This window comes from Mya arenaria, chromosome 15, assembly GCF_026914265.1.
Source record: "Mya arenaria isolate MELC-2E11 chromosome 15, ASM2691426v1".
In the NCBI taxonomy this organism is placed as follows: Eukaryota; Metazoa; Mollusca; class Bivalvia; order Myida; family Myidae; genus Mya; species Mya arenaria.
In genome coordinates, this window is record NC_069136.1 from 19,343,563 (window position 1) to 19,465,458 (window position 121,896).

Consider the following 121,896-nt stretch of genomic DNA (forward strand, 5'->3'; position numbering starts at 1 on the left):
TACTTTATTTTGTATGTGGCTCTTATTGTGACAGCCATGATCAGTGTATTATGTCATTATTGAACAGGTATATTTGTACCTCAGTTTGTATTTGGGTCTTTTTGTGGGAGCCATGAACTGTGTGTTATGTCATTATTAAATAGATATATTGTTACCTCAGTTTGTATTTGGCTCTTTTTATGACAGCCATGATCTGTGTATTATGTCATTATTGAACAAGTATTATTGGTACCTTAATTTGTATTTGGCTCTATTGTGTGGCAGATATGATAAGTGTGTTATGTTATTAATGAACAGGTATATTGGTACCTCAGATTGTATTTGGTTCTTTTTGTGACAGCCATAACCTGTGTATTATGTCATTGTTGAACAGGTATATTGGTACCTAAGTTTCTATTTTGCTCTTTTTGTGGCAGCCATGATCTGTGTATTATGCCATTATTGAACAGGTATATTGGAATCTCAGTTTGTATTTGACTTTTTTGTGACAAAACTGATTAGTGTATGTCATTATTGAACAGGTATATTGGTACCTCATTTTGTGTTTGGCTCTTTTTGTGACAGCCATGATCTGTGTATTATGCCATTATTGAACAGGTATATTGGTACCTCATTTTGTGTTTGGCTCTTTTTGTGACAGCCATGATCTGTATTTATGTCATTATTGAACAGGTATATAACTACCTCAGTTTTGCATTTGGATCTTTTTTAGTGGCAGCCATGATCTGTGTATAATGTCATTATTGAACAGGTCTATTGGTACTTTATTTTGTATACGGCTCTTATTGTGGCAGCCATGTTCTGTGTATTATGTCATTATTGAACAGGTATATTGGAACTTCAGTTAGTATTTGGCTATTTTTGTGGCAGCCATGGTCTGTGTATTAGGTAATTATTAAACAGGTATATTGTTACCTCAGTTTGTATTTAGCTCGTATTTGTGGCAGCCATGATTTGTGTATTATTTCATTATTGAATAGGTAAATTGGTACTTTATTTTGTATGTGGCTCTTATTGTGACAGCCATGATCAGTGTATTATGTCATTATTGAACAGGTATATATTGTTACCTCAGTTTGTATTTGGCTCTTTTTATGACAGCCATGATCTGTGTATTATGTCATTATTGAACAAGTATTATTGGTACCTTAATTTGTATTTGGCTCTATTGTGTGGCAGATATGATTAGTGTGTTATGTTATTAATGAACAGGTATATTGGTACCTCAGATTGTATTTGGTTCTTTTTGTGACAGCCATAACCTGTGTATTATGTCATTATTGAACAGGTATATTGGTACCTCAGTTTCTATTTTGCTCTTTTTGTGGCAGCCATGATCTGTGTATTATGCCATTATTGAACAGGTATATTGTTACCTCAGTTTGTATTTGGCTCTATTGTGTGGCAGAAATGATTAGTGTGTTATGTCATTATTAAACAGATATATTGGTACTTCAGTTTGTAATTGGCTCTTTTTGTGACAGTCATGATCTGTGTATTATGCCATTATTAAACAGGTATATTGTTACCTCAGTTTGTATTTGGCTCTTTTTCTGAAAGCCATGATCTTAGTATTATGTCATTAATGAACAGGTATATTGGTACCTTAATTTGTATTTGGTTCTTTTGTGTGGCTGATATGATTAGTGTGTTATGTTATCAATGAACAGGTATATTGGTACCTCAGATTGTATTTGGCTCTTTTTGTGACTGCCATGATCTGTATATTATGTCATTATTGAACAGGTATATTTGTTCCTGAGTTTGTATTTGGTTCGTTTTGTGACATCCATGATCTGTGTATTATGTCATTATTGAACAGGTATATTGGAACCTCATTTTGTTTTTGCCTTTTTTTGTAACAGCTGTGTATTTTTTTATTATTGAACGGATACACTTTTACCTGAATTTGTATTTTGCTCTTTTGGTAGCAGCCATGATCGGTGTATTTGCCATTGTTGAACAGGTATATTGGTTACTCATTTTGTATGTGGCTATTTTTGTGGCAGCCATGATCAGTGTATTTAGCCCATATTGACCATGGATATTGGTACCTTAGTTTATATTTTGCTCTTTTTGTGGTATTCATGATTTGTATATTATGTCATTATTAAACAGGTATATTGGTACCATAGTTTCTATTTGGCTCTTTTTGTGATAGCCATGATCTGTGTATTTTATTATTATTGAACAGGTATATTATTACCTGAATCATAGTTGCTCTTTTTGCGGCAGCCATGATCAGTGTATTTGCCATTATTGAACAGGTATATTGGTACCTCAATTTGTATTTGGCTCTTTTTTTGGCAGCCATGATATTTGTATTATGTCCTTATTGAACAGATATATTATTACCTAATTTGTTTTTTACTCTTTTTGTGATAGCCATGATCTGTATATTGTTATTGTCGAACAGGTATTTTGTCCCGATGTAAACAATATGTACACCTGTCATTTAATATTTACATAATTCCCCATATGAACAAACAACATGTAGCCATGTTCTTTTAACTTATAAACATTGGTCATAGTTTCTTCTAACAACAACTAACATTGCCTTTATTATACAATCATTGAATGAAAGCGCCAATGTTAACCAACAACACACAACCCTGTCCTGCAATGTATGAACATTAAAGGCCCAAATGTTAAACAAGCACCCGTGACCTTGTTATTGAATATAATGGTCCCAGTGTCAGTCTAATGTATAAACATACCCCAATGCCTTCAGACAGAATATAACCATGTTCTCTAAAGAATACACACTAACGACCCACATGATAACCAACAACACTTTACCCTGTTGTTTGTTGTATAAATATAAAAGGCCGCAATCTAAACCAACAACATGTAACTCTCTCCCTTGAATTATAACCATTAAATGTCCACATCTTAATGACCAACACGTTACCCACTCCTACAATATATAAACATTCAAGGTCCAAATATATTCCACCAACACGTAACCCGGTCCTTAAATATATAAATATTGAAGACCCCATTTTAAACCACCAATGCGCTACCCAGTCCTAAATATATTTAAAACAACATTTAACGTCCCAATCTAAACACCAACATGTTACTGAGTCCTAATATATAAAAAAACATTAAAGGTCTTCATCTAAAGCAACAACATGTTACCCGGTCCTAAAATATAAAAACATTAATGGTCCTTACTTAACAGCCAACATGTTACCCGGTCCTAAAATATAAAAATACATTAAAGGTTATCATCTAAATCAATAACATGTTAGCCGGTCCTTAAATATATAAACATTTAGCGTCCCGATTTAAACCACCAACACGTTACCTGGTCCTTAAATATATGAACATTAAAGGCCCCAATCCTAACCACACACAAGTTACCCGGTCATATATATGAAAACATTAAAGGTCATTTTCTTGACCAACAACATGTTAGCCGGTCTTTAAATATGTAAACATTAAAGGGCCAAATCTAATACACCAACACGTTACCCGGTCCTAAAACATTAAAGGTCCTTATCTAAACCAAAAAAATGTTACCCGGTCTTAAAATATATAAATATTAAAGGTCCCAATCCAAACCACCAACACATTACCCGGTCCTTTGATATATAAACATTAAAAGTTTCAATCTAAAAACATTAAAGGTTCAACTCTAAGCCATCAACACGTTACCCTGTCCTTCAATATATAAGCATTAAAGATCCAAATTTAAACCAACAACACATTTCCCTGTCCTTAATTATTTAAACATGTATGGTCCCAAATCAAAACCAACAACACTTTACCCTGTCCTTTTTATATATAAATACAAAAATCACAAATCTAAATCACCAACAGGTTACCCTGTCCATAAATATATAAACATTATAGGTTCCAAATATAAACTAACAATAGTTTCCCCGTCCATAAATATATAAACATCAAAGGTCCCTATCTAAACCAACAACACGTAACCCTGTCCTTAAATATATAAACATCAAAGGTCCCAAATATAAACCAACAATAGTTGCCCCGTCCATAAATATATAAACATCAAAGGTCTATCTAAACCAACAACACGTAACCCTGTCATTAAATATATAAACATCAAAGGTCCCAATCGAAACCAATAATACGTAACCCTTTCCTTAAATATATTAACATCAAAGGTCTCAATCCAAACAACCAACACGTTACCCTGTCCTGAAATATGAAAACTTTAAAGGTCCAAAATCTAAACCAACAACACGTAACCATGCCCTTAAATATTTAAATATTAAAGGTTCCAAATCTTAACCACCAACACGTTAACCTGTCTTTAAATATAGAAACATTAACAGTCCCAAATTTAAACCATCAACACGTTTCCCTGTCCTTAAATACATAAGCATTTAAGGTTCCAAATATTAACCAACAACACGTTACCTTGTCCTGAAATATATAAAAACATTAAGGTCGCAATCTAAACCACCAACACCAACACGATACCCTGTCCTTAAATATGAAAATATTAAAGGTTCCAACTCTAAACCAAGAACACGTAACCCTGTTTTAAAATAAATAAACATCAAAGGTCCCAATTTTAATCACCAACACATTACACGGTCTTTAAATATAAAAACATGAAAGGTCCCAACGTTAAAACTACAACACGTTTCCCTGTCCTTAAATATATGAATATTAAAGGTTCCAAATCTAAACCAACAACACGTTACCCTATACTTAAATATATAAACATCAAAGGTCGCAATTTTAACCGCCAACACGTTATCCGGTCCATTTGTATAAAAACATTAAAGGTTCCAACGTTAAACCAGGAACACGTTTCCCTGTCCTTAAATATATGAATATTAACGGTTCCAAATCTGAACCAATAACCCTTAAATACAAATCTAAACCATCAACGTGTTGTCGTATCCTTAAATATATAAACATTAAAAGTCCCAAATCTAAACCAACAACACATTACCCTGTCTTTAAATATATAAACATTCAAGGTTCAAAATCTTAACCAACAACACTTTTCCCTGTCCTTAAAAATATAAACATCAAAGGTCCCAATCTAATAAACAACACGTAACCCTGTCCTTACATCAACAACACGTAACCCTATCTCTTGAATAACAAATACTAAAAGCCCTAATTTTAAACCACCAACACGTAACCATGTCCTTAAATATACTAACATTAAAGGCCGCCCTTGTACATCAACAACAGTTTACCCTGTCCATTGGATTATTAGCGTTTAAGGCCGAATTTAAACCACTTTCCCGTTACCACATCCCTTAAATATACAAACATTGAAGAGCCCAATCTAAACCATCAACACGTAACCCTGTCCCTTGAATGATAATTATTAAAAGCCATAAGCTTAGCCACCAACACGTAACTCTGTAAATATATGAGCATTAAAGTAAGCCTATCCCTTGAATTATAAACATAGAAGGCCCAAATCTAAACCACCGACACGTACTACTGTCCTTAGATATATAAACAAAAAATGCCCAAATCTAAACCAACAACACTATCCCTGTCCCTCGAATTATAAGCATTTAAGGCCCCTATCAAATTCAACAGCACGTTACCCTGTACCTTCAATTAGAAACGTTGAAGGCCCCTGTCTAGACCGACAACACGCTACCCTGTTTTGTAATATATGACCATTAAAGGCCCATTCTAAACCACCAACACTATAACCCATATTTTTATTTATTACCATTAAAGGCCCAAATCAAATCTAACAACACTTTACCCTCTCTCCTGAATTGTAAGCATTAATGGCCTCAATCTAAGCCAACAACACCTTATTAAAGTCTATAATGTTAACCAAAAACACGTTACCTTCTCTCTTGAATAATAAACATTGAAGGCCCAAATCTAAATCATTAACACGTTATCCCGTCCTTTAATATATACACAAAGCCCACGTTTAAACCAACCACACATAACCCTGCCCCTTTAATTATAAACATTGAAGGCCCCATCTAAACCAACAATACGTTACCCTGTCTTTTAATATATCAACATTAAAGGCCCCTTAAGTAATGAAGATTAAAGGCCCTAACTTTAACCCCCATCATGTAACCATGTCCTTTTATATTCAAACATTAAAGGCCCAAATTTAAATGAACAATACGTTATCCTATCCCTTGAATTATAGACATTAAATGTCCCAATCTTAACGGACAACACGTTGCCCTGTCATTAAGTATGTCAACATTACAAGCAAAGCCGAAATCTAAACCAATAAACCGTAACCCTGTCAATTGAATTATAAACATTAAAGGCCGCAATCTAAGCTACCAACACATTTCCCTGTCCAAAAATTTATAAACATAAAAGTCCCCCATCTAAACCAACAAAACGTCTCCCTGTCCTTTCATATTTATATATTGAAGGCCCAGTCTAAACCACAAGCACGTTACCCTGTCTTTAAACATATTTACATAAAAAATCCCCATCCAAACCACCAACACCTTACCCTGTCCTTTATTATATTAACACGAATTTAGGCCTCCACCTTAACCAACAACACGTTATCTTGTCCTTCCATATATTAACATTGAAGACCCTCATCCAAACCAACAACGCGCGAAACTGTTCTTTAATATTCCATTTTTAATTAAATTCAACCATCTAAACAAATAATATAACCCTGTCCTTAAATCTCAAAACATTATAGGCCACTATCCAAACCAATCACATGCTATCCTGTCCCTTAAATTTTACACATTTAAGGCCCCTATCTAAACCAACAACACGTTACCCTTTCCTTTAATATAAACACATGTATGGCCCCCATCGAAAACTAACAACACCTACCCCTGTCCTTTTAAATATAAACATTAAGGGCCCCCATCTAAACCAGCAACATTTTACCCTTTCCTTTAAAATATAAATATTCAAGGCCCCAATTTAAACAACCAACAAGTAACGCTGTCCTTTGAAGTATAAACATAAAAGGCTCTTACATAAACCACAACTCGTTTCCTGTTTCTTGAAATATAAACATTAAAGGCCCCCTTCTAAGCAAAGGTCCCCATTTAAACCAACAACACATAACCCTGTCCTATAATGTATAAAAATTAAAAGCCAAAAAATCTACCAACACCCTGTCCTTATAATTATATAAAAACATATGCCCCATTATCTACAAAAAAAACGTGGTCAGGCCCTTCAATATATAAACGAAGACCTGATGTAAAATGACAACAAATAACCCTTCTTAATATATCAACATAAAAGTCTCCGATGTAAACCAAGAATGTAGACCTGTCGTTTCATATAAATCCGTTAAAGAAACCATGTAAATACGTAATGTTGTCCTTCATAATTATAAACATAAGCCCCGTGTCTTCCAACAACACGTTGCTATGGCCTTTATGATATTAACATTAAAGTCCCGCATGTAAACAAACTACACAATACCCTGGCCTTTAATATATAAACACAGGCCCCCCATGTTAACCAACAAAACATGATTCTACCCTTCAAATTATAAACATTCAAGGCCCTACTGCTTTCCAACAACGTGTTATTTTTACCATAAATAAATAGTATTAAAGTGTCCCATGCCTTCCCAAAACAGGTTACAGTGACCTTTAATTCAAAAACATATACGCCTCCATGTTTACCAATATCGCGTAAACCTGTCCTTTAATATATAAATATTAAAATCCTCCATGAGACTTACAACGCATAACCCTTTACTTTGATATATATTTTTTAAAGGTCCCCATGTAAACCAATAACACATAACCCTGTCATTTTACATATATTAACACAGACCCCATGCCTTTAAACTACCCTTAACAATGCTTTTTTCTATATAAACATTATAGGCCCCATAAAAAGCAACAATATTCAACGCTGCCGTTTGATATAAAAAAGCACATGCCCGTATGAAAACCAAAAGAACATTACAATGGTCTGTAATATATAAACATAGGCCCCCATGTAAACCAACAATACGTAACACTGTCGATAAATGTTTAAACACTGAGTCCCCCATCCCATGATAATGTCCATATATATATACATTGAACAGTCCTCATGTTTTCAACAACAAATTACACTTGCTTTTAATATGCAAACCACCATGCCTTCCATCAACATATAATGCTTTCCTTTAATATAAAAACTTTCAAGGTTCCAATGCCTTCTAACAACATGTTAAACTCCCCTTTAATGTTTTATCATGTGCTCCAACACCATGTAACACTGTACCTTAATACATTAACACTTAACGCCCCCATGTGACTATCAACACGTTACTCAGCCCTTTATAATATAAACACTAATGGCCCACTTGGAAATAAACGACACCTTACCCTGTTGTTTCATGTGTCAATATTAACGGCCCCCATGTAAACCAACAACATGGAACCCTGTCGTTTCATAAGTAAACATAAAAGGCCCTCATGTTAACCAATAACACGTGGCCATATACTTAAATATATAATCATTAAAAGCCCTATGCCTTCCAACAACACATATCGCTGTCATTTAATATATAAACATTAATGTCACCCATGTAAACCAACAACACGTTACCCTGTCCTTGAATATATAAACATTTAACGCCCACATGTTACCCAACAACACAATACTCTGTCGTTTAAAATGTAAACATTGGACCCCATGTAAACTAATGACATGTAACCCTGTCCTTAAATATATAAACACAAGTTCTAGTGTAAACCAACAACATGTAATCCATGTACTATAAACATAGGCCCCGATATAACCCAACAACAGGTAACGCTGCTCTTTAATATAAACACACAGGCCCCAAAGAAAACTTACAACACATCACCCTTTTCTGTTAACATGAAAATATAGACCCCAGTGTCTGCAAACATCATGTAATCCTGATATTAATTATGAAAACACAGGCACTCATGTAAACCAACAACACGTAAGCCTGTTCTTTAATATAAAACTATAGGCCTAAGCGTCTGCCAACACCATGCAACTATGTCCTTTATATAAACATAAAAGTTCCCCACGTAAACCAACAACACATACCACTGTCTTGTAATGCACTATTATAGAAAGAAAAACCCTATGTAAACCAACAACATGTAACCCTGCCGATTAAGTATTAAAACACCGGCCCCCTTGCCTTCCAACACATGTAATAATAACCTTTATTATATAAACATCAAAGGCCCCCATGTCAACCAACAACATGTTACTCCATCCTATACTATTGAATCATAGGCCTCTATGAATACAAACAACAGGTAACCCTGTCCTTTAATAATTAACACCGGTCCCTATGCCTTTAAATAACACGTAACAATGTCTTTTAACATATAAACTGTGATGGAACCCCATGTCAACCAACAACACATAACCCCCTACTTTGATATATGAACATTAAAACTCCAATGTCTTTCAATAACATGTAACTCTTTCTTGTCTTTTATATATAAGCATTAAAAGCCCCCATGAAAGCAAACAATACATGGACATGTTCTTTAACATATATAGACAGGCCTCATGTAAAGAAACAACATGTCATTCTGAAATATGTCCTTAAATATATAAACCTTCAAGATCCTAATGTAAATCAACAACATCTAACCATGTCCTTAAATATGTAAACATTAAAGGCCCCTATGTTAACCATTACCACGTGAAACACTTTTTAATATTTAAACACAGGCCCCCATGTTAACCAAGAACACCAAAACCTGTATTTAATATTTACACATAATTGACATTAAAGGCCGAAATGTAAATAAACAAAAGCGTAACCCTGTGTAAACTTATGCCCCATGTAAACAAAACAATGTAAAAATCCTGCTCTTTCATATAAAAAACAAGCCCAACGACACCAAAATGTCCTTTAATATATAAACGTAGTTCCCCATGTAAACCAACAGCATGTTGACCTGCCCTTTAAAATAAAAACCAACAACACGATGCTCTTTTCTCATTATATATACACACAGGCCCCAATGTATGTTAACAACTTGTAACCCTGTTCCTTATTACAAATACACAGGCCTTAATGTAATTCAACAAGTTTAAACCTGTTCTTTGATATAAAAACAAAGGCCCCCATGTAAACAGACAACACTAAAGCTTTGATATAAAAACAACACTAAAACAAATGTTAACCAACAACATGTTACCTTGTCTATAATATTTAACATTGAAGAAACCCAAATAAGCCAAAAACACGTTACCCTGACCTTTTATATCTAAACATACATCCCATGCCCTCCAACACAACGTATTGCTGCCCTTTAAACATTTGACACCCCCGTGCCTCACAGCAATACATAACCTTATCCTTTTTTATATAAAGATTAAAGGCCCCGTGCCTTTAAACAACATTTTACCCTGTCCTTTCATATATAAACAACACATAGTTCAGGTCCATTAATATATTAACATCAAAGATCCCCATGCCTTCCAACAACATAACACTGTTATTTAATGTATAAAGTTATAAACATAAAAGGCTGCTTGCCTTTAAAACATGTCCTTTTCATATATAAAAAAGTCCCCCATGTAAACCAACAAACACGTAACTCAGTCCTGTAATATTTAAACATTTAAGGCCCCCATTTCTTCCAACAACACGTACCATTGTCCTTAAATATATAAACATAAAAAACTCCCAATCCAAAACCAACATCACAAAACGTCCGTTTATATAAACATATGCCAAACTGTCTTCTAACAACACATAACCCTGCCTTTTAAGATTGAAACACAGCCCCCCTCCCATGTAAACAAAAACATGATACACTGTCCTTTTATATATAAAAATTAATGGCCCACATATAAACCGACAGCACATTACCCTTTCCTTTAAAATATAAACTTTAAGGGCTCCCAAGTAAATCAACAACACGTAACACTGTATTTTAATTTATAAATATAGCCCCCCCCCCCGGGTAAACCATCAACATATAACCTTGCCCTTTAATATACACACACAGGCCCCATGTAAGCCAACAACACGTAACCCTTTCTTTAAAAGATAAACATAGGTCATAGTGTAAACCAACAACAGGTAACCATGCCCTGTTATATATCAACACAGACCCGGATGCAAACCAAGAACACGTAAATCTGTTCTTTGATAAATAAACATAGGCCCCAGTTTAGGCCAATAACACGTAACCTTGCCCTTTAATTTATAAATACAGTCCCAAGTGTCTGCCAGCAACTGCTAACCCTGTTCTTCAAATTATAGATACAGACCCCCATATAAAACAACAACATGGTACACTGTTCTTTAATGTATATACATAGGACATGTACCTGACAACACCACGCAACTCTGCCCTTTATTACACATTCATAGGCCTAATGCCTGCCCCCCCCCCCCATGTATACCACAATTCAAAACATTGTCCTTAATCATTTAAGCAAAGGACCCAATGTGTACCAGCAACATGTTACTCTGTCTTATAATACATAAATGCAGTCAAAAACATATAACCATGTTCGCTAATATATAAACACAGTCCCCAAAGATAGCCAACAACATGTAACACTGTCCTTTAATATAAAAAAGTCCCAAACGTTTCCCAAAATCACATAACATTGTCCTTTAATGCATATACAGATGCTTTTATGTCTGCAAACAACTCTCAATTATGATACATAATCACAGTATATCTTTCAATAATACATACCTATGAATACTAGCCCGTAGGTTGACCAACAACCCCCTTATTCTGCCCTTTAATATATAAAAATGTAGCTCCCAATGTCTTCCAAAATCACTTAAGTTTGTCGTTTTATATATGAACATAGTCTCCTATGTAAACCAAACATCATAACCTTGTACTTAAATATATAAACACATGACCCTATGTCAAAATTTTCCTTCAATATATAGCCACATAATTATATTCCGACAACACATAACACTTTCCTTCAATTCAAATCATTTAACACAGAACCCCCATGGTGTAAAAATTGCATGCATTATACTCATTTATGTATTGTGCATTTTGTGGATTCAATATAATGTAAATAACAGTTCAAAGCTAGAGGCTTATAATTAAATTATAATTATAATTTAAGTCATGTGTTGAAGAATACCAGTCTGATGTAAACAATAATTGAGCCTTTCATTCCACTATTTTATTGTTTGTTTCATGAACAACACATGAGGATCATGAACGAAGAAAGCGACATTTCTTCATAGACATTACCAAACCATTGCTCCCCTGCTTCTGGGTGCGGTACCAAACCATCGCTCCCCTGCTTCTGGATGCGATACAAAACCATCGCTCCCCTGCTTCTGGGTGCGGTACCAAACCATCGCTCCCCTGCTTCTGGGTGCGGTACCAAACCATCGCTCCTTTGCTTCTGGGTGCGGTACAAAACCATCGCTCCCCTGCTTCTGGGTGCGGTACAAAACCATCGCTCCCCTGCTTCTGGGTGCGGTACCAAACCATCGCCCCCTTGCTTCTGGGTGCGGCCATCGCTCCCCTCCTTCTGGGTGCGGTACCAAACCATCGCTCCCCTGCTTCTGTGTGCGGTACCAAACCATCGCTCCCCTGCTTCTGGGTGTGGTACCAAACCATCGCTCCCGTGCTTCTGGGTGCGGTACCAAACCATCGTTCCCCTGCTTCTGGGTGCGGTACAAAACCATCGCTCCCCTGCCTCTGGGTGCGGTACCAAACCATCGCTCCCCTGCTTCTGGGTGCGGTACCAAACCATCGCTCCCTTGCTTCTGGGTGCGGCTATCGCTCCCCTGCTTCTGGGTGCGGTACCAAACCATCGCTCCCCTGCTTCTGGGTGCGGTACCAAACCATCGCTCCCCTGCTTCTGGGTGCGGTATGAAACCATCGCTCCCCTGCTTCTGGGTGCGGTACCAAACCATCGCTCCCTTGCTTCTGGGTGCGGTACCAAACCATCGCTCCCCTGCTTCTGGGTATGGTACAAAACCATCGCTCCCCTGCTTCTGGGTGCGGTACCAAACCATCGCTCCCCTGCTTCTGGGTGCGGTACCAAACCATCGCTCCCCTGCTTCTGGGTGCGGTACCAAACCATCGCTCCCTTGCTTCTGGGTGCGGTACAAAACCATCTCTCCCCTGCTTCTGGGTGCGGTACCAAACCATCGCTCCCCTGCTTCTGGGTATGGTACAAAACCATCGCTCCCCTGCTTCTGGGTGCGGTACCAAACCATCGCTCCCCTGCTTCTGGGTACGGTACAAAACCATCGCTCCCCTGCTTCTGGGTGCGGTACCAAACCATCGCTCCCCTGCTTCTGGGTGCGGTACCAAACCATCGCTCCCCTGCTTCTGGGTACGGTACAAAACCATCGCTCCCCTGCTTCTGGGTGCGGTACCAAACCATCGCTCCCTTGCTTCTGGGTGCGGCCATCGCTCCCCTGCTTCTGGGTGCGGCCATCGCTCCCCTGCTTCTGGGTGCGGTACCAAACCTTCGCTCCCCTGCTTCTGGGTGCGGTACCAAACCATCGCTACCTTGCTTCTGGGTGGGGTACCAAACCATCGCTCCCCTGCTTCTGGGTGTGGGACCAAACCATCGCTCCCTTGCTTCTGGGTGCGGTACCAAACCATCGCTCCCTTGCTTCTGGGTGCGGTACCAAACCATCGCTCCCTTGCTTCTGGGTGCGGTACCAAACCATCGCTCCCCTGCTTCTGGGTGCGGTACCAAACCATCGCTCCCTTGCTTCTGGATGCAGTACCAAACCATCGCTCCCTGGCTTCTGGGTGCGGTACTAAACCATCGCTCCCCTGCTTCTGGGTGCGGTACCAAACCTTCGCTCCCCTGCTTCTGGGTGCGGTACCAAACCGTCGCTCCCCTGCTTCTGGGTGCGGTACCAAACCATCGCTACCTTGCTTCTGTGTGGGGTACCAAACCATCGCTCCCCTGCTTCTGGGTGTGGTACCAAACCATCGCTCCCCTGCTTCTGGGTGCGGTACCAAACCATCGCTCCCTTGCTTCTGGGTGCGGTACCAAGCCATCGCTCCCCTGCTTCTGGGTGCGGTACAAAACCATCGCTCCCCTGCTTCTGGGTGCGGTACCAAACCATCGCTCCCTTGCTTCTGGATGCGGCTATCGCTCCCCTGCTTCTGGGTGCGGTACCAAACCATCGCTCCCCTGCTTCTGGGTGCGGTACCAAACCATCGCTCCCCTGCTTCTGGGTGCGGTACAAAACCATCGCTCCCCTGCTTCTGGGTGCGGTACCAAACCATCGCTCCCCTGCTTCTGGGTATGGTACAAAACCATCGCTCCCCTGCTTCTGGGTGCGGTACCATACCATCGCTCCCCTGCTTCTGGGTACGGTACAAAACCATCGCTCCCCTGCTTCTGGGTGCGGTACCAAACCATCGCTCCCCTGCTTCTGGGTGCGGTACCAAACCATCGCTCCCCTGCTTCTGGGTACGGTACAAAACCATCGCTCCCCTGCTTCTGGGTGCGGTACCAAACCATCGCTCCCTTGCTTCTGGGTGCGCCCATCGCTCCCCTGCTTCTGGGTGCGACCATCGCTCCCCTGCTTCTGGGTGCGGTACCAAACCTTCGCTCCCCTGCTTCTGGGTGCGGTACCAAACCATCGCTACCTTGCTTCTGGGTCGGGTACCAAACCATCGCTCCCCTGCTTCTGGGTGTGGGACCAAACCATCGCTCCCTTGCTTCTGGGTGCGGTACCAAACCATCGCTCCCTTGCTTCTGGGTGCGGTACCAAACCATCGCTCCCTTGCTTCTGGGTGCGGTACCAAACCATCGCTCCCCTGCTTCTGGGTGCGGTACCAAACCATCGCTCCCTTGCTTCTGGATGCGGTACCAAACCATCGCTCCCTGGCTTCTGGGTGCGGTACTAAACCATCGCTCCCCTGCTTCTGGGTGCGGTACCAAACCTTCGCTCCCCTGCTTCTGGGTGCGGTACCAAACCGTCGCTCCCCTGCTTCTGGGTGCGGTACCAAACCATCGCTACCTTGCTTCTGTGTGGGGTACCAAACCATCGCTCCCCTGCTTCTGGGTGTGGTACCAAACCATCGCTCCCCTGCTTCTGGGTGCGGTACCAAACCATCGCTCCCCTGCTTCTGGGTACGGTACAAAACCATCGCTCCCCTGCTTCTGGGTGCGGTACCAAACCATCGCTCCCCTGCTTCTGGGTGCGGTACCAAACCATCGCTCCCCTGCTTCTGGGTACGGTACAAAACCATCGCTCCCCTGCTTCTGGGTGCGGTACCAAACCATCGCTCCCTTGCTTCTGGGTGCGCCCATCGCTCCCCTGCTTCTGGGTGCGACCATCGCTCCCCTGCTTCTGGGTGCGGTACCAAACCTTCGCTCCCCTGCTTCTGGGTGCGGTACCAAACCATCGCTACCTTGCTTCTGGGTCGGGTACCAAACCATCGCTCCCCTGCTTCTGGGTGTGGGACCAAACCATCGCTCCCTTGCTTCTGGGTGCGGTACCAAACCATCGCTCCCTTGCTTCTGGGTGCGGTACCAAACCATCGCTCCCTTGCTTCTGGGTGCGGTACCAAACCATCGCTCCCCTGCTTCTGGGTGCGGTACCAAACCATCGCTCCCTTGCTTCTGGATGCGGTACCAAACCATCGCTCCCTGGCTTCTGGGTGCGGTACTAAACCATCGCTCCCCTGCTTCTGGGTGCGGTACCAAACCTTCGCTCCCCTGCTTCTGGGTGCGGTACCAAACCGTCGCTCCCCTGCTTCTGGGTGCGGTACCAAACCATCGCTACCTTGCTTCTGTGTGGGGTACCAAACCATCGCTCCCCTGCTTCTGGGTGTGGTACCAAACCATCGCTCCCCTGCTTCTGGGTGCGGTACCAAACCATCGCTCCCTTGCTTCTGGGTGCGGTACCAAGCCATCGCTCCCCTGCTTCTGGGTGGGGTACCAACCCATCGCTCCCCTGCTTCTGGGTGCGGTACCAAACCATCGCTCCCTTGCTTCTGGGTGCAGCCATCGCTCCCCTGCTTCTGGGTGCGGTACCAAACCATCGCTCCCCTGCTCCTGGGTGCGGTACCAAGCCATCGCTCCGCTGCTTCTGGTTGCGATAAAAAAACCATCGCTCCCCTGCTTCCTTCAGGGTGCGGTACATAACCATCACTCCTTTGCCTCTGGGTGCGGTTCAATACCATCGCTCCCCTGGTTCTGGGTGCGGTACCAAACCATCGCTCACTTGCTTCTGGGTGCGGTACAAATCCATCGCTCCCCTGCTTCTAGGTGCGGTACTAAACCATCGCTCCCCTGCTTCTGGGTGCGGTACAAAACCATCGCTCCCCTGCTTCTGGGTGCGGTACCAAACCATCGCTCCCTTGCTTCTGGGTGCGGCCATCGCTCCCCTGCTTCTGGGTGCGGTACCAAACCATCGCTCCCCTGCTTCTGGGTGCGGTACCAAACCATCGCTCCCCTGCTTCTGGGTGCGGTACAAAACCATCGCTCCCCTGCTTCTGGGTGCGGTACCAAACCATCGCTCCCTTGCTTCTGGGTGCGGCCATCGCTCCCCTGCTTCTGGGTGCGGTACCAAACCATCGCTCCCCTGCTTCTGGGTGCGGTACCAAACCATCGCTCCTGCTTCTGGGTGCGGTACCAAACCATCGCTCCCCTTCTTCTGGGTGCGGTACCAAACCATCGCTCCCCTGCTTCTGGGTGCGGTACATAACCATCGCTCCCCTGCTTCTGGGTGCGGTACCAATCCAACGCTCCCCTGCTTCTGGGTGCGGTACCAAACCATCGCTCCCCTGCTTCTGGGTGCGATACAAAACCATCGTTCCCCTGCTTCTGGGTGCGGTACCAAGCCATCGCTCCCCTGCTTCTGGGTGCAATACAAAACCATCGCTCCCCTGTTTCTGGGTGCGGTACCAAACCATCGTTCCCCTGCTTCTTGGTGTGGAACCAAACTATCGCTCCCCTGCTTCTCGGTGCGATACAATACCATCGCTCCCCTGCTTCTGGGTGCGATACAAAACCATCGTTCCCCTGCTTCTGGGTGCGGTACCAAGCCATCGCTCCCCTGCTTCTGGGTGCAATACAAAACCATCGCTCCCCTGTTTCTGGGTGCGGTACCAAACCATCGTTCCCCTGCTTCTTGGTGTGGTACCAAACCATCGCTCCGCTGCTTCTGGGTGCGATACAATACAATCGCTCCCCTGCCTCTGGGTGCGGTACCAAATCATCGCTCCCCTGCTTCTGGGTGCGGTTATAAACCATTGCTCCCTTGCTTCTGGGTGCGGTACTAAACCATCGCTCCCCTGCTTCTTGGTGCGATACAAAACCATCGCTCCCCTGCTTCTGGGTGCGGTACAAAACCATCGCCCCTTTGCTTCTGGGTGCGGTACCAAACCATCGCTCCCCTGCTTCTGGGTGCGGTACAAAGCCATCGCCCTCTTTTTTCTGGGTGCGGTACCAAGCCATCGCTCCCCTGCTTCTGGGTGCGGTACCAAGCCATCGCTACCCTGCTTCTGGGTGTGATATCAAACCATCGCTCCCCTGCTTCTGGGTGTGGTACCAAACCATCGCTCCCCTGCTTCTGGGTGCGATACAAAACCATCGCTCCCCTTCTTCTGGGTGCGGTACCAAACCATCGCTCCCCTGCTTCTGGGTGCGGTACAAATTTTATAAAACGGAAATAGGTATCGGCGATACTAGTTACCATTTCCTACCTGCTTTTGAGTGGACAAAGTGAGTCTGTGGCCAAACAATTGCTTCATTACTCATAATATGATGCATGTTTGAAGGTGAACTCAGTAGCTTTCCAAAGATCAAATGCGAAATAAGTCTACAGAGTTTTCAAGCCTGGCTTGTGGTTAAGGTACATAAAGTTGATTGCAGACATCCCTTCGTAACTGATCGGACTATGCGGCTAATGCACCCGATACTTGCATAAGTATATCCCTTCATGAATCTTGATCATTAGTTTGGCGTTATGCCCATGAAATGCCAGTGTGGCCCCGTAGAAATGTTCCGAGAGGCCCAGTACTACTCCTCGCTAGGACTTCTGCAGTAGAAAACCCGCCTGGGAGGGCTCTTAAGGGTGCTGGCAGACTAGTGGTGTGTAACACTTTTGGAAATAGGTTCTGCGAACATAGTAACCATTTCCTTCTCCTTTGTCAAGTGGGTAACCTGACCTAAGCCAGTCACAAGTCTGGTTGAAAAAACAGGGAGTGACCACATTTCATGGCAGAATAAAAACTATTCTCATATTGATTAACTTTGAAAGTATGTAATTTTTAGCTCTTGTAATTTCTTGCTTCTGTTTATGTTTCATGATTAAAATTTCTTATACAAATTTATGTTGACAATTTGTTCTGTTTCTATTGTTTATGCATATTTGTTATTTGTCGCCTTCATTTAAATAAATATGAGAAATGATCAATGCGATCGAGTGGAACAAAATTTAAACATCATGAAAACTTTTTTTGTTGTTGTTTTTTTTTTTTTTTTTTTTTCAAATCGGAGTGATCACTTCACTTCACTTAAACGAGGAAAGCAAGTTCTTCTTGTGTTTTCAGAAATTTCAAACTTGAACAAAATCTTATGTTTTCAAATACGTTGGCAAAACGTTAGAAACGAAATATATCTGTGATTCTATTGCATTATAAATTATCATTGCTTGTATCTGATTAATTCAGTAGATGTCAGATATGTTATCAACAACTGAAACCGATTTCACTTGGGAAACACATTTTGGAGTATTCAAAAAGTTTGAGCGTATAGGGTACAAAAAGAGTATTTGAGATATCATGTAAACACACCAGTAGAAATGAATCGAAAATGAGATTATACATTTACCCTTTAGGATGCCGCTAATGTACCAATCATTATAACAATATGTGACTTTATGGCAAAGTATCAAAAGACAAGATTTACAAAGTGGCAAAATTAACCTTCCTAGAAAGAATTAAACATGCGTGAGAGAACGGAATAAGAAGTCATACAGTAAGTGTTTGACAACTTATACAGTTGGTAATTTTTATATGAATTACTACAGACAAATTCCAGCTTAAAAGATATGAGAAATAAGGGTTTTCATCAATTTAAGAAGTTGCTATTACCATTTTCTATACAGCATGATCTTGATGTAGTTTCACAGCCATGGCCAATTTTATGAAAGAATTGTCAACTAGAACTCCGCGAGTCGGATGTGTCGCCTGACGAATTATTTACTTTCGGCATTATAGCTGTTAGACTGGAATTTCATTCATTTATAGACGACGATGTTGCCATTTAACTTTCAAGTGTAGGTGGCATTTGAACTGAAGGTAACAACGTTAAGGCGGACAAAAATTAACAACAAAAAGTAACAAAGGGCAATTACTCTAAAAATATGGAAGCAAGACTTACGGTTCTTGTGCACTGCATTTGCCATCACTGAGATTTATCTACCTATTAAGGTTCAAGTTGATACCTCTTATATTCTTCAAGATATGCCCAGGACAAAACTTTAAGCATGCCAATTAACGAAGTCAATTGCTCTAAAACTAAGAAAGCAAGAGTAACTGTACACTGCACTTGCACTCCATAAAATCTATCTACATATGAAGTTTCAAGTTGATAACTCTTATATTCTACAAGATATGCTCCAGACATAACTTACAGCATGAAAATAAACAAATGACAATAACTGTACAAATATGGAAGCAAGAGTAACAGTTCTTGTGCACTGCACTTGCCCTAAATGAGATCCATATACATATGAAATTTCAAGTTGATGCCACTAATAGTTATACGAGATATGCCCTTGACAAATGAAAACAGGACGCGGATGCCAACTATGGCAATAACGCTAAAAATATGGAAGCAAGAGTTACGGTTCTTGTGCACTGCACTTGCCCTCAATGAGATCTATCTAGCTATGAAGTTTCAAATTGATACCTCTTATATTCTTTAAGATATGCCCTGGACAAAACTAAGCATGAAAATTAACAAAGGGCGATTACTCCAAAACTAAGAAAGCAAGAGTAACAGTTCTTGTGCACTGCACGTGGCCTCAATTCAATGAGATCCATCTACATATGAAATTTCAAGTTGATACCACTAATAGTTTACGAGATATGCCCTTGACAAGTGAAAACAGGACGCGGACGCCAACAAAGGGCAATAACGCTTAAAAAATGGAAGCAAGTGTTACGGTTCTTGTGTCCTGCGCTTGCCCTCAATGAGATCTATCTAGCTATAAAGTTTCAAATTGATACCTCTTATATTCTTTAAAATATGCCCTGGACAAAACTTTAAGCATGTAAATTAACAAAGGGCAATAACGCTGAAAATATGGAAGCAAGAGTTACGGTTCTTGTGTACTGCACTTGCCCTCCATGAGATCTATCTACATATGAAGTTTCAAGTTGATAACTCTTATATTCTACGAGATATGCCCCGGACAAAACTATAAGCATGAATATTAACAAAGGGCAATAATTCTGAAAATATAGTCGCAAGATTAATAGTTCTTGTGCACTGCACTTGCCCTCGATGAGTTATATCTGCATATGGTATTTCAAGTCGATACCACTAATGGTTAACGAAATATGCCCCGGACAAGTAAAAACGGGACGCGACCGCCACCGACAAAAGTAACCTCTATGTGTCGCCTGACTATGTAGGAAAAAATAGGAGACCTTTCAAGTGGGAAATAGAAGGAAATGAAGGAGCGTTGGAAATCACTATCAGCCCCACTCCATTCACTCAGTATTTTATTTCAAATTAATTCACAACTTAACATCATATCAGAGTTTTATTCCAAATAGAGATTTTATAAATAACAAACGGTTTCGAGGCATGTGATGCAAGTTCATTAGGCACACATTAACAATGTAGCAAAATCAGAAAGAGTAGCAAATACGTTTAGTCATTCCAAAAACATATTTCATTTCAAATCAAACATAATGCTCGTAACGATGATGAAATATCATCAAAATTTAAATAAGAGCTCTTTTTTGTTAAATATGAAAATGAATAATATAAATAAAGTATTACAGAAGATGCTTAATCTTGCTGTTAAGCATAAGTTACACTAGGATTAACACATTTCTTTTCACATGAATATCTGCAAGAGATTGATAAAACGTATGTATGTATGTATATGCACAAATAAAAAAATGCCAACAATCTTTGAGTCCCTTTAAAAATAAATAATTTTAATTATTATAATTAAGAACCTAAGTATTATATGTCAACTAAAATGTTTGAATTCCGTACAACTGCTGGCCTACATGATTACAAAATAAATATAGGCCAAAATAAGCAGCCAGCTTATTAATCATTTTTAAAGGGCATAAAACAGCGTGAGTTTCTATTTCGTTACAGACCCTATAGTCAGGTGTGTTTCTAGTATGTCACTGATCATATATACGCGTGTGTTTGTAGTATAGCACAGACCCTCTATACACGTATGTGTCTAGTATGTCACTGACACTATATACACGTGTGTTTCTACTTCGTCAGATACCCTTTATACACGTGTGTTTCTAGTATGCTACTGTATACACGTGTGTTTCTAGTATGCTACTGTATACACGTGTGTTTCTAGTATGCTACTGTATACACGTGTGTTTCTAGTATGTCACAGACCCTATATACACGTATGTGTCTAGTTTGTCACAGACCCTATATACACGTGTATTTCTAGTATGTCACAGACCCTATATACACGTATGTGTCTAGTTTGTCACAGACCATATATACACGTATGTGTCTAGTTTGTCACAGACCATATATACACGTATGTGTCTAGTTTGTCACAGACCCTATATACACGTGTATTTCTAGTATGTTACAAACCCTATATACACGTGTGTGTCTAGTATGTCACAGACCCTGTATACATATGTGTTTCTAGAATGTCACAGACCCTATATACACGTATGTGTCTAGTTTGTCACAGACCATATATACACGTGTGTTTTAAGAATGTCACAGACCCTATAAACACGAGTGTGTCAAGTATGTCACAGACCCCATATACACACATGTGTTTCTAGTATGTCACTGAGCCTATATACACGTGTGTTTCTACTTCGTCACCGACCCGATATACAAGTGTGTGTCTAGTATGTCACAGACCCTATATACACGTGTGTTTCTAGTTTGTCACTGACCCTCTATACACGTGTTTCTAGTATGTCACTGACCATATATAAACGTGTGTTTCGAGTATGTCACTGCCCTTATATACACGTATTTGTCTAGTATGGCACTGCCCCTATATACACGTGTGTTTCTACTTCGTCATTGCCCCTATATACACGTGTTTGTCTAGTATGGCACTGACCCTATATACACGTGTGTTTCTACTTTGTCACAGATCCTATATTCACGTGTGTTTTTAGTATGTCACAGACCCTATATACACGTGTGTTTCTAGTATGTCACTGACCCTATATACAAGTGTATTATAGTATGTCACTGACCCGATATACACGTGTGTGTTTAGTATGTCGCAGACCCTATATACACGTGTGTTTCTACCTCGTCACAGACCCTATATACACGTGTGTTTCTACCTCGTCACAGACCCTATATACACGTGTGTTTCTAGAATGTCAGAGACCCTATATACACGTGTGTGTTTAGTATGTCGCAGACCCTATATACACGTGTGTTTCTACTTCGTAACAGACCCTATATACACGTGTGTTTCTACTTCGTAACAGACCTTATATACACGTGTGTACAATGTAAAGACATATTCCAGTATTGTTTTTTTCCAAGAGTTCCTCTTCAATCAAATGTTCACATGTATATACATTTCAAGCTATGTCATGAAAGAACACTTTCTGTATGAGTTTAAATATAATATTGCACAACAGTATAGTATTTTCAATATCATAATATATGGAGTACATTACTGTAAAAAATGAAGTCTAATCTTAAGTAAGTGGCTCCCTTTAAAGGCGTTTATCTTTATCTGTTTGGACTTTCAAGCAGCATTGCGATTAGGCCAAAACAATAGGTTTGGTTAGGGTAACATACTTTTTAAAAGCAGGTAGGATAGGTAGACATTAGGCTTTATATAAGAACTTTATGGTCATAATTGGAGAATTGGTGTTAAAGTAATCATCTGTGTAAAGATTTAAGGTTTTAAACAGCATATTCATACATACACTTAAAAAACTTACTACCAACTGACTACAAAAACGGTACGGTCTGTGCCTGTTTCGTAGGTAGGGTCTGGTAACCCAAACCAAATATATTTTTAGGCCTAATCGGGATATCTAATGATGTCAAAGCCATTGTAAAACCCAAAAACATTAACGTAGCATACTGTTAAAATCGTTTTTTAGATTAATTGCCTTGATGACTTTTGCTTTATATCCAGATTAACAGTTCAAACATTATATGGTTTCCTTTCAGTGTTAATTAACATTTAAATGTGAAAACCTTGTGTTTCAAAATGTCAAAACATTAGCATACATGTAGAAATAATTTAGGTTAATACATGTGTATTTTATACCTTCACTAAACTCACTTAATAAGATAAAATATCACATAAAAGCAAATAGTCCTTCCAGCTCTATTGCGAAAAAAGAACTCATATTTGTTTTTAGAAATTCCACGATTTTTTCATACTGCAAAATAGTTAAGGTAATAAGGGACTGATTTTCAGGTTGAAAATGACACATCTTTACCTATACAATACAACCGGCCTACCTTCCATGTAAAGTTTGACAATAAAATCGGAGCAAACAAAAATTGCCGAATGTTCATCTTGTTCATGGTAAAATTTAAACATCTCTAGATATAATATTTATTTTTATTACCTTCCACTTAAAACTATTTTTCTCATCATAAACTTTACAATGCAAACAGTGGTTAATCTTATGCAACCCTGACAAAATACGCTTGACCTTCTTTAAAAACAAGAATGCCATGTTTATGAAAACGCCTTTCAAGTATCTAAAATATTAAAGCGGTTGTAATATCTATCCCATTTACATACACATCGTGACATGTTTATGACCCGATGACAATCAGTACAAGTATCTGCCTTTATATCTGTCGGTACACATTGTATATGAGTACATTGTCGTGTAATCATATTTAAGCTGTACAAATTTAGTGTGTGTATCAGGCACTTTCTGATTCAAAATTGTGAGGACGTATTGAATTTGAAGCAAGGTTTGTCAATTTAGCATTTTTTTATCAATATGTTAATTATATATTTTGTATTATTTATAAATAATTAATTAAGCATCATCGTAATATTTTTGTTTTCACAATGAAGTATACTGAATTTTGAACTCGATTGTGAATACTGGTATAAGCAGATATGAATCAATCAATTTTATCGCCTTAACTTATACATGTGTGCCTATTGCGAAGCCGTGAGAAAGAACCCCTGGAAGGGATCGAACCCAAAACCTCTTGTGAGACCGTCAAAAATACCGCTAATCTACTCATCAAAGTGGTGATCAAAGCCCAAGACCTGTTGGGTGAGGGACGGTCACCAATACCACTAAAACCCTCTCATCCTGGTGGTGATCGAACCCACATCCAGTTGGGTGAGGTACGGTCATTAAAATCACTAGACCGCTCTTAACCTGGTAGTGATCGAACCCACAACCAGTTGGGTGAGGGGCGGACACAATGCAACAAGATTACTCTTATACTGGTGGTGATCGAACCCACACATTGTTTTGTTCAGGACAGGTTACCAATAACAACAGATCCCTCTCAGCATGGTAGTGATCGAACCCACAACCAGTTCGGTGAGGGTCGGACACAAATGCAACAAATACCAACAGATCCCTCTCAGCATGGTGGTGATCGAACCCACAACCAGTTCGGTGAGGGTCGGAAACAAATGCAACAAGACCGCTCTTATAGTGATGGTGATCGAACCCAAAACCTGTTAGGTCAGAGGTGCTCACCAATTAACCTAGACTATTTTCAGCCTCATTTGGATCGTACCATCAACCATTTGTATGAGAAGCGTATACCAAAACCCAAACCATTCTTCCCAATTTAAATAATATGAACACTTTTATCATCGATAGATAGACAGAAATCTGGATGGTTAGCCTTACAGGTCATACATATTATACTATATTTTTTCATCAATATCTTCCAAAGTTTACATTGAGTGGCCACCATATTTGTTTCATCTATATGCTATTTTTATATAGTTATATAATTCTATTTTATCTGCCGATAGTAGGAACACAGTAAACTGCTAACTCAGGCAGCCAATGGATCAGGTCCCGGGCAAGAAACTCCAGGCAGACGCCTCTGCTCTGGACGTGACCTACTGCCAGCCCTGTTCCCAGGATGGAGAAACCCTTCCAGCCGAAGCCTACTGTACCGTCTGCAAGGAGTTTATGTGCTCCAACTGCACGAGCGTACACAAGAAACAAAGAATGTCAAAGTCCCATACACTTCTTGAAAAGAGCAACATGCCTACTACCATGCAAGATTTTACAATCAAAGAAGAGAGCACACAACCTTGTGACATCCACCCTGAAGAACGTATAAAATACTTCTGTCCGACCCATCAGACACTAAACTGCGGACATTGTTCAGTACTCGATCATCAATCTTGTAAACAGCAAATCATTTCGGAAATTGCTAAAGTCTTCAAAGAGGGCCAGGGTTATGACACAATTAAACAAGTTATTGTTAAATTACTAAAGGATATTGATGCCTGTGCGTCTGATGTTAACGTAAACATTAAGCTCGTAGAAGACCTTGGAGAACAGGAGATTGCTAAGATAAGGAATTATCGAGATCAGATTAACAAATTCTTTGATGAACGTGAAAACGAACTGCTGAAGAACATTGCCCAGATGCAAAACATGGATGAAATCCTCCTGGAGTCTCTGAAATCAAAATGTAACACCCTTAAGATCGAGGTAAATAAAATAAAAACAAAACTAGAAGCCCAAGAGAACAACACTTGTCAGTTGTTTGTTGAGGCTGAATTAGCCAAGAACATGCTGAAGAGATTGCAATCAACTCTTGCTGACTTAAACATGGTAAACTTCATTCACCAGTATCAGTTAAAGAAGGACTTCGACACTGAGTACTTGCTGCGTTCCAAGACTGGCCTAGGCACTGTTGAGATGGCTTCTGCAAATTCTCTAGGTATTTGTTTAAGTTGCTAAGTCATTATGTGAAAACATTCCTAAAATTGTTGACTTCTACGAAATTAGACAGTTTGATATAAACAACAATATGTTTAACAAAATAATACAACTTCGGTGAGAATTAATACACCTCGTGAAATCAATTGGTTGTTTTTAAGCTACAGACCAGAGATGTGAACGAGCAAGTTCCACAACAAAAGACAAAGACGACAAGAATAATACAACTGATGATCCTTCTTCCAATGTACAAGCAGTTGGTGATGAGAAAACCAGTAGTGCAGCTAATGCTGATATCAGCATACAAGCAGTTGTCCACATCACGGCTGCCGAAACAACCAATAATCATTCGGCCAATACAGAAACAGTTCCACTTTTTGCAAAACCAAAACAAAGTAAATATGTTTAAGAAATACCTGGAAATACTATTCTACAGCAGATTGTATTGTCTTCAATGCATAATGTTTCTTTCCGCATTAAGCAGTGAGTAAGCATCACTATCAATAAAATCTCATACCACTATCAATAGTATATGATAGTTTATATTTCAATGTGTTTTTATTCTATTTTATCACCTGCGAAACATGATGGACACTTGCGTATTAATAATTTAAAAGTCAAGGTCATGTTGATAATAAGAAAATAATGATGGAGCGCCCATCATTATTTTCTTATTAAAGTCACCATGACCTTGACCTTTAATCTATTGCAAAGTAATCAAAATGTGTCCATCATGTTTCGCAGGTGATAAAATAGAAGAAAAGCACACTGAAACTGTCCTTATTTGTTTCTCCGTAGCTAAAATATATAGATTATATATATTTTCGCTCAAGAACGCCAAACGCAATATGCTTAAAAAGCATGCATAAGTACACTGCTATGCAATTTCCTCGTCATGTGTGTAACGTCTAAATATGAGTTGTTCTTTTCATCAGACTTTCAATTTCTATTGCTCATATATGTTGTACCTAATGTAACATTTACTATTTATATGATAAAATATTTGCCGAAATGTAATCGTTATGTGACTAAAAAAGATTTACGAAGAATTAAGAACATTGAAAACAGAAAGACAAGAACACCATACATGTAAGTACATATTTATTCTACATGGTAAATGTGTCAGTGTTAACATTGTTGGGGTAATGGAAACATGGTTGATATTTTTTCAGAAAAGCAGGCCATAGTCAGCACTGACCTGACCAGCCTGAAGTATACCCCAGCCAAGGACATACTAGTCAGTACTCAATTTTACACCAGAAACTGCCCCCTGTCCGATATGCTCCTCCTACCTGGAGACAGACTGCTACTGGCTGAATGTATCACACATACAGTGAAGCTTATAGATATCAACACCAGCAACCTAGTGGCCAATGTCAGTGTGCCAACAGGGATATGGGGCATGTGTCTCCTCCCTAGGGACAGGGTAGCTGTTAGTTTGACTGACAGTATTCAGTTCCTAGAGACACGGGGGCAGCTCTCCTTGGGAAAGAGCATCGCAGTGGATGGTGATTGTTATGGTGTTGGCTACGATAACAACAGCTTAATTGTTTCATACAAAACTGGGAGGGTGGAGAAGATAGATATGGAAGGGAGGGTGTTGAACAAAGTATCAAAACGTATGTTTTCTGGCAGCCCGTTTAAGAAACCTTTTTATTTAACAGTGGTCAATGAAGGTCCGACCAAGGCTATTTATGTGTCAGACTGTGAGAAGAACACAATCACCAGTCTGGACATTAATCTGAACATTCTCGAGACATTCCACGACCCAGCACTGAAAGAACCAACAGGCATCACTGCAGTGGGAAACCAGCTGCTTATCTGTGGTTTGAAGAGTAACAATATAATGTGCCTGGATCTGCCCAGTGGTCGGATGACCCAGCTTCTGTGTGAGAAAGAAGGGATAGAGTTGCCACGCAGTGTCTGCTACAATCAGCAGCAGAATAAGTTGTACGTTACCGTCGATTTAGAAATTGGGGATGTAGACAGTTATGTAAAGGTGTATAAGACCACTTGAATGTATTATTAGATATGTTTTGTTTGAATAAGCAACAGGTTCAAATTAGCCATTTGGACTAATTTAAAAATTTAATAAGAAAAAAACAGACTATTTCCTTCTTTGTATGCTTGTATCCTGTGTGTGTTGTGTTAGAATATAATATCATGTTGTAAAGAGACAAGTTTATGTGTTTTAGGATCAGACAGCGAAAAAGAGTACGTTCATGTGAATTGTGAACAAATTCATGTGCTCTTATTTTCTTAATTTGAAGCAAAGGGGTATGTTTGACCTTTGCTTCAATAACTTATTTTCCAATATTAAAATATTGTTCTCAACACCGTTTTTGATTAGGGTGAGCGTTGGTGTCCGCAAATGTTTTCTTAAAGATTGAAGACCGTTTTCGGTTGCCGATTCCACCTCATATTATCAAAGAGACTGTTCGTAAAGCTTTCTATTCATTTCGTGTTTATATATTGATGCATATATTGTTCATTGTTTCCATTGTGATGTCTTCCTGTACAAATAGTCATATGTTTAAAGTACTTTTGTAATGTAAAGTTTACATAGTTGCTGAGATATTAAACTATGTGTGCTGACATGCAAACCATTAATCAGAATTTCAAGGTCGAATAACAAACTGACATAATTTGCATTAAATGCAAGATATGCTAATCTTACATGATAAACAGAGTAGGTTAGTTAGTGGGGATCACTTGTCTTAAGTTTCAATATATGATGTATTTGCTGTTATATGCACTTTAATGTGGTTAAATCCAAAACTTAACCAGAATTTCAAAGTCGAATAATGAAGTGCCATAGTTTGCATTATATGCAAACTATAATTATCTTAATTGAAAATGTAGGTTGGATGGTTGAGAACCGTTGCATGAAGTCCCAATGCAATATATCAAGTAGTTGCTGCGATATTACCTATGTGTGCTTACATGCAAAACCTCAACATATATTTCTAAGTCGAATAATAAAGGGCCAAAATTTATGTGTTATCATTAGTTACGAAGGCTGGATAGCTGGGAACACATATCTAAAGTTGCAATGCAATACATGATGTATTTGCTGAATTATTGACTAAAATGACAAAATTAATTTAAACTGTACAAACAGAATAATTGTTTACTTCAGTGTAAGATTGTATTTTATTTCACAGGTGTCATAGACAAACTTATATAAACAATATAGTTTTTCTCTGATCACGAGTATATAAATATATACAGGATATTAGATATATAGAGTATTATCTAAATATAAAGAGAATATTTGTTGATTTTAGTCTATGATCGTAATTTATTTCGCGAGTGTCATAGAAAAATGAATTATTACAAGTGGCGATCGGCTTGACAGTCGATGACGTTTCTTTCCTTTCTATTTCCAGTCCGTTGAGAAAATGTTTTCTCCCACCTCAGATAAGTAGATCCAACAATTTGACCATGCTAGAAATTCTTAACTTGCCCACGGGCAAAGATAAAACAAGTACCCGTATTGTAATCCTTTTTTATTGTCATCACACAATGATCTCTCTTGTTGAAGTCCATCGTTTGTAGCATCATGGAAACTTTATCTTGTGGCAATATTTAGAATCCTAATTAATTATTGCTCGCTTCAAATGGCATTTTAAAATTGTTATTACACTCCATTCAAGAAAGTATGCTGCACTCTCCTCAGAACTATTTCAAGAACGATTTGACACTTAACATAATTCCTTTTCAGTTTCCGGTATGTAAGGTGCAATGTTATTGTGATCGGAATATAATTCAATATTTCTGGATTAAATAGACAGTGCAGTGCAAGGATTTTTAGTGTTTTGTGATACGGATATATTGGACTTATATCGGTATGTGTTTGAAACTCGAACAATTTCACTAAATCTGTGATTTGATCATACATGTACTGTATTGTGGGTGGGGGGAGATCTTGAGAAAAATTCGAATTTCCCACCTATATTGACAAAAAGTTCGTCACGCATGAATAACTCTGATGTGTGTTCAAGTGTTCGCGATCATTATAACGGACATATCAATGGATCATTGATGACCGTTACTAATTTACCTACATATGTCTTCAAAGGCGAAGAAACCCAGTAAGCGCAAAGAAAAGTTCTCAAGTAATTCGAGCGATGAGGGATTAACGCTTAAGCAGGGTCGGTGTGGAAGTCTAGACGATAGTGAAAGAGACTTTAACCTCAGTGTAAGCGACGTGATTAACGAGGCCAATAGTGTCCTGTATAGCGAACAACAGACTTGTGGTGACGGCAACGTCACACTGGGCGTACTAGACATGGCGTCCGGAAGTAGTAAAGAAGGGTACTCAGACCTTAGTGTCAAGATTGACCAAGTGTTGTCCATAGTGGGTGATATGAAGGTTACACAGGAGGGCATGAAACGCACTCTTGAGAGTAAAATAGACAATTTGAAGAATGAAATGATGAAGAACATTGACACCAAGCTCAAATCGTTGAAAAACGAAATATCGTTAGACATTGGCAAAGAGACTAGTCGCATCGATGGTCTCATGGATTCCATGAAAGATATTCAAGTGCGTTTGCGTGCGGTTGAAGACGGCACGCCCACACCTGCAGAACCTCGCGAGGTCGATCATTTGAATGATCCTGACTACTGCATCATCGCCACTGGGATACCAAAGCAGGACGACGAGGACCTGTTTGAAAAGGCCAATAGTCTGATACGCGCTCTTGGGGAAAACGTTTATTCCCGCGTTACGGTGACGGGAACCATTCGATTGCCCAGCAAGCTACGAGGAAAACCAGGACCACTGAAAATCAGCTTTGGCTCGACACCAGAAAAGGTTCTCGTTCTTAGACACAAAATGAAGCTAAAAGACATGGAGAATTATCAGGATGTGTTCATTAAAAGCAGCAAATCTCACGCAGAAAGGCTCATAGAGCTCAACGCCAGGACCATCCTTCGTCAGCTTCCACAGGGAGCTGGTTATCGTGTTGATGCCAACGGCCGCATCCGCCCGCGCCCCGAGCAGCAGCCCGCCGCCGCACGTGACAGTGCATAGGACACACCCCGTCCCATTGGATCACCCATCCATATTGTACATATTAACGTTTGTGGATGGACAAAAGACAATGAAAACCTACGTATTGCACTATTAAACTATTTTGATGCTGACATCATCTCTGTCTGTGAGACACATTTATCAGACAGAAATGTGCTGAATGTTGATGGATATTCTTGGTTCGGTTTCAACAGAACAGAAATCCACCGGAACGCCCCAAAAGCGTCTGGCGGAGTGGGACTATTAGTGAAGCAGAGTGTTGTAAATGAATATGACGTTGCTACTGTGGATCGAGTTTACGACGGAATAATCGCAGTATCGTTTACCAACAAGGCTACGGGATCCGATTTCATAGTATTTTCATGTTACTTACCGCCGGAAGGTTCTACAAGAGGACGTGATGCACAGGGATTCTTCGCCCACCTACTAACACAGATATACGCCCATGCAAATTATGATCGGATGGTTGTTTGCTCGGACTTCAACGCTAGAATAGGCTCATTATCCGATTTACTGACTGAATGTGATAGTATACCGGAGCGAAAGTGCATCGATAAGAATATTAATCAGCATGGTCATGATTTAATTGAATTCCTATGTGACTCTAAATTCTGTGTACTTAATGGCCGGTTTAAACCAGAAGAGGATAATTTCACATCCATCTCGCGCAAAGGAAAAGCTGTAGTAGACTTTATATGTGTACCACATGACGTATTTCACTGCTGTAGAAACTTTAAAGTCATAAACCTGACTGATATCATTGACCAACAAGGATTACATGGATTACTCGGTGAGCGTTCACGCATCCCTGATCACTGTGCATTAAGTGTAAACATTGAAACGGACTATAATGCGCAATTATATGGGCCATCAACGGTTTCTCTTACCCACCGCGAAGCACGCTATAACCTTCGTCGGATACCTTCTGACTTCATGGACAGTGATAGAGTCAAAACGGCGCTTATATCCCTTATCACGCAAATTGAAATCTCGAGAGAGACACAGGAAAATATAGATTGCATATATCAATTACTCTGTGATGTAATTATATCTGAAATGAATGAAAAGATTCCAAAATTAGCGAGTACAAAACGAACATCAAAGAAACGTAAACATGCCAAGCCATATTGGAACGAAGAACTGCAAAATCTCTGGAATAAATTGAGAGAAAGTGAAAACAAATTCCTTAAGTGCAGGAATGATAGGACATTGCGCGCACGTTTACATTCGGAATATGTTTTGGCTAGAAACACGTTCGACCGGCTCTTGCATAAAACAGAACGGGCATATAGAAGAGACAAAGCCATTGAAATTGAGACATTTGAGGCAAACAACCCTAAAGAATTCTGGGAAAAAATAAAAAAGTTAGGGCCAAGGCGAGAATCGCGCATACCTATGGAAGTTTATGACACTGATGGTTCTGTTACCAGTGATGAAACGAAAGTGTTTGAACGGTGGAAAAATGACTTTAAGGACTTGTACAACTGCAAGGAATCGGATAGTTTTGACGATATTCACTACGATCGTGCAAAGATACACAAGACTTTAATTGAGAATAACATGGCTGACCCCCTTTACGTCACGAACGAATCATTGAATAGTAACGTTTCATTGGATGAGATAGCTTCAATTATACAGAAAAGTAAATCCGGCTCGGCATGTGGAATAGACAATTTACCGTATGATGTGTTGAAAAACCCGCCGGTTATTGCCGTGTTACAACAGTTATTTCAGTTAATATTCGATACTAGTAAAATCCCATCAATATGGAGAAAAGCAATCATTTATCCAATATTGAAGGACCCACAATCAGATAAAAGGACCCCAATGAACTATAGAGGGATTAGCCTACTATCGTGTGTCAGTAAACTGTATACGGCGTTTTTAAATAAACGCTTAACAAAATACCTAGAGACGGGCAATCTCCTTGCTGATGAGCAGAACGGGTTCCGGGCGAACAGATCGTGTGAAGATCACGTTTTTACTCTTAGTAGTGTTGTAAGAAACAACAAGAATGTCTATGCAGCGTTTATTGACTTGAAACGTTGTTTCGATTATATTGACAGGGACATGTTATTGTACAAACTGTTACTAAATCATATCGATGGAAAGTTTTATAACTCTGTCAAGAATATCTATGCGAGTTCGTCATCTTGTGTCCGGCTCAACAACTCACACACAGACTGGTTCGATTGCATATCTGGGGTGAAACAGGGGTGCACGTTATCACCGACGTTATTTGCCGTCTTCGCCAATGACCTAGTAAAGGAAATAAATGACTTACAGTGTGGCGTCACCATCGGGGAACACCAGGTGTCCATTCTCATGTACGCTGATGACATTGTTCTAACCGCAGACTCTGAACAAAACCTACAAGCAATGCTCGACGTTTTGAACAACTGGTGCAAACGCTGGTGTGTAATCATAAACACGTCAAAATCGAAATGTATGCACTTCCGGAAAGCACGCACTCAACGAATACAGTTTATCTTCCGTATTGGTGATAATGAAATAGAAATAGTGGACAAATATAAGTATCTAGGCATCATTTTCCAAGACAGAGGCGATTTCTCAACCACATGTGAGGGGCTTTCAAAGGGGGGAGGTAGAGCTCTTGGAAGTGTTATAAGTAAGATACACCCCTTGAAAGACATTTCCTTTAAACCATATGAGAAACTCTATAACGCTTGTGTTGTGCCCGTCATGGATTATTGCAGCTCAGTGTGGGGGTACAAACAATACCAACCATCAGAACCGCGCTATGAGGTACGCCCTTGGCGTTCATCGCTTCGCGCCGATCCCGGCGCTGACAGGGGACACTGGATGGATACCCACCCGTTATCGCCGCTGGAGTAATATGCTACGCCTGTGGAATAGACTTGTTCTCATGGACCGTGACCGACTGTGCGCCCAGGTGTTTGAAATTGACTATAGAAAATGTACCGCTAACTGGTCAAGCGAGGTGAAGGACATCATGGACAAAATAGGAATATCTGATAGTTTCAATGCAAAACAGCCTGTTGATATTAAGAACGCGCATTCGCTGATCAAGGACTATTATGTTAACATTTGGTCACAGGATATAAGATCTATGCCGAAATTACGAACGTACCGTGAATTTAAACAATAATTCAAGTGTGAAACCTATCTGAGTATGGACCTTAAGAAAAATGCACGTTCATTATTGGCTCAGTGTAGGACTGGTATATTACCACTGAGATTAGAGACCGGTCGTTATTTAGGGGAACCAGTGGACTCTAGAACGTGTAGGCTATGTAACTCTGGAGAAGTTGAGAACGAGTGTCATTTCATATTTCAATGTTCTCTGTATAATGAACTGAGAAATACCTACCTTGGTAATATCATATCACGTGACAGTTTTGTAAATATTTCCGATCTAGACAAACTTGTTTTACTTATGAAGGACTATGTGAGACAATTATCCAAGTATATTGTTAGTGCTTTCACTCTGAGAAAAACCACACTGTTTGCTTAAAAGTATTGCTAGTTATTAACATTACATCTTTTACGTTGAAATTTTGTTCATGCAATGTCCTTAATATGTAAACTCACTTATAAACGTATTTGATGATATAAACATTTCCTTTATAGATATGTATAATATTCACTTTAAACCTTACATACATATTCGTTATGTTTAATTTATGAAAATTTGTATTTCATATATGTGATATCTAGGTGACTTATAGGCCCGATGGGCCGGGTGTAATTGCTTAAACTATTTATATTTGTATTGATTTGTAATGATGTATATATACACATGTCACTATAATAAATAATTACTTACTTACTTACATAATCTGATCCATGACAACCACGAATTATCACATTTCTACATTTATTTTCACTACGCAAAAAAGAGTTCCAGCGAGAAATACATGTTTACTTTATTTTGTTTAACCGAGATGGGAGAAAAAGCATCTACCATAGCCACTCGTGTAAGATAGGTTCATCCGCGGTAAACCTCGTTTCCGCGAAACACTCTACGCTCGGGTTTGGATGAACCTATCTTACACTCGCTTTCGGCCATGGAAGATACTTATAATATGAACTTGTTTATACTTTATTAATTTTTCGTGATTTAATGCAAACATTTTATGAACAATCATCAATGGACTTTTATAAATGCATCAATGTTCAAAATGATAACAGTAAATGCACGAAAGTGTTTTAAATTGAACAGAGCATGGATACATGCATGGTCAAAATAACACTGGTCGAATGTGTTTTTAAAAAAAATGTGAATAAACATTGGATTAAAAGGGTTTAAGAGTTTATTTCATGATACATCGGTATTCAGTCACACTTCGCTGTCAGAGATCAGTCTGATTCGCTTCAAGACGGGTCGTTTTCCAGATAAAGAGTGAAGACCACGCTTTGTTGTTGCCACTTCTTTCGGGTGGGGTGAAAAAATATATTAGTTTTAAGTAATTTCCGGTAAGTTCATATTACAAAGTCATACAGTGTTAAGATTTTACAGGTTCAGAAGTGACGATCAAATGGAAGCAAATACTGATACTTTGTATTTTACCCTTATATTCACTGATAAAACTCCATACTTCATCGAAAAGCATGAAAAAATTCGTATTTCTCATTAAGTCAACGACTTCATTAAAGAACTAGTGTTTATTGAACCAAAACCTGCTTTTCTTTGTACCATCTCTTCGTCGATCTTGCAGTCTAGTTATAGAAAGGAAATATTTCTTACTAAGACTAATTATTGATATATTTAAATATTGACCTTGAGCAAAAACAAAAATACTAATCCTCGACTTACAATTCCCTTGATTGGATACCATCATGAGAAGGGCGAGTCAAACTTGCAGCATTCAAAGTTGAGCGTGACTTCAACGATTAACGTGTTTCGCCCGACCCGGTCATTGTGCCAGACTGTCATCCACAGGGATTGATGTGATAACTCACTACTTATTAACTGGAATTGACAGAAGAAAATAAACTCTATACAAATTGAACAGGACAAACTATTTATTTCACATTACTTCCTAACATTACTTTAATCATGAATTAAAAACAACCAAGGGTCGTTATCTTTACCAATAAATTTACTTTAATGAACATATCTTATCTCGCCCTTCCTTTTATGGCTGTTGACCCTTTACAATACTATACTTAAGGGAGGAAACAAGTTACAAAATATTCATTGAAAATCCATTAAGATTAGCACCCATTTTAGTGGTTAAGAATACTACTTCTACTTAAATGTTTTCAAATAATAATATAATAAAAGACAACAAAACATTTAAGATATCTCTTTTAACTATCTGGAGTTGTGCCCATATACCCTACCTTGCGAGTTTTATCCAAATGTAGATTTTTAGTTCTAATATAATTTATTTATTTGACTTTTAAAACATTTGTATGGATCCTACAGTCGGTGTGTTCCCACTTTCCCAGCCGCTATTTTTTCCTATAGAAATTGAGGTTAGGGTTGGGGGATGTATTGTGTGTTTTAACAATAGAGTTGATAGGTGATAATTGGCGAAATTGCTATACTGCGCTGAAAAAGTTGGGTGTCTTGTTTTTAGAATGTTAGTCTTAAATTTCATAAAAGTACACAAATATTGAGCTGATGCAATTCATAAAAGTTCATATTGTTAAAAACGCAAGAATATAATGAATAGGTGAAGTTTATCCACAACCTCTTGTGTGGAATCGTCCCATTCCAGAGTACCCCGTACCTACTTCCTCAGACCACTCAGGATGTCTGCGACAACGATGCTGCTGTCATCTCTTGGGTGATTGTGTTCACAAGCGATTTTGGTAGGATATAACAACAATATTGTTTTCAGAATAATTTGCAATCAGTTCTGAGTCTCAAACTGTTGATTACCGGGAATGTCTTAATTGCAAATATAGGGACCCATCAGTATTGATTCCAGAATAATCATTATTTTTGACAATTTGTATTTTATCTATACACAATTGAACAAATTATTTTTGCGTGTACAGATATGCATTGCAAGCAACTGACAACTTTATAGTTATATTCCACAATGTGTATGCATTCCAAAATAGAGTGAAACAAGATATCCGCAATAAAATACAATGAACCAAAATTCTGCAAGTATACTGCAAGTGCAAGTACAAGGGCTTTTTTGTGTAGTTCATTTTTTTTTACTGAACAGTATGGAAATTACAGGTAAGTTTGAGGTGCGAAGAGATAAATGGTGATAATTTGTAAGTGTGAAAATTAGCGGTTGGGAAAGTGGGAACAAACCCTACAGTCGTATAGTTTAAGATTGACGGACCTGCTTTTAACATGTTAGTGTGAAGTCGTGAACAGACGTATTCAAGTCATAAAGAAATGAGATATAACCAAGTCATTGCTTTTCAAAATATTTTTTTAACAAAACTGGGCGAGAGAAAGTGTTTACAAATATCTAAAAGCTATGTAAGGCAAGCTACCTACTAAGAAATGCAAATATCACTTTTATATCCACAAGACGGCGTCACATACTTTTACTTCAAAATTACTAGGATATTTAAATGAACCAGTGTCCAGCAGACGCTTAAGGTAGTATGTGTTACTTCGTGCAAAACGGTATCCATGCAAGTTCAAGTGAGATAGCCTTTTCAAAAATATATAAAAGCTATGTAAGCAAGAAGTGAAAATGTCATGTTCACCTCCACAAGACATATTTTCTGTAGGTGTCACATATCTTTACTGAAAAATAACATACTTTTGCTTCAAAAACAGCTAATTTCGACTCAGGCAAATATAATACAGGTAAAAATATCAGCTAACATTATCCTAATCTATAATCTATTCCCATCTTCACTTTGACATACAAATGACATGTCTCTTTGCCACAATGATAATAATTTTGATAACGCAAACATTTTCCCACACTGCAATATATAAATAACCCCACTACAGTATCATTTCAAAGGTTCAAAAGATTGACAAAGAACATTAATATCCATTCAGAGATAAAAACATTTGCTCGGGCCTAATTGAAAAAACGGTTTACCAACAAACCCTGAATACCTTGAATTGGATTGAATTGAATTTTTCCTTTTGGGGTATTTTGCGGTATATTTAGTTTCTTATACGGTACACAGACTGGATTTAAGGTTGAAAATCACAAATCTTTACGAAAAAACAGACCTACTCTGTATTTTTGGCATTGAAATCGGAATAAACAAAAATTGCCTTATCATTTTCATGTAAAATAATATTTTTGTTATGACCTTATCTCTTACAATAATTATTTTCATCATAATCTTACAATGCAAACATGCCATGTTAATAATAACGACATGCAAGTATCTAAAATACTTATATAATGTAATATGTAGCTAATTAACATACACATGCATATGACCCGATGACAATGAAAACAATTATCTGCCTTTATATATGTCGGTACACAATAGAAATTAGTACATAATTGTGTTATCATATTTAATCAATTCACATTTAGTGTGTGTATCAGGTACTGATTTAAAACTATGACTAACTTAACATATTGAATAATTATAACGCAAGGTTTGTAAATTTCACTTTTTTACTAAAATGTTCATTCAATTATATGTATAAATTATGTATTTTCTATTAATTATTAAGCATCATCGTATTATAGTTGCACTCACAATTATTTTATACTGAACTTATTTTAATTCGATTGTGAATACTGATGTAAGCAGATATGAATCACTCAAGTTCATCTCCTTTACCAATACATGTGTGTCTTTCGAGAGTCTGTGAGAAAGTATCTCTGGTAGGGATCGAACCCAAAAACCTCTGGAGAGAAGCTCAGAAACACAGCTAGACTACTCTTATCCTGGAAGTGATCGAACCCACAATCATCTGTTGGGTGAGGGGCGGGTATCAATGCCACAAGATATCTTTTATCCTGGTTGGGATCGAACCCACAAACTGTTCGGTGAGGGGTGGATACCGATGCCACAATATCACTTTTATCTTGGTGGTGATCAAACCCACAAGCTGTAAGGGAGAAGGTGGTCACCAATTAACCTAGACTATTCTCAGCTTCATTGTGATCGAACCCAAAAGCTCTTGTGCGAGAGGCGTTCACCAATACCCAAACCAGTTGAATCTACTCTATCTTATTTACAATTTATGGACACTTTTATCTTCGATAGTTAAACCAAAATCGAGGTTAACCTTTCCGATCATACATGGAATTCGATCTTTCTTCATCAGTATATTCAAAAGTTTACACTAACTGACCAACTTGTATCTAGATACTTCTTTTATATACTTACATGATTCTCTCTTTTTCTGCCAATAGTGGAAGAACAGAGTAAATACATTATCAGTTGTGCTAACTAGGGTAGCGAATGGATCAAGTCCAGGGCAAGAAACTCCAGGCAGACGCCTCTGCGCTGATCGAGACCTACTGCCAGCCTTGTTCCCAAGATGGAGAAACCCTTTCAGTCGAAGCCTTCTGTGCCGTCTGCAAGGAGTTTATGTGCTCCAACTGCACAAGTGTACACAAGAAACAAAGAATGACAAAGTCCCATACACTTTTTGAAAAAAGCAACATGCCTACTACCTTGCAAGATTTTCCTTTCAAAGAAGAGAGCACACAACCTTGTGACATCCACCCTGAAGAATATATCAAATACTTCTGTCCGACCCACCAGACACTTAACTGCGGACATTGTTCAGTTCTTTATCATCAATCTTGTAAACAGCAGATCATTTCGGAAATCGCAAAAGCCTTCAAAGAGGGCCAGGGTTATGAAGCAATCAAACAAGTTATTATTAAATTACTGAATGATACTGATGCCTGTGCGTCTGAAGTTAACGTAAACATTAAGCTAGTAGGAGACCTTGGAGTACATGAAATTGCTAAGATAAGGAAGTATCGAGATCAGATCAACAAATACTTTGAAGAACGTGAAAACGCACTGCTGAAGAACATTACCCAGATGCAAAACATGGATGAAACCCTCCTCGAGTCTCTGAAATTAGAATGTGGCACACTTAAGACCGAGGTCAATGACATCAAAGTAAAACTACAAGCCCAAGAGAACAACACTTGTCAGTTGTTTGTTGAGGTTGAAAAAGCCAGGATAGTGCTGAAGAGACTGCAATCAACTCTTGCCGAGATTAACATGAGAAATGCCATTCACCAGCATGAGTTTAGGAAGGACTTCGCCACTGAGAACTTGCTGGGTTCCATGGCTGGCCTGGGCACTATTGAAATGACTTCTGAAAATGCTCTAGGTATTTGTTTAAGTTGTTTAGTCAGTATATGAAAACATTCCTAAAACTGTTGACTTTTGAATAAAGAGATTTATATTAATAACGAAATGTTAAAAAAACCATCCGTGATATTTGATACATCTCATTTAATTAAATGCATTTTTTTCTAACCACAGACAAGAGACGTGAGCGTGCAAGTTCCACAACAAAAGACAAAGGCAATAGGAATAAAACAAGTACAGCTAATGCTGATACCAGCATACAGGCAGTTGTCGACATCCAGGCTGCCGAAACAAACAAGAATTTTTCGGCCAATGCAGAAACAGATCCACTTTTGAATCCTAGTGGATCGCAAACATCTGCAAAACCAAAACAAAGTAAATATGTTTACTTTTTCAAGGAAAACCTAGAAATACTATTTCACAGCAGATTGTATTGTCTTCAATGTATAATGTTTTTTTCCATAGCAAGCAGTCAGTTAAAGGCTTCGCTATCATTGCAATTTCATACCACTATCAAGGTATGATTTTTTTATACTTAAATTCGGAAGTCGGATGTGTCGTCTTTTTTTTCTTATTAAGGTCACCATGGCCTTGACCTTTAAACTATTGCAAAGTAAACCCAATGTGTATATCATGTTTCGCAGGTGATACAATAGAAAGAAAGCAAATTGAAAACTGTCAATTTTTTGTTTTTCTGAAGCTATAATTTTACAGAAAAAATATGTTTCGCTGAAGAATGGCAAACGCAATATGACTTAAAAGCATGCAAGTGGCCACTGCTATTCAACTTCCTCGTCATGTGTGTCATGTCCAAATATGTGTTGTTGTTTTCATCAGCCTTTCATTATCTATTGCTCATATAGGTGATGTTGTACCATATGTAACATCCACTATTTATATGATCAAATATTTGCCTCAAGTGTTATCGTTATGTGGCTAAAAATGATTGAATCAAGAACATTGAAAACAGAAAGACAAGAACACCATAATGTATCTACATGTTTATTCAACTTGGTAAATGTGTCGGTATTAACATGGTTGTGGTTTATGGTAACATGGTTGTTATTTTTCCAGAAAAGCAGACCATAGCCAGCACTGACCTGACCAGCCTGAAGTATAACCCAGCCAAAGACATACTACTAAGTACTCAATTTTACACCAGAAACTGCCGCCCGTCCGATATGCTCCTCCTACCTGGAGACAGGCTGCTACTGGCTGAAAGTATCACAAATACAGTGGAGCTTGTAGATATCAACACAAGCAACCTTGTGGCCAAGGTAAGTCTGTCAACAGGGATATGGGGCATGTGTCTCCTCCCTAGGGACAGGGTAGCTGTAAGTTTGACTGATAGTATTCAGTTCCTAGAGACACGGGGGCAGCTCTCCTTCGGAAAGAGCATCGCAGTGGATGGTGATTGTTATGGCGTTGGTTACGATAACAACAGCTTAATTGTTTCATACAAAAGCGGGAGGGTGGAGAAGATAGATATGGAAGGAAGAGTGTTGAAGAAAGTATCAAAAGGTTGGTTTTCCAACAGCCCGTTTAAGAAACCTTACTACCTGGAAGTTGTCAGTGAAGGCCCAACAAAGGCTATTTATGTGTCGGACTGTGAGAAGAACACAATCACTAAGATGGACATTAATCTGAACATTCTCCAGACATTCCAGGACCCAGCACTGAGAGAACCAACAGGCATCACCGCAGTGGGAAACCAGCTGCTTATCTGTGGTTTAAAGAGTAACAATATAATGTGCCTGGATCTGCCCAGTGGCCGGATGACCCAGCTTCTGGGCGAGAAGGAAGGGATAGCGTTGCCACGCAACGTCTGCTATAATCAGCCGCAGAACAAGTTGTACGTTACCGTCTATTTAGAAAACGGGGATGTAGACAGTTATGTAAAGGTGTATAAGGCAACAGGTCAGAAAACAATGAGGAGTATGTTCGTGTAAATTGTGAACAAATGTCTGTGCTCTTAATTTCTTTCTTGTTGGGAATGTTTGACTTTTGCTCCAATTACTTATTCTCCAATATTAAAATATTGTTCTCAACACCGTTTTCGACTAAGGTGAGCGTTGGAGTCTGCAAATGTTTTTTCTCGAAGATTTGAGAACCGTTTTCGGTTGCCGATCCCGCCTCATATTATATAAGAGACTGTTTGAAAAGTTTTCTTTTCATTTCGTGTTTATATATTGAGCATGTATTGTTCATTGTTTTTTATGTTTCCATTGTGATTTCTTTCTGTACAAATGGTTATATTTTGAAAGTTTCAAAACAATATATAATGTTTTTTTCTGAGATATGTGGTTACATCCAAAAGCCAAATGAAAAGGCATATTTAGTTTCGTGTATTTGTTAAATAAAGATAAATATGTTTTTGTTGTTGTTGTTTCGCACAATTATTGTACATAGAGTTTTGAAACATTAGGACAGACTAAACTTCATGTCTATGAGATCAATGATATTGTTAAAAACTGGCCTTTTTTATTTCTATTTCAATGTTCAAACTCAGTAAAAGGTAAAGTCACGGACCTGTATTTTATAGGTCGCGAAGAGAGACAGAGGGGCTGGGTAGGAATGCGTCAATGAGTGAAGGAGGAGGTTTTCTTGATGTAACATCACTTCAGGTAGCAAAGGGCATCCCTTTCGGTTGCATGAACGTATATTGCCGGTATCGTGGACGCTTAAAGTTGAACTGATGAGCTATGCCTTCGTTTTATTCCGGAGTTTGATAAGGTGATAATATTCATCGAACACAAACCTGTTTCCAAAATAATGTTTTGACAGTGCTCCGTCAGACGGCCTATTTGTGAAAAGGTTCTTCGAATAGTTTTAAGAAACTACACTCTCAATAAAACTCAGGTAAAAGACCGAAGGTGGGGCTCCGTAGTATTTGCTACGTTTCACTTAAAATGGTGAATAAATAGAAAACTCATCTTTGTTTAAAGTCTTCATTCGAAGCAAAATATTGCATTTATGACGCAATTTATCACGTGGTAATCACACTATAAACACAATACAGCTGAAATAAATTGAGTAACATGATCCTTCTTGCACACCAGGGCCGTATTCATAAACCAAATAACTGCAGAAATTATTTTTCCTAGTTGTATTAAAGAAAAACAAAACAATGTTTTTAAACCTAAGATATGAAAATAAGCAAAAAGGGATCCAAATAATAAAGGCATATGAACAAATTTGATGAAAAATAGAGGGCGTATAAAAGATTCGTTTTTTCACTAAGAAGTTTTATGAATACGACCCACGAGCGATGACACTGTGTGTTCAATGTGTTATATTCACCAGCGCACGGCGACCCCTCCCTTTAAAATCTATGTTTCCATTTTATTTCAATACAGGAAAAAAAGTAATAAAACATAGGTAAAATAAAAATTCTGGTATGCCCCTACCCTTATGCCAACAATTAAAAAAAATGATTTTGAAGGAGGGGGCCCGAGTCAAATTGTAACGTCCAAAAAATACGCCCCCTCTGACGTCAAATCCTGGATCCACACCTGAGATTAAGCATTGCCGAGCAGGAATACATGAAACGAATATCAACTTTAGAATACAGGGGGGATAACTCGTGTGAACCCAATCGATCGTACAGTGATAAGATGATTATCTCTCGGATCGTTTAGTCCGTATTGAATTCTTTATTCTACTAGCACGCTTGGTTTTCAATGCCTTAACAACGCTTATATTGGGACAGTATTGAAAAACTGATTGGAGTTTATTTTGACATTCTTACTGAAAGAAATGGAATGGTTATACATGGATATTGCATTCAATGAGGTAATTCTACTTGCATATATGTAATATTTAAAGAAGTAGAAGTTATAAGCTTATAAATATTGTTGCCAAAAATTACATTCATTAAAATAAATCCGCGATTAAATTATACTGCTTATTATAACGTATGCCAATGAACGACAATAGTGATTGTAATTTAATATATGACATTGTATTAACATTTTGACATGGATCTCTTTTTGGGGGGCAATATTTTGATTCACTTACAAAACTAGACTTTTAAATCAATTCACACAGATATTAATTGAAAAAAATCATGAAAGAAAAAAATGGTTTAAAATTATGTCAAAAAGATTGTCCGTGGATTTTATAAGTGCTGTAAGTTTACAAGAATGCTATGGTATATCAATGTACCATAAACATATCAGTCTCTTTTAATGTATTGAGGTACATGTAGGTAACATTGATTTTCCATAACAAATCGAACAAATTATACAAAACCGCATGTACGTATGTACACTTTGTAATATGAACCTTTTAACTTGGTATCACCACTGCTTGAAATCTCTTTTTAAACATTTAAATGTGACCACTCGAAAAGTGAAATGTATCTTAAGTTACTAATACCTTAGTATACATTTTAACAGTGTCTCTTTTCAAATTCCAATGTTTGATGTTTACAGATTGTGTTTACTTAACGTTTAAAGATAATGGTTTAATATCGATACGGGATGAATTTTCAACAACGAAGTTTACGTGTTAAAAGCATTGACTACGATTATGCAAAAATATTCCTGTTTATCAAGATTTGTTTGATTTTTTTTCGTTTTTGGACCAAAGTATCCTGAAGTTAGGACCTTCATTTTTATGTACGAGTATAACGTTGCGTTTGTTGGTGGTAAATAGAGCTAAAGGTGCACACTTACTCACAAACAAGATTAATAATTTTGTTTTAATCATCATTCAAATAAAGATGAATAAATGTCAAAAACAATGGTTCTTATGAAGGATACCGAGATTAATTTGAAAGAAATGAGCATTAACACGGTTATTCTACCTTATGAGACTATAGTAGACCACAGTAAATATTTTAGCATTCGCCTATCATTTAATATTTTTGCGCTTTCTGCTATTAAATACACGGCTATAGTCTTGTTATCAGTAATTAATATTTTTCATAAATTAATTATTTAGTGAGTTCTTTAAGGTTCATCAGTCAAAATTGATGTTTGTTATACATGTGTATACATGTATTGATCTTGAATAAGAGTGTCACTTTAAAATATTATGTTTCCTTATTTGAAATATTTTACCAGTTTAATAGCACTCTAAGAATGACAAGGGTTCTTTCATACTGTCCTTAAGAAATAATTATTAAAGCATAAGGTTAAATAAGTATAAAGGATAATCCTTGTGGCTTAATTTTATTCTTTAGATTTCCATCCAAATAATCGACTCTTAGATTGACCAGTTCAAGGAACGGCCAATGAACATATGCATATATGGAATAATTATAGAGGTATTTGTGAGGAAACAATATTTTCATTTCATTTTGAATACCATTTCTTCATTAAAAACACATTAGCCGGCATAATGAATTGTTAAAACAAGTTCTATATGCTAGTCAAATTTGAATATTTGTACGTTCAAATTGCATGGTAATTCGTACGAGCACTTGTGAACTGTTAGCAATGTCAACTAAATTTTGTAAAATAAACAAGTTACCGCAAAATAATCTTGGTAATGGGTCGCCACAGTCTTTGAAGAGTATTGGATTTTTTTCAATGACAAATATTTACAGTCTCAGCAATTAGCGACAACCAAAGTCAAGTATGATGTTTTATAAATTGGGGTCAAATATCCTTACGGATTTTTTTTCAATTCTGAATTTGTATTACAAAGGCATACATCGAAGGTAACGGCATGACTATGCTTAATTTGATTTTTAAAGCTTTTTTTTTAATCTAAAAAATTGTCAAGAAGTCCAAATGTTTGCAGAAATGTAACTGAGTAAAAGGTTCGTGGTTAGAACATAAAAGGTTAACTATTAATAATCAAGAAGGGCGGGGCGAGCGAATTCTTTATGTTCTAAATGTCTTAGAGTATACCCTGTTTCCCCAGAATGCGGAGAACAAACTTATGTCATCATATCAGTTAAATTCTTAAACAACGTTTTTTTTTTTAATGATTAAGCGTGGTACTTATTGGGGCCGATACAATCGTAACAAGTCGGTCATCTCCGTCAAGCTTCGGGATTCTGTTGTATACTGGCCGAGGTGTTCCGATCGAGGCCGGTAGGCAATTTCATTGGCTGGAAATACAGGTTAATCTGTGATTTACCACCGTAACATGTGCGTGTACCTTGACGTCTGGTATACTGTGTCTCATTTAAAGGGTTCGGAGCAGGAGGCGTATTTCTATTTACTGATTTGTTAAATTATTTCAGAAAAAAAATCACTGAATAAAAATCTTACAGTGCTACAATCATTTAAGAGTAAGTAGATTTGTTGTTATAATTTTAAATATAACAAAATCAGTTTAATTTAATTAATTTAATTTTTAATCTCTTGTCATATATATCTATTATTTGTTTTATGTTGGGGTCTTAACACAAGGCGTTCCGAATTATCATAAGTATTTGAATAAACCTTTTTACATAACCAATCTTATACATTTGTAACCAATACAATGTTATAACAAAAACGTACATTTGGAACCAATCAATTTTATAACAAAAACTAATTTAAGCATATGATTTATCACATATTTTATATCAATACTTAATCTTCATAAACGCTAAAGGATTGTTGAAATCGATTCAATTCTTGATAGAAAAGACAAGGATTTTGTGATGGTATGATGGTCTTAAGTGATCATCTTATTTTTCTTCGATATACGTGATAAACTTTTGACCTTCAAATTGAAACCTGACGTTAATTGGAATGTAATGGAATATACCTGCTTTAAATTAATCTGTAGATTTTGAATATTAAATATAATAAATAATTGATACTGTCTGCGTTTATTCACAGAGCACATCTTTAAAATATACATCGCCAACAATTCAAGACAATATGTTTTATAAAATAGGGGTTTAATTATCTTAAAGAGTTATGGAAAGGTGCTGCACCATATCCTTTTTTGTAGCACCATTCAATGAAGACCAGTTTGGACACGTACCCTCCTGCTTTCCTTAAATTAAATGCTAAAGACCGTCAAGTATTTCTTTTTTTGTGATGAAATCTTAAAACTAATAAATAAATTATTCAAACTTGACATACATGTACATGTATTTTTGATTTGAAACCTTATTGTATATACTTCAATAAGCACACTTCCTAACATTTTCTGTAAAATTCGTACTGCTCAAAATACTTGTTTCTAACTTTCCATTTTGCGTGACATGGTTTAAATACCAAGACGTTATTGCTACGACTAAACGACAGGACATGAACTCGGTAGTGCAGAGAAAAAACTAGTAACTCGACCGTGCGTCCATGAAATTATCGGTCAGTCAGAGTAATAACCAAGATTGAGCAGTTACGAAATTGAAAGGTTACGAAATGACCACATCCCTCACGGAGGGCTGGGGTGCCCCCTCTCCAATCGGCCAGAGAGCCTGGCAGACACTCCAACCCCTACGCTACTTTAACTAAGAGCTACTTATCAATAATCAAATGTTTATAATTTGGTTGTAAGCACAAAATTCATAAATGTCGCAATCAGGCAGACATGCAGACAGACAGACACGGGTGTAGCTGCTGCATGTTTATTGTACGCAACAACATATGAGTGATGTATCGATGTATGAACTAATTGCTTTAATATATCAAGTGTAATGTAACCACTCAACGATTGTCTCCCTTAGTTATAAGTATCCATTTGCTGTCTCATCATAAACAAGTTAAAAGATTTTTCATGATTTAAGGCTAGATTCATTTTACACAGAAAATAGTCTGCGCAGATCAGTTTAGGCATTATTGTTTTACTTACAGATATATTGAATTTAAGATTTTATGTAAACTTTTGTTAACATTTGTCCTAAAAATCCGACTTCGTAGTTTTTAAGACGAATTAATCCACAGGTACTTGACACAAACTTTTTTAATGTTCTGTATGGGCTATATACTATAATAAGATATCTTAATAAACATATATAGGCCGATTTTTTATTATGTGACTTGCGCCTGTGAATTAATCCGATTATTATAAATATGACATTGACATAAGAATGACGACATACCGTAAGTATTTATCATTTATGATTGACATGGCGATCACATTAATCAATCCACAGTTGTTATTCAGCTTGACATTGTGAGACTGCTAGAATTATATGTTGCATACATGTACATTAGCTAGTCCACCTAAATGGCCGTCAATGAGTCTTTTGACGATTTTTAGACTATGACAGACTCATTACAGGGATACACATGAAGTACATTAGCTACAATAATGAGCGATCAGGGATACTTTTTTTTAATTATTTTGACATTTTATGTGTATCCCTGTCTCGAGTCTGCCATTGTAAAAAAATCGTCAAAAGACTCGTTGATGGCCACTTAGGTGGACTAGCATGTACATGAGTGATAGTCGAAAATTATAGACTGTTATACTGGATTCTTCCCATTCCTTTAGAACCTAGTGAAGGATTTGCCATATATGAAAAATTTTAAAAGTAATAATCTGTTAAAGTACAATTATTTGGACTAACATGAGTTATATTAACGTTTCCCACCCGTACATAGAAGATATAATTATAAAGAGCTAGGCTCAAGCAACAAATTCACATCTTCTAGCCCATGAGTTTAATACCATTGATTCTGTGCATTTGTATATATATAGTTATTACGTCTAAAAATTAGTCAGTCCACTGGCCAGACTCATTGGTTGTGTAAGAGGTGGTCTGAAATGGCATGGCAAACAGTTCACATTGCTGGGACAAAAAAACTAAGTGATATTTCTTCGTTCTTGCATTGTGGCTTTTTGGTATCTCCTCTGTGTTGGAATTGAAAGGCTGAAGTCTGCTTGGGAAGGAAAAGTCAGTTATTTTGCATTTATTATTATCATTACATTTATCAAACTGTAAGCAGATTCAGGAATTTAAATAATTCAGGTGATCTAAAATTCATCCTAGAGACCACTTAGCTTATGTGAGGAGCGGGGGGGGGGGGGGGGGGGGGGGGAAGAAATACAATCCAATGTGTTCAATGAACATTCAATTGATAATATTCATTACACCTACAGATGTGTTAGTTTTAAATTCGACTGCCTGCCACCTAATGTCTTGCATGACATTGCATAGAATATTTTTTTGCAAAATTGAATGTATTTAAATGAAAAGTAAACAATAAATTGTTCATTTATTTTACCTAAATATAATTATCATAGCTTGGACTGCCTGGCTGCCATCTAAAGTCTTACACGACATGACGAGGAAAATAATTTGCAGCTTGGAAGTATTTTTTTTTTAATTTATTTGAACGGAAAGTAAACAGAAAATTGTTCATTTATTTCACCTCTATGTAACTTTAGCTTTGACAGGCAGCTTCCTATGGTCTTACACGACATGGCACATTAATGGTTCACATTCGCAGAGCAATTTTCATGTCGTCAGCAATTGATTTTGGTTTCGCCTTTCCATCTATTGACAAGCAATAGAATTGCTGCTTGTTTGACTTGACGTAAGTTTTTACGATTGATTAAATAAGATCAATCAATATTCAGTAAAGATTTGCGAGGGATTGAAAATGTTATTATAAATTTAAGGCATTGAAGTATCGAAGAGGGGTGAATTTATTACTGTTAAAATATTTTGAGATATTTGTGTTATTAAGGAATAAACTTGAATAATCTTTGCATATATTTTGTTTGGGTAAGTAAAATAATTATTTTAGCGATGTTTTCTTCTGTCCAATTCATACGATGTTATATTATGTTTGTAGTCAGGCCAACTAAATATTTATAGATCTAACATTGTTGTCTGAAATCGCCTAGATAATACAGGATAAAATATTTTTTTTATCATTTTTATTGACACCTTTCTGATTTTTATTACCGTATTTCATAAAATGAACTTTTATCAATTCAGCAAATGAGCTGACATTTTTTCCTTTACTTAAAGCTGCACTCTCACAGATGGACAGTCTTCAAAACAGGTAGCTAGTCTTCTAAGATAACTCACAATTGAACAGCTCTTAATTGTTTGGAAAACTGCCGAAAAAAATGTTTAGTAACGCATTTAGCCATAAAACATCAATTTTCGAGCGTAAATATGAAAAACTGCAACCTGATCTTTTGTCAGCTGAGTCTTGTATCATTAGTTTTAAGACATTTACACTTCTTTTTTGGCTTATTCCAAGACAAAAAAACAAACAAAAAACAGTCAGTCTGCGAGACTGCAGCTTTATTTATGTGATCAAGATCTATAGGTGGCAGTTTCAACAGACATGGTGATGTGTGTTGTTTATAATTATATACATTTGTTTTCACAATCAATTACTGCTACCTCATAATACATCTAGTTAAGTATTTCATAACTATTCTGGTTTCACTAATTATATATACCCCTATGTAAAAACCTAACTGATTTTCATTATGTGTTTAGATTATATTCATGGCAGCGCTACATGTCTTCTTTTCTCTAGAAGTAATAAATATACTCTTGAAAGGCCAATTTTAAGCTTGAATTTAAGGCGTACATTTGTGTACCAATGCACTTATTTAGTTTGAGAATAATAGCACAAACCTTGAAACATTCACATTTTATTTGCCCTGTCAATATGCGTTTGTATACTTGTCTATATAGTTTCATCTATGATACGAAAGTTCTTTGATGATTATATCGTATTTTGACACTGAAGAATTATGCAACAGCTTGCTATTGAGCACAAGAAATGAAACAAAAACATTCACCTTATAAATATTGAAAGGAGATTTATTCGATTCAGAAACGTTTTAATGTTTGATAATATCTTGGCGGTAGTTCTGTTTACAGAAACAATTCTAAATCTAAATGATAAGCTCAACTCTAAATCAAGAAATGATATGTTGAATTGCTTTCACTGAACATTTTGCATACAAAGCTAACATTTACTACTAACTATTAAACAAGAGCGTCTTAAAGTGAACTCTAAGAATGCTCGTCTGTTTTTTAAGTTGAACAATGGGTATAGCAGGGCAGTTATTTAAGCCAGAGTTATGGGCCTTGCTGTACAAATACATAATGTCTCTGACAACATATGTACCAAGTTTCATTTAATTGCATTGAATGGTTAATGAGTAATGGCTATCAAGGTTTTGCACATTGGCAGAAACAACACTGACAAAGCTAATGACACCAACTCTATGACAATAAGTATACTTTTTTTGTGACAAGCTAAAAACGAAGATATATATTATTGAACCATGCTATACTAAAGCTGAACTCTCACAGATGAAACGTTTTGACCACTTTTTTATTTTTTTGTCTTCAAACAAGCCAATTTTTGCGAAAAATCCATGGAAACCAGTGATATAAGACTGCTGACAAAAAATTAGATCACAGATTTTTATATTTAAGTTCAAAAATTGATGTTTTATGCATTTTTCTTAAACCGTGAGTAACGGTTTAAGCCATAAAACATTAATTTTTCATACAGAAATATGAAAATCTATGATCTGATTTTTTGTCAGCAATCTTATATCATTGGTTTGCAGATATTTACGCAATAATTTGCTCTTTTCAAGACAACAAATAAAACGTTCAATCTGAGAGAGTGCAGTTTTAATATGGGGGCAATAAAGGTAAACACATGATTGATGCACAAAAGAAATGAATTATCATTTAAAAGCATTATCATGTTTAACTCATTTGTCTTTAATGATCAAACCAAAAAAAAGCCTATGCTTTGTGTACAGATAAAAAGTTTAGCGATATTTGGCGCTTTTTTACCTTCATGGGAATTTGTGCCCACGTACAGGTAGCTTTTAATTGATAACCCCGTTTATGAAGGATAATATTTTATTATTATTTCGTATACATTTTTAAAAGATACCATATTCTCATTGGTGATGATCAGAGACCCTTGGTGTAAACTTTTTTCTTCAATAAAATTGAATATATATTTATTTATTTTATAGAATTTAAAGGTAAATACAATCTAACTGAAAGGTGACTTTCATAGCAAAATGAACTGCATTTCAACTGTGTTTTTAGGATTATGATAATTATTTTGTAAGTTTAACACATGTTAATCGATGTCTAAGATTTTGATAGGATTAGTGGATATTAAGGTTAGTGGGTTTTAATCCCTCTGGGTCAACGGCAAGTCATATTCGGGGCACCAAAGTTGTAGATTATAACTGCCTTTCCCAGGGCAGTGACTACACAAAGTCTTAATTCCGAGTTCAGACTCAAGACGCAAAACTCAAATTTGCAAATCTTCATTTCTTTGATACTTTCCTTCTAGCAAAGCATGGATAGTGAACTTTGCTAAATTATATAAGTTTTTCTACAATTTACATATATTTTTGGAAGAGAAATGGAATAAAAATGATGTTTTGTCCCCGCATAAAATAATTTTCTGAGTCCGAGACTTGAGACTGTTCGTAATTATGCATTGACTAGGATGTTAATACACATCTTAGTGCACTCGCTTCTCACCTAGGATACCAAGGTTCAATTCCGGCCTGGGGGCATACATGTGAGTTTGGTTTTTGGTCACCAAGCCAGACATGTGGGTTTCCTCCAGGTATTCCGGTTTCACCCACATTTACACAAGACCACACTCTTCATGCTAACAAGAGTGATTGATTTAATGTTGCAATAACTTGTTTCACAATCGTTGTAAAATAAACAAGTTTAAACTAAACTAATCTAAAACGTATCTTCGATTGGTGCGAGTGGGAAAAATTTGATCCCAACCAGTGAGTGCAGGATATTAATAACAGAAACAAGGTTTACCAAAAATACGAAACAAGTGTTGGGATACATCTTCCATGGCGGTCCATGGTCGCTGCTTTTCTTTTTCCACCTTGTTTTCATTGTAACAAAACATTTTAAAGTTTTACTAAAATTATGATTCCATATAATAAATTATACTACTCAAACTTTGCTACAGTTAGTGGTTATTAAGGTTAGAGGGTTTTAACAAAATATTTTAAAGTTTTTACTTAACCTCTTCATTCCATAATAATGATTATACTACCCAAACTTTGCAGAGATTTCCTGCAATAACTGAGTCAGAACATATTTTGATCTGTTAAAGAAACGATGCAAAGCTGCTTTATACTTTACTGAAATTAATTAATAATTTAGACAATCATAGCCAAATCTGCCCCTTGGGTATATTTTGGAGACATTCATATACTGCAATGGAGAAAAATTTAATATTTCAAATAAAGTGCCAATACTTGAAGTTTGTGTTGAAAAGCACATTTATATAATGATGAAGCTAAAATTACGAACATATGATATCAATATCTGAACATGATACCACACTTATTCACTTAGCAATATTATGTTGCAGTAAGTTCAGGAAAATGATAAAGAAAACCTTGTATTTCAAAACAAAATAAAAAATTGTCATTCTGTCAGGATACAAGTGAATGTGTTTTAAGTTAACAATTGCTGAAATTGGAGGGCCGTAAAAGCTTTGAATTAAATGTATTGGAAAATTTATCACTTTTTTTTTGATAGCATATAAGTGTCAAACAAAGACCAAATAGACTTAAGTTAATTTTTTTTAGTATAATCAGACATAAACATGGTATTTCAATCATTTCAGTTCTAGACTTAAGTTAAAAAAAATAATATAATCAGACATAAACATGGTATTTCAATCATTCCAGTTCATTTTAGAAACAGTGGTTCAAGATATTATTTATAAGCTTTAAAATCTATGGCCTAGTTGGAACATTTAAACAAGGCATGCATTTCTGGTGGTGGCGGGCTGTGGGGGGAGGTAGTCTAAAACAATAAACATTCAAAACGTGATTCTTCTATTCTCTTAACGGATTTGCGATATAAAAAATCATAAAAAATGCGTCCATGTACAATCATTTGGACATGGGTGGTAGATGGGGGTGGGGGTGTGGTGGGGGGGGTATAATTAGGAATGGCCTTGTTAGCCGGTCATTTGGTTGGTGTTGTCCGGACAAATTTACTCATCAAGGGGTCGTATGATTTAAATTTAAAATAAAGATCAAGTTTACACTTTGGTTACAAACAACCAATTTTTTACAGAGTTATTGCCCCTTTTCAACTTATAATTTGCCAACACACAAGTGTCCAAATAATATTTTTACTCATGAAAGAGTTGATGGTTTTAAAAACATTTTGGTATGGTACACAATAATATTATTGTCATGTTTAAAACCATAAAATAAGGGTCAAGATTGACTTTGGTTACAAACCACTGATTTTTGACAGAGTTTTGGCCCCTTTTCAACTAAGAATTTGCCCAACAAAGGACTGTCGTCAATCATAACATATGACAGGTACATGGAATTTTATTAAAATTTGGTAAACATATTTTACTACTCCAAAATAGTACAGGCCAAGTTTGACTTTGGTTACAATTCACCAGTGTTTTACTGTGCTATGGCCCCTTTTCAAAGTTATAAATTACAATTCCTATTCCTGTGTCCAGGTCGAGTGTTGGGTTATTTGTCATCCCAGTGACAGCCCAGATGACATTTGTAAATATTTTCATTAATTTTCAGTTGTGTTTTTGTGTGATAACATATAAAAGTGAAATATCAGTTTTTCTCTCCGAATATCAGGTGTTTCTTTTACAGATGGCCTCAAACAAAGTACAGATATTTAAATGAACTACAGTCATGATGTGCCTGAATAGAGAATGGCAAATTCATGGTGTTGATGTTATGGTCAACATTGTCTGTGATTTAAATAAAACATGACTTTTTTCTGGTGATCAATTATCGCGTGCAAAAATTGAAGTACAAGTTCAAGATCTTTCAAGGCATACAATAGAAATCAGAGGGGTAGTGTGTACTTTACGTATAAGCCATTCTATGAAACCGTATATGTAATGTGATAACAGGCTGAAATGGCGCACTGATATGCCAATTTGGAACTGACCCATAAAATGGATTTGATTTGGTGAATTGATATGCCCAGTTTTCAATGAAAGTATTGGAATGTTAAACTACTCTATGACATAGTTTATAACATCAATTGACTGATTTTTGCTATTTAATTTGTAGATTTGTGGAGAATAAGATAGCTCAATGCTCGGAAATACTTAATTCATACCTTCTCATTTTAATCATCAGGACACTAATGTCAAGCATACACTTAACTGAAATGTTTATGCTTTTTGCATTCATACCTGATACCTTTATATACTTGAAGTATTCCTGTGCGATTTTTTGTGAGCATCAGGATTAAGTATGCATTTATTGATGCTTCAAATTTAAAGTCTTAAGGGAATGTTAAATTTGCCCTTAAGCTGTGAAGCATAAGTGTATCTTAAATCTGAAGGGACTTCGTAATGCATCTTGTTTTAAACCTGAATGGAATGTAATTTGCACTTTGCAAATCATCTCATTTTAATTCTGAGTGAAAGTAAGTGCACCAGTTGTGATGCCCTGTGTTTTAGATCTGACGGAAATGTCATGTGCACCTTGTAATGTGTCAATTATTTGAAATCTTAAGGGAACGTAAGATGCACTTTGTGATGCATTTTAATTCTGAGGGAATATAATGTGCACTCTGCATTGTGAATGGGACATATTTGAAATCTGTAGGGAATGTTGTATGCACTTTGTGATGTGTTTTTTATATTAGTTTTATTTGTTTCAGGGAACATCTACTAATCGACAACAGAATGGCCAGAGAAGCTAGAACATACAGCGAAAAACAACGACAACCACCCTTCAAAACACCCTCTCTCTTCTGTATCTACTAAATGTCGGCAACGGCAGCCACTCGGCGTCGGAAGCCAGTTAAAGAGATCCCCGTGTACAACGGCCCCACCATGGCGCACGTGGGATTCCAGGGCGCGCGCCATATGCATCCTGAGCGCATGCCAAGTGCCCGCAGTGAACGTACAACAGCCATCAGACTGTTCGATACGTCAGAGGTTTGTGGGATTCTTTTAAAATTTCTTCTTATATTTAGTAAACTATTTTTTGATATTAAAATCAACTGACTATAACACCTTTGTTAACAGAGATATAAAGTCAATACAGTTTAAATTATGTAGTATTAATAAGTTGGCAGCCTGATTTCTGCAATTTTGTGTTTTTGCCTTTTCATAGTGATAAGCGAAAATGGGCAAATGCGCATAAAACCCTCATGGCAGATCAAAAATGTGCCAAGTGACGGAGAAATTAAGCGAAGTAATTATACTGCGTATTTTTCACCCTGCTACTGGGCTCATTTTTACTCTGCATTTGGCACATTTTTGCCCTGCACTTGGCATTTCGCTGTCCAAGCTTGCCGAGCCTTGGTTTCATAAAGAGTCATTCAGTTCCAATGTGAAGTCATTAAAACATTTTATGAAAGGGTGGTAGAAGAGTGGATCTGGATTCGGGTAGAATCAGTACAGGTGCCTAGGAATGAGGGGCGGATCTGGGTAAATGAACAGGATATGATCAAACTAATGGCACATACTCAGTTTCAGTTGATCAGCAATTAACCACACAGAGTTCGCCAAAGTCTTTTGAAAATATGTTATTGCGGTTAGGACTGTCAACCAGTCCAAAGTTTGAAAAAATGATTAACAATCCAATCATGTTCGGCTTTTTTTCTAAAAATTGCCATCAAATAAATATCTGGCGTTGCATTGATTTAATGCTTTACATACATTCTGTATTGTCAATTGTATTTGATACATCAATACATCAAATACGATGTTCTAATATTTTCAATCCGAAAAGGAAAAAAAAATGATTCAATTAAATTTGAATGAATGCCCTTTTGAGCACATTTCCAATAGAATATGACCTCAGCCGAACGTTTTATTTCAATTAATTGTATGTCAGTCTTTGAAGCTTTATAACAGAAGATCATAAAAGTAAGACTTACTTAAGAAAAGAGAAATTTCATAAGTAAGAATTAAATGGATCCATAAACCAATAAAGAGATTAAATGACAATGGTTCAATTGTTAAGAACTTTGTTAAAGTTAACGACAGTGGATTAACGATATCATTGTTAACTTTTAAAAATGAAATATCTAACGATGTGCCCTCATATTTGAAAATAAACAAGTACAGCTGAAACAGTTGTCTGAAAACTTTTTTTATCTAGTTTTATTAGTACAGATCACAACTGTTATAATCTTTAAAACTTCCAGAGCATTATCAAGTTGAAATGATGACCTTAACTTAAACAAAGTTTTAGTTGAACTATCGGCCCAATGTTAGAAATATAAATGCTACGAAACAACCCCAATGAACTTTTAAAACTTTATTTTATTCTTACAATCAAATCTTCCTGCCAAACATGTCATATCCTTGTTGAGATGTAGACTGTAATAGGAATTTAATATCTGAAGATTTAACTGATAAGCCAGCCAACTAATACAAATCCATTAGCCTAATATTGAATGGATGAAGTGCTTTGTCATAGAATGCATGACGTACTTATATTTATTGATAGGTTGATAACTTTATAAGCTATAATGACTTAAAGGGACCCTTAATATTTCATGTATGTTTTTTTTAAAGCTGTGGTGAAATTGATTAATTTTTTACTTACTTTTATAAATAAAACAAGACAGCAACTGGCTACGGTGGCATAAAAGTGACATTTGCAATTTTTTAGTTTTTTTGTTTTTCATACTTATTTTTTTTGTTTTTCATACGTATTTTTTTGTTTTTCGTACATATTTTATTTTAGTTTTGCATACATATTTTATTTTAGTTTTGCATACATATTTTATTTTAGTTTTGCATACATATTTTATTTTAGTTTTGCTTGCATAATTTATTTTAGTTTTTCGTACATATTTTTTAGCCAATCAAAACAGCCGTTAATCTTATAGTAATAGTTATCTCCCATAGTATAAATTACGTTTTCTGTCCCAAAATCACCTTTGATAACACGAGCGGTACCCCCATATTTTTCCAAAGTCTCGACAAAGTACCCCGTTATAATACGTGGATTGTTATTTGTGTTGTAAATATTCAACCACATAACTTTTCTGGAGATTCCACATACAACCATGAATGCAGAGTCCGTACGGTTTCAATTTGTCATATCCATCGATATGCCAAATAAAATTTGGCCTCGGCACATAGTAGGACCTTCTGTTGAACCGTCTGGCAGTGCGATGCTCAACACCTGCAAAAAATTCAATACACTATATTCAGCTTGTAAAAGATTCACACACAAGAAGAGAACTAGATCAAAGCATTGCGATTCTGATGTGGCGATTGTTTTAACAGCTGTAACATAGGTTCTGCATATCGTCTTGATGTGTTTTACATTTGACACAAGGTGCATGAAAATCCTTCACGGGACTTAGGAGATAAGGAGCAGACATGAAATTCAAGTCTCAAACCTTTGACCTCGAGGTGTGACCCTAACCTTTAGCCGGCAAACCTCGCGTATAAGTTCTGCACATTATCTGGATGTGGTGAACAATTGATCCAAGTTTCATAAAAATCCTTCAAAGCTTTAAGCATTTTTTCTAAAGCAGTGGGATTATAAGGACCTAATTAGATCTTTTATTGTGCATTATTGTAATACACCAGTCATTTGTAACCACCACCCTCACCCCCGGGGGAGTGCGGGTTAAAAAAGAATCGTGTTTTGACGTTGCGCTGTTCCGGGGCATAAGGCAGTAATGTTATTAACTGCGTATCCCCCGCAGGGCGAAGATTTTACCAGAGGTCGGCTTGGTTTAAAGTCAATGCCCCCCCGCTATTCTCAGGGGGTGGGTTTAAGTGGTACATATTCATGAAATAAACTGATTGTATATGTTCAGCATGATCATTATCTTAATATACCAAGGCTTACCATCAGGATCACAAATCCTCAAAATAGCAGCCACATCTTGCATGCGTGTTCTCAATCCACTTTCCAGACAGCGTTGTCGCATTATTCGATAACCATGGCTATTCTGCTGGACCGCGCTCATGACAAAGTCAACAACCCTTCCAGAATCGCTGTAGTCTCTTCTCAATGCTAACGATCTAAGTATTCTATGCAAATGATGCAAGCTTACGGAGATTCCGTGAAGTTCGTACAATACATGCATAATATCTCTATACCTTAGCCCTTCGCGAAAATATTGAGATATCAGTAAATCTCTTTCATCATCCATTTTGAACAAGGAAATGGCGTGATTTATACTATGGGAGATACCTATTACTATAAGATGTAACGGCTGTTTTGATTGGCTAAAAACAATCAAAATAAAATATGTATGCAAAACTAAAATAAAATATGTATGCAAAACTAAAATAAAATATGTATGCAAAACTAAAATAAAATATGTACGAAAAACTAAAATAAAATATGTATGCAAAACTAAACTAAAATATGTATGCAAAACTAAAAAAAAAAAAATTGTACGAGAAACAAAAAAAATACGTATGAAAAACAAAAAAAATAAGTATGAAAAACAAAAATAAAATAAAAATGCAAATGTCACTTTTTTGCCACCGTAATTGGCAGATGATCACTTGAACAGAAAATTGTAAATCAAAGCCGAAAATAAATCAATTATTAATCACGTTTTTTTAACGAAATATTGCGTTTTCTGTATTTCGCGTTTTCTGTCACCTTTTTAATGATTTTCTCCAAAAGAGCTTATTTATTTGAACAGTTGATAATGGTTTATCTTTTAAATGACCATTTTATTCACATTTTTATAGTTTGACCCAATCTTATGTGAACGAGTGCCTTTAAATTGTACATAGAATAAGCCAGATATGCAGATCATTATTGGCAGTTAAGATTGTTCGAAGTTATGATGCAGTGCATGAAATAAATCCACAATCTCATTCATGTCCAAGAATGCATTGACAAAACCAGTCAGGTCTGTCAGATGGTTGTCATGTTGTTTTTATGCCCTCATTTGAATACTTTTATGGGAACTATATAAAAACAAGTACAATTTTATAGGAGTTGAGGTAGCAAATGACCTTGAAACAGAGACATATATTCTCATTTAATATTTGTCATGAAATTTTAGAGGCATTCCTAGTTAATACATTTAGTAACATCGTAGGGAGGACATATCTATAAGACATATTTTGTAAGCGAACAAAGATCAGTTTATTTTAATATCTTAAATTATTTGTACCATGATCTAACTTCTCCAAAGTCATTATTCAAACAAAAATGTGTCATCTTGTTTTTGAATGATTTTGTGAAATGTACTAAAGATATTATTCATACATGTATGTAATTTCTAGATACTACATGTAAACTATGTATATTGATACTTTTTTGTCTATGTGATTATTTGGAATAATAATAAACAGATTGTCAAGCTTGGCAATTCAAGAAAGAAAAAATCAAAACAAAAAAACATCCTAGGGAGGAATTTTAAACTATCTGAAGGACTGTGCAGAGCTTATAGTTAACTTTTGACTTCATGTGTATTGCATGCCCTTAAAGAGTTATGTAATTGGTAAAATCCTCTAACACTGTTTTACACATTAAAATGCAAACATGCATGTATTATGCATACATGATAGGATTGATCCTAAAAGCATATAGTAAATTGATCAAAACACAGGGCAGGGCTTCCTTCCCTTTGCATTATAAAACACAACGCTCGTCAAGGGAAATAACTGCATTGGAGTTAAAGGGATTCTACATCAGTTTAGTGTATCTTTGGTTTTCGTCAAAAGGGCTGTTCCCAAAATGGTTGTCAATTGATTGTAGTAATGGTTCTCCCTTATAACAATTCGTGTTCATACCGATATTTGAACAGACATGATATATTAATCGGTGCATCTTAAAGCATTTTACGCCAATAATATGACTGTTATCTATAGCTGTGAAGACAAAATTAATTGACTAGTTTTAAAGCTTTTAAACCATATCACTTGATTTCAAAGTAGCAAGCTCTCTATCATTTCCGATCATTTCCGATATTAAAGTTTGTTTTGAGCTTTGAATTTTGCATTCTCTAAAAACCTAGAATCAAACTTATTTCATGCTCATAATATACGAGTTCCTGATTTAATAAACCTTAAAACTACTTGTATTTTACATATTCAGGACCATAGGTGGTAGTATATGTCAGAGTTGGTGAAGAAAATGGGATATAATGATACAATCATACATATATAAATATATATGTAGAAATCACCAATATATGAATGATATTGCAACCTATTTTCTTGGGGTCGTTTCAATGAAGGATTTAAGTGATGACTTGAATAATTTTAAATCTGTGTAAACGTGACTGGGAACACACTAATTGTTTTTATTTTCCTCAACTTTGTGTTCATTTTCAATACTTGCTGGAGTACAGTTCACTCAAATAAAGCAACATAATGAAACTATGTCACTGAGATAATTTCAATTTATGATAGAAATTTATTAGAAATTTATTCGGACTTTTATTGACCCCTCCCACCCCCTCCCCCTCCCTAAGGATCTGTAAAGTTAAAGATTGCATATTTTGATAAATTCTATTTGTTCTTTCAGGAAACGCTGGAAAATGTTGAAAACCAGTCAAAAAATGCAAGGATCCTGATCGTCAACGGTCTGAAGATGAATCAACTCAGTGACGGTGTCGTTCAGCGAATGTTACTTCTCGAAAAACTGGACCTTAGTGAAAACCAACTAGGGGACGCTTCATTACCGGAGGCATTCAAGAAGCTTGAACATTTAGTGGAACTTAACCTCAGTAACAACAAATTTACTAAAATGCCGACTGCACTTAAGAAGCTGAAAAATCTGTCGCGGCTGAGTATCAGTTATAACAATGTGGACAGTTTAAAGGGCATTGAAAAACTCAAGAAAATGCAGGTGTTGATGTTAGATCATAACAAATTTTCACAGGTGTTCAAGGAAGTCACTCACATGAGAAAGTTAGAAATATTAGACTGTAGTCACAATACCATACGAGAAGTTGGTTTAGATGTTCGGTTTCTGAAAAACCTCAAAGAACTTAATATCTCCAAAAACAAAATCTCAGTTCTTCCAACAGACATTTTCCAGCTCAAAAATCTTGAATCTTTCAAAGCCAGTCAAAATCAGATATCAAAAATACCGGTATTCAATATGAATCCGCAGCATTGTCACTGTATATCTGAAATTGACCTATCAAATAATATGATCAACAAATTTCCGGGGCATTTACTCACGATCTCACAGAAGCTTGACTTGTCCTCTAATCGATTAAAGACGCTTGATTATTCAAAAATGAAGAAAGTAGAAATGGGCCCCGGAAAGGAATTGTCAGTGGAGGGGAACCCCCTCACTTTCCCACCAATGGATGTGTGCGAGAGCGGGCTTAAGTCAATGATGCGGTTCTTCCAGGAAACAGAGCTCAATACGAAAATGTACCAAGGTGTTAAGGTATTTATGCTCTTTTTCAGATTTTGACCACAGGTAATTAGGTAATTGTATGTGTCCAAAATATGAATTTCTTCATTTTGGGCACAATTTGTGAGAAAAACAATGGTAATTAGGACATTTGTATGCGTACACTATATAACCACCCTTGTCTGGTATTCGTAAAATGTCTTGAGAGTCATTTCCTTACTAGACTTTATTATTTTTTTATGATTTAAGAATGTCACTTGCCCATCTGAAATAATTACATATTTTATTTCCAAAAAAACTTTATTTTCTAATGGACTTTATTGAAAAAAACAACACCTTACAAATTGAAATATAAATTGAAATATTGGAACAGTAAAATTTCATTTTTATTTCACTTATAAATATCTACAAACCAGCAGATAGCATAAACACCTTTATAAGCTACAAACATTAGGTCTCGGTGGAAATGTTAAAATTTAGATATTTTATACATGGTGCGGACAATGAACGAAATATCCCCCCAAACAAAGTTCTAGAGTAACGTATTAAATTCAGTTGAATAATGATAAACTTCAATTTACGTCCAAAATTTACCTACCATTTTTACATTTGATGTAATGTCGCTTATATTGTTAACAATGAATCCCATGTTTAAAAGTTCTAGTAATATATACCGGTGTATAGCTTGATGATTTCTCAATAAAATCAACACTTAATGCACAATATTCAGTTATTTGATGGAAAAAGTTTAATTATTTTCATGCATGATCATGTTCAACTCATTTGGCTTCAATGATGAAAATGAAAGAAAAGCTTATGATCTGTGTATAGGTAAAAAGATATAAGCGATATTTTGGCACTTTTTTCACTGGAGAATTTGTGTCCTCGTAGCTATAAATGAAAAAAAAAACAATATTTATAGCATTTTATTATTTAAAGAATAATACTCTGACAAATAATGTTTTCTTTTGTAAATGTTGTTGTTTTATTTGTTTTTATTGTACCTTTAATAATTCAAATTATTTTTAAACTATGCTGTTTCACAGATCCTGGTACTGGGTGCACCTAAGAGTGGAAAGACCAGCTTTGTTCAAACGTTTGCCGACGGCCAACCCCGCCTATCAGAGGAGATGTATGAGAAATCTGCGGGCATCGAGGTCAGCGACATGAACATTGAAGACGTTCCTGAGAATGAACCCCCACCTCCCATCTCTTTGTCAGCATCCAAAAAACCGCAAACCTCGGCAAAAGTGACGTCAGCGGCTTCAGGGTCAAAATCTGGCCGACGGACACCAACTATTGAGCAAAATAACCCAAATCAAAAGCAACACTCAAAACAGACAAAGCATTTACCGACTCAGGTCTTGAACGGTGTACAAGAAAGCGATGACGTCATTGCTGACGATAATTCTTCCACGGCCAGTAGCTCCGGCAAGCGGACCCTGAACATGACTATATGGGACTTCTGTGGCCATCCATTTTACCTCTTTCCGCATTATATGTTCTTTGAACAACCAGCGATAGCAATTTTGACTTTCAACATGCATTCTTACAGGAGTGAGCATTTTGAGGAAGTGATCAGCTCTTGGTTTGATTGGATGATTGCAAAAACTAACAAACTGTGTGTTCTGCTCGTTGGAACTCATGCCGATAAGCTGAAGAAAGAAAAGATTAAACAGGTTTGGTATACGTTTTCGGACAATTATCATGGAACCTATAATTAGTATCTTCCATGGTCAAGAGTTTTGTTGGTGTTTTATTTCTTTCATCCCAACCCAACCTTGTTTTCGCAGAATACCCTGCATGAGGGTTGGGATGAAGCTATCATGCACGAGCGGCTATGTTAAATGCTTTTGCTCCCACCTCAGTTAAACAAAATGTAGTAAAAAATGTTTTTTTTTCACTGGAACTCTTTAATGCGTAGTAAAAACAGTGCGTATACATATGTGATAATTCGTGATTGTCATGGATATGCATGCAGTGATTCAGAGAATGTAATTACATAAGCAAATTGTTCTTTAAATAGTTTTGAGGAGAGGGCAGCATTATTCTTGAAAGGAGCGCGAAAAATGTTTTTATGATGACATTCAAAGTGAGAAATATTTAATTTTCATTTGAAATATTGCCACAAGATAAGGTTTTCATGATGCTAGACGACCGTCTTCAACAAGGGAGGTAATTGTGTGATGACAATAAAAAAGGAGTTCCATACAGTACTTGTTTTATCTAAATTGCCCTTGGGCAAGATAAGAATTTCCAGGATGGCCAAGTTTTTGGAACTTCTTATCTGAGGTGGGAGAAAACAGTGTCTAAAGACATACCGCTCTGATATTGGTTATTCTTATATATCTATGATTGAAAACATAGTTTTCACTATAAAATGCACATGTTCAGTATTGGCACTCTTCATGAGACTGCTATTACAATCCTGGTCAACTTACTTTAAAATGAATCTTTAAAAGTCTAACTTGTATAATATATTCAGATAAAACCTGTTGGCTAAATATCGCTAAATTTGGCTCAGTTTCCTCTATGGTTTATACCGGATGTTTTGGACCTTATTTTTTACTCTATGTAAGCATTCCCACTTGGCTCTGGTATTCATGAGGCTTGAAGTAATTTTGCCGGTCCCTGGGATATCGAGCAGTTTCGACTGTTCAACCTATATATATATATATATATATATATATATATATATATATATATATATATATATATATATATATATGTGTATAAGTTCTCTTAAATATGCAGGTATGTAACGAGGTCAAGGCAAAGCTGCAAGCACATGCGGAAAGACAACGTCAGATAGTCCAACGGCGTATTGACGTCATCACTGAGAAGCCCCATATCTCCCAAACCCTTTCCGCCCAACTGAATGCTTACTCGCTACTTCTACAAGAGAAGTTTATAGTCCAGAGTGAGGTCATTATCACGAGCGCTGCCAAAAATACAGGTCTGTGATGTACTGAAACCTATGGTATTCTTTGTTTCTTCTTGTGTTTTTTTCAGGAGGTCCAGGAAGGGGGTTTGGTAGGGGGTAATTGTGGTACTTCATGCACTGTTTGTCTAATTGCTGTATTTTGTATTTTTGGGGGAGGGGCTTTTTGGGGGGCGTGGGGGGGGGGCAAATAAGGGGGTTATTGTGATACTTACTTCATACACTGTTTTGTGTAACTGCTGTATCTTTATTGTCTTTAAAAGTGTGTGTGTGTGTGTGTGTGCGCGTGGTGGTGGTGGGGGGGGGGGGTAATTGCCTCACTGACTTCAAACACCCTCCTGTCTATAGAATTGCACATGTAGTGTGTGATTATAATGCTTTTGGGTTTCAGTTGTAATACAGATTGTTTCAGAACTATTATATAAAACTTAAAATGCAATAATAATAATATAATATTTATTAGGTTTGCAAAATATATGGTCAACCCTTTTTTGTGGCCTTCTTTGAAGTCTCGATGAAAAAGAGTTCTAGTTTATTTTTGAATGTGACTCGTGGAATTGTGATAAAGGAAAATTTAAATACATTTTTTTAATTTTGACAGGTTATGAAACGGTTGCCGCTTCAATTGAGATGCTGTCGAATGACTCCCGACAATTCCCTAATGTATTACGGGTGATCCCGACATTTTGGCTGGACGTGGAATCGTTCTTGGAGGAGAAGGGAAACACAATGGTTGTTCCGATGGTGAAGTTCGACCAGCTGAAGGAGGAAATTGGCGCCAAGTTTGGCATGAAGCACCTTGTCAGTACCATAGTGCAATATCTCCACGAGACTGGCAAGGTATGGGATACAGAGTTTTGGCTGGTGGCCAAGATGGACAGTTCAAATTTAATCATGTTTGTAGCTGTTTTTATTTTAACGATACAAAAACATACCGAAAGAAAACTGGTTGGTAACATTTCTATCATGGACGTTTCAGCCCAAGGTTATTTATCGGGTAGGTCCCTGTTGGGTTTTCAGGAAAACATTTTTTTATATTTTGGAATTTTTTTTTTCCCCTGTCTGCCCATAACAGATCTTTAAAAAAAGTCTTCAGTTGCCAAAGGGACTCACTATTGTTCAAGTTGCTTGCTTCCCAAATGATTATTTAAATCAATTAGGGTTCCTTTTTCATCCTTACAACCTTTTTTTTCACTTGTTCCAATTTTAAACAGATTGCATTACTTTGTTTTTTATCTGATTTTTTCAGGCTCTGTGGTTTGCCAACAATCCCGCAATGAAGGGGGTGGTCATTCTCCGCCCCGCCTGGTTCTTCGATGTGTTTCGGGCGGTGTTCAGGCACGATCTGAAGGAAAAACTGGATGTTGAGGTGGAGGACAGCTTTAAAATGATCGGTGAGCACTTCAGAAGTCAGTTTATGTATCTTCTCAACTATTTCAACTCATTGAGAGTGGTTTATCTGCAAATGCTACTATCATCAGATCTTGTTACCTTTACACAAATACTTAAACCACTTGTATTTCTACTTGGTATCTTACTATTTGGACACTTTTCTACAAAGATGCATCACATTCAATTTGTTTCCACTTTTCTTTTTCTATATGTTTATCTCTGTGATATCTCTAACTGATTTGAATTCAGCTATTGCAATTTTTTGTTGTATAAGTCTTCCGAGGCGAAATTGTATAGATGGTGAAACAAATTTATAGCTGCTAGCTTCAACGTTTGCAAATTATTATGTCGTGTTTTGCCTAGAGTTGGTGCATGTCTGCGTTTTCGATGTATAAATGTTGAAAAGCCACTAAGCAAAATAGCAGGAATGGGATATCTTAGTACACTACTATAAACTATATCATCAACTGGAAATTCTCCGCTTAGGGCTCTCACTTCATACCAAGGCGACCTTGGTTCAATTCCCGGCCCGGGTGCATGTGAGGTATTTTGGTGGAAAATGGAGAACCTGGTGAAAATCCTATAAATGTCTGGCTCGGCGACCAGCATGTCGCTGAGCCCGAAAAGTGGGTTTTCTCCGGGTTCTCCTGTTTCCCCCAAACAAACCACACTCCCGCAAAAAATCGTGCCAACGAGAGTGACTTAGTATAAATAAATATAACTTTCTACACAAATGGTGTAAAATAAATAAAGTTTAAACTAAACTGTATCATTATAATGCGGTGTATGTGATAAAATGTTTATGTTTTATTTTATTTTTCTATACTGTTTATTATAAAAAAATTGTAACTCTATTTTCAACATGATTCTTTGCTAAATTGTAGGTAGTGAAAGCATCATTTTCCGAATAACTGTCCATTAAAGATATGTTTTTTGTCTTAACCATTTTATTTTTTAGCTATTCCTTCTCATTTTTTTTCAATGTTATTCTGTATGTCTTTGCCAGCATTTGACGATGAGTCGGAAGAAGGTAGAGTATTCGCAAATTGCACCTAACCCCGACTTGAGTTCACTTTGATCTAATTGCAAATGTTGTTGTTGTTTTATTTTTCTTCATATTTTTGTATGGCACAATCAGAATGATTTCAATGAACTGTGTGAGTGTTTTGTGTCACAAAAAAAGAGATTTTCAGTTTGATTTAAATTCATGAAATGGACGTGATTTTTGCTGAAGAAATAAAAAATTATTTAAAATACTAGTTAAAAAACCCCATAGCTTATCTTGGTTAGCATAAAGATAGTTTCCTTTTGAAGTTCAAAAACCGTTAAGAATGTAAATATTGCACATATTATACCTATACAAAAATAGTGAGTTTAGCTTAATCCTGTTTCGAGAGGGTTAAGAAGTTTATGTGTACTGTTGATTTTATTATGATGTGCAGAACTCATGTGATGTTAGTTTTTCACTTGCAAAGAGGAAGTTATGCCAATTTCTTCTACAACATGCTTAAATTCTACAGTCGAAACCCATTGGCTCGATATCCCAGGGACTGGCTAAAATACTTTGAGCCTCTCCAATATCAATCCAAGCGGGAATACTTACATAGAGTAAAACAAAATCGGTCCTTAACATCAGGTTCAAGCAAATGAGGAATTTGAGCCAAGGGATATCGAGCAATTGGGTTTTGACTGTACAGAATATTTTTTTTTTTAAAAGAAAAAGTTCTGGATCTGGTCTTTGCGTTTATTTGATGTTTGAAAACCACGCTTCACTAATTTAGTGTCAGTGCTATTTAAAATTAATCTAAGATGCATTTTAATATTTAAGATATCTGGGTTAATCAGCGTTGTCAATGCACAAATTTGTACAATAGTTTTAGCTGAAACCTGCAGCCGGTGGTTTACTTAAGGCCAACAATAGCTCACGATAGCTATTGTTTGCGAATCTGTTCTTGGCTTGTAGTGTATACGTAACAACATAACAAGGATACAAAACAACACAATTTCACGTATCGCTAAGACTTGAAAAGTACTTGAATTTTAGGCTGTTGAATGAAATGTCCATAAATTTGCAAACAACTCCTTTTGGAAATAGTCCTTAAGTTTCCCTGTTCTGATCCAAATGATGTGTCGGTAGTAAAAATAATTCATCTTTGCAAAAGAAATATGCTCTTAGTGGATGCTTTGCTGGTATTTAATATAATCAGAGCTTGGTATTATTGATAGTTTTTGAAAATATGTGGGTTTTTTTATAGTTTCTTACTGAATGCAGGTAGATGATTTTATTCATTGCATTCATAGTATTTACAAGGTCATTTGAGCAAGCACTTTATTTCATCTTTTTACACACCAAAATAACAGACAAAATGCATGGCAGATATTTCAAAGTAAATGTTTAGAATGAGAAGGAGTCTTATTGGCTTGTCTCTATTTTTCGGTTCCTTGGTGTCGTCGTAGCACAAAAACTCTGGTCGTGGCCACATTTCGAAACCTATTGAAGATATGGAAGAAATGAGAGCTGGTTCACATTACCCATAACTTTGGCTCATATAATTGTCTGAAAAGCCCACAACATCATCTGATGAGAGTTAGAGTCTTGATTTAATACATATGTCTGCGCATCAAACATAAGCACTGACATATTCAACACAAACCATGCTGCGCAATATTCATTTGACAAGGAGTTTGATAATTATAAGAAAACAGCTATAAATAGGGTATCTAATGTAATGCAACCGTGATTGGTTATTCCTAGTAATAATACCAGACGTCAATATGTTTTAATTAATTTCGTGGTCACTATTCCAGATATAAACATGTTTTGACATATTACCCGGTAATTATACTAGGTACCATATGTTTCGACACAATTCCCGGTAACTAAACCAGACATGAATATGTTTTGACACATTCCCCGTCACTATACCAGGTATCACACAGTCAAAGTACGACCAGATGAAGGAGGAGTTCCTGACAGAAGGCATAGTGGACAGAGACCTTCTCAAATGTATGATGAGCCACCTGCTCCCCCTCGAGACAAATGGACCGTTCATGGAGGTCCTCAACCTCTTCATGGATAACCTTGACCTTGGATACGTTGTCACGAAAAAGTATGACATATTGAAAATAATTTACAACAGTCCTATTGGCAATATACATGTAATTATGATTAAAATATATAAGTAAGATTGTGGCTAGCCTATAAGATCAGTCCCAATATCACAAACAATACTTTAAAGTCAAATCTCAACATCAAGCTTATAACTCATTTTACCTAATACGAGCATAGTGTGATTCATTATCTATTTCTAAAGGACATTTTCATGTAGAATGTGTTGGAAAAATAAGCTTCTTTGTAAATCTTACAATTTCGACCAAAACTTTTCATCTACATCTTTTATGAGATTAAATACACTTTTTAAAAGAGTAAAATCATCACTTTAAAATTTTTAAGGTAAAAAAGGTTAAGATTAAGATTGAGGTTTGACTTTATGTAATATTTGGGACAAGACGAGATCACCTGACCACATGCTATAACAGTACCTGTGGTCTCAATGATGGGTCAGTAATTTCATCAAAGGTTCTTTATGTTATTTTCTATCATAATGTAATCAGTTTATCAGCAACTACTTTAATTAAATTTTCAGGCCTGGTGGTTACAACCTTGACCCGGATACAGAAGGGATGATCTCCCGGAAGTACCTGTTGCCATGGTTCCGGAACGTACCAGAGCCACCTTCTGTTTCCGAGGTATGGGGACCTCTGGAGGGAAAACAGCGGCTGGCAGGTGTTTGCAGGTAATGCATATCAATATCTAATCTAATTTATTGCAGAGGCGGTATTGCTTATTATTATTATTATTATTATTATTTACCAGACTTCTCAAGCACTTTTTTCATGTACATTAACACGTTCAAAAGTACTGTACAGAATTACTAGAATGTTACAATATTTAAAAAGATAAAAATAAAAATATTTAAAAAATTAAAACATCAATATTACTCAAGTCACAGATTTAGTTCAAATGTAAAAATAAGAGTTAAAAAGACACACATAAAAATAAGATACAGATAAGACTCAAGACTCTAAAGCGACAAGGTTATCAAAGTAATTAGTCCAGATAAAACTTCTTAAAAAAGTGAGTTTTAAGTGCTCTTTTAAACACTGGCAGAGTTTCACAGCTTCTAAGTGTTCTAGGTAGGGCATTCCAGAGTTTAGGGGCTGCCGTCATGAATGCACGATCACCATAAGTCACAGTCCTACTACGCGGTACAACCAGTGTTAAAAAATCATTTTGGGACCTAAGTTGTCTGGATGGGATATAAATGTCTAGCATGTTGCGTATGTAAGTAGGGGCCTGTCCGTGAAGCGCTTTAAACACAGTAGTGAGGATTTTGTACTCAACTCGGATGTGCATCGGAAGCCAATGTAGTTCCTTTAACACAGGGGTTATGTGGCTGTTACGTGGTGTCCTGGTGATAACCCGAGCAGCCGTATTTTGAACATTTTGGAGTTTATTGAGAACGTACTTTGGAGATCCACAAAGCAGCGAATTACAATAATCCAGCCTTGATGTCACTAACGTGTTTATCAGGGTTCTGGTTGAGTCAACGGTCAGGTATTTCCGGATTTGACCTATTTGTCGAATTTGCATGAAGCATGAACGAGAGACAGAGTTTACATGTTGTTCCATGTCTAAGTGAGAGTCTAGTACGGCACCAAGGTTTCGAACTGTTGTCGATGGTTTTATAACAGAATCACCTACTCGTATAGTAAGGTCTTCAACTTTACTACGTTTTGGTACAAAGACAATCATTTCAGTTTTGTCAGCATTGAGTTTTAGAAAGTTATTGTTCATCCACAGTACGATGTCATTATGTCTCCCCCTCTCTGGGGGAGACATATTGTTTTTGCCCTGTCCGTCAGTCCGGTAGTCCGTCCGTACGTCACACTTCGTTTCCGATCGATAACTGGAAAACCGCATGACCTAGGATCACCAAACTTGGTAGGGAGGTTGGTCGTGAGGTGAAGAGGATCCCTATAGTTTTTGGGGTCACTAGGTCAAAGGTCAAGGTCGCGGCGACCCCCAATATAAAAAACATTTCTGCTCAAAATCTTGAGAACGGTTTGACCTAGGTTCACCAAACTTGGTAGGGAGGTTGGTCGTGAGGTGTAGAGGATCCCTATTGTTTTTGGGGTCACTAGGTCAAAGGTCAAGGTCGCGGCGACCCCCAATATAAAAAACATTTCTGCTCAAAATCTTGAGAACGGTTTGACCTAGGTTCACCAAACTTGGTAGGGAGGTTGGTCATGAGGTGTAGAAGATCCCTATTGTTTTTGGGGTCACTAGGTCAAAGGTCAAGGTCGCGGCGACCCCCAATGTAAAAAACATTTCCGCTCAATATCTTGAGAATGGTTTGACCTAGGTTCACCAAACTTGGTAGGGAGGTTGATCATGAGATTTAGAAAACTCCTATATTTTGGGGGGTCACAAGGTCAAAGGTCAACGTCGCTGTGACCTCTAATGTAAAAAAATATTTCCGTGCAATATCAGGAGAATGCTTTGATCTAGGTTCACCAAACTTTGAAGTGAGGTTGGTCATGATGTCTAGTTGATTTTGCGATCAGTTGGTCAAAGGTCAAGGTCACTGACCTTGAGGTGAAGAACCGGTTTCTGCTCAATAACTCAAGAACGTTTACACCCAGGAACTTCATACTTGGTATGCCAGTTAGTCATGACTAGTTGATGGCCCCTATTGATTTTGGGATCAGAAGGTCAAAGATGAAGGTCACAATACTGTGAGGTAAAAAATGGTTTCCGCTCAATAACTAAAGAATGCTTCCACCCAGGAACTTAATACCTATGGTATGCCAGTTGATCATGACTAGTAGATGACCCGTATTGATTTTCAGGTCAGTAGGTCAAAGGTGAAGGTGACCTTGAGGTAAAATAACAGTTTCCGCTGATTTACTAAACACAACTTCGGCCCAGGAACTTCATACTTGGTTTGCTAGTTGGTCTTGATTATAAGATGACCACTATTGATTTTGAGGTCAGTAGGTCAAGGTCAATTTCTTTGTCACCAGTACGTACGTCACACTTCTTTTGGCTCAATAACTTATGAAAGCTTGGACCCAGGAACTTCATACTTGGACCCAGGAACTTCATACTTTGTATGCAGGTTGGTCATGACCAGTAGATGACCCCTATGTTTGTTCGTCTCCAGTCCAAAAGTACAAATTTCATGTCCATCATTGATTATTTCTCACCTACGACCACACAATGGGGGAGACATGCGCTTTTTCAAAAAAGCAATCTCTAGTTTAGGCACGATTCAATCCGTTGCAGAGTCTCATTGCGTGAAACAGCTTCCTTTGGTTTAAACGCCATGTACAATTGCGAATCGTCAGCATAGAAATGATATTGAAGTTCATGCTTCCGACAAATCGCACCCACAGGTTTGGTGTACATGATGTAATTCTTGGGGCCAGGAACAGACCCTTGTGGCACAGAAAATGTCAAACATACAGGTTTTGACAGTTCTCCATCGATACAGACTGTTTGATGACGCTCGGATAGATACGATTTCATCCATTGTAGAGGTTTGCCTACTATGCCAAAGTGTTGTTCAAGTCGGCAAAGCAGGGTGCTGTGGTCAATCGTATCAAAAGCAGCAGATAAGTCCAACATGACTAGCACCGTAGCCTCATTCTGATCAAGTGAGCGGAGGATGTCATTTTGTACACATAATAAAGCAGATTCTGTTGAATGAAATTGCTTATAAGCAGACTGGCGTTCTTCATGAAGGTTATGTGCAGATAGGTGTCTTTCAAGTTGGGAATCGACAGCTTTCTCGAGAACCTTTGACAAAAACGGTAAATTCGATACAGGCCGGTAGTTTTTCAGTACCTCTTGATCTAATCCTGTCTTCTTGATTAAAGGTCTTACTCTTGAGCTTTTAAAAGCTGGTGGTACATATGCCCTTTCAAGTGAAGTGTTAATGATTTTGGTGATCAATGGTAATAGTTCACCTAAACAATCTTTCAACAGCCATGTTGGAATGGGGTCTAGTTCACAGGATTTGTTAGGAGAATTGCGAATAATCTTTGAGATGTCCATATCAGAGACTACTGAAAAGTTTGAAAATTGCTCTTCATTAAGAGGTGCTTCAGGAACAACAGTGTCTATTTGTTGGTGAGACTTGGTCCAGGCTATATCACTACGTATGCATTCAACCTTATCTACAAAGAAGTCACTAAAGTCTTGTGCTAGAACTTTTGCAGATTTACCAGATGGCAGCACTGCATCTTTGGTATTACCCATCAAATGTTGGGTTACTTTGGTAAGGCCTTTCATGTCACGACCGCAAGACTCTACTTTCTCACTGTAGTAATTGACTTTGGACACATTTAGAAGCTTGTTAGTTACAGCACATTGGTTTCTGTAGATTGCGTGATCTATTGTCAATCCAGTCAACCGCCACTTTCGCTCTAACTGACGTCTTAAATGTTTAGCATCATGAAGTTCTTGGGAATACCACGGATTCATTGGTCTTAGTACAACGGTCTTGGACTTAAGAGGCGCATGTTTGTCAAGAAGGGAATAGAGACCATCGTTGTAAGCATCAACTAGTTCATCAACATTGAGACTATCGTTTACACTATTTAAAATATCTGATTCCAAAATATCGGTTTTAAACTCATCAACATCTATATACTTTAGCTTTCTGTAAGTCACAGTTTTTCGTACTGGTGGTGGTTTGGACGCACTAGCATTGAAAACCACAGCAAAGTGATCACGAGATGTATTGCCGTTGTTGTCCGGGAGTCCGGGATCAGATATTTCTACATTTGATACCGTTGTGCCTGTATCTCTGGTAATAAGCACATCTAGTATGTGGCCTGCTACATGAGTAGGCTCAGTGACGTGCTGTCTCATACCACACGCTTCTAAAACGCTGTTGAATTTTGACGTGTTAGGGTTTGACCGATTGTCCAGGTGAAAATTAACATCGCCAACCACAATAATATCGTTCTCAGCAGTCGTAAAGTTTGCAAGAAATGTTGGCCATTCGTCATCAAGAAATGTCGTAGTCTTAATGCCATTTTGTTTATTTGGAGGCGGCCTATATACCACAGCTAATCGCAGAGAAAAGTTTTTTATAGTGATGTTGCAGTCCATATATTCAAAAGAAGTAACATTGGTATTGTGACTGGATGCAAGCATGTAAAGTTTTAGGGGTGCCTTGTGGATGACCGCTACCCCACCACCACGACCTTGGCGAGGAACATGGGCGATTTTGTATCCACTAGGCACTAACTCGGCAATACATGCTTTGTCTCCTGGACCACCAAGCCATGTTTCTGTCACAGCCACAATGTCAAAGTCGTTGGAAGTGATATAATCAGAAAAGGCTAAAGTCTTGTTTTTCACTGATCTCGAATTGTGACAACATATTTTGATTTTAGTTTGCCCTTTACGAACAGACAGTGGTTCAAGTGTGATCTTTCTCAAGTTGTGGGGATTAACACTGTTTATATTGGTATTTTGTCTATGTTCAGTATTTGTTATTGATGTTGTTATATGTGTTGATATATTCTGAGGTAAGATACGAATATTAGTAAGGTGAACTCCATCATTTGTGTCCCATATTCGTCTTTCATTGACCCGACCTCCTCTAGTACCCCTATGTTGATGTAGTATATCTAACTGTTTCAGTGTTTCTAGTACACATGGATTAAGTCTTGCTGGTGATAATTGCCTTATACTGTGTAGGCTACAGCTATTATATTGGATAATCCTTGGTAAACACTGATCAGCTAAAAAATCCGCCTTAGGCAAGATACACATTTTTGAAACTTCAAATGATATATAAGTTATGTTCATAATTTCCAAATTTCCACAAAACCACAAAGTTATTCCACACAAAAAGTATATATATCCAATCATGACACATTCATAGACACTGGTGACAAATTTCACAGTAATCCTTCAAGTATTTCTTGTTAAAATAATTAAAAGTTTACAGAGCACATTTTTTTGCAGCCTACACCTTGGCGCACTAATACTTTGATGTTACTAATACTTTATTGCTTATAGTAAAATATGTTCAACAATTTGATGCTGGGCTAATGACAACACCATACCTATTCTTTTTCATTCAGTTGCTCTTTTACTATTTAACCTTTTTTCAAACAGGTTTCCTAAGTACATGCCGCCTGGTCTGTTTGAGATGCTGAGTGTTCGCGCGCACAAAGGCACCCACAACCTCCGCTTCCTGTCACACTGGGGCTCCGGGTTCCATGCCAAACATAAAACAGACAAGCTGCAGGTATGCTTTTGAACTTTTGAATTTGATTGTTGCGATATTCTTAGTGCCTGAAGACTCTCAAGGCTAGAAATGTAATAGTAAGGATGGTTTTAGGTTATGCTCTTCTTACAACAATGCATGCCTTTGAAACCAATTATGTCTTGAAACCAACAAGACATAATTAAAGAAGCAAATTTTGTTACTGGTTAGTTGACCACTGTAGCCTTCAAAGATTTACAATGAAAAAATTACATACCATTTCTTTTATTTTGTGGTTTCATTTTGCAAAAATCGAATCGAAATGTACTGGTTTCAGAACCAATCATATTTACCAGTACAATTCTCATACGAAAGAATGTAAAGTCTTGCTCTGCACTTGCAGTTGATGTTCACGTACTACGGTCACGAGGACGACAATGGGACAACACTGCGGTTCGAGCTAAGAGATGACACTCACGATCCAAACGAGGATGCAGTTTCTGGCTCCCACATGTGGTCAGTACTACTTCCGCTGCTCATGGATCTTGAGGAACTGCTACATTCCTACACCGGTAAGATATAGTGCCATGTTTTGGAAGATTTTGTCACCAGATCAAGGACACAGTTTTCAGTGCATACATATGGACTGTGCTACTTCTGCTAAGGAACTACTTCTGCTAAAGAACTGCTAAATTCCTACACTGGTATGATATAGTGCCATGTTTTTGAAGATATTGTCACCAGATCAAGGACGCAGTTTTCAGTGCACACATATGGACTGTACTTGTAACTTCTCCTAAGGAACTGCTACATTCCTACACTGGTATGATAAAGTGCCATGTTTCTAAAGAAATTGCTACCCCAAAAAGTAAGCGGTTCTTGGTGCACACGTATGGACTGAGCTACATCTGCTAAAGAATTACTTGTGCTAAGGAACTGCCACATTCATACACTTGTATGATATAGTGCCATTTAGTTTCTAAAGAAACCCAAACAATGAGGTGGTTTCCGGTGCGCACATGTAGACAGTGATTACTTCCACTATTCATGGACCATGAGTAACTGCTACATTGCAACACTGGTTCGATAGGTGGACATGAAGTTAGACAGTCACCATGTGATAACAGTTTTCAGTAAGATACGGGCAAGGTACATGTGTACATACATCATTTTGTCACCTGTGTTTTCTCCACTGTTGCTACTGCTGGTGGACATTGAGAGATTGTTTAACTCACTAACAGTTACATCTAAACCATGCATAGATGTATTTGTTTACAAGTGTTCAAGATAGCTAGAAATTAGAGATTTCACTTCTGGTCATAATAAGCCAGAGGGTTTGATACTAATGCAAACATGACACATTTGTGAAGAACCTTTTATAACTAATCAATCACTTTGTGTTGTGAGTATGTCGAAGTAAACATAGGGTTGATCAAATGTCGCAGATGCTATATTCAAACTTGGTATTCTCAATTTCATATTCTCTATTTTACAGGAGTGTTGGTTGAGCGGCTGATGGAGTGTCCGGGTTGTCGCCTCCTGACCTTTCAGGGGGAATGGCTGACACCCAAGGAGACCCAGGGGCTCCCCACTCGCCCATGTGAGGAATGTAATGAGAACATCGACACTGCTTTTCTTGTACAGCCCAGGGAAAAGAAGAGAGGTAAAAATTGGGTTCATTCAAGGAATGTCTTATGAACAATGTTTTGGCAAATTATCAAAATATTAATCAAGTATGCTAAGTTATTTATAATGTCCTGTGAATCAAAATCAATAGTCAACAGTCAAACTGTTGGCTCAATAGCGCTTGGCTTGATTTCCCCGTTGGCTCGTACTTGACGTAAAGTCCGTTTTTTTTTTTTTAACTCTATGTATTTGCGAGGCTTGAAGTATTTTGGCTGGTCCCTTGTATATCGAGCCAATGGTTTTCGACTGAATATGCAAATGGTATTAAAATATGTTTAAAGTATTCAATGGATTCAGTTATTTTGCATGTTGTGATTTATCTTGTAAGACAAGAAAACTTAGAAATAAAAAGCAAAATTATGATAAATTGCCATAAGATTGTTGATAAGAGTTATGATGTTGGTGTTGAAGTTAAAGGGGCTTGTGGCATAGCTTGTAAAATGTTTAAGTCTTATTGATTTGGAACATTCCCACAGTCTTTAAAAATTTCAAATCTCCCAATAAATTATTTTGCTACAATTAAATTCAATATATTTTTCAATTAAACTCTTTCTGGGGTTACTTTAACTGCAGAATTTCTTCCTCGGATATTGATAAAAGATAATTTTAACCATAATTAGCTTTTAACTCTGAAAACATAATACAGAATAAAATTTAGAAATGTATCCACTGACATTGGAATAGTTCCTTTCAAAGAAGCATAGTTCAGCTATGTTTACAAGCCCCTTGTGATGTGATGTGATGTGATGGTTTCTGTTGCTGTTTGTGTCAAAGTTTGGGAATTCTTATGAAATGCAATCTTAAATGCTATATATATAACACCAATATTAAAGTCCTGTCTGTCTATTGCATCTGTTGGTGTTTTTTCATTACAATGAGGTTAACAGAATATTTGTCATCGGAAGATTTATGTTTGAATACACAGTAATTTTACCGATTTTAGAAGGCAAAAATATTTTTTAAGATGTTGTCAGCTTCATACCTTGTGCATGTAGCCTCCATTATTATGAAAGTTTTAAACAGAACCCCTTAGAATGTAATGAAATTGTTGTAATAAAACAGCCTGTTTATAGTGCATCCTTTCTATTATGCATTTATCATATCCACAACCCCATACTTCACATCCAAATACTCTGGCATTTATTTAACTATTTTCAGTTTCAGCTTTGTTTAGTTTATAGTTGCAGTGTTTAACTTAAACAACAATTGATATTGCATTTTATGTCCAGGTACTGATGACTGGAGATCGTTTGCATAAGCTTATAAGAAATTATTGTTTATTTTGGTGCTATGCATCTACATTTATGTTCCCTTTCATATATTTACTTGAGTATGTTTATTTGACAACAGGGGTCGTTGGTTAGTGTGGTGATATGTGTATAAACTCGCTAAAACAAGATTCTTGACTACTTTCTTGCTTCTGATAATAGTAACCCAGTGAATTACCTACTATTTACATCTCCGGGTATCTTATCTTTCCCCTGTCAAAACTTACTTCATTTTTTGGGGTAGCGCTACATTAATTAGTATTAGTAACCAATATAATGTAAGTATAGTATATTCTTGAGAATCATCTAAATTTAGAATCTTTTTCTTAATACTATACTTGTGTATGGTTTGTCTTTAATGTAACAACATGGTAATCTTTCAGGTTAATGTTAACACAAAAATGATTTGATATGAGGGTCAAAATTAGGAAATTAATCACAGTGAAATCATGCATGCGTGTGAGTTTGAAATGCATCTTCAAGTTTGACAAAAATAAACAGTTGATTTGCAGTGTGCATGTTGAAAATCATTGAGATCAGAAATATTGCAAAACACTGACTACTTGTAGTTGTATGCATGGACTACTTTTTGAGTACCATGTCATCAATGCACGTGTTCTGTGTAAAGTGTTAATGCAACTTGGCTCAGTAATATTGTTACACACTACTTGTGTCTGTATGTGTGGACTACTTTTTGAGTACCATGTCATCAATGCATGTTTACAGTGTAAACTGTTTATGCAACTGCTCAGAATTTTTGTGATCTGCATGTCGATACAGATATGAGTAGGATTCTTACATCATTCACATGTTCATACACATCCAGATGCATGTGGTGGTAATAGGACATATATACATGCAGAAAAATCAGCTATAAGTGATATATGAGAGTTTACCTTTTACAGGTATATACGTTAAAGTACAAATACACGTTCTCAAACGAATACTCCCACAAGTATTGTTTTGCAATTATAAAACTGAGTCTGTCTTTTTTTTAAAATGGGTACATTGTGTACTCAGTATTGTATATAAAAATCAATATGAACACTGCTGGGTATACAATACATCACTCAACAAGGAAAAATAAGTAAGGAAAACGGTATTTTTACCGTATATATTAAAAAGCGATTTTCAAAGGAAACATACATCAATGTGATCATCAACTTGCCCTATTTAACGTAATTTTGAACAATTGTTATACTTTTATGTTAATGAATGTATATTTTGTTGCTGTTTTTACCAAGCTTGCTTGTTTTTCAGTGGATATAAGTATTATACGACAGAGGATACAATCAGCCAGATCCGAAAAATCAAAAATGTAAAATTTTATAAAAAAATCCAAAAATCCAAAAATTAACAGTCACGCGTAAGTAACCTGAGTGCTTAACGAGTGTGCTTTTCACATGTCAAGGCCGCGTGACATAATAGACAGACCCAAAAGTATTAACACTGTTTTCACTTATTTAAATATTTGTTGTTAACTAGTTTATGTTCCTTCTAACTTTAGTTTGGCTTTTTCACACCTAAAGGTTTGCTTTAACAGTACTTTATATATTTATTTATAGATTTTATTTTATTGATTTTTTTCTAATAGCATGTTCTCTCCTTATGGCAAAAATAACATATAAACATTGATTTATTTAAACTTAAAATTAAAGGCACACAATATAGATTGATGCAAAAAAAGTCATGTTTAACTCATTTGATTTAAAAAAAAGCATATGATTTAGGTAAAGATAAAAACATATAAGCCTTAAGAAATGGGTTTTTTTTAAATTAGTATTCATGTGGCCACAAATTCCCAAGTAAAACAGTGCCAAAATATTGCTAATAATTTTTTATCTGTTCCTGAATCTTATTGGGGTTTTTTGTTTTTGAACAAATATTTAAATCAAATGAGTTGAAAAAATGATAACACATTAATATTAAAAAATACATATTTTTGCATCAATCTATATTATGTGCCTAAAATGATTAGTGGTTAGATAAAGTTTTATTGTGCCTTTAAGTATGTAAATCATATTTTACAGATAAGCATGGATGCCTAATTCCAATATCAATGTTTTCTTTTACTTCTCACTGAGAGTAAATTTGAAATAGTTTTGTTCATGTTCAAACCATTATGGGCTGGGTTTTTTTCCAGAATTTTATTTAAGTTAACGACGTTGTTAACATCATTGTTGTTAACTTACTGCTCTGGAACTAAAATTGACTCATTTGTTATCTGCAGTATTTCTTACAATGTTTGATGTACCTGTTTAAAAAAACTTGAGCATGTTGCAAAATATTTCGCCTTTTCAAGTTAACATTGAATGGTACTGTTAACAATGTTTTTAATTTTAACCAAGTTCTGGACAATCAGTCCAATGGATATACTTTTAAAAGACTAAGTGTATGGTATTTTCCATATTTAAAGTTCTCAGCACAGTATTTGTGGTTAAACAATTAAGGTTTACGTAATACCATTTATCCATTCTCATTCATCAGAGGTTCGATCGTGATAAATCTAACATGGACCATATGCATAGCATCATCACTCTGGTGAACGAGAATGTATTTATCATGAAGTACTCAAATTTTTGTGACGTCATACCATAGAGACAAATATTATACTGTGCTAGTATTGATATTGTCTCTTGGCGGCGTCAAATTAATGAGTCTTAAGTAGATTCTCCAATCTTATGTCTGCTTTCAATCCCCCAAAACCTGCTTTGATTTTGTTAACAACATGTTTCTGAACATCCCTAAAACTTATAATATACTTTGTAACACCCGTAGACTTAGCCACTTTGCTTATTTTACTTTTTAATAGGTTTACACTAATATCCTTGTATTTGTTTTTTCCATATAATGTTATAGTCATTTTCACAAATGATGAATTCAATTTGAAGACAATCAATGTATAAAAACTATTTTAACTATGAAATTAAGTATGTTATAGTATGTCAACATTAACTGTCATAAATATGTAGGGTTTGAATTCATATTTATTTTTTGATAATATGCTCAACACTGTATAATATCAAAAACATAAAAATGCCTAGGAATATACAAATTAATGCTTGTTATACAACAATAAAATGTTTGATAAAGTTAACTAAATTTCAAATGATACATTATTGAATGATAATAATAATAATAATCCCCAATTTTTCCTGGTAAATTACAGATGATGTCCGCTTCAACCTTGCCAAAATTCGCCAGAAAAAGCGGCAAGCCCTTGCAGGATCTGAGGATAGCAACCGCCCTGGAAAGTTCAACGCTCCACTTCATGCTAACGTCCGAACAGGACGTCGCACCGCCATATTGCCCATGGATAATGTAACAGTAGATTCTGGCGGCAGATACGGCAGTGTGTCGTCTGCCGTTGGGAGCGATTTAGACAGTGACACTGAGGATGTAAGAACGTCACGTCATCAAAGTGCTGTTGGCCTTTTGCCAGGATTAACGGAGGGAGAAATGATGTCATTTATTACAAAGCAGCGAGAACTTGGAAATGCAGCTGAGAATGATGTAGATCGGAGCCAATCGCCTCCTGCGAATGGCAGTGGCCTACTGTCCGGGTTCAATTCCACTCAGATGGTTTCTTTTCTTAAAAGACACAGTGACGGAGCAAATGGTGATGAACGTGGGTATTCATCTGACGAAACTAATGATGAACAAAATATTCCAGCGTCTCGAGGCCTTTTACCCGGACTTAGTGCCGACCAGATGGCGTCTTTTCTTCAGAAGCATGCTAACGAATCGGGATCTGATAACGAAAGTGATGATGTCACTCCTCCTACATCATTTATGAGGTCAAACAATATCAACAGCGAAAACGATGCTGGCCAATAATTTCCGAATGTCAGTGATTATCTGGTAGCCGAATATAAGATTAACAATGAAATGATGATGTCACACTAGTTTTCTTTATGACATAATAAATCATTTTGTTAGGGGAATTTAATCAGGGGTTTGTACATTAAAGAATAAATTTAGACCCTTATAATTAATGCTCATAACCACAGGACCTGTCATATAATTAACAGTTCTTATATTAGCTTTAATTTTGGGGTCATTGTATTGATTCCATAAAATTTGACTTATAGGACATGGTATCCCAGAGTATGATCACACATCCTGCTCATTTTGTTATTGTTGTAAGAAAGGGGGCAGGTCCGTTGATTACTCTAGCCTATAGCGCCCGATTTACCTTAATTAATACTACTATATAACAAATTTTTCAAATCAACTTTTTTGTTTCTATTCTTATAGAATTTGTTCTACGCAGATATCATGTTCGATGCAACATCATACCTTTACGTTCATTTGCATTCTTAAGACTTTATTGAAACAATCACATTAAAAACCCTTATAATATACATGTAGATAATTAGATTAGTACATTCACTTGTTAAGGAATTTCACTAGATATTTATTTAGAACTGTATTTTTTGGAGAAGGAGGTCCATGTTCATACGATGTGCTCATCTTGTAGCTCAGCTGTGATATTTGATATTCTATTCACTGTGATTCTGTATTTTTTTCTCAATATCATATGTTATATTTTGAGACGAAGTTGAACTCTGTAAGTTGATATACACATGTGTATGTGTGTCATATAAAAAGTCATATTTCTTGTTTCTCAGTATTTATAAAATGTCATATTTCTTAGTATTTATGAAATGTCATATTTCTTGTTTCTCAGTATTTAAAAAATGTCATATTTCTTGTTTCTCAGTATTTAAAAAATGTCATATTTCTTGTTTCTCAGTATTTATGATGTAGATGCATTGCATAAAGATTAAATATCATAGTGATCGTCGTGGTTATTGTTTTTGAATAGCTTGTTTTTTTAATACTTGAGCCCAGGCAAACATTAACAAAAGGTTCTTTAATTGGTCATTTTTTACTCAACCGAAAGTTGACCTAGTGACTTACTTACTCATCAGACATGCTCTTCAATTGACAGACATTCAGGCCAAGTTTAATGAATATTTTGTAGAAAATGTACCCATTAGAAGGCTAAAAGGATTTAAAAAATATCTACTGACTAACATTTTGAACAAGCTTGACCCCTTTCACCAAAGAGCGATGAAATTCTTGCTGATACTTGACCAGACTATGGATAATAAATTGCACATCCACTATGGTGTTTCATTAGAGCCATCGTGTCTTTCCCTTATACTGAGGAGGAAACACAAGGGACGAAGGCAAGGGGTTCTTGCACACAAAACCTTAACAAGAATGTTCAATGACAAAACAAGGGCTATAATTTGTAGTCTGTTCAACAAAGAGTTATCTTTCTTGCTTATTTAAGTTAGCATGATTAATGGGAAGCCTGGTATAAAGTATAAATCCAATACATGAAGAGGTTACTTAAATTTGGCCTCGAGGGAGCGCCGATTCTCAAACGACCGGCTGTTCGAACGACTGCAATTTTACTGTACAATGATTATTTAACATTTAACCTACCAAAGTAGTTTTCTGACTAACTAGAACTCCGCGAGTCGGATGTGTCGCCTGATGAAATATTTACTGTCAACATTATAGCTGTTTTATACATTTATAGACATTGATGTTGCCATTTAACTTTCAAGTGCATTCTATTCAATCAAGAGCTGTCTTGCTCTATAATATTTTAGTCATGTTTAAACTATCAATCTCATACATGAAGAGGTTTCTGAAATTTGGCCTTGATAGTAATTTTCTTTCGAAACTTTAACCAAGATGTGATGCAATTGCCGACGGTGACGCCATAGCTCTCCTTATTCTTCTTCAAGTTGAGCAAAGAAACAAACACCTTTATACAAAATACCTGTAAGTGACAATAAAAACCCTTACATTTTAACGTTTTATTATAGCATTTAAAATACATAGCTAATAACTGTACAACATTTATAATGCGTGTATATATGTATAACAAGGCAGTAGAAGTACAGGTTTGAAGATGTAAGAACTTTATACAAAGTAAACATACAGAAATTTAAATGTTTTGAAACATAAAAAAAAAATGTATATCTCTAAATTATAACTTTTATAAAAGAAAAAAATGCTTTATCATGAAATTTAAGTGATGTATTCTTTTTCGGCCCTTCAAGTAATTATTAAATCAGATGAAAACTTGTATTTCACAATTGGTTTATTAAACAATATGTTAAAACAATTAACCAATGATATTTCAATATTGCATAAGATTTTTAAAACTACAGACCAGCAGCCAAATTAATAAAGCTCTTAAATGAACATGTTCAACATTTTAAATACCCTCTATTTTTTAACAAATTTATTCAAATGCTTTTAATATATATAGATCTTTTTCTTGCTTATTTTCATATTTTTAGTATAAAACATTGTTAGTATTCATTAACCTCAACTTGGAAAAAAACGTTTTTTCAGTTGGTTGAAAATTTTGACGAAGATGGTTCATAAGTTTTTATATGGACCCTGGTAAATAAAGAATGTCTCACGCTCTTTAACAAAATGTCTCAGTAATGGGGTGGAAGGTGTCTGTTTAATTTAAAATATAACTTCCTTTTAAATATAAGTTAAATTCTTATACAGCATCAAGGATTTTACGCATATCTTAAATTATTCTTTAACAAAATTGGTGCAATTGAGGTTTACCACTTCAAAAACTTTAATTCCTATAAACGAATTTAATGAAACACTTAATGTAAGATATAGCAATACAAATTAACATTATACAAGATCTCATACATTCATGTTTACACAAAAGCCTTCTAAATATCAGTAGAAACTCTAGAAATAGCCATAAATGTCTGTTATGATGACTTTTCAATGTAGATACTACATTATAATTTCATTCTTAATCAATCGATGCTTTAATGGCAATAAAATAAATCTATGAATTTCAGATAGCATACAAACATTAATATTGATTTGATCATAAGAAATTTGATTACATCCTAATATTTTTTTTATAAAGTTTTCCTTATGCATTATCAGCCTTCAAATACTTAATTTCATTATTTCTGTTTAACTTCCTAAAGAAAACTGTAAGCCAAATTCATTCCTTATTTTTCATATTTATAAGACAATTTCATTAATCCAAAACAGACATTGAAAACAATAACAACACCAGAAAAGGTGACTATTTAACAAATTGTACACATCTAATCTATATGCATAATAAATAACAAACAAAAGCTTGCCTGGCGTGAACACAACTATCTGGTTCTCACAAGTGCATGGGAGCGAACACCAACACTGGTCTATTCTTTTTTTTCAATCAAAGGGGAATAATTCATCAATTATTAAAGCCAGAGTTATGTGCCATGCTATACATGTGTGTATTGTCTCTAGCAACATGTGTACCAAGTTTTATTTAAATATCTTGAACAGGTTTTGACTAATCAGACAATATTCAATATCATTCTTATACTAAGATATGCATCAGTGATTCCATTCCCTCTATTGGCCAGTTATTTTTACAGTCCAATTAAAACATTTAGATTCTTCACTTAAACTTAAGATAGATCTATGTTGGTTACTGAATAAAATCAAGCTTATAGATTTGACATCAAAGTCGCCATCGACACCAAGGGTATGAGAATAACAAATTCAGCATGCATTTATGGTCCTATAATACTTTTAAAATACTACAAGGTATAAAAATCTTAACAATTAAACAGTTGCATGCAAAAATGATTATATTTTCACCTCTTATTAATATATTAAATATGGCACAAGGCACATATCTGGAACTAAATTAAACATCCATATAAAAATTCTCATGTAAATAATTTTTAAGATTTTAAATACACTGTTAAAGAGCTTTTTCAACCAAAATGTCTATTAGTGCCTCAAATTTACATTATTTTTCTTTTCTCTTTTTGTGTAAAACTCTTATTTATATGTCTGTCACATATATTATATGGCATCTTCAAAATAAAACAAAAAATATGTTGAATATTACATATGATATTGTTACGATTGTACACTAAATATATCTTTAGGGGATAAACAACGTTATCACTATATAAAAATTACATAACTCCAAAATTGGGAGTGTATTCTTAAGTATAATGTCATATCAAAATGAGTACTTTTTATGACGTTAATAATAATCCATAAATATTCAATCGTTTCATGAAATAATTTTCTTTAAACCATCAAATTATTGGTTTCTAACAGCAATAGCAGCAAATCGGACCAAAACTTGACTGTTCATTTTGACACATACTAAAGACTCTTTAAGCATCATAGCAATGTTATATAATGACAATATTTTATTGAAATTCTTGATCTAAGATATTTTGTTGAATGCTTATTGACAAGATGAACCTATGGCATAAATCCCACAAAATATGATATTTCAACATTCAAACAATGTAAGCTGCATCAGTTTGTACATGCATATAACAACGTTTAAGCCAACATTCAAACTACTGGCATATTGCTCGCGGTAAAGACATCAAAGCTGCGGTGGCGTAGCACGTTTATTTCTTGTTCTGTTCATCGTAAGCTTTCTTAAGTCGCTTCCTTAGTTCACCAGGGAACTTTTCGTAGCAGAATTTGCAGACTGGCTTCAGATCAAACTCGAAAAACTTCGTTCTGGAAGGCAAAGAAAATATTTGACTGTTACATGTCTTGCAAGGTTGTAATAAAATTAGCTTTTCAAATCTAAATAGTTAAGAATAGTTATTAGAAGCATAAGGAATAACAACTAATACAGATGATAATCAGGCCCGCGTTCTAAACAGATTTAAGTCTCTATGGGCCAATATTATTTAATTGCTAGATTTCCATCCAATTTTTTTTTTAAATGGGGGCGAAGTGTGACATTTTATTTTTCTTAGATGACTGTTTCACTGTTGAATATGTCATCATGCTCTTACTTATTGCATAATAGATCATATACATGTGTTTCTAGACAAACCATGAACATGATCGTAACAAATTGTTTTTTTACATGTGAATGTTATACATCGACACCGTAGGAATGAATAAATGCCGTTCCCGGACAGTACCGGACCAATACGCAACTACAGAACCTAGTTCAACAACTTTAATTGAGTCAAAAAAAGTTAAAAGTCAGCGGAAAAACGAGGCGGCAGGCAGGGATAAAAACCTAGCAACTAATTTTTAGTCACCTAATAACAGGATCAAGTTTAGTTCATTATTTATTTTGTATAAATTGTGTAATATTCTTCTTTTATCAACTTGAAGAGATAAGTTTTTTAAAGGATATTATTACAAAAATTAAAAAACATGATTAACTATATTTTGGATAATAAAATCAAGTTGAAGCAGGTAATTTGGTGTAATATAATAATATTTACAAACCCTATAATGCTTAAGCTATTTCAAATAATAAGTATTAAGCAATATAGTGTTAAAAACTAAAATGATGGGTTACACCCTGATTTTTGTTCAGAGAGTTCATTCAAATGCAGAGTATTGATAAATTAAAAACATTTCTACAGCTACTATCCAAATTCTAGTTATCATCTTTAAGGAAGGTGCTCAACTTGTTGCAAAATATATTACAATCTCAAACGCAGTGACCTCCCTTATATTAGAATAGACTATAGATAGTACTGTGATAAGATGTAAACACTGCCACCAATAAGCTCTGCTCCACTTTTCAATTTGATTTGAAACAAGAAAGCTTTAAAAGGCAATACTTCTGGGGGGGGGGGGGGGGGGGGGGGGTAAAAATGCTTTGCCATTTGATTCTGAACACAGACTTGAGACTGTCCTTAAACATGATCCCTGGACTTCTTGATTTTTACTCTGACCTCTAACATTTGTAAGAAGGTAGTCCAGCGGACTCCGTCGCAAAATCAGTAAGTGCAAACACTGGTATTGTTTGGTTCAGATATACTTACTTTTGGCTCATCTTCCGGTCACATATGGAGCATCCAAAGTGGTTCACGTGCCAAGCCTTGTTGAATGCATGAAACACTGGAAATGGAAACAAAATTGTTTTTATCATAATATATGAATATTTTCCATTTAACATTTCCATATAAAATGTTTTTATATTATATGCTTTGTGGAGTTTTATAGAAATTAATCAGTGAAGAAAAAGATATTTCACTATTTTAAACAATGAAATAACATTTTGATATTTTTCACTGTTTTGAAATTTATACCCATTCTCAATTCCATATAAAATGCCAGCGTGGTTGGGACACAATTTCAACAATGTTATTTCTGAAATGATGTTACATTCACAAACAATTTAGCACTTTTTAGGCATAATGATATAAACAAAGAAAAATTGTTTGTTTCGGTGAAAGCTCCCAAAATATTTCACCTCGTAAACACCAAAGTAAATATTTCGCCACTTGTGAAATATAGCTTTTGGTGCTCACTATGAGAAATATATTACGATCTTACACTGACGCAAACAACTGTCCTCTATTTACCACGTTACATGGCTTGTTTTGCAAGTAATTATACAACCCTAACATTTTTTCTTACATTACACTTATTGTAATATAACATGATATTGGCATCATTTTACCCTACTAATTAAGTGTCAAATCTTGAAAAATGAATAAAATATATCTTTATTTTGACATTATTCATATCTTTATTTTGACAACAAATGCGACATGGGATAAAAGAATCTCATGTTCCCTGCCATTTAATACAAAATTTCACAAAACTTGGTTAAGGAAGAATTTAAAAAAAAAAATGTATTAAATGTAAGATCCTTAATAAACAGGGACAGCAAAATGCCAAATCTATATAAACATAAAAAAGTGAAAGTTAAAGATAAGAAAAAGTGCATGAATGACGAGCTTAACATTGGATGGGCCGATTTTTCAGAACTTTAATGTTAACAACGTGATTTACGATAGCATTGTTAACTTTTTAACGTGAAATATTTGATAATGTACTCACATATTTAAACGTTAACAAGTACAGCCAATACAAATGTCTTAAATCTTGTTAGAAATACTGCAGATCATAAGTGTTTCCATTAAACTTCCAGAGCAGTAACGAATTGAAGGTTAACAACAATGAAGTTAATAACATTGTTAACTTGAACAAAGCTCTCAAAATAATTGGCTCAATGTCTACACAAACTGTGACAAGCAAAAATGTTTCTTGTATATTTTTTAAATAATCAGCGGTTGGCATGACAGCAAATAGTACCTCATAAAAAAGGTAAACGACCTTAAATGTACCCTAGACCTTTAAAACATGTTACATCAAGGCCACTTGGTTTTAACAAGAGTGACATTGATCAACTGCCAATTCATGTCTGTTGTATTTTTAAGTCAAACAAGGGTATTTTTAAGTCAAACAAGGGTTAGCCCTAACTCAAATTCAATTAAAGAATTAGAATCTAACGGTTATTTTTCACTAGCCTTATAAAAAATAAATAAAAAATAGAATCATAAGACCACTGACCATCTCCCGAGATGACGCTGTTACAGGTAAAACAGATGTTGCCGAACAGCTGGTGGTAGTGGATCTCACAGTACGCGAGGCCTTTCTTCTCGTAGTGGCGCGTCCCAAAGAACGGCTTCTCGCACTTGGCGCACACAAAATGCTCCACATGCCATGCCTTACCCAGGGCGTGGACCACACGCTCCTCGATGGGACGCCTGAAAACAGAAGAAATATGAATGTCTTTTCCAAATTTCTTATGTAACTTGGTAATTCAAATAGTTTCAATAGAACAGAACATTTAGTTTGAGTCCATTTTCTGGGTAAAAATTCTGTACTGGGACAATGTTAATGAATATGCTCAAGTCTAAATCTATTAGAGGATTGTTGAATAATCCAAAACAGATGTCTCCCCCTATGGATGTCTCATTCAGTTTCATGACATTTGACAATGGGAAATGGAGAAACAATGTTCTGCAAAGCATAGAATTCTCGAAACTGAAATAGCAGGACATACACAAAAAGTACCTAGTGTAACCTTGACCTTGAACACAACTTGTTGTAACTCAAATATATGCAGCCTACATGATTTGTGCTGACAGACAGAACTGTAGCAAAACCAATATGTCTCCCCATTTCCTACCACACACTTGAAGCAAGACTGTTTTATGTTCTTAAATAACCTCAAGCAGCTAGTACAGTATTGTACACAAACCTGCAAGCTCCACATATCGGGATGCCCATCTTATCGTGGCAACGTAGACAGTACAGCTCGCCATTCACTTCACGAGCATCCGCATTCAGCTCAACACTGAAAAAGTAAAAACAAACATTGAAAATCTATCCAACAGAGTTCAACATATCCCATTACATGACGATATAAGTTGTATGAATAGATGCCCTTGAAATGTAGTTTAAGAGTTAAATGTCTTATCTTCAACATGCCATATTTCTGAGAGGCTTCCCGGGGGATTTTCATCTGAATTACAGGGGAATTTGATATTACACCAGGGGATTTTTAAGCAGTGAAATTTAGCGCAATATCAACATTTTTAATATAAGGCTAGATATAGAAATCTAAATGGGTATTTACAAGTCTTACATTTATTTATTGCTCTAATATACAAACAAGATAGGAATAAATAATGTATCATGAAATCATCATCATGTCAATTCATAGCATATAATATATGATTCATCAGCATTATATAAAGAAAACCAAGACATTGTTAATTTACAGGACTAGAATGTTTATAAACTTTACTTAGCACATTCACTTAAGTTAATTCTTATAACACCGAGCAAGATAATAAAAAATCTTTTCACTATTAATAAAAAATCTTTTCACTATTAATTTTATCATTCATGAAATAATTCCAGCAACACAATCATATTACAACAATTTTTTGCCTTACTCAACATGGTCTTTGATGGTACAAAAAAGCTACAAATTGTGTGTTCATTGAATTTTACACTCATAACATTATGGATGCTTTCCACTGTCAACCTTTGGCTATTTTTTTTTTAAGTCCAGGGGATATTGATCCCCCACCCCACCAGGGGACTGGGGGATAGGTCTGAATTCCAGGGAATTTCCCGCTCGGGGATATGGCATGTATGTATCTATAAATATATGTAACATCGGGCCGATTGTTCAGGACTTTGTTAAAGTTAACAACGCTATATACGTCATCGTTGTTAACTTTCAAATAGATATTGCTCTGTAAGTTTCACAGATACACTTATGATTCTTATTAATCCTAACAAGAGTTGAGACAACTGTTTCAGCTGTACTTCTTTTATTTAAATATTCTAGCACATTATCAAATATTTCACCTTTAAAAGATTACAATGATGTCGTTAATCCCTTTGTTAACTTTAACAAAGTTCTGAACAATCTGGCCATGGTTACGTAAAATCTGTATAGCATTTGCCTGACAAGTGGTAGTTCATAGTTTCATTACAATACCTCACCTGCATGAGTGACAGTTGAAGTGGTACGGATGGAAGGCCTCTCCCTTGTACTTGATGTGGCCTTCCTCAATGATGGAGTGACACTTGTGGCAAACATACTTCCCGATAGCCCGAGCCTTCTCCTTTGCGTTGCACTCGCGGCATAGGGCTCTGCAATGATATAACAGTAAAAGTAAGTAAAGTGTTTGTTTATTATAGTGTCACCCCTATCAGTTAAGGGCCAGCCCGTTGGGCTTATGAGACACCTATATTCGTGAACATCTTTACCCCGATTCCTTATCCCAAATGCCAGGCGCCTGGCAGGAAGGTAGTCGGTACCCCTTGATTTAACTAGCTGCTGGGTCGGCAACCGGCCATGTCAGAACAAGCCCCTTGTGAGACTCAAACCTTCGACCTCCCGCTCCGTAGGCAGACGCCTTAACCACAAGGCCACGGAGACGATATATTAAAAACTATAATAGTTGCATGTAACCCATGTTGGTGAAGTGTAACTTTTCTCAATAAAAGCATATGGCACATGTGACAAACATTCTTCCCTAAAAGCATCCTCCAAGCAATTAAACAAATAGCATAGAGCTTTGCAAAATGACATATATCTATGCTAGTTGAGTGTAACCTAAGATGGTTGAGTGTGGCCTTCCTTGATGAAACAGTGACAGTTCTGACATACATGCTTCCCAAAAGCTTGAGTCTTCACCTTGACATTAGACTCTAGGTATAGAGCTGAATATACAGCTATATGGGTTGAGTGTAACCTAAGATGGTTGCATGTGGTCATAATACACACAGATTTGACACGAATTTGACATATGCAAAACAGACAGCAAGTTTGAATGTATATAATAACAAAATCTAGTACATAAATGTACTTGTTATTTGGCATCAGATTCATTTAAGTAACATGATCTTGCAGTCCTGGGTAACCCATGAAAATGCATTTATTTCCAACAAGCATTTTCCTCTCAAATCACACACATATTTTCAATGTCTAACCCTATAGAACTCCAATATGTCCCGTTAACATAGCTGGTGTAAAGCACAGATATATTGATACATGGGCAACAATTTCCCTGCGTTTAACCTGTACTGAACACTCCAAACTGTCCAGAACTCCCTCAAATGCTGAGCGCCAGGCAAGGAAGCTAATAGTATCATTTAAATATTGTCTTTTAAATGACCCATATATACAAGAAATTGAAACAATGACCTCAGGCAGACTTCAGCATAAGTAAAGTAACATAGCAAAACAGTATCATTATGAAAAGCTTCACAAATGATTTGTTTAACCGTGTCACTCACCTGCCAGCGTTCTTGACAAAACCGGAGTCAGCCAGAGGTCCGACACACAGTTGACAGCGGAAGCAGTCCGGATGCCAGCTGTTGTTGAGAGCCTTTATTACACGACCAACGATGAAATCTCCTGTAACATATAGGATGCAATTAAGCATGTGTAAACAGTCCCAATCTTATATTGAATCAAAATCTAACTATGTTGTTAGTCATGATGTTAACTTGAACGATTGGCCCATTTTTTGTTAGATTTTGACCAATAGTTTAAGCCAATGAAATTTCAAATCACCCTTGACCTCATGACCATTAAGAAGTGCAGTTTTACAACTTCAAAGACATAACATCATAATTTGTTTCCCTGTATGCTATAAAGACATTGTAATCCTATGTCAGTTGGAACATATTGTGTAAAATCCTACTGACTAAGAAGGACTAGTTTGCTTAGTTAACAACTCAACCCTTCTTAATCATTAACATTTTACAGGGGCAAGTCCAGGAATTGAAGTTAGAGGGGGCACAACCTTTCGACATTTGCCCCTCCTTCAGAACCGAAACTTAAAAATATGAGCAGGGGATTGGGACTCCCCCAGGAACATTTTAACAACTTCTAGTCCGAATCGGTAAATTTTGAGAGTAATTATGACATTGTTTGCAGAATCTGATATTGACATAAAAAGTAAACTTTGACGCTTCAAAAAGGGAAAGTGGGGGTGGGGGTGGGGGGTGACCAAGGTGGGCTCTCCCTAAATCCACAAGTATTTTACACAACATGTTTTAAATATTATGTTAAATGCACTATTTTGTTCATAAAGCATATATAAATTATGAAGTTGATTTTTTTGGTAAATATTAATGGTAAATCATTAAGAAATTAGGAAAATAAAACAACTGAGACCATCTGTTACGCTGTTACCGAACCAGAGCACAAGAGATATTGTACATGGCTTTTTGTAATTAATACAGACTGCTTGATAAATTGATCTCAAAAACAAAACGATTTCTTTCAGGGATGAATTATGGTCCATTAAGTAAACAGGGTTCTGTCTGGTATCAGCTGTATTCTCTCTTGAATATAATATGTGGCAACAGTTAGATGTGGAAAGTTTTCCTTTTATTTCTAATATAAACAGAGTATCATAGTTTTCAATGTTAGAAGTTCCATGGTCATAATTGCAGTGCACTTCATGGGGTCCTCGTGAAATACATTTTTTACTTTATAGATTAACTTGTTTGAAGGTCATAGGAAATAAGCGGTCACAGTCCATTGATTTATAAAACAGATATCGGGATAAATCCGCTACGAGGGCCTCATATAGTTATATCAGAGATAATATAATCCTTATATATCCTTATGACGGGTAAATACAGGGTTGTCTTTAAATAGATATGAGGCAAACATTTGCTTTAAGAAAGATGAGTGAAAAACTGCAAGAGCACTTGAGGAGGATGCCAATGCTCGACTGCTTTTTTCTTTACAGTCGAAAGGGGCATAACTCTACAATATTTTAAGTCACAATTAATGGCCTTCCTACGCATGTGCCCATCGTCTCTAGCAGCACTTTTTCCAAGATTAATGTGAATATCTTTAATGTAATGACTAGGTAAGATACGTGAACTGAGTCCACATAAAAAATAATGGGTCAAGCCATTTCGATAACTTTTAGATCAGGTAATTGATGAAAATTTCATAAAAAAAACAACTATAAAGATGTCTAAACTTCAGCCGTTTAATATTTACAAGCTGGTTTTACGTGTAATAAAAATGTCTTTTGTGTTATGGGCAAGGTTCAAGTTATTTCACGCCAATGACAATGCTATGGACAACGAAACCAAGGCTGTCACATACCTGGTCTTTATTTTTTTGAAAAATGGAGGAGGTTATTGAAGCTTAATTAAACTGGTAAAAGCAACTACAGTACTGATGGATGAAGGCTTACCACACTTGTTACAGCAGGGGGCAAACAGCACGTTAAAGTCGTGCTCGCAGTACTTCCGGCCTTCAAACTGAAATACACATGAGAAACACAATTGAAATGGGGATAGTTGCATCAATAATGTCTGTTATATTATGTAGAATATATTTTCTAGTCAATAACAAGTAATCCTGTTTCATACCATCGAAAAATTATTCTGCATTTCTCCTCAACATGTGCAACAGTGATGGTAAAAAATCAGAGAGGTGGGGAGTGAATGCGATCACTCGCCAATTTTTTTCTTGAATAAACAAGTTGCACAACTTGACAAATATTAAAGCAATCATTATGGGCCTTGCCATACATGTGAGTTTTGCCCCTAGGGACATGTGAACCAAATTTCATTTGAATTTCTTCAGTGTACCAATTTTCATTTGAATATCTTGAATGTTTTTCAAGTTATGGTCAAGTTTCAAGTGTTGGACTTCAATGCCAAAGACAATCACAATTTAAGACCTTGACAATACCTAAACATTTTTAATAAAAAAAAAACCCAACAGACAAGCTAGAAATCAGATATGTTTGAAAAATCCTAAACAGAAAATGCAACCATTCACACTTCATGCATAAATGAAGCATCACAATGTGCTGGGGTTTATCCAGATTGAAAAGGACATTTAATCAATCAGAATGCTAGATGAAATTATTATGAAATTCCAATAGTTGAGTGCACCATACCTCGTAGAAAACACCATCGGGGAACGGCTGGAAACACTGGGCACACCTGAAGTATATCATAGATGTTCATAAAAACAATCCTTACCCTTAGAATTAAGTACATTCCATCTTTTCTAAATTAATTAATACATGTTGCTTCTCTTAAGTAATAATTTGTCATCTTAATTCAATTCAATTTAAACTTGTTTATTTTACAATGATTCTGAAACAAGTTATTATAACATTATATTAATCACTCTCGTTGGCATAATGATATGGGGGAGTGTGGTCTTGTGAAGCCACTTGTCCGGCCTGGTGACCACAAACCAAACTCATCAGGTCGCATAGGTGAGAAATGAATGCACAAACCACTGCTATAGACGGACAACCCATTTGTCATCTTCAGTTTATTTATGCTTACTTTTCCTGTTTAAGAAGTCACCCATGTTCATACAATAATTGTGTTTTTTTAGTTTTAATTTCCTAGGAGGTTCATATCCCCTTTAAATTTGAAAATGTGAATTTTTATAATTATTAAGTTATACTATTTTTTAATTTATAACTCAATATAACCATGAAGGCTAATTAAAAAATGCTACTCCAAAATCTTAATTCAAGAAGTTGTTGACCGCTTCAAATTAATTAAACTTTCATCATAGAACTCAAATATACTATACTTTACTCCAACCATCACCAGGGAAACTGTTGAGCGCTACTCACACAAAACACTGCGGGTGCCAGACCTCTCCGTTGCTATTGACAATCTGCTGGTGCTGTCCAAACCCCTCCCCACAACGATGACAAACACCAAGGCCCCCCATTGACATATCCGCACTGAAATAAACAACAAAACAAAGATTGAACACATGTGATTTCAAACAATTAATTTGATCAAGCTCTGTCACAGGGTTCACAAGTTATTAACATGGATACAAAGAGGCGGGTCCAGAAGTTCACATGCGCCCCACGCATTAGGGCTGCACCTTTGGGCATGCAACCCCCTTCCAAGGAACCCTCAAAATAGGCAGCCTCACATCAATTCTGGCTAATTCTGGTCTTAAATGGTGCATTTTTGTGTAATAAATGCACAATTTCTCTTCCTCTGACACAACAAGTTTCACTTGAACAATACTAAAGGGTGGCACACGCTGGTTGGTACTTAAATTGTAAATCTTGTTTTTGTTTTGTAACAGGACAATAAACAATGCAGTAAATGCAGTATCACATTACAATTAAACTGTACCTCTTGACAGTGTACTAAGTCAAATCAATTAAGATCAATTGAGAAACAATCTTACCAATTGTTCTAGTACTAATGTTTATCTCAAGTTACATAAATGTTATTAGTTTGTACATGACCTTGTTGCATTTTCTTCGGTACAATTTTAACCATGTACTGACATTAATAAACCTGTGAAGTAAAATCTGTTTTCATTCCTTTGATATTTTCTCCCACATGCATAAAAACATGTTTCAACATAACTTTATTACATCTTTTTTTTGTGGTGTATACATAGGTACCAAGCAGCTACATTACTACAACATCAGGGGTGTAGCTTGACGAAAATATATGTGTAGGCCACTTTCTGGGGGAGGGGGGGGGTACATTAGGGCATGCATCCCCAGGATTTCGTTTTAGCTAGGTGGTCGTTGGTGCGTTTTATTGTATATTTCTTTGTTGTTAAAACATTAATGGGAGTAACAATATCAATATGTTTTACCTTAAATAAATGTTTTATGTAATGAACGGCGTCAAAGCGCAGACTACTGGTATGCATTTTTCGATAAATTATATACGTACAATCGTATGGATATGTATTTTAGTGAGAAAGAAAATGCTGGATTTGAAATACCTGGTTTCCGATATATTTATTAAGTTTTTATTGCAGATTTGGCATTTTTATTTTTTTTCCTGAAAATTGTGTAGGCCGCGGCCTATTGGAAGCTACGCCCCTGAACATTATGATAGAGCAAGGCAAACTACAGGGAAAAGCTCATATGGGTAACATCAAATTTAACCAAGATCAAATAAAAAAGTGAACAAGAATTGTGATGTGACAAAACCAGGTTTTTAATGATTGGCAGAAGAGATTCAGTTTCAACTGCTTTCTTTTATTTTTAGAAACAGTGACCTTGACCCTAGGGGGCCAAAAAGCAATCCCTGAAAGCTCTGCATTAACTTGTCCTATATATATACCAAGTTGGTCACACTATGTCAACCCTTACTGAGTTATTCAGTACTAACAATATTTATATTTTTAGCAACAGTGACCTTGACCTAGACCATAACTCTCTAACTTGTATAAAGGATAATATGGAGTTATGTAACCTCATTGTGTGATGGTCCTGAACAACTGTGTGAAGTATTAAGGCAAAAGTCAATTGAAAGAAGGGTGTAGAAGTTATTAATAAATATCCCAACTTGCCCTAAAACTTTAACCTAAGTTCCACAGTCAATCAGGTGCCATAATTTTATAAAGGATAATATGGAGTTATCTAACCTCATTATGTGATGGCCCTGAACAACTTAGTGAAGCATTAAGTCAACTGAAGGAAGGGTATTGGACTTATAAGTGAAAATCCCAACTTGCCCTGAAACTTTAACCAGACGCTGACGTCGACGCTGGGGAAATTGTATCATATATCTATATTACCAGTGGTAAATGTAAGCCTTACTGCGTAGACACTTTCAGTGAAAACTAAGTGATAACTCACTGGGTGTTAAAACCAGGTTACGAGGGTGCTCAATTATTTAGCAATATGTGCATAATTAAACCTGCAACATGCGGTATGAGGACACCCAAGAGAATGACGACACCCAATGGTATGAAGACACCCAAGGGTCATAATAAAGACACCAAAGAGTATGACGACATCAAAGAGTATGACGACATCAAAGGGTATGACAAAACACAAGGGTATGATGACGCACAAGGGTATGACAACATCCAAGAGTATGAAGACACCAAGGGTATGATGACACCAAAGGGTATGAAGACACCTAAGGGCATGATGACACCCAAGGGCATGATGACACCAAAGGGTATGAAGACACTCAAGGGTATGAAGACACCAAAAGGTATGAAGACACCCAAGGATATGATGACATCCAATGGTATGATGACACCCAAGGGTTTAAAGATACCAAAGGGTATGACAATACCTCAACTTTGTTTCCAATCAGAAGAACAAAAAACACTAAAGTCAGGTTTGAATGCCCATACCTATTCAACAGTGATTCCTGCCGGTTCAAACGGCGCCTTTGAAAGAGATTAGACTCTGTAAACTGGTTAAGTGGCTGCAGACTCATCATTGTCAACCATCATACGTTAAGATTATCCAGTACACAACTTAATAAGTACAAGTCATTCACAAATTAATATGCACAAAAGTCACTCGCGACGTATGTAAACAAAATATCAAATTTACCACTTTAAGAAATTCTCATAGATTACAGACAGATTAATGACCACATCCACGACTAGAACCATATCATTTTTTTTTAAATTCCTTTGTTATTGTTAATTGATCTCCCAAGCGGAGCCTAAAGTCAAGAACATTGTCAAAAGATTCTGTCATCTACAGGTCCCTTCCTATTCAGCAAATAGTGGTATAGAATTCATTCCGCGCCCATAGTCCAGAAAATGGTCTTTATATAATACGATATATTGGTTAGAAGTTAATCAGTAGTGCTTATCTTAAATACACAATGCTAACAATACCAATTAATCATATCCTTTAGCTGTTCTTTTCAAAGAATATCGCATATTGAATTCTTAAGTAAATTCTCATTTCTAAGAAAATTAAATTAAAAAAACAAACTTGTCACTAAATCCATTTTAAGCACTGATCGGAGTCTGCTTCTCATTTATAAAAATTCTTGCTGATTTGTAAGCAAATTCAAACACAAAATGTAGTTTAAAATAAATTCGAAAACAAACTTGTCACTTTAAATCACACTCTGATTGGCTGATTTTCTTTTCTGAGAATTCTCACCAACTTTAAAGCGAATTCAAACACAAACTCACACCTCAAAGTAAATTCAAACACAATCTTCTCTAAATCCTATTCAAGCACTTAAGCTGACTTTCAATAGGTGTCACCAACTACAAATGAATCATATCATGCACTCGCCATGCATTTTTATCCGAGAATCTTCACACACCTTTATATTGATTAGTTTTTTATTAACCATATTTTTCTTCATTTAATGAATAATTAAGTCAAAACAATTATGACTCCCACAATGATTATCACTTCCTTTGATTATAACTGCACTTCAATACAAATCAATTTCGTCCCAACTTTCATTTTCATTTTTTATATCCACAATTGAATCGAGTTTCATAACTTAATCATCAGCCGTGTAAAATTTTCCTGTATATGATCTTACAGTACAATTTGATAAGTACCGACTGTATGACCAATTGAATTACGTAATTATATTATGAAACAAATATGGGAGCCCAAAAGTATGTAACTTTCGTTCAAAGCACTTGTAAAATATTTATCGAAATCCACATTTTTCACTGAACACGAAAAATCTTGTATCCTGATAAAATTCACAAAAGGATATGCATATTTAAAGTAATAACCGTAAAAAAATCATACAATTATAGTTTTTCAAAGTCAAACATTGTAAATAGTGTATTGAAAGAATGACAAAACGCAACAAAAGACAGAACAATCGTTGACTGATTACCACATTTGGTGACAGATCTAGGCATAATATAACAATTACTTGAGTCAATTGAAGGGTTTAATCAATAGAAGTACACAAATTGATCACTACATTTAATAAACATTTCAATTACTTCAAACACTATTCTGCTGATTTTGGGATTTCAAAAAAATGATTTGGTTAAACACTATTCTGCTGATTTTGGGATTTCAAAAAAATGATTTGGTTAAGTAATTGATAAGGTTATCTTATACCAATTAGTGGTCAACATTATATTTTGTCCAATGAGAAGGCAATATTTTTCAATGTTTCCTGAACATTTATATCAGTAAATCAGCAGTCAGCCACTGATTTTAATCAGGTGAACCGGTAGATATAAAACATTGGCTGTCGAGATAAATATGTTACGACCATAATACTGACAGGAAAATATTTCAATAAGAACCATAACCATACAATACTCTAAGACCCACGATACTAACCCTGGAATGCGTCCATTTGGAACCATGGGGGCAACAGGGTTTACAGGGGCCATACCAGGATGTGATCCTGTAAAAGGGCCCACCGGAAACTCGGGTATCTGCCCTAACTGTCCTGCAGGGTCGTCGTGATGTAGGCGACGTCGTTGGAACAGATCGCTCTGTGAACGCTCGCTCAATGAGTCCAGTCTCATTGGAGCGTAAGGCTTACGTGGCGTTGAATTTATCGACATTTTTGCTAATAATTAGCACACAAGTATGGCTAATTCAGTAATAGTTCAATAATTTGTATGGTCTGCACAGTTTACATCCAAGGTTATTTTCACATGTATAAATTAAAAAAAAAAAAAAATCAGTGTTTTTCTTCAATGTGAACATGTCATGTTACTTCCTTGATAATTGTGCACATTCACAAATGATATCTTCGTCACTTGACTTACTTCTTGCTGATAAAAACATTCAAACATGATCAAAATCCTGCATTTTTCACCAGATAAGTGTCAATAAATACTGCTGTATGCAAAATTTCTCCTGCTTGGTCACCTTTGAAAACCCATTAAACTCTCGTTTGTCATGACAGTATGACTGAGTAGTTGTAATACTGACCAGTGAATGGTGGTCAGAAAACTGTATAAATTAATACCAGGGTAGGATTGTAAATAAAGAGGATTATAATAAATATACTGTAGATTATATTCATTTTGGATACTAGTTATTTTCACTATTTTTGGGATATTCAAAAATTTAATTTGGGATATTCAAAAATTTAATATTTCACAAATTCAAAACTTCGAAAATTCGTCTTTTAATATGAGCAAAGGACAGACTAACAGTCTTGTCTGTTTTTTTAATCAATGAGCATAATTAAACAATAATTAAGGCCAGAGTAATGAGCCTTGATATACATGATGTGTGTATTGTCTCTGGTAATGTCTGTACCAAGTTTCATTTCACTATCCTGATCTTTTTTTAGCTATATGGCCAACATTAATTTTTTGCACAACACTGCTCACAACGACAACAGCAACACCACAGCTATGACATTATCTCAACTTTTATTCTTTGAATATAAACAATAATTATGTCATAAAAATCAATCATGCACCTCAGGAAAAAATTCGTATCATCAGATTGTCTGTAATCATAATAACTTCCAAAAAACGGTCAATTATATTAAAATGCAAATTAAAGAAACTTTACCAAATTTTAACATTCTACGGTAATAATAGTTTTACAGCTTTGATCACATTTTAAAAGAAAACAAGGTTGTAGATCAATTCACAATAAATACTCAATAGGTTACTGAAAGTGTTATGATAAACAAAATAAACTTGACAATCTAAAAATCCTAAGTTAGAAGATTAAACTGTGTTTTAATGCATGTGAAGAAAGTTACATTATCGTATTCAAAGTCTCTTTTGCTGGCCATGATGTTGTATATTTAGACTGTGGCCTTGTGCTGTTGGGATTCAGAGTACCCAGAGAGAACCCGTTTGTCTGACTTGGTGACTTAATCATCAAAATTCCCAGAATCAAACCAGAGATTCCTTAGTGAAAAGCAGGTGAGCTAACCACTTCTCTGAAAAACCCTTACAAAAGTTGACACTATATCTAGATGATGGTCCAACTCCAGATTTAGAAAACAACCTACAGTTTCAGCCAACGAAATTGCAGAATTATTATTATTAACCAATCAAAGTACTTTAAAGGCTTAATCATTAACATTTTCAACATTCACAGGTGTTTAAACATCCGCCTTCTGTCACTCATCTGTTACACACTCCCTGCATCAGATTTTGCTTAGACAATGAATCAACGAATGAGGTTGTATTATAAGTCAATTAGATTACCTGAAGTTAATTCTTAATGAATAAGAAACGGCTTGTTGGCTACACTCACTCCGCCCATTCTTAATAATTAAGAATTAACTTCATGTCATCTAACTATTATGTAAAGCCTGTTTAAATGTAAATTTATATTAAAGGCAAAGGTCCCTGATGTTATAAGGAATTTCAGAACAGTCTCATGGATGTATTTCACCCATCTTTGAGGCCCTGACAGATTCAACCAGATATCTGTTTATTAATCAATGTATTTCACCCATCTTTGAGGCCCTGACAGATTCAACCAGATACCTGTTTATTAATCAATGTATTTCACCCATCTTTGAGGCCCTGACAGATTCAACCAGATATCTGTTTATTAATCAATGTATTTCACCCATCTTTGAGGCCTTGACAGATTCAACCAGATATCTGTTTATTAATCAATGTATTTCACCCATCTTTGAGGCCCTGACAGATTCAACCAGATACCTGTTTATTAATCAATGTATTTCACCCATCTTTGAGGCCCTGACAGATTCAACCAGATATCTGTTTATTAATCAATGTATTTCACCCATCTTTGAGGCCCTGACAGATTCAACCAGATATCTGTTTATTAATCAATGTATTTCACCCATCTTTGAGGCCCTGACAGATTCAACCAGATACCTGTTTATTAATCAATGTATTTCACCCATCTTTGAGGCCCTGACAGATTCAACCAGATATCTGTTTATTAATCAATGTATTTCACCCATCTTTGAGGCCCTGACAGATTCAACCAAATATCTGTTTATTAATCAATGTATTTCACCCATCTTTGAGGCCCTGACAGATTCAACCAGATACCTGTTTATTAATCAATGTATTTCACCCATCTTTGAGGCCCTGACAGATTCAACCAGATATCTGTTTATTAATCAATGTATTTCACCCATCTTTGAGGCCCTGACAGATTCAACCAGATATCTGTTTATTAATCAATGTATTTCACCCATATTTGAGGCCCTGACAGATTCAACCAGATACCTGTTTATTAATCAATGTATTTCACCAATCATTCACATTTCAGGCCCTCATACATGTAGTTGGTTTATCCAGATATATTTTTATTAATCAATGGTCACCGCTTATTGCCAATAACTTTCAAACAAGTTAACCTGAAATAATTTTTATCAGGGCCTCACAAAGTGTGCTGCAATGTAATGGTCACCAAACTTGTGCATCTAACAGTAAGGACTATGTATACACAGGGTTTTTATTTAACAAAAAAGGAAAGCCCAGCTCTGCAAGTTTTTCAAACAAGTTAATCTGAAATAATATCAGGGCCTCAAAAAGTGTGCTACAATTATAATCATGGACCTTGTGCATCTAACAATGAGAAATATGAACATAAAAGATTGCATTAAAGCTGCACTCTCACAGATTGAACGTTTTGACAACTTTTTTATTTTTTGTCTTGGAACGATCGAGCCATTTTTTGCAAAAATCCATGGAAACAAGTAATATATTAGACTGCTGACGAAAAAATAAATCGCAGATTTTTATATTGCAGTTCAATGGTTTAAGCCATTAAACATTTATTTCGAACGAAAATAAGCAAATTTGCAATCTAATCTTTTGTCAGCAATCTTTTATCATTGGTTTGCAGATATTTACGCAAAAATTTGCTCTTTCCAAGACAAAAAATAAAAATGATGTAAAAACGGTAAATCTGCAAGAGTGCAGCTTTAAACATAGATTAAAAGCCAATCAGTGAGCTTTGCTTTTAATAAAGTTTTTCAAGCAAGTAAATCTGAAATAAATGTTATCAGGGCCTTCTGAATGTGTTGCAATAATGGTCTTGGAACTTGTGCATCTATTATGAACAATAAAAAAATATGTAAACACTGTTTTCATTAAGAAATCCAATCACAGGGAGCTTTGCCTTTAACAAGGTTTAATATTGCCTTTAAATTTACATAATCATTTGATCCTCAATTATATTATAATAACCAAACAGCCCACTATGATATTAGATGTATCTAGCGATAACGAATATAAAGACAAATTTAAACCCCATTGTGCTCAGATGACACTGATAAATGGTCTATATGGGATGATATTATGCAAAATCCATCTCTATTCTAATTTCAATGATAACACAGAATATGATAAACCAATAACACATAACTTTAATGTGATAAAACTTGTACAGAAAAACAGGGTTATGTCATCCCATGAAATTATTTAGACAAAAATTACTATTTTTTAGCACAAAATTAACTTGAAGTTGAACCAATGTCAAATTTCTTTAATGTAATTTTTAAAATGTAAATTGTGGTCCCAGTATCAATTTCATTCATTTTCCTACATTTAAAGTAACGAAATCACAGTATTTGCAAGCCTAATATAAGATCCGGGTTTTCAATATATTTGAAAAATTATACCCATTATGCTATATAATAAACAACAGCCTCTATTGTATCAAGCTTTGATAAATTGTCCACAGGTTAAAGTTTCCTGAGTTTGCGCATTTAAATAATTTGATTGGTTAATTCAAAGTCGATCATCAAATAAATATTGACCAATCACTGAACTGTTGGCTAATTTGACCAAACTAAAGAATAAACCAGTTCTATATAATTTGCTTCAAAAATACATATAATGGACAAAGTAATACAGACTTCAATTTTTCCTGGACCACCTCAATTTTTGCTACATTAGTCCAGAGTGGTCATATTATACAAAAGTATGCTCATTTTGACAGCAGTCCAACTAATTAATAACTGAACTTCACATAACCTGGCTAATACAGGATTTGTTCATGTTACTAACAGGACAATGAACTACTTGAGGAAAAAAAACATCTTTCAAATGTCTGAAGTTCCCTATTGAGTAAGCGTTTGAAAAAATATTTTTCTAAAAGATTTATTCTTAAAGGGTCATTTTAGAGCATAAAATATTGCTTGAATTTAAAAAAAAAAAAAAAAATTTCAAGAATGATAAGTTTCATAATTTAGGTTGCAATACATACTTGTAGGTCAAAGACATGAATTGACTGCTTTATAAAGCTATTCAACTTTTAAAGGGGCTAGACACCAGATGGTCCCGAAATCTGCAAATGCATTCAATATTTCCACAAAACAAGCCTAGAATTGTCAATACGAGCTTTTAAGTATGAGGCCGATAATACATCATTTTACGATATCAATATTATGCAAGCTTTTGACAAGTTTCTTTTTGTCTTGCAATACTATTGTATCATCTGCTGTCATATATATTCAGGTGGGTGTTAGTAGTTTATACTCTGGGTCCCGGCGTGAGCACATTGAAGGGTCCCAGAGTGACAGTTCATTGTCTGTAATAAACCACCGCACACCTATCCTGGGCAGAATCAGTACTAGGTGCCTTCACCTCTGCAAGGAACTGACAACTTCTTTACATGCCAGGGCAGTGGTACAGTGCGAATGGTCGTAGAAAGGATTTCATAACCAATCACAACAGAGGTGACCTGGTCCGCCCGGGAATCGAACCCGGGTTGTCCAATTCAGAGTCCAACGCTCTACCGATTGAGCTTTATCCTTATATATCCTTAGACATGCCTCAGTGATTCCATTCGCTCCATTGGTCAGTTATTTTTACAGTCCAATCAAAACACTTGGATTCTAATCTTAAAATTAAGTTCTTTCTAAGGTGGATATTGAATACAGCCCCTGTGGTGTCTAGTCCCTTTATAAGTATCACAATAACTAGTACCATCTGTCATTAACCCCATGATATATTGCTGAATTTAATGTATATATATATACACTCATATTTTCCCATGTTTTGCTCAGAAACAATATCCTAGTTTGTTTTGTCAGGAATGATCACCAGAAAATGAGGCAAATCTGAAAGAATATCACGATCAAACAGCTGCTAGAAAACTGAGTTACACGGCAATGAAACTGTGATGAAAAACATGCATTATCTTGACTGATAAGCGCAGCCTGATAATAAAAATAGAACAAAAGTACATTTCCTTCTTCCTTTAATCCTACAATGTTATTTAAAATGCAACTTATGGAGATGTTTATAACAAGGACATTTATTCTTAACAATTCCTTTTACACAAACTATAAACTAGCAAATGATAAGTATATAAATCCATTAAAGTAATTTTGCATACAGCAATATTTCAACTTGACAGTCACATCACATTCAATTATATTACAAACCCCTCTGCAAAACACTCTGAATATAAATTGTTCCTTTTTTAAGTTCACCTTTCAAAATATACAAAAATACAGTGGTTTAGTAATGCACAAAAAGCTAATGCAAAAACCTGGTGGTTACATCCAAAAACTTTCACTGACACACAAAAACTACATCAGCTTAATAAACCAGGTAAGCATTCACGTTAATACACCAGTTACCTCATCGCACAACTATAAATAATCTGTACTCTTCATCACATAATTAAACCTCCTTTTCCAACATGAAAAAGATACCTGATTGCTTCAGCAGACAATATTTCACTAAATTAATTGTCAATGCAAGTGTTTATTTTGCAAGCAATTTAAATGATGCAGTATTTTGATTGGTGCATGTATTTTATGTCCTAATGTGCAAAGGAAAATATGATAGCCAAATCCTGTTCCATTTCATAATATCTCACATCTCGAACTTAACATTTTTTAAGCAGTAAAAACTGTCATGTTACGCTCGTTTCATATTCACTATTATCTGCCGCATCTTAATATCATAGCACGTTGTAAAACACCCAAGCATAAAATTTATCAACGTCTTTGGAGTTAACATACTAAAATACTCTTAACCTAATTTTAAAAGCTTTGCGATGCAATCATATAAAATTTCTAATCTTAGGCGAATCGTAACTTTATTTCAGTGGTAGTGTAAATATGAAGTAATCCGATTTTAAAAGATAAATTTCTGATACTATTGATCCACCAGATTATACATTATATATCGGTTTTGATACCACACTTACTGACACAATACATTTTAATGGACAAAAAATAAATCTCCTTCCATGCAGGGGTACATCTTGTCAATTGATGTATAGGCTTTAAAACTTTCTTTGAACGAGATGAAGTGCATATTTATTGCAAATATTTGCTTTGCTATGAGAATCAAGAGGCAGAACAAAAATTCATTTAAAAGAAAATAGTTCTTCAGAAATAAAAAACCCTACAAAATCAGACTTGATCATTCATACAATTATACCCAAACATTTCAGCAGATAGTGTGAGCCTACAGATTTACCAAATGAGATATTTTGCAAACAAACATGAGTTTGACTGGAAACAAGACTGCTTTTTCGACAGCCAAGACATTTACTGGAAGTGGGGAAAAATGTTCTTTTAATACCATTGAGCCCAGCTTCATGACTAACTTGGCTAAACACTCATTATCAGAGTCTCAACTTGATTGCTTGAAAGCAATCTAACAGCCAAAGGCTAGATTCGTTTTACATCTGATTGATGAAGGAGTAACATTGGCTCTGTAGAGTGCTTTTATACTATAGTGACAAACATACTTATGTACAGTCATAATATCTGTTAAGATCCATTTAGGATTCCTCTGTGATGACCAGGGGCTGTATTCAATGAACATTTTAGAATTAAACTTGCCTCTTCGAGGCCAGCAAGCTGGAGATCTTGGGGGTGGCGTGTTACCGACTCTTGAATGGGAATCAAACCTGATACTCTCGGTCTCATAGTCAGATACACTTAACACACTTAGGCCTCTGTTAACAACCAGATCTTCACCACCAATACTAGTCACCGACTCTAAAGTGGGGATCCAACCAGATACCCTCAGTTTCATAGTTGGATATGCTAACCATAAGGCCTCTATTGCCAACCCGACCTTCACCATCATAACTAATCATCAACTCTCAAGTGGGGATCAAACCAGATACCTTCAGTTTCATAAAACATAACGCTAATCTTTATAGGCCTGCTAACAACCAGACCGTCACCACCATTACTAGTCATCGACTCTTCAGTGGGGATCAAACCAGATACCCTCAGTTTTATAGTTGGATATGCTAACATTTTGGTCTCTGTTAACAACCCGACCTTCACTACTGATAGATGAAGCAAAGACATTAAGATTATAATGTCAAACCACAAATTCTCTGATCTATGTTTCTCTTAGCAAATACTATAAATCTGAATGTCAAGCTCATTGTTTGCATAGGAGCCAAGTCCCCACTTGATATGTGGTATTCCTTTATGGAAACAGACAGATCGGTTGGTATTTTTAAAGGCAAACAAACACTAAATTCCTCCAACCTTCTCTCTGAAGCCTCAGATGTGACAATTAGCATGCAGTTTAAAAGAAATGATTTGGCTTTCTTTTCATACCACATTCATTGCCAAACAAAACATGTTTGCGTAAGTATGAATGAATGAATGATTTGTAAATCTTCATTCAGGGTATCACCTGTACAGATTGTGTGCAAAAGTGAAGGCCCCCGACCCTGTCACTTACAAATATCTTAGATCAACGTAACACATTTTTACTACAGACGCAGGAGTCGACATTCTCTGCTGACTTTTTTTCTTGTGACTTTAGTGCAACTTCAGTCAGTATGATTTGTAAACTTGCATAATAATATTTCAGTGTGACTGTCACAGTAATGCGTTTGTTTCTTTCTTAAAAAAGCCTACCTTTTACTGCTTAAAAGGAAATGTATTACGATATATACAGTGTTTTCTTACCATAACAATTAATAAGTCAGACAACCGCACTACGCCTGCCAAATGAACATTAAACATTCATCACCATCTTATTAAAATTCACGGCTGTCATCTGATCTGATCTGACATCAGTTTCCTTCAAGTTGCTATTTGAGGACATCAAGGGGGACAACCCAATATTAAAGCTTGTAATTTGGCAATGATTACTTCCCTTGATAGGTACACTAAAGCTCTGAGTAGATTAAAATAAAAAATTGTATATAATTATATACATCTCTGGTCTTCAACCATGGCAAGTGGATAAATGCTTAGCAAGGATAATTGGTTTCAAAGCAATTCACAAATATATTTTCAAATTTTATATTAATCATTGCGATGTCTGCATGCCTCATAAATGCATGTTTAACATATAAACATACAAGTTTGCAAATACTTATAGTTTAAAAATTGAGTTAAATTTAAATGATTTTAATAAGAAGGGTGGAGTGAGTGAACTGACTTAAATTATAACTTGTCTACACCAGTCTGGTGATGGGGGGAATCATATAATGACATCGTGTTTGTTATAATTAGGTAATGTTAAATTGAACAAAGCGCAGCACTTATTGAAGGTCGATAGGCGATTCCATTTGCTAGAAATGTAATTTATAATCTAAATCATTGTGTGGAACAAAAACATGATGTTATTTATTTGAAAGCTGTGGTTAATGACAATTACTGTCTGTTAAGTGGAATGTTCAATTTAAATATTGTGTCCCGGGACTACTTGAGCATTGCCCCTGTTGTAAATATTTTGTACATTTTTCACCTTAATCTGTTTTCCCTGCAAATGTGCATTTAAATTCACTTCCGATAAGAATCCCTGCATGCAGTCTTGCATTTAAATTCAGTTCCGACAATAATCCCTGCAGTCTTGCATTTAAATTCAGTTCCGATAAGAATCCCTGCAGTCTTGCATTTAAATTCAGTTCTGATAAGAATCCCTGCAGTCTTGCATTTAAATTCACGTCTGATAAGAAACCCTGCAGTCTTGCATTTAAATTCAGTTCCGACAATAATCCCTGCGGTTGTGCATTTAAATTCAGTTCCGATATGAATCCCTGCAGTCGTGCATTTAAATTCAGTTCCAATGCGATTCAAGTTTGAAATACGTACTTAATAGTCTATTAAATAAGTAAGAAATCTATTAAATGAACTAACAAAGTAAGTTAAAGTAATAATGGTAGACTTTGACAATCAGTTTGTTTGCAGATCGATAACACCCGTTGCCATAATTTACCCTGAATGGTTTTGCCTGGATCGTTCAGCTCCAAATCGGAAAAAATAAAATCGTAATTCAAACTTATTATCTGGAAATGGATAGCCCTTGTGATGATTTCAGCATTAAAACTGGCTATAATTGAAGCGATGTGTCCTTAAAGGGTCTATAGTGAGCTTATACTGTATAAAATTATATTATAAAGGAATGTAAGTATCTTTCACATGTACGGTATGCAAGGGCATATGCAATACGGATGCCTTAAACCAGGCTTGCCGATTTAGCGATCATGCAGCATGCCTCAGGGTCAGATTTTTTTATCAACCCCGCATAAAAGTCATGTTAACAATACTTTTTCCTTCAAACCAAAAATTTTATTTAGATGTTTACGTGTTAGTTTTTTTTAGATATTCCACCAAATTGCAGACGCAGAGTTGTTTACTGATACCAACCGCATGATGCGCAGTAATTTGAAGGGAATATGAAAGTTTCCAATTGATGTTGCCATTTTGTGGTTTCAATAAATCTTTTATTAACATTTTTTTTAATGTACATTATTCTGTTTCAGTTCTTCTAAATCATTCTATTAATAATTCAGTATCATATCCATATGACTATCATCCTGAAATGCTGTATAGATGCATGTGAGTCATCTTACCCGAAGTGGGTAAGACAGGCTTAGTTAAAACCCAGAAATGCGTGTCCGTTATGCAAGAATTTCATATACACCTTTTTTTTAATGACCTCGTCCCAATTTCTCAAAAATTCTTAAGCACAACTCACTTTAGTATTTTATTTCATTTAACAAAATTACATAAATATGATACATAAAACAAAAAGTAAGTTTATCTTTAATTTATCTCAAAAATTTCCTTCCAAAACTCTTTAAAACAAGAATATTACACTGTTTATACCAAATCAAAAATAGTGTGCTGAGCTTGATCCTGTAATAAGGGACTTCAGATGTTTTGTGAACTTGGAGCCTGATAAGATACCTGAAACATACAACTCTAATGCAAGAAAACACATAATAATCGGCTTACCTGTCAGACAGTGTAGATTTGCCACTCAGACTTCGCACTAACCTCTCTTTCTCTGTCATAATTGATCTTAACTTTTTGATACTTCACTATTAAAACACTTTTCGAATAAAATCACAAAATGTAATGTTATATGATCCTTTAACGACTTTTACTATAACGCATCTCAATGCAACTTGTAACATCTACATTGATTGTGGAGTCCTCCTAAATGCATGTTCCATGTAGCAATCTTGATGTTAATAGTTTTAAAACACTTTTCGGATAATATCACAAAACGAAATGTAGTGATCCTTAAATGACTTTAATTAACACATCTCACTCAAAACATTAACTTGTATCATCTAAATAGTGATAGCTGAATCTTAAATGTTCCATGTAGCAATCTTAATCAACGTATAGCACAAAACTCCACTAGAAAATCGTAAAATATATTCTGTCATAATTCACAGACTAATATTCCTGGCAAGTGTCCATTATTGATTCACGTAAAAGCCAACTCAATCTAGAGCAATTCCAGAATAAATACAGTTGTTCCGAACAGAAATGTATCCGCAAACATCACATTTTGTCATTCGTCCTTATCTCTGAATCCTATACAAAGAAACTCTTATTTTTTAAGTTGAATTTTATTTTTGTGTTCTGTTCTGTTCAGTATATAATCACTATCATTATGTCTAATTACTTAATTAACACAATCATCATTATATTATGTACCTTTGTTATATTGAAAATATCGTTTCTCTTTTGCAGTAAAATAAGCTAAAATAATGAGTCCCTTTTTATCTTAAAACACTTTCAAGCAATGATATCCAATTGAATATTCCAGTTCCAAAAGAAAAACTGCTAAATTTTGAAAACAAACTGTTTACCAGATTTTTAAAAACAAATTATTCAAACTCACTGCTACAAAGAAGTAATGCAATATGTTTAAGTTCGCTAAATGTTGCCGAAATGTTAAACCTTGCCCTGTGGGCTCCGATGATGAATTTTCAATGATTTTCCAGTTGCCAATTTAAGTCATTACACTTTTTATGCTATTTCCGCTACATTCGGTGCATAAAAATTAATTTCTCATTAAAAAAATCATCCAAGGGTAAATCCAAGGTTTAGTTAAGTCTAGGTTTTAATGATGTTTACTCTTAAAATATGCAGATAAATTATGAGTTTTTCTTTGTAAATTTTTTTAATTCACCGCTTCAATTATTCCAGGGTCACAAATGAAAAAAAAAACACGAAAAATCTAACGATACCAATCATTCAAATGGTGAATAAATAAGCGTATTAAAACACTGCTTAAGCGTTTATTACAAATTGAGATGTATAAACACCACTTTGAAGAAAATATGACAATAATTCCTTTCTTGTTTCAAGTAGTAAAGAGTCCCCTACTTAATAGGGTGACAATAGTAACTGTCTATCAAGATTATCAATTTCCGAAACATTTTCTACTGAAATATGTAGAGTGGTTACGAACAACCATTACATGTACACATAACTGTTATTATAAGTTCATGTATTTCGAATCATACAAAATATTTCGAAGAGAGCAAAAATATCCAGCGGATTTTTAAAGACAGTTTTACTTGTATGACATGTACTTATAACCAACTTATCAGACTCCAGTAAGTAGATCATAAGATATGACATGATCTGATGGCCCATGCAACACATGAATTCAGTCACATACACTAGTAAACGAAATACAGTGCACAAAATACTTGGCTCTTATTGCAGGTACTGATTGAAGCAATGAATTATATGAATAAACATGTAGAAATATATCATTCTAATATGATTTTTTTATAAACTTTCCTACTTTTTTTTCTATGATGAGATTTCTTTCTGCAGCACTTTTCAATTTCAATTCTTTATGATCTCCATTTTAATTATTTAACTTCAAGGTTTTTCCTTCATTTCAATTTAAGCTTGTATATTTTACAGCAATTGCGAAACCGAGTTATTCAAAATTATATTAATCACTCTCGTTGGCACCCTGTTCCGCGAAGAGTGTGTAATCTCAGGGCTTTTTCTACAGTACCCACGGGTCCGACTATCGGACCCATTCCCAAAGCAAAATATAAGATATTTTTCCCAATCTTCAGAAAAAAATCCCAATCCAAAAAAAAAATTTTTTTTTTTTTTTTTAGAAATTCTTTTTACCTGTACAGTACTGGTTCATTTTCAACATCCTAATAAATTATGTAATGTGAAGTTTTTTTTGGTAATTGAACTCAGAAATCATTGATTTTCATCACATTCAGAGATATGAAATATTATCTGTCATGATTTATTGCAATAGATATTTACACCCCAAGGATTGATATTTCAGCCATTGTGGGTCTTTTAAAGGGAAAATAAACAAATATTAAATCATTTCCTAATTCACAGGAGACTAGACAGCTTTTTCTTTTCACTGTAAATTTTCCCAATTTCCGCATTTTCACAACGCAAAATTTCCCAAAATGTCTAGGGTCTTTTTCCCAAAATGGGCAGAAAAAGCCCTGAATCTAGTGTTGTGGGGGAAACCAGAATACCCTGAGGAAACCCACTTGTCTGGCTTGGTGACCACAAACCAAACTCAGAAGATTTGCCTTGTAACATGGCATGCTATTAACATTTCACTTCCTGATGACTGAGAACTATTAGAACCTAAGACAGTTTTGCAAATTTGTAAAACAGATACATTTTTTAAAGGACAAGAATGGTTTGCCGACAGTTTTTTGCACAAAACACACAAATAGCATATTGGACATTATGTTTATACCTAAACCACAAATGACTGCACAATTCCAAGTCCTTAGGGGGGCGAGAATAATCTAGTGGTTAAGGTGTCCACCTCTCAGGCGTGTACCCCTCCTTAAGGATAACTCTCTCATGGTATAGTACTCCAGGTTTCAACCAAGGAAACAGACTTGAGAATGATTTATATCAGCTTATATTAAAGCTGTCTTCAAAATCAAGTTAAAATACAATAGTATAAACAAGACCAAATCAAAGTCAGAATATTGATTTTCTTTAGTATACTAGAAAACCTATCATTTCTTTCTTAAAAACACTCATACAGATATGACTGAGATGTTTATTACTTAAGTACAATTACTTTCCCCTTCAACAATTGTAACATACACTGCACAAATTGCTATAATCGAACCCACAATCCCTCAAACGGGAAATGTACACGCGAGTTAAGCCTTAAGACTCCATCACATAAGTTTTAATAACAGTTATTCGATCGAGTAAGTTAAAGCTTAACTTGATAAATGGTCAGTAAAAATGCCAATAATATAAAATACCTATTTACATGTTCATGAACCCATTATCATGAAATTCCACATATATACATACATAAAGTATATATATATATATAGTACCAAAAACAATGAACTACATTACCCCAACAACCCCTGTAGAATGTCAAGGCCACAGACACTGTCCAACACCGAGGGTACTCTCGTCCTTCGCTGACTGACAAGGTCACCATCAGACATGTCCAGTCTACGCTTTGTGCTGAACCTCGTTCTAGTGATGGCATCTATGTTAGTTTCCGAACTACTTCTGTCTTTACCACTAATTGTACTTGATCCAAACGTAGCAGTGCTATTTTCCAATGAAGTTTGCCTTAGGTCTGAATCAGTGCTCTGTCTGTCAATGTTCATCTTGTTAGGTTTTATTTGGTAGTCTTCTCTGTTGATTTCAAAGGTTTCCCAAGTTTCTTTGGTGAAAAGATTTTCAATGCTTCTCAGTTTCTCCTTTCTGCTTTCGCTGTGTTCAAGAGACTTAATGTTCTTTTCTAATCTCAAAAGGAAATCATCATCAGTGTTCTTTTCATTTGTCCCTCCTTGAGGTCTATTTATAGATATCTCTTTTGTTTCAAGTTCATTTTTTGTCTTGCTCTCTGATTTGTCTTTTGCTTTATCAACAACTGCATAGTCCGGTTCAACAGTCTTTTGAACAAAAATCTGTTCTTTGAATGAACTTTTTTCATTCTGCTGTCTCTCTTCCAGACAAATGGCCTCTACATGTAACTTAGAATTCTGACTTGGTGAATTCTCATCAATTTTACTTTGCTGTTTCACTTCCAGTAACTTCCAATGAATGTCATTAATCTTCTTGTCTCTCTCCTGTGTCACTTCAACATGAGCACCTACACTCATCAGCTTTCTGTCAATCTCAAAATAGTTGGTTTCTGGACTCATTTCACCATCTCTATACTTTGTGGACTCCCAACTCCTTTCATGTTCAGCATCTACTTTTCCGAACATTTCCTCTTCAAGGACTTCTTCCTTAATCCTAGGGAGGTCATGAACAACTACAATAGATTCAACTTTGCTGGTCTCATTTGTCTCTCTAACTGTGTCTTTGTTCTTTTCCCGAAATGAATCAATATTCTCATATACATGATCTTGTTTGTTTTCATTAAAGTTTTGATTCTCATCATATCCATTGCTGGAATCCGCCTTTTCTTCCTTACTTTCAATATCAACTCTATACTTGGTGTTAACAACATTAAAATCAACATCTGTTTCACCCTTGTATACATGAGCTTCTCTTATTTTCACAAACTTTCCTTTCCTTTCTTCTGGCTCTTGCTTTATAACAGTTTTATTCATATCTGCATCCAGCTCACGTTCAAAATTGATTTGTTCAAACTTGTTTAAATCCTCTTGAACACTAAATTCTCCTTCTAGGTTTTCTTTACCCTTATCCTTAACCTCTGCTTCCGTGTTTCCCACCACCATAACGCTATGTTCAAAAACAGTTGACTTAACTATCACACTTTTAGAGGAGTGTGTTACATTCTTTTCTTGGTCATCAGTCATTGTTTGTTTGGAGATACCCACATCTCCGTTGTATTTCTTTAGCCTAACAGATTCCACCCTTTTTACAAGCAGTTTTGGTTCAGTGAACTTCCCATCAACTGCTTTAGATTTTTCCATTTCTTCCTCGGTGTAGTTATTATTCATCAAATCTGTGTCTCGTTTTCTGTATTTCTCTTTAGATTTAACCTCCTGTTCCTTGGCATAACTACTAGACAGTGCATTTGCTTCTTGCTTTGTACTTATTATCACTTCATCTTCTGAACTACTTGTACTTGAAAAACATTCTCCTGATTTCTTGAGATATACAGCTTTCTTAGAGCTGGACTCTTTTAGATCAGGTTTATTTGGAAAAAATTCATCACATCCATCCAGTTGTTCAAGCAAGTTCTGTTCCCCTGACAACTCTATTTTGCTTTCTCCAATATTCTTCTCAAACATATCTTCCAAGTCTGACTCGTTCATTTCATCTTCAGAATCTTGTTCACTTGTATCATCTGAAGATGTTCCTAATGATGAATCTAACAAGTCTTTTGTGTTTTCGTGGTCTTCAACTTCATCTAAATTTGTTTCCAAGATATCACTGTCTCTGTAACTTGCTTTGTATTTTCCTTGAGTGGTTTCTTGTTTCATGGTATCAGTTTTTTCAATAACAAAATCCACTCTTTTTTCAATGATGTTGTCCACACAGATGGTACTATACTTGGTTGGGCTTTGTTCTTTTTCTTGTACTTCAGTTATATCTGTGGCTTCATTACTATCCACGAAACTATCATTTTTAACAGTATCAACTGTACTCTCTCGTTCATTTCCAACAGAATCAATTGTAACAGCTTTGGCTATTTCCATTTCAAACATGTCTTCTAATTTGTTGTCCTGCACTTTGATGCTGTTTTCTTCATCACTACTTGTTTCATCACCAGATGAAAATGAGGGTGAGGTTTCATACAGATCTTCTGCTTTAAGATTGCCCGAATAACTAACATCTACACCAATATTGATAGGTTTCTTGATTGGTTCTTCACTTCTTGGACTTAACATAATGATTTTGTCAAAAGATGTGACAACTTCATCTTCTTCTTTCATTTCAAACATGTCTTCTAATTTGTTGTTCTGCTCTTTGATGCTATTTTCTTCATCACTACTTGTTTCATCACCAGATGAAAATGAGGGTGAGGTTTCATACAGATCTTCTGCTTGAAGATTGCCCGAATAACAAACATCTACACCAGTATTGATAGGTTTCTTGATTAGTTTTTCACTTCTTGGACTTAACATAATGATTTTGTCAAAAGATGCTACAACTTCATCTTCTTCTTTCATATCCTCATTATTTTCTACCTCTTTCTCTTGTTCCTCCCAGTGAGTTCTGTAAGCATCTGATATAATTTTATCTGGTTTGACACAAGGATCTGTTAAAACCAGGACTGCCTTTTTCTGTTCAACGTCATTTTGGTTGTTTTCTGATGTTTTCCAATTAGCTTTGTATGAATCAATTATCAGTTTTTCCTGCTTCATGGTGATCCTCTTAGAATCAGAATTGGACATCAATTTTCTATTTTCAACAATGTTTTGTGTTACCTGTCTATCGTCTACCTGAGTTTTATCATCACTAAGTTCAGCTGTCTTCTTTCCTTCTTCTGCAGTTTCAACTACCACTTTCTTTTCATCATCAATTCCTCCACAAGAACTGATTTTAGTTCCTTTACTTTTGTCATCCACAATTTTTGATGTATTTTCTCCAGTCTTCCAAATAGTTCCCAAAGCAAATGATATAAGGGTTTCCTCTTTTGGGAGAGTTTCAATTGCATCACTTTGTGTGTTATTCTGTCCTATTTCAACATCTTCTGTTGTCCAGTTAGTTTTATATTCCTCACTTATTAGCTTTTCATGTACTTTCTTTTTTGAGTCTGAAATCGGCTCTTCTTTTTGCTGATTGTCAGCTGTTTGCTCCTGCTTTTCCTTTATACGTTCCTCATTTTGAGTTGATGTTTTTGGCACAAGTTGAACATTGATAAAATCAAAATTTTGAAACTCTAATGAATTTTGATGTTCTTCTATCTGCCAGCTGGTTTTGTATGAATCAATAATCCAACTTTCTTGCTTTTTGGCAAATCTTTTACAATCTGAATCAGATCTTGTTTTATAATCTGCTGTTTCTGAACTGGTTTCTGTATATTCTGGTGGCAAATCAAGACTTGTAGCCTCACATGCAACTGTTTGTATCTGTTTTTCTGTGAAGCATTCATCATCATTATGACCTGCCACAGCATATTCCAAATTGTCAAGGCTTGTTTCAATATCAAAATCTTTTGACATATGCCTGTATGTGGATACAATATAAGAGCTACTTACTGTTCTGACATCTTCAACATTCACCTCTTTTTTAACCAGCTTGTGTTCTTCAGTGTCTTCATCTACTTCTTCACCTTCATGCCTAGACTCTTCAGGACCACTGTTGAATTCTGCAGCATTGTCATCAGAAACTTCAGTTTTCTCTTGCAAGCTTTGTAGTCTACTTGCATAAGCGTCACTTTCTGTTCCATTACCAACTGTCACAGTAACTGTTTCTGAATACATGTGTTCAGTTTTGACTTTAGTTTCAGACACTCTTTCAACCTGCTGCACATGAACTGATGATGAAATAAGAACATTCTTTGATTCCAAACACGCAACTGTAACCTCTTGTTTTCCAGACGCTGGATCAACTTCAACTGTTTGTTCAACTTGTGCTTCAATCTCCTTAGTTTTCATATCATTTTCCTCTTTAAAACCAACTTCCTCCATTTTTGTTTAAAGTAAATTTTTAAGCTAGGTATGAATTAAAGCCATTTTGTGTTCATTCTAATTCCCTTGATGGTGCTAGTTGTAAAATGTTTCATCTACAGTTCTGTTTGCGTTGTTTCGTTATGCTTCAAGCAAAATTATTAAATCAATATAAATAGCAGTTTCATCAAAAGATAATTTCCGTAATCACACCACATCATGAATATTAATATATTTTAATTGCCGAGTTGGTATTTATTCATTACACAGATAAATTCAACCATAACGGTGAAATAAATCACTCAGTTTCTCTTTGAATTATGTCTTTTCCGAGCTACGCCACAATACAGTAATGTAAAATTGTTTCAACATTGAATGATCCACATGAGTTACCTAAGTATTCATACAATTTAACACCTTTTATAAATTTTCGGATGTCACACGCCAACAGTAATAATTTTATTATGAGGAAAGCATTTTGACAAGCAAAAATCCAGCGACGTTATTATACCATGTTATAGGCTTTGCCAGTAAAGCAGTTGTCATTTTATCTGTTTATCTAACAGTGTGTAATTACAGACAACTAGTATTTTCCACCGCAACATTTAGTCAATATTTCAGCTCAGCACAGTACCATAAAAACAAACTTTCAAGCACTCTTAACTTTTTCATAACTCCAATATGATTTACAGTAATGTGCAAAAGTAAAATATCCATGCAAAACTTAAATCGAAAGAAGTCATTCATTTAAGGAGATTACAGCACATTTTATCGGGGACTACTTCGCGCTATCATATTTACAGTCCTTTTCATTTAGTTCATGCAAGGTGAAAAACATTAGTATGAAGTTTAAAGCTACATTATGCAAAAAACACATCTGAAATGAATAAAACTTTGATGTTCTCTGACTGTAACATCTGACTATATTAGCATAATTATTTTGAGGGTGTATAAAAATGTGGATAACATTTTTTAAGGCTTTTGAAAAGAGGGCGTTTTTTAGGGGCAAGGGGATTTTCATCAAATATTTTAAGAGGAATACATCGTCACCTTAGTGCAGTAACTCAATATCTGCTTCTATTTCTATATGCAGTTATTGAGTTATTGCACTAAGGTGACGACATGTATATTAAGTTCCTAGCAGAAAGTATTTCGGGGAGGGGTTGTGGGAATACTTTCGGCCTCCAGTGTGTGTCAAAGGGAATGAAGCTTCCTGCCACAGAAGCAAAACTTGCATTTTAAAAGCCCTTTTCAGGGTTCTTCTGACTTCAAGGTTGAAGTAAACTGGAGTGTCATTAATAACAACCAAAAGCAACCAATTAGCATATTTTAATCAATTTATTTTGACCACTGGAGATATCCAAAGCCAAAATTGAATTAAAGAAATTTAAGTAGAAAATCTTTATATAGCTTCGGAACTTTATTAAGTTACAATGGTATCGCACCTGATAGTGTAGTTCATCGCATGAAACAAACCAATCAATGCTAAGCAATTCGTGCACGGTACTTTGTTTACTCAGCTACATGACTGAATGAATAATCATATTAGGCTGTGACGTTAAACTTAATTAATGATCTACGTACAGGGGTTTCAATGGTAAACTCAAAGCCGGTTATAGTTAATGTATTACAAATTAGATATAAAAAATACTACAGTTGCTGTCGCTCCCTTGAAATAAATTTGCTTAATTACAAAATTACACTTAGTTAAATGCATATTCAAAATTGGAATTTGCTTTGAAATGAACTAAGAATGCAAGTGAATGCAAGTTTAAGGTGATTTTAGATAATCCTAATTTCAAAAAAGCAAAAAACAAACAGTACAACAAAAGCTCTTTAGAGCTTTGCAAATAGTATATAATCGTTAGAACAACAAAAGCTGTTTAGAGCTTTGCAAATTATACAACAAACGCTCTAAAGAGCTTTGCAATTAGTATTACCAGTAGTACAATAAAAGCTCTTCAGAGCTTTGCAAATTGACAAGTACAATAAAAGCTCTTCAGAGCTTTGCAAATTGACAGTCATATAGTGTA

The 121,896-nt window shown here is 35.9% G+C and overlaps 4 protein-coding genes across 13 annotated transcripts; 3 read left to right on the top strand and 1 right to left on the bottom strand.

Moving 5' to 3' along the window:
* The first annotated feature begins 23,951 nt into the window (after positions 1–23,951).
* LOC128220241 (uncharacterized) lies at positions 23,952–29,007 on the top strand. 2 transcript variants are annotated; one of them, XM_052928548.1, is made up of 4 exons: positions 23,952–24,051; positions 25,088–26,013; positions 26,174–26,407; positions 27,185–29,007. In XM_052928548.1, the coding sequence occupies exons 2-4, from the start codon at positions 25,122–25,124 to the stop codon at positions 28,027–28,029; spliced, it is 1,971 nt and encodes a 656-aa protein (XP_052784508.1). In that variant the 5' UTR covers positions 23,952–24,051; positions 25,088–25,121; the 3' UTR covers positions 28,030–29,007. The 2 variants fall into 2 exon arrangements, with proteins under 2 accessions (XP_052784508.1, XP_052784509.1); XM_052928549.1 differs by having other exon boundaries at positions 26,180–26,407.
* A 10,389-nt stretch (positions 29,008–39,396) lies between these two features.
* LOC128219176 (uncharacterized) lies at positions 39,397–42,218 on the top strand. Its single transcript, XM_052926990.1, has 3 exons — positions 39,397–40,288; positions 40,444–40,644; positions 41,344–42,218. The coding sequence occupies exons 1-3, from the start codon at positions 39,397–39,399 to the stop codon at positions 42,216–42,218; spliced, it is 1,968 nt and encodes a 655-aa protein (XP_052782950.1).
* Positions 42,219–43,931: 1,713 nt separating this feature from the next.
* LOC128219990 (malignant fibrous histiocytoma-amplified sequence 1-like) lies at positions 43,932–83,861 on the top strand. 9 transcript variants are annotated; one of them, XM_052928212.1, is made up of 15 exons: positions 46,429–46,513; positions 55,826–56,105; positions 61,639–62,514; positions 63,528–64,160; positions 65,236–65,437; positions 66,024–66,262; positions 66,672–66,816; positions 67,821–67,844; positions 69,744–69,924; positions 70,462–70,611; positions 76,014–76,146; positions 76,508–76,676; positions 77,600–77,767; positions 80,319–80,376; positions 82,228–82,363. In XM_052928212.1, the coding sequence occupies exons 2-15, from the start codon at positions 55,932–55,934 to the stop codon at positions 82,229–82,231; spliced, it is 3,156 nt and encodes a 1,051-aa protein (XP_052784172.1). In that variant the 5' UTR covers positions 46,429–46,513; positions 55,826–55,931; the 3' UTR covers positions 82,232–82,363. The 9 variants fall into 9 exon arrangements, with proteins under 9 accessions (XP_052784167.1, XP_052784169.1, XP_052784172.1 ...); XM_052928213.1 differs by having other exon boundaries at positions 80,319–80,424; positions 82,228–82,317; XM_052928207.1 differs by lacking the exons at positions 46,429–46,513; positions 80,319–80,376 and adding an exon at positions 43,932–44,061 and having other exon boundaries at positions 82,228–83,861.
* A 1,019-nt stretch (positions 83,862–84,880) lies between these two features.
* On the bottom strand, positions 84,881–120,591 carry LOC128219541 (uncharacterized). The gene is made up of 10 exons (XM_052927361.1): positions 115,674–120,591; positions 97,025–97,138; positions 96,326–96,371; positions 95,612–95,678; positions 93,684–93,804; positions 92,385–92,534; positions 91,126–91,221; positions 90,432–90,628; positions 88,895–88,970; positions 84,881–87,617 (listed from the first exon to the last, which is right to left on the bottom strand). The coding sequence occupies exons 1-10, from the start codon at positions 119,882–119,884 to the stop codon at positions 87,503–87,505; spliced, it is 5,193 nt and encodes a 1,730-aa protein (XP_052783321.1). The 5' UTR covers positions 119,885–120,591; the 3' UTR covers positions 84,881–87,502.
* Between the last annotated feature and the right edge of the window lie 1,305 nt (positions 120,592–121,896).

Bases quoted from the DNA above. Each gene is read 5' to 3' on its own strand.
- LOC128219176 (XM_052926990.1), top strand. From the start codon at position 39,397: ATGGATCAAGTCCAGGGCAAGAAACTCCAGGCAGACGCCTCTGCGCTG. The intron at 40,289-40,443 runs GTATTTGTTTAA...TTCTAACCACAG, and splicing joins GACTTCTGAAAATGCTCTAG to ACAAGAGACGTGAGCGTGCA. The intron at 40,645-41,343 runs GTAAATATGTTT...TTATTTTTCCAG, and splicing joins ATCTGCAAAACCAAAACAAA to AAAAGCAGACCATAGCCAGC.
- LOC128219990 (XM_052928207.1), top strand. From the start codon at position 55,932: ATGTCGGCAACGGCAGCCACTCGGCGTCGGAAGCCAGTTAAAGAGATC. The intron at 66,263-66,671 runs GTATGGGATACA...TGATTTTTTCAG, and splicing joins ATCTCCACGAGACTGGCAAG to GCTCTGTGGTTTGCCAACAA. The intron at 70,612-76,013 runs GTAATGCATATC...TTTTTCAAACAG, and splicing joins CGGCTGGCAGGTGTTTGCAG to GTTTCCTAAGTACATGCCGC.
- LOC128220241 (XM_052928548.1), top strand. From the start codon at position 25,122: ATGGATCAGGTCCCGGGCAAGAAACTCCAGGCAGACGCCTCTGCTCTG. The intron at 26,014-26,173 runs GTATTTGTTTAA...GTTGTTTTTAAG, and splicing joins GGCTTCTGCAAATTCTCTAG to CTACAGACCAGAGATGTGAA. The intron at 26,408-27,184 runs GTAAATATGTTT...ATATTTTTTCAG, and splicing joins TTTTGCAAAACCAAAACAAA to AAAAGCAGGCCATAGTCAGC.
- LOC128219541 (XM_052927361.1), bottom strand. From the start codon at position 119,884: ATGGAGGAAGTTGGTTTTAAAGAGGAAAATGATATGAAAACTAAGGAG. The intron at 96,372-97,024 runs GTGAGTAGCGCT...GATATACTTCAG, and splicing joins TGGCACCCGCAGTGTTTTGT to GTGTGCCCAGTGTTTCCAGC. The intron at 90,629-91,125 runs GTTTGTGTACAA...TTCTGTTTTCAG, and splicing joins CCGATATGTGGAGCTTGCAG to GCGTCCCATCGAGGAGCGTG.